Source organism: Lissotriton vulgaris, chromosome 12 (genome assembly GCF_964263255.1).
Source record: "Lissotriton vulgaris chromosome 12, aLisVul1.2, whole genome shotgun sequence".
Classification (NCBI taxonomy): Eukaryota; Metazoa; Chordata; class Amphibia; order Caudata; family Salamandridae; genus Lissotriton; species Lissotriton vulgaris.
Genome location: NC_141700.1, coordinates 736957152 through 737101330, shown reverse-complemented (window position 1 = coordinate 737101330; position 144179 = coordinate 736957152). Strand labels below are relative to the sequence as shown.

The 144179-nt window shown below is 44.4% G+C and overlaps 1 protein-coding gene across 1 annotated transcript; it reads right to left on the bottom strand.

The window, feature by feature from the left end:
• Window positions 1-23560: 23560 nt before the first annotated feature.
• LOC147678454 (extracellular calcium-sensing receptor-like) lies at window positions 23561-133871 on the bottom strand. Its single transcript, XM_086945637.1, has 6 exons — window positions 133711-133871; window positions 130380-130671; window positions 113611-114450; window positions 112279-112497; window positions 49642-49765; window positions 23561-24492 (listed from the first exon to the last, which is right to left on the bottom strand). Exons 1-6 carry the CDS (start codon window positions 133869-133871, stop codon window positions 23561-23563), a joined length of 2568 nt encoding a protein of 855 aa, XP_086801763.1.
• Window positions 133872-144179: the final 10308 nt, after the last annotated feature.

The window sequence follows — 144179 nt, the reverse complement described above, 5'->3', positions numbered from 1 at the left end:
CTACACTCCAAGAAATCCTCACAATCTGTGAGCCTGGTGCCCAGAAATCTCAGAACTTGACACCTAGATGAGGCTGTACATCAAAGCCAATGGCTCCACCCTGCCTCAAGTCACCCTGATCCCACAAACTAGTCCTGTTGGCCCCGGAATCCAATGTGCAAACTGTTAGAAATTAAGTTACTGGTTGACTGAGAGGTCAAGCAGCATCCGCAATAAAATTCATGCTAAAATCATGGTAAAGCGCAAGCAAACCAAATTAACCTGTGCTCATTCCCCTAGTAGCTTGGCATAGAGCAGTCAGGCTTAATTTAGAGGAAATGTGTTAATTATTTGTGCAACACTCCAAACAGTAAAGCAGTGAAAACACCACAGAAAAAGATCCCACACCAGGTTAGAAATATAGAGTTGAATTTAATAAATACAATAAGTCCAAAAAGACAATAATCCAATCAGTAGTACTGGAGTTATGCATTTCTAAAGAAGGTGTAAAATAGCATACAGCACCAACTGCGTCTATCTGGTCACAAATGAACTGTGGGAAAGTCAAAGTTCAGGCCTATAGCGATGGAGCACAGGTTGGATACAGTATCAGATTAGTCCCACTGAAGATGTAACTTCTCAAATTTTGTGCCCAGAGTCCCATTTGCATTGGAAAGGTTTGTGGGGAGCAAAGAAAGGGTCGCGGACAGTTGTTGGCGTGGCATGAATAGCAGGCCGTGCATTGCGGATGTGCGGGCTGGTGATTTGCCCTGTTTGTCCCCCATGAGCAGCTGATGCTGCAGTGAAAAGAAACTGAATACCGGCTGCTTGTGCTGATTTCCGGTGTGAGCAGAGCAGTCTCAGTGCAAACAGGCTTGTTCGTGGTTTCAAAGAGCTAAAAAGCTTGATTTGAGCGTGCTGTCACACTAAGGGTCCAGGACCTGAGTGGGACCACTTGGGGGTCAGGAACTCAATGCAGCTCCGTCTAAGAGATGGCTGGGGAGCCTTATAGGTCCCTGAGGCTCAGATCAGAAAGTTAGCTGACTAGCCCCTGGAGTCACTCTGGGGCTCAAGATGAAGTTGCAGGTCCAGTTTTTTTTCCCCAGACAAGAGGACAGTATGTAGCAGGTCAGCACAGCAGGGCCACAGTTTATTTAGAGAAGCATTCCAGCAGAGTGGCAGTCCTTGTGGGAGCATAGCAGCCCCTCTTCCTGGCAGAGTATCCACAGGTCCACACATGTACTAAAATGGTGTTATCCGAGGTCCCTATTTACACAGTTGTGGCTTTGAAGTTGGAGGTATCTTCTAGACGTAGGCCTATGAAGTGCACAGTTGCTCTGCATTCCGGGCCACGGCTCTAGACTGACTACAGGGAGTATGCAGCTCTTTGCTAGGATGCAGGATACATTCCATTCAAGTGTAAGCAGAGCTGTGCCCAGTTCCTCCCGCCCATCCTGCCAGTGATGGCCCATCTAATAAAATCTAAGCTACCTATTATGTGTGGCTGTCTAAGAGGATACACAAAGCCCAACTGTCAGCTACATCCAGTCTTGTGACCCAGAGCCAGGCTGCAGGCACCAAATGGCTAAGGCAAGACAATGACAACTTAGCATAAGTGACATTTTATAATTACAATTTAAATTCGGACGTCACTGAATGTTAGGATTTTAAATTGTGATGCCAATTACACCAAACATGAAGGGGTTATCTGTTCTTATTTGGAAATTACACTGTTAAAATATATTTTAAGTAATTCAAATGATATCTGATGAGAGAGGTAGGCATTGTAGTAGTGAAAAATACATGTAAGACTTTTTCACTATCATGACATGAAAAACGTAAAAGTACATGTCCAAATTTTTATATACGCTGCACCGAGCCCTTATTGCTGTACAAGGCCTACCTGAGTGTGTGACATATGTGTATTAAAAAGGGAGGGTTGAGCCTGGCAAAAGGTTTCCTTTCTCAGGTTGAAATGGCAGTTTAAAACTGCACGGACAAAAGCTGCAATAGCAGGCCTGAGACATGTTTAAAGTAGAGGGTGGCACAACAAGTGCTGCAAGCTCACTGGTAGCCTTTCATTTACAGGCTCTGGGAACATGTAGTGTCACTTTAGTACGGTCTTTTAAGTAAAATCAATATGCCAGTTGGGTATCAACCAATCTAACACAGTTTAAGGAGAGAGCACAGTCACTTTAGCACTGGTTAGCTGTGGTAACATGCCCGAGTCCTAAAGCCAACAAAAACAAATTTAGCAAAATGTGGAGGGCAAAGGCAAAACCTTTCCAGACAACCCTTCAGAAAAGACCAAGTCCGACACACACACCTAGCTTTGTGTAACAAATATTGGGTGTTGCCAAAGTTAATAATTACCATCCAGTCCAGGTTACTTCAGAATCACCTAGGGCCAGATGTAGGTCGCCAAATACCGGTCGGTAACTGCCGATTTCGGCCGTTACCGACCGGTATTTGGTGATTGAGATGTAGGGGGCCTAATATTTACTGATTTGGTAAATTTACCGATTCGGTAAAATACCAAATGGTTAATTACCGAATCATACCGATCCAGTAAAAATTACAGAATTTTTACCTACATCTCATTTACCGAATCTAGAATACCGAATCGGTAAAATTCGGTATTCTAGAGTCGGTAAATGAGATTTACCTACATCGGGTCCTAAGTTTTTTCCCTGTGACTTCAGAAATAGATGTGGACTTTGGCTGGGTGCTTAAGGTTCCAAAGGTTGGAAGTGGAGGTGGAATTAAAAGCCCAGGTTAATGGTAGCTTTTCGTTATAGCTCTGCTGAACCCTGCACTCCTGGGGCTGGTGTGGTAACGCAAGGAGGGGACAGAACCTCTGAAAACTTAAGACTGCATGACAAGGAATGTTTTAAGCATGATAAAACTGTAGGAAGGGCTGTGTGGCTATTGTGCTATAAGAGAAAAATACTGTCCATTTGTTTTTATTTTAAGAGACTACAAAGTCCAAATTTGATACTAAATATGACTTTAAACAAAATTGTATGCATTTGTTTCTAACATCACATCTGCCTGTATTTGCTGCAATTATTAGTCAAGACTGTTAACTCAGATCTAGAACACATTTAAAAGTGCTTTCTGTTATGTTTGCCGTTTGAAGTTTGTATAGATAAGGGCAGAAAATACCAGATTTAGGTGATTTTGCTTGTTTTTGCACTGGACATTCAAATTCCGATGGTGCTGGTAGAAAACTGACCAGGTGGCAACCCTGGATAAAAGTCTTGCACTTTTAAGTGAAATAAAGGCCACAGATGCCGTCTGCCACATGGATGCCACAAAGCACTGCTACCAACAAAGTAGACTGGCGGGTCACCTGCACTTACCAAAATATGTGGGGCCTCATTTATGAAAAGTGACGCATCGCTGCGTGAAAACAGCGATGCGTCACTTTTCACTGCGCCCTCCTTACGACACCAATGATGCGTCATATTTACAGTATGACGCATCATGGCGCAAGGATTACAGATACGTCAGTATTTCTGACGTATCTGTATGGTGCAAAAGTGACGCATTCCTGGAGTGTGTCACAAAAGTGATGCAACTCCAGCAATGTGTCCTTTCACATGGGGCAAGCCCCATGTGAAAGGGCCTGCATCAGTCTTACGCCTGCTGTGAGGCACCACCACCACCACCACCAAAAGGACCACCTCCAACACTGGACTTTGGTGGAGAGGAAGATAATGTTTGTGTCCTAGAAGTGGCGCAGTGAAATGTTATAGATTTCACTGTGACACTTCTATGACCCTTTCTTGCGTCAGAATGCCCCCCCTGCATACATTATGCCTGGCGTAGGTATAATGTAGCGCAGGGGTTTAGAAAGTGACGCATCTACCTAGATGCGTCACTTTGTAAATATGGTGCAACAAGGCACATTCTTTACACTGCTGGTGCGTCACAAAAAGTGACGCACCGGCGGCGTAAAAGTGACGCACGGCCTCATAAATGAGGCCAGTGGTGTCCTATCAGCAGCTGACCTCCAGACCCAGTGGGGTAAGCACTGGGACATTGCAAGCCAGCTCATAGCAGGGAGCGCTAGAGGACAGCTTTGGAGTTGGAAAGTAGCAGACCCCGTGTTTTGCCTTCCTTCCTTGTTGCCCGCCGCCCTCCGCCCTCCCTTCCCGCCAAACGCCGCTTTTCCCCGCCCTTTTTTGTATTCTGTACCCTCCCCGCTCCCGCCTCCCAGCTGCTCCGCCCACCCGCGCACTTGGCCTTAAAAGGCGACCGTGCGACGCAGGTGAGTGTGACCCACTTGTGGGACACCCCCGCGCCGCACGGCCACCTGCTGCTGCGTGTGCCCCTTGCATCCCTGTGCCTCGCTGCTGCCTCGTTCCTGATTGCCGCCGCTGCGGTTGTTTTGCCCTTTGTTTTCACGTGAATTTGTGCCTGCTTGTCATAAACCCGATTTTTCCCTTGTTTTGACGAATCTTTGTGCCTGTTTTGTCTGAATTTCGTTTTCCCCGTGTTTTGCCTTCCTTCCTTGTTGCCCGCCGCCCTCCGCCCTCCCTTCCCGCCAAACGCCGCTTTTCCCCGCCCTTTTTTGTATTCTGTACCCTCCCCGCTCCCGCCTCCCAGCTGCTCCGCCCACCCGCGCACTTGGCCTTAAAAGGCGACCGTGCGACGCAGGTGAGTGTGACCCACTTGTGGGACACCCCCGCGCCGCACGGCCACCTGCTGCTGCGTGTGCCCCTTGCATCCCTGTGCCTCGCTGCTGCCTCGTTCCTGATTGCCGCCGCTGCGGTTGTTTTGCCCTTTGTTTTCACGTGAATTTGTGCCTGCTTGTCATAAACCCGATTTTTCCCTTGTTTTGACGAATCTTTGTGCCTGTTTTGTCTGAATTTCGTTTTCCCCGTGTTTTGCCTTCCTTCCTTGTTGCCCGCCGCCCTCCGCCCTCCCTTCCCGCCAAACGCCGCTTTTCCCCGCCCTTTTTTGTATTCTGTACCCTCCCCGCTCCCGCCTCCCAGCTGCTCCGCCCACCCGCGCACTTCGCCTTAAATGGCGACCGTGCGAACGCGCAGCGTTGACGCGCCGAATGTGCGCCGAAGGCGCGCAAAAGGTAAGCCCGTCTGCGCCCGTCCGCGCCTGGACCGCGCCCAGTGCCAGGTACCCTGGACCTCGACGATCCCGACCGACCCGCCGGACGTACGCCGCCGCCACCCTCACCGCTCTCAACACCGGCCGACTTCCTGATTGCCACCAAGCCACTCCACGACGTACCCACGGACCTTTCAGCTGCCACGCCTGCAAGTTCACCTGCACCCGGACCTGCCTCGCACCAGCACCCACCAAGTCGAACGCCAGCAGCACCCACCTCAAGTGCATCCTGATCAACACCCGCTCCGTCCACAGACACGCCATCGAACTCTGGAACCTCCTAGACGCCACAGCCCCTGACGTTGCCTTCCTCACGGAGACCTGGATGAACGCATCCTCAGCTCCCGACATCGCCATCGCCATCCCAGAGGGCTACAAGATCGTCCGGAGGGATCGCAACGCCAACCAGATGGGAGGAGGCATCGCCATCATCCACAGGAACACCATCCGTCTCACGACCAGCACCGACGACACCCTGACAACCGCCGAACACCTGCATTTCCAGATCCACACCAACCCGAACACCACCCTCAGAGGCACCCTGATCTACCGACCCCCGGGACCACGCACACAATTCAGCGAGGACATCGCCGACTTCGTCAGCCCGCATGCCCTCCCCTCCGCTGACTACATCCTCCTGGGAGACCTCAACTTCCATCTGGAAAACAACAACGACCGCAACACCACCACCCTGCTCGACAACCTCGCCAACCTTGGACTCAAGCAACTGGTGTCCACCCCCACCCACCTCGCCGGACACACACTCGACGCAGTGTTCTCTTCCAGCACAGACATCGAGTTCAGCCACGCCACAGAGCTTCAATGGACGGACCACAGCTGCGTCCACTTCACTTTCAAGAGAACGACGACCCACCACCACCAGCAACAGGCCGCCCGCAGAAGCTGGAACAAGATCACAGCAGACCAGCTCGCCACCTCCCTGAGTCAGCATCCCCCTGCCAGCTCAGCGAACCCCAGCCAGGCCGCCGACAACCTCACGAAGTGGATCAGCAACTGCGCGGACGAACTCGCCCCTCTGAGGACCCCGCCTAGCAGACCCGGCAGCAAGAAGGCCCCATGGTTCACCGACGAACTCAAGAGCTCCAAGAAGAACTTCCGAGCCCTCGAGAAAGTCTGGAGAAGGGAACCGACACCGGACAACAGGACCTCCTACAAACTGGCCACCCGGAAACACCACCAGCTGATCCGCGCCGCCAAGAAAACAGCATTTAAGGACCGGTTGGACAACAACGCACACAACTGCAAGGAACTCTTTAACATCGTGAAAGAACTTTCCAACCCCAGCGCAGGAAACAACGACGTCACCCCATCGCAAGACCTCTGCAACTCCCTCGCTTCATACTTCCACAACAAGATCACGGACATACACAGCAGCTTCAACAACCAACCAACACACACCGTGACCGAACAACCACCCCCCACCACCATCCTTCACGCCTGGACCCCGATCAGCACCGAAGACACCATCCGCACAATGAACTCCATCCACTCCGGATCACCGACCGACCCTTGCCCTCACCACGTCTTCAACAAGGCCGACGCTGTCATCGCACCCCACCTGCGAGACATCATCAACACATCCTTCGACACCACCATCTTCCCGGAGAGCTGGAAGCACGCCGAACTCAGCGCTCTACTCAAGAAACCAACAGCGGACCCCACCGACCTCAAGAATTACCGCCCCATCTCGCTTCTCCCGTTTCCAGCCAAAGTCATCGAGAAGACAGTCAACAAGCAGATGGCCGCCTTCCTCGAGACGAACGGATCCCTCGACCCCTCACAGTCCGGCTTCCGAGCCAACCACAGCACCGAGACCGCCCTCATCGCTGCCACCGATGACATCCGAGCCCTGATGGACAATGGAGAAACAGCGGCCCTCATCCTCCTGGACCTCTCCGCGGCATTCGACACTGTCTGCCACCGCACCCTAGTACAGCGCCTCAGCAACGTCGGAATCCAGGACAAGGCGCTGGAATGGATCATCTCCTTCCTCGACGGAAGAACACAGAGAGTCCGCCTACCACCGTACAAGTCAGAGGCCTCCGAAGTCATCTGCGGCGTCCCCCAAGGATCATCTCTGAGTCCCACCCTCTTCAACGTCTACATGAGCCCCCTCGCGGCCATCGTACGCAAACACAACCTCAGCATAATCTCCTACGCCGACGACACCCAGCTGATCCTCTCCCTGACCAACAACCCCGCCGCCGCCAGAGCCAACCTGCACGACGGGATGAAAGAGGTAGCCGAGTGGATGACGATCAGCCGCCTGAAACTGAACTCGGACAAGACGGAGATCCTCATCCTGGGCTCCTCACCCTCCGCCTGGGACGACTCCTGGTGGCCTCCCGCCCTGGGCACCGCACCCAAACCGACAGACCACGCACGCAACCTGGGCTTCATCCTGGACTCCTCCCTCTCCATGACCAGGCAAGTTAACAAAGTCTCCTCGACGTGCTTCAACATCCTACGCATGCTACGGAAGATCTTCTGGTGGATCCCCACCGAGACCAGGAAGACCGTCACCCAGGCCCTCGTCACCAGCCGTCTGGACTACGGCAACGCCCTCTACGCCGGTACCACCGCCAAGCTCCAGAAGAGACTCCAGCGGATCCAGAACGCCTCTGCCAGACTCATCCTCGACATCCCACGAACCAGCCACATCTCCGGACCTCTGAGAGACCTTCACTGGCTCCCCGTCAACAAAAGAATCACCTTCCGCCTCCTCACCCACGCACACAAAGCTCTACACGACCGAGGCCCGAGTTACCTCAACAGCCGAGTCAACTTCTACGCTCCCAAACGCCACCTCCGCTCAGCCAACCACGCCCTCGCCGCCGTCCCCCGCATCCGAAGAGCGACTACAGGAGGAAGGTCCTTCTCCTACCTGGCCGCCAAGACCTGGAACTCCCTCCCCCCCGACCTGCGCCTGACCCAAGACCACCTCTCCTTCAGGAAGAAGCTGAAGACCTGGCTGTTCGAGCAGTAGCGGCACCCCCCCCCCCCCCCCCCAGCGCCTTGAGACCCTACGGGTATGTAGTGCGCTCTACAAGTGTCATTGATTGATTGACTATAGAAATAGAAAGAGGACTATCAGGCAGGTGCCTCCTTCTCCACAAAACCCAGCTTGAAGTACAAAGAAAAGGAATATGGCTGTAAGAAAAACATGAAGCATGGAACAACATGATGTCTATTTCTTTCACAAACTCGTAGCCAATATATTGTACATACAAGCAAAATCTGTACCTCTTCAGTGTTAATCTCCAAGCAGTAAAGAGCGCATGAACAGAACTTCAGCTGCAGGGGAGCACATCACTTTGCATCAGTTGTAGGCCCCATGAAGATTTAAGGCTTGGACCTGGACACTGAGGAGTCATCAGCCCTTTTAGCGACCTCCCCACCCCCGGTTTTTATCTCACTTAAAGTCCTGCTGGGAACTTCCAATGTTAAAGTGGAAGATGTAAAAACAGAATTACCTCCCTGCTATATGTGAAAAGGCAGCATAAGGGACATGTTTGGAGGAGCTCTGCATACATGACTGAGCACAGACATGACCTTCTGGACTAATCAGTATTCCTCCTACTAAGGGGCCATCCTCAGATCTAGATCGATCCCCATTACCCCAAGACCACAATGAAATTCACCTAACCCTGGTACGTGACATCCTGGAAAACAAGCAGAACCCCGTAATGGGCACTAAGAGACATGACAAGATCAGTGAAGAAGCTGTGACCTAAAGGGATAGAACGTCCCTCCTCAATTTTAACACTACTACCAAAAAATCACACAAATTGGCACAGACTATACAACAAGACCTTTTGAAGAAGTTAGTCACCATGTCTAAGCTTGTGCAACAACTGTTATTGACTGAAGCAGTGTTGGGAACATCCTCTAAGTTAAAAGCAGAGCTATTCACACTATCAGACTCCACACTTGACATCATCTTGAGCCAATTAACCATCTTAAGCTCATGTTATGCAGAATTGTGGAGCACACAATCACCCAGGTGGGTATCCTAGTGCTGAACAGGTGTGAGTCTAGCCGAGCCTAGGGTCTAGTGGGAATGCTTGAATAGCCAGGTCTTCAGTTTCCTGCGAAATTTAAGAGGTGGGGAGTAGGCTTTCATATGTAGCAGCAGGTCATTCCACACTTTATGACCAATATAAGAGAATCCTCAACTGCTGGATCTGGTTTTCTGTATGCGTTTGACGTTTGCAAGTAGGAATCTGAAAGAGTAGAGGTGTCTGGAAGGTTTGTGAAAGTAAATGTGATTGTTGAGACATGCTGGGGCATTGGTATGTAGTGGCTTCAAAGGGTGGGTGAAGAGTATGAATTGTGCTTGTCTGTGTGGGAGAGCCAGAGGACCTCCTTTAGCAGTGGTGTGATGTGAGTGCGGGATAGGAGGTTATATGTGATTCTGGCCACTAAATTCTGAATGGTCTGCAGCCTCATGGTAAGCGATGTGTTGATCCTGGCAAAGTGGATGCTCCCTTAGTCAGCTTGCTGGTGAAGAGGGCGTGCATAACAATTTTCTGGGTGCTGATTGGAAGCCACTCAACAATCCTCCTCATCATCAAGGTATGGAAGTATGAGACAGTGACGGTGTTGACTTGGGTGGTCATGTTGAATTTGCTATTGATAACGATCCTGAGTTTCTTGGCGTGGGTGGTTAGGGTTGGTCGTGGTCTTAGCTCTGTTAGCCAGCAGGTGGAGTCTTGAGGTGAAATGCTCTTCCTGAAGAACACAATTTTGTTGACATAGGAGAGGATGTTGATGTAGTAAAAGAAGATGCTGCTGGCTAGAGGCGTCATGTATGTATTGAAGAGGGTAGGGCTCAGGGAGGATCCTTGTGGAACTCTGCAGATGAGGTCACAGGCATCCGCGCTTTACTGTGCCAGACTGGCTGCCTGAGTCCTTCCCATCAGGAAGGAGTAGGTCAATCTAAATACGTGTCCTTGGATTCCAATGTGGCATAACTGTTGAATGAGGATGGGATGGGAGACAGTGTCTAATGCTAGGGAAAATATCTTGTTGGGTGTTATTCTATTGGCTAGAACCTTTGCAGAGATGTTAACATGAGTTCAATAGGCCTACTGGCCTATAAGATATGCACATGGCTGTAGGATTTCTAGTTTTATGTATCAGAGTTATAATGTCTATCGAAAGTGTATTTATTTTAGATACTACAACTATTCTAGGTGTTATTTAAGCTTACAATTGGTTATAAAAGATTTTCGTGTGACCATCTCGACCTGGAGTTTAATAGTTATCCAGGTTTATCAATTGCATCTATTAAAGCTTAGAAAGAGATCAGAGATTCCATGGCCTCTCTATTGGCTCCTGAAAGTTTGGGCAGGTTAGGCAGGGTCAAAAATGGCACTAAATTTTGTTAGGTTCATTGAGTCATTAAAGACTCGAGAAGAATGATGGGTTGGAATGCTACTCCGAAACAAGGTCAGTTGTAAGAAAACTGTGAGCATTTCTTCCATCACCTTTTGTGTGTTTGATGTACCACCCTAAGTGGCAAGGGCATGCCCAGACATGGGTCTTGTGCGCACTGCCACTGGTGCCAAGCTCCAACCACCTGTTGAGCCTTAAATACAGCAAAACTGTTCTTGGGTTGCTTATGTTCTGGTTCAGGGAGGACCTGGTGTCAGGATCTCATTGATGTACACTAAAGGTTCACTAGAAGCCTCACACACGTATCTGGTTCTCAGCCGGTGTGGAGGACTTTGTGGCATTATGCCTTGTCGAAGAGTACAAATTCAAAGGAGAAATAAATGATGGAGGTTACAGTGTCAAAATGTATAATCAAGAAGTCTGTATTTAAGACTCTGTTGTAACAAAAGAGATGTGCTGAATTGTTAAACTGTGTTATAACCTCTTATCTTGAATTCCAAGGGGTGCCCCTTGTCACGGACGAATTCTACTCTACCTGAGGTACTTTACTGGCGCTACCCCTTCGTTGGTGCTCCCGTGGTTGCTACCGGGCAGTGGGGGGCACGAGCATACACAGACCAGTCTCCTGCCAGTCTCCCCCGCCACTGCTGCACTCTGCCATCGGTGCGCGGCCGCCGAGGGGGGAGACCACAACCCCCAGCGCTCCCTGCGGCTGACGCCACCCACGAAAAGAATTGCGCGCCAGGCGGCGCTTGAAAAGGAGTTCAGAGCTGCAGTAGAGCGGGTGACCCTTGTCACGGATGAATTCTACTCTACCTGGAGTCCTTTACTGGCACTACCCCTTCGTTGGTGCTCCCGTGGTTGCTACCGGGCTGTGGGGGGCACGAGCATACACACACCAGTCTCCTGCCAGTCTCCCCCGCTGCTGCTGCACTCTGCCATCGGTGCGCGGCCGCCGAGGGGGGAGACCACAACCCCCAGCGCTCCCTGCGGCTGACGCCGCCCACGAAAAGGATTGCGCGCCAGGCGGCACTTGAAAAGAAGGTCAGAGTTCCCGCATCGCGGGACGCGCGCGGGTACAGCCGGGCTAAGCCCGGGCAAAGGGCGGGCCGTCTGAGGCCGTTCGGGGCCGGTAGAGGCCGGGCTGGGCCACTCCCCTAATGTCCAACTAAGCGGATATAACACTGAGAAATTACTGTCTAGAATAATCTGCAAACTTAATAGAACATTCGCTGTATTTAATTTTTTAGTTTTTTGTATTATTTGATTATTGATTTTAACTGACATTAACGTCATTATCGGAAATGGCAAGAAAACGGGGAAATAAGAACCCGGTAGAAAATGTATGCAACACCCTGGACACATATTTAGTTAAAGTAGTTAGTGATTTGACAAAGGAAATCGACCGTACAGAGAGACGACTATCTTTAACCTCCAATTTAGCGCTTGGAGATAAAACCAGGGAAGAGTATAATTCGGCAAACACAGAAGATGCATTGAATATTGGGTCACCGATTATATTGGGAGATGTAATAATTCATGCTAACGATGTAGTTGATACTAGTCAAGAACTTTCACGTATCTCGAAGACACCCTCATTGTCCATACTGGATACGCCACCCATCACTTCCCCTTCACTGCCCCCAAAGGATATAGTTACTAAGAGGAAAACTGGCAACCAAGGAGTTACCAAAGTAAAGAGAGTTAAAAAACACTTCACCCGTGGGAGTGTATCAACAGCAAACAAAGAAATAGAGCCTAATGATGTTGTAAGAAGTCTGGATATAGATGCTATTTTTGATAAGTTATTTGTATTGTTGAGGCCATTGCATGACAGAATAGACAATATAGCCAAAGAGGTACACAAACTTAGCGGCTGCATAGAGAAAATTCATACTAAAATGGAAAAAGGCAATGAGGCTGTATGTAAAAAAGGTGGGGTGAAACTAAATTGCTCCCTGCTAAAAACGCTAATATCACCATAATTAATAAGAATAAGGAATGCAACGGGGAACAAACTTGCATGGCAGAAAATGCAGAACATACTAAAAAGCCATTAATAGAACATGCGGCTATAACCGATTGTGGAAATGGAAAAAGGGATGTAATAGTGTTGGAAAGTAACAACCCCTCAGTCCAAGTTAGAGAGGAGTCAGATGGTAAAAATACCGACTCCACACCACTCCCTTTTATTAACCTACCGCCTGAGTGTGGGCCATATGTAGCGGTTTTGGTAAATGTGCCTAAGCTGAAAAAAGATCAATGGGAGAACCAAGCAGCTCTAAGAAATAAAACGACTTACTGGTTGTCTGAGAAATGTGGCTTGCCACCCACAGGTGTAAACCAAATATTACTAACACAGCGTGTGGGTTGGATTGGGCCTTTGAAGAAAAAGTTCGAGGGAGACTACATTATAATTAATTTTAAATCTCCCGCTTGGGCAAGAGACGTATTGGCAAATGCTCCCCCCCATCACAATGGGAATATAATATGACCCTTCTGCCACTGGGTTACTTTTATAGACACTTAATGGGAAACCATCTTCAATGTGATACCCTTTGTAACCCCAAACCCAAGCACCCATCTTTTTTACCACCATCATCATTACTCTTATACCCAAGTATCCCCACATTTAACAGGTATCAGATATTGGGCTCAATGGAGGATAACGATTGACTTAGGAAACATGAGAGGACTTCATTAACACCAGTTTTAGATCCCATTGGGAATAATCAGGAAATAAGTAACATCAAAGAAATAGCTATGGATAATTTGAAACATACTGAAACAAATGCTAATATACTTTTTGTGGTAACTCCCGCAAATACTCTGTTAACATCTAAAATAGCGGAGGAAATAACAAACCAGTCCCTGCTTAGTAAGGTTATGGTAGACCCTATATTCAATATGGACACACGGTCTGAGTATCCATCTGCAATACTAAATGTAGCCAACCAACAAGAGGGGGGTAAAATAAACAATCAAATAGGTTGCACCTTCATGAGCTGGAATATAGCAGGTCTGAACAGTAAGTTAAATACACTACACTGGAGAGAACTTTTTACGTCAAAGTATGACGTAATCCGTTTACAGGAGACCTGGCATAAAGACCCAGTTTACGTAGAAGGTTATACTGCTAATTGGGTTAAAGCGATCGACTCTACCTCTGGCAGGGCAAAGGGAGGTTTGCTGACACTTATCTCTAACAAACTAATAGAGTGCAAAATTATTTCTTGTATAATCACAGGTCCCAATTGCCAGCTAATTAGATTAAGATTTAATAAGGGCAAAGATTTGCTGTTAATTAATTTCTACAATAACAACTTTAGTAGGAATAGAGGTGGGATTATCCACGACATTGAAAAAGCAATAGACAGTGCATTAGCAGTGCCAAATAGGCAAGTAATCCTCTTATGGATGGGTGACTTTAATGTCCAAATGTGCCCACTTGCCCATACCAAAACGTGTGGTTTTACAAAAGGCAATACCCCAAATGAAAGCATAGATTTGTTGCACTTTCCCCATGGAGAGTATGGAACAGCACTAAATGCCTTGTTATCCATATATGATCTTGATCTTTTAAGTTGTACAAGGGATAAGAATAATAGCTTATGCCCAACCTTCACTGGCAGAGGCGCATCAACTAATATAGATCATATTCTATTATCATATAATAGTGATTATAAAGATCTATGGATTACGGAACAGGTGGTGAGCGACCACAACAGTGTTTTGATAGCCCTGTTAAGCTGGGGAAATAAACAAGTAAATGTATCTAATTGCGTTACTGATATTATACCCGAAAGACCAAACAGTATGAGACTAAAGTGGGCAGCTGTTGATCCAAATAAAATACAAAAGGAGGGTATTATGAACTGTAAATAAGAAAAAGATTATTGCTTAGGTGAGGAGGTGGACCCTTGCTCACTGACCCTTAATTTTCAAAAGATTAATGGATTTATAGAAGGACTTCTAATAAGGAAGCATAAAGCTACAAAACAGCAACACATAGGATGGTTTAATAAAAGCTGTACTAATGCTTTACATAATTTAAAGCAAGCATTGGGTACAAAACCTCGAAATAAAGAGAGTATTAGAGTATCACGCCTCGAGTATAAACATACTATTATGGCCCGGAAAAAAGAACTGCAAAATGAGGCTTGGGACAACTTTAGCCTGGCGGCAATAACTAAGAATAGTAAACTCTTTTGGGAAACAGTAAATTGTCCCTTTTTAAAAGATGATAGCCGCCCAGAACTTATTTCACATGTAAATAGCGATAACTGGATTGAACATTATACATCTATTTTTAACCCAGATAGGATTGACACAAACCAGGTATTTAGCTCATCCTGGCCCATATTACCTCTAATGATACAATTAGATGAAGTCCAAGAGGGGTATCTGATAGTAAAGGAGGGAAGGCCCCGGGGCCCGATGGGGTACCTGTTGACCTATATAAAACCAGGAGGACCTCTGGGCACCAATTTTAACTAAGATTTTTAATGCAGCTGTTTATGGCCAAATTCCTCCAACATGGGGTCAATCATTAATTATTCCTCTTTTTAAAAAAGGTTGCAAATCCGAGGCCAGCAACTATCGTCCTATATCGTTGCTGGACTCCTCCCTCAAAGTAATGAGCAGGGTCATGCTGAAATGACTCGAAATATGGGCTGAGGATAATAAAATACTTTCTCAAGCCCAATATGGGTTTAGAAGAGGCATGGGTACCCTGGAACAGTGCGTGAATTTGGACCTTCTTATAAATAAGTACACTGTGGCAAAGAGGGGTAAATTATTTTTATGTTTTGCGGACCTAAGTAGCGCCTTCGATCTGGTAGATCACTCAATACTGTGGCAGATACTTCTGGACACCGGTGCACCAAAGGAAATTGTTTATTTTTTGGCTAGGGTGTACGAGAAGCTGTCCAGTAAAGTGCGTTATGGTCCCGCAGGCGAGTGCACTCCTTTGTTTAAGGTAAAAAGGGGCATCCGTCAGGGATGTGTACTTGCGCCATTTTTATTTTCATTATTAATTAACCAGGTAGATAGTACTCTAAAACAGATCCCTGCTGATGCACCCTCTATTTAGGGCATGGTTGTCCCTATTTTATTATACGCAGATGATGCGGTTTTAATTTCACGTACCCCTGTTGGCCTTCAACGTCTTATAGATAATTTTACTAAATTCATTAATGACAGGAAACTTCGAATTAATAAAACAAAGACATTTGTAATGTTGTGTGGAAAATTAACAACTAATCCAGGGAAGGCCTTTTACTTAGAAGGATCAAAAATGCAAACAGTCAAATCATTTTGTTACCTGGGGGTAACTTTTGCAGGAAATGGGAAATGGTCACAGGAATATGAAAACATTCGACATAAAATGAGTAGGAATGTAAATGGCATTTTCCGTTTTGCTGCAAAAGTTGGTGCACGTTGAATTAGTGATATGATAACTATATATAACGCTAAATGCGTATCTTCCGCACTTTATGGTGCGGGAGTATGGGGTCACCATCTAGAACAATCATTACAGCGCGACGAAAATTCTTTCATTAAACGTCTGCTATGTGTACCACCGTCAGCTTCGACTGAAATAACACACCAAGAAGTGGGATTAAAATACATTTCAGATTTGGCAGGGCTGCGCCCCCTTTTATTGTGGCGATCTATTTGGGCAAAGCCAGAAACTGCATTTACGCAAAGTATAATAAGAGACTGTATTAAGCTCGACCGCAGTTCCTGTATCCCGTGGCTGAGCTATATACGACACTGGTACAGCCTTTTATTTAATTGTGATATTTTTAGCGAACCCGAGTATGCAGTTGCAATTACCAAAAAGGATATTAAAGAAGCTTTCTTGGCCCATAAGAGCGAGACAAGAGGAAAACTATTTAAGTCACAGCCAACTGTTGTATTTTATAACGAGCTAAATTTTATAACAGGCATCCAGTCATATTTGGATGCTGTCACCATACCTTCTCACCGTTTTGTTTTAACACGCTTAAGGTTGGGGATTGTACACCATTTAGTGGCCTTTCCTGTTTTGAAAAGAAGTACGAGTGTAGTATGTCCTTGCGACAACATGTCCATGCAAAGTTCCTGCCATTTTTTACTGTTCTGTAAATTTTATCACTTTTTAAGGAAATTCTATCTAAAGCCACTGTTTTTAAAATATAATGTTCGATTGACTAAAAATGCATTGACGTTGCTATTTTCATTGGAAAGTCATGATATCTGTTTCTTTACGGCATCATATATTTTAAAAAGTATTGCCGCCAGGAAATCAATTATATTATAAAGTTGTACCTATGGAGTTCAAATTTTGTATTTATTTTTTTAATAACTGTAATAAAATAGAGAATTATATGCACTTTATATTTGCCATGTTTGCACACTTTGCACGCGCTAGATAACTAACTAATCATCTTTTGTAAATTTGCTTGTATAATATTATAAGCTATTATTGCGTTTTCTTGCACATTTCTAGATCTGTATTTTTGCAAATTTGTTTTAAACTTTTATGAACAGCAATTGTATATAATATTAGAAGCTGTATTTTTTTGATCATGTATGCTTTTATGGATGTTACAAAACACAGAATAAAACTTTTTGAAATTGAAATTGAAAAATTGAATTCCATATCTAATATGGGTATTTGCATTGTGATGAGGAATCACAATCCATAGGTTTCCCGGTGCTCCCCCAACTGCTGACTCATTTGATGGGGCACTCGTCTCAGGTTCCCTGGTGCTTCCTACAGACCGGGGCACACTTCCTAGATTCCCTGGTGCTCTCTCCAGTGTACTGAGATATCGGATAGGGCTCAAGAATAAAAGCTGGTTCCCCCACCACATCTGCTCACTATTCTGGAAGCTTGGAGCACAGAATGTCTTCTAATCTTGTGGCCATCCGTCTCTTGGTTCTGGAGCGCTTCCAAGGCACAGCCACCTCAGGATTACTTTGCTGTTGGACTTTTTTGTCGAACCTTCAGTAGCATCCATCTGGATTCTGCAGAGCAGATTGCAGGCAGTGAGTCTAGGAGACCAGTCTGGTCTCAAGCAGTAAGGCCCTAATTGGGCATTTGAATATTTTGGAAAGACCAATTTAAATGTAAACAATTCTCCAAAATCTTGATGAAACTTATAAAGCAAGGGGCATATTTACAAGCCCCTTGCGCCGGCCATGCATCACTTTTTCCCATGTTAAAAGTGACACACTGATGGTGCAAGGGGCTTGAAAATAAACCTCCAAGTTTTAAAGGGATTTAAGGACTAAACAAGCGGTGAACTCAAAGTTAAAAGCTGAAAACAAAGGTAAAGATGAAAGGTATGATTCCTTTGGTGAAATAGTAGCCCCCCATGTTGTCTCTCTGTCTCTCTAGAACCAGAGAGAAGGAACCCTGTCCAGTTGCCTATTCTATGGAGAGAGACAGGAAGACTCAAAGTCCCACAACTTGGTATGTTCCTGTTTTAAAAGACTTAGGGACAGATGTAGGTGTCCAAATACCGGTTGGAAACGGCCAAAAATACCGATTTTCGTCTGTTTCCGACCGGTATTTGGACATTGGTATGTAGAGGTTTGAAAAACCTACAGATTCGGTAATTTTACCGAATCGGTGAAATTACAGAATCTGTAAATTTACTGATTATGTAAATTTTACCGATTCGGTAAAAATACCGAATCTGTAATTTGCAATGTAGGTATCACTGTTAACTGTGCTACAGGCCATTCAGGATTCGGTATTTACCATGTAATACTATTACATGGTAAATAACGAATTCCTGTGTACATGCACATCTGTGCATGTACACCTGTGCCATGTGGCACACAGACATGCCCTAAGGGCATGTATGTGTGTCACATGGCACACAAGCCTGAAACAGGGGTGCAACAGGGTGTCAAAGTGACACCCTGTCCCCCTTGTAAAATCGGTAAATTTACCGATTCGGTAATTACCGATTCTGTATTTGCTATGGAATCCTATGGGCTTCAAGGCCCATAGGATTCCAAAGCAAATACCGGTAATTACAGAATCTTACCGATTCTGTATTTTTACCGAAATTTTCACCTACATAGCAATTACCGAATAGTAAATACCAAATCTGTAAAATTCGGTATTTACCATTCGGTAATTTGCTATTACCTACATCTGGGCCTTAAAGACATAGATTACTTGGTGAAAAAAGAGTGTTTTGATGATAAGTAAGACCTCATAAGATTTGTTTTGCTACCACAGCAGCTACTCAGGGGACAATGAATTCTCCTCACTTCATATTAACCCTCCAAACTCCCCAAGGGAACAGGTTAATATTTATTATATTCAACTCAATTAGTAATAGAGAAAGGGAATTTAAGCGCAAAGATTTTAAGCATTCCATTCTTTGCTTTTGGATCTCTGTCCCAATTGTTGTTTCCTCCAACACCCTTTCCCTTACCTTGCTACTCCAATCACATGTAGACTGACTAAACCCAACTGATCCCTATAATAAATGGCCCTGTGATAAATACGAGGCTAGATTGGGATACATGCATCAGGATGGCCTCTCACACAAGGATGAACACGGGAAGAAAAAAAACTTTTTGGATCAGATCAGTGAGGGTAGCGTCTTAGATCATACTCCCACCCCACTTAGTAACTCAAACCGGGCTAATGAATGTAGTTTAGGGGAGGGGTAGGGCCCAAAGTAACACACCAAGCTCCGCTAGAGGAAAGCCTTACCCCCCAGGCCACTTCAGCTAACTCAGTAGAACCACCAAGCACTCGGATCTTATCCTGGAACATAGCAGGTCTCAACTCAAAACTGGATTGCCAAGGTTTGGGGTATTCATAGACCAACATGAGTTATGCCTGTTCCAGGAAACTTGGTCGAGGACAGACACATTTAGAGTGGGCTAAGCGTCGTACTGTACTCCAGCAGTTCAGGGGGCTAAGGGGAGACCCTCAGGGGGTCTGTGCACATAGGTAGGAGTGCACTTGGGATGTAATGCTAAACAGTTAGAGACCCCGCCCCCTGACATTCTGTGCGTCCTTCTCTCCTTTCCTAGTTCTATGAGGATTGCAATAATGAATGCCTAGTCACGGCCAGTAAGTTATGGGCAATCCTCTCACATGTTCGATTACCTAACCTCATTTCTCCCCGCTATACGGGAAAATTGCTGGGTCATCATAGAAGGGGATTTCAATTTTCAATTTGAGCCCCTGAATGGCCTATCTACTAGTATTACAAGTGAGGAGGACTCGGGATGGTCAATTCCAGAACCTAATATTCAACCAATACGGGCATGGACTCCTCTAGTCCAACAAACTAATGCAGTTACATTTAGCCATTCACTAAAGGCCTGTAATGGTCGATTCCCATCTGATAGTCCCGGGAATTTCACTTTTAATAGACCCGGGCAGGCATCAATATTAGATTACACATTGGTAGACGTCAGCCTTGGGCATAGGGTTATCAATTTTGAGGTCGTTCCCCGACACGAGAGTGATCATAATCCTTTGGTCTTATAAATATCTCTTCTGTTTGCTGTCAACATCCCAAGCACATAAATGGGAAACAATAAAAACACACTGGATAACCACAACGTGAGAGCATTCTGGAATTTATTTAAGACAGGGAAATCCAAAGGGCAATTGGCTATAGGACCAAACCTAGGGGAAGAAGTTTGGAGAACTAATTTTAAATCTTTATATTAAAGGTCCGCAGAGGAAGAGGGTAGGGTAGAATCAGTCACCTTAGATGTGAACCTCCCAAGTTTAGATGATTCTCTTTGAACAATAAAGGAGATCACAGTGACATTGGGCAATCTACTCCTAGCTAAAGCACCCGGGCTGGATAAGATACCTGGTGACCTATTTGGCTCTGAACCGACAGTTTGGGCACCCTACCTATGGTCACTATTTAATGCCGTTCTACAAGGCATGGCGTTGCCCCTTACCTGGGCTGGAGCAGAAATTATCCCCATCTATGAAAAGGGCTCACCACTTAATCCAGCAAACTATCGCCCCATAAGCTTCCTGGACGTCACTCAAAACATTTTTGCTCGCGTACTTCTGGGGAGCTTGCAATCCTGGATAGAAGAGAACAATGTACCAACACCTTTACAAGCAAGATTTAGGGTCAAGATCTCCACCATTGACCTGATCTTCAGATTACAATTCATGCACTGGAAAACTGTGATCCTAGAGGGGGCAGCCTCTATCTCACATTTGTGGATCTTAAATCCGTTTTTGACTTGGTCCTGCGAGATCAGCTGTTGGGCATACTTCTCGATTTGGGGGAACTAGAATATCTTTACCACCAGCTGAAACGCCTACACCTTGACAACTACGTGAGAATTAGATATGGTAAAAATTGTGAACTTTCTGCCACTTTCCCTGTAGAGAACGGGGTGCGACAGGGATGTGTCCTGGCCCCGAACACTCTTCTTTCTTTTTTTTAAACAGTTTAATTGAAACTCTGTTAAATGGGAAAGACATTGATGCACCAAGGCTGGCGAACAGAAAAACTCCAGCTCTTATGTTTGAGGACGACACGCTGCTACTCTCCAAATCGCCCATGGGTATGCAGAGAGTCCTCGAGGCATTCAGCTCTTTTTGCACAAAGAGGGGACTGGAGATCAACCTCCAAAAAACCAAGTACATGGTTTTTTACACTAACACCACAAATTGCCCACATCCCCAACTGGATGGAAGGACCCTAGAGAGGGTGTCCATTTTTGATTATCTAGCGATCACACTTACTGAAAAAATGGACTAGGGGACACAAATAAAGAAAGCCAGTCTAATATTGACTCAGTCCACGGGGGGGCATCTTAAAAGTTTATAAAAGTTGCATGCACGAAGTGATAGGTCCTGTAGCAGAAATCTACAAAACACAGGCCAGGGGAGCTTCACTGTACGGGGCAGAATTATGGGGCCATTGCCCATCAACTTCCATATCTATGCCAGAGAACCTTTTCCTCAGGCAATTGCTGGGCCTCCCTATGAGCACCCGATTAACTCTGCTCAGGATGGACTTAGGGATTGGCCCTATAGCAGATGTAGTCTCCTCTAGACCCCTCCTATACTGGTGCTGCCTGTGGAGTACACCGGAACTAGCTGATTATGAAGAGGAGCTGAAGGATGTCATGATCCTTCTAGGTGCAGGGAATCTTCCTTGACTAGCTCACATCAGGAATTCTTGCACGGCATTAGGGAGGGCAAATATGTGGACAACACCAGAATAGACCTGTTCCAGAGATGCACTACTGGACTCCCATAGAGAACACAACTGTCTTTAATATGGCAAGGGACTAAACCGAGCTGCTTGACCTCCAGGTTTCTGGATATCAAGCAGCAATTAAGGTTAGAATCGGCACTTGATCACATCAAACCCCTTATGGCAAAGAAACTTTTTCTTCAATTCAGACATGGGGTGCTCCGGCTTCGAGCTTTTACTAACAAATGGCAAGGAGCCCATAAACTTGATTGTCCAGGGTGCAATCGAATTGAGGAAACTGAATTGCATGTCCTTTTTTTTGCCCGGCCTATGGAAAGCCAAGGTCCCGGTGGCTGTTACAATTGTGCAGAAACATGGGGATCAGACACTACATAGGCTTTTTAAGCATGAAACCGATACACTTATTGTGTTCACCATTTCTCGGTTCCTACACTTGATGTGGTGCATTCGTAGAGCTATTTTAAAGAAAACCCTTCTAGGAAACTCCTAGCTCCTAGCAATCTTTACATATGCTATGCCATGTTTGCAAATATTCATTGTATGGTTACTTCCACTGTAATTACCCACCCTCTAGGTTTTATAATTGTATAATACTACTTGTTTTAATGTGGATTTTTTAACACTGCTACATATATCTATCAGATAAAGTCAAACACTTTTTAACAACCTCCAGGTGTTTTATTTACCAATGAATTGATTATTTGTTTAAGTATGTGGTACTCTATCCCCTCCTGCACTCAAGGTGGTATCTACAAACTCTGTTGTACATTGCACCATACCCAATCATAGTACTGTGAGTTGCCATGAGGGAACGTACTCAAAAATGTACTATAAAACTTTGCACAACTTAGAAATGTACTATATTTTAATAAAGAACTAATGTACATCGTTTTTATGATGATATATTTTAATGTTTTCTCTTTTTATTCAAATTGTATTGTCTTTTTTATATGCTGTTTTGGCCTTTACGGTCAAAATAAAGCTTCTTTGACTGACCAATCACAAATGCCAAAAAGGCAATCAGAGTTGATGGTGCCTGTAGGTGGACCCCAAAGATCTTGGTGTAAGCTCTGAGAAATGGACATTGGTGTCACCTTGCCTGGCAGTTCATCTATACTGTTTCTGTTGGAGCAAGGTGAAGAACAATGAGCTGAAATACTACCCGAGAGATTGCCAGTGGTAAGCACTCTTCCCATCATCTTTAGTGTCTTTGATGTATGGCCCTAAATGGCAAGGGCATGCTCCTATGTGGGTCTCTTGCTCACTGTGCCACTGGAACCAAGCTACACCTGCTATGCTTAGGGTGATTCTGATCGTTAGTTGCTTGTGTTCTTGTTCAGGGAGTACATGGACGGGCAGTTCATGCTGGACTGTTCATATCAGGGTAGGATCAAGAATGATTTGCATAAGGCTGGGTTCAAACTGAGGTGGCACTATGGACAAAAGTATGATGGGTTGGATTAGCGATTGCCAGTGATTAGACAAATTCCAAGCATTCCTCCCATTACCTTTTGTGTGTTTGATATTTGAAATTTCGCCAAGGCCTAAGAACTACTTTTCCCAGGCATTTTATGTTTTTTGTGAACATTAGAGATGTGTGCATATCATAAAAAATAAGTTATTTTCTTCGCAATAATGACTCTTTCGCCAAAATGATGTTCATGATGGTAACATAGTGTATGATTGTCTCATTATCTCAGTCGGAATAACATTTGGTGAATGTCTGGTTATGACTTTGCTGGTAATGATGGTAAACATGGCAAAGTGTTACTGAAGTAGGTGACCCATTGACAAACAAACACTTATATTCAGTTCTTGAGGGTGATTAGTCGGTTCCTCAATGTTTCTTTTCTCATTAGCAGTTGCCTTGTGTTCAGTTCGGGTTTTGTCAATATGATGTAACATTTTGGGATGAATATACAAACAAGTATACCAGCACTAGAGGTGATGATCCCAAAAACCTCCACAGCATCCACATACTTGCCCTCGGTGCTCAGATAACTTGGCACAAAGGTCAACCACACACTGAGGAAGACAAGCATGCTGAATGTGATCCACTTGGCCTCATTAAAGCTGTCAGGCAAAGTACGGACCAGGAAAGCTACAAGAAAACTGGCAGCAGCCAACAGCACCATGTATCCCAGCAGGCCCCAGAGGGCAATCTCAGAGCATTCATTGCAATGTAAAACAATAGTTCCAATTCTTATTGACATGTTCTTTTCTGGAAATGGTGGACAGAGCACTAACCAGGTGGCTGAGATGAGGACTTGAAGAAATGTGCAACCAGAAACTATAACCACAGGAACACACGGGTTCAGCCACCTCCTCATGTTACTGCCTGGCTTTGTGGCATTGAAGGCAATGACCACCAGGATGGTTTTGGCCAATAAGCATGATAAACAGAGGACAAATATGATGCCAAAGGAAGTTTGGCGGAGAAGGCAGGTTATTTTCTGAGGTTCTCCTAAGAAGAGTAAAGAGCAGAGGAAGCTCATCATAAGTGCTCCCAGGAGAAGGTAACTGAGCCCCCGGTTGTTGGCTTTTACTATCGGAGTGCGATGGTGTTTGAAAAAGATGCACAAAACACAAGCTGTGAAGGTGAAGGAGATCATTGCAACCCCCGCCAGTGTGGTCCCCAGGGGTTTCTGAAAAGAAAGGAATTCAATTGATTTCGGGATACATGCTGTTCTCTGGTAATTGGGCCATTCGTCACTGGAACACTGCAAGCAAGTACTTGAATCTGAAACACAAATAAGGCATTTTTGGTTTCATTGCATTTAAGAAATTAAATGTATTCTGAACATATACATCAAGTGACTTTTTAATTTTTGTGGTAGCTTCCTTAGATTTTATACACCTGCTTTCACTTTTAATGGCTATAAAATCAGGGACCAGAAGGTCCACCTAAAAGGTAATGTAGTTGTGAGATTCAAAGCCGACCATTAAAATAAACATACAATAGGTGGGTCAGGTGATAATATTGGGCAACATTTAATGGGAAGGCATTAGACTCCAGACTCCCATTTACTAGATAGGAAAATATGAAAGTGCAGGGTCACCACAGACCACAGCCTGAGGGCTCATGTTCAATCATGAGGAAAACATGAGACCGAAAGGTCCCTTCGAGGAGTAAGAAAGACTTCTGAGAGAAAGCTCACTATTAGAGTTCAGAAACACACACGATTATGGGCTTAGCTTTAATAGTTTGAAAGACATGTGGGTGGGCATTTAATTGTCGTAGCCAGAAAGGCAAGACATCAGACACTTGTTTTTTGGGTTTGTGGAGATGCTTGGCTGGGGTGTCACATTTAATGGGTATAAAGTCAAAAAACAATAGGTTCAACCTTCATAGAAAAAAAAATGTAAGACTGGGTGGTCACCTCTCATTGCAACATGAGAGTGGGGGGTCCCTCTTATTAAGACTACATGAAAGGTGAGGCTCCCATTCTACAGTAAGCTATTATGCAACAGTTTCACAGTTAATAGTGAAGACAGTGAGCCACTAGAGGGTGACCTTTACTAGGTAAGAAGACCATAGACTTACCTCTGAAGTTCAGAAAGACATGAGACTGGCGGTCATATGCAATTATTAGGAAGACATGAGACTGAACTCTGACCTCCAGGGGTCAGAAACAGATGAGACTGGGGTCTGCAATCTTGTCTACAGGGGTGTGAAAAATGTCTTAGCAAAGTTTTAGAGGTTAGGTTCAGAAAGGCACACAGCTAGAGAGACTCCTGAAGACTCTGACATCTAAAGGGAATGAAATTTAAATTGCACTCCGAATTGTTTTATTCTACTTCTCCATTTCCTTTTAGTTGTTGTATGCTGGAGCCATAAATGAATCCGATTATTTAAAAGACATTTTATTGATGTTTACTTGGCAGCTTGGCAGATCCGCAATAGCCACTTATTGGATTGTTTTTGTATTCAAAGGGACACCTTCCTGCATAAAAACAACCCTGAAAGGTATTTTTTTTTCTTTGTATGATAGAAAAACCATTGGCAAAGCAAATGGATCTGGTGTAACTGTTTGGAATTCTTGTTTTGTTTTGTCGTAGTTATTTTCAAAACTGAATTGTTCAGGAAGCTTCTGGGACCTCATTGATTCGAGAAAAAAAATGGCTACAAGCAAAAGTGTTTTCTGGTCTTTAAAGAGCATACTTTGCCATGGTACACCTGGTGCTGAAGGGAACTACCGACGGTGTGGGTGTGCTACTAGTGAAAAGGAGTACAAAAGGGTGTGATGATGGACGGAGCATCTGAACAAATCAAACACTCACACCCAGTCAACAGATCTGGGTTTAATCCATCACCGTTCTTTAGCCCACTCTGCCACCTCAGTTCAGACATGGCCATATGCAAATCAGTCTGACCCTGTGCCTCAAGGGAACAGTCCAGCCCGAACTGCCAAGCCACGCCTTCCCTGGACCGGAAACAAGCTTCCTAGGACCGGTTTCTGGCATTACAGCTGTCTTCAGCCAGGCTTGCTTGAATCCAGTAGCAAAGTGAGCAAGGGACTCACGTCTGAGCATACCCTGCCAACTTATGGCGAACAAAGCGGTACAAAAGGGGGTGATGATGGACGGAGCATCTGAACAAATCAAACACTCACACCCAGTCAACAGATCTGGGTTTAATCCATCACCGTTCTTTAGCCCACTCTGCCTCCTCAGTTCAGACATGGCCATATGCAAATCAGTCTGACCCTATGCCTCAAGGGAACAGTCCAGCCCGAACTGCCAAGCCAAGCCTTCCCTGGACCGGAAACAAGCTTCCTAGGACCGGTTTCTGGCATTACAGCCTTCTTCAGGCAGGCTTGCTTGAATCCAGTGGCAAAGTGAGCAAGGGACTCATGTCTGAGCATACCCTGCTAACTTATTACGAACAAAGCGGTACAAAAGGGGGTGATGATGGATGGAGCATCTGAACAAATCAAACACTCACACCCAGTCAACAGATCTGGGTTTAATCCATCACCGTTCTTTAGCCCACTCTGCCACCCCAGTTCAGACATGGCCATATGCAAATAAGTCTGACCCTGTGCCTCAAGGGAACAGTCCAGCCCGAACTGCCAAGCCATGCCTTCCCTGGACCGTAAACAAGCTTCCTAGGACCGGTTTCTGGCTTTACAGCCGTCTTCAGCCAGGCTTGCTTGAATCCAGTGGCAAAGTGAGCAAGGGACTCACGTCTGAGCATACCCTGCCAACTTATGGCGAACAAAGCGGTACAAAAGGGGGTGATGATGGACGGAGCATCTGAACAAATCAAACACTCACACCCAGTCAACAGATCTGGGTTTAATCCATCACCGTTCTTTAGCCTACTCTGCCACCCCAGTTCAGACATAGCCATATGCAAATTAGTCTGACCCTGTGCCTCAAGGGAACAGTCCAGCCCGAACTGCCAAGCCATGCCTTCCCTGGACCGGAAACAAGCTTCCTAGGACCGGTTTCTGGCATTACAGCTGTCTTCAGCAAGGCTTGCTTGAATCCAGTGGCAAAGTGAGCAAGGGACTCACGTTTGAGCATACCCTGCCAACTTATGGCGAACAAAGCGGTACAAAAGGGGGTGATGATGGACGGAGCATCTGAACAAATCAAACACTCACACCCAGTCAACAGATCTGGGTTTAATCCATCACCGTTCTTTAGCCCACTCTGCCACTCCAGTTAAGACATGGCCATATGCAAATCAGTCTGACCCTGTGCCTCAAGGGAACAGTCCAGCCCGAACTGCCAAGCCATGCCTTCCCTGGACCGGAAACAAGCTTCCTAGGACCGGTTTCTGGCATTACAGCCGTCTTCAGGCAGGCTTGCTTGAATCCAGTGGCAAAGTCATCCCATTTTGTATCACTAGTGAAAAGGAAGCATGCCATTACTCTTAGTAAAGTCAGGCAATGACTGGTGTGGGCTAACAATGCCCCTTATGCATGCAGGAGTAGGTGGAAGAAAAATGAGAAAAATGTGAATGATACAATCACTAAATGATGGATAAAGTCTGAATGAAACCCCGATAAGTAACTATGTTATAGATACTTTCAATAAAATTGGAAGGTCTTGGCGAAGTCAGACCTAAAAAAAAGCAATTGGTCTGGCATTGGCTTCTTGCCTTGTCTTTGATAAGGAAGGCAAGAAATACGTGAATAAAGTATGGAGGAAAGGGTCAAAAAGTAAGAAAAATTAAGGAAGGCAGAAAAAAGGAAGGAAGGAAGGTAAAAAAGAAAGAAAGACGGAAGGGAAGGAGGGAGGGAGGAATAAAGGGAAACAAGGAAGGTAAAAAGAAAGAAAAGATGAAAGTAGAAAATAGAAAAAGAGCTGAAAGGACAAAAAAACAAGAATAGGATAGAAAAAATGAAAGAAAAAAGAAAAACTCAAAAGAAGAAAGGAAGTAGGAAAGAAGGTGGACAGGAAAAAGGAAAGAGGGTTCACTGTATAAAAAATTGGACACTAAACCCCAAATTTCACTCAACCCATGTTTTAAGTGTGCCGTATAATAAACACCATGAAGTTTGGGTTTCTTCTTGGGCAAGAGTTTATTGAAGAATCCCTAGTGAAACTGAGTCCTGGAACACATTATGGTATGTTGTGAAATAGAAGCAGTCCACTTTGAATGCAATTTATAACAGCATTGGAAAGAGACAGGAAATAATACAGAAACAATTTAAATGCACCCTCTGCTCACTTCATATGCATCATATTATCACATTAGGCAACACTTGCACTGAAGGGAACTCCATGTGTGTGGATGTGTATCTCATGAAAGAGCAAAATGCAGTCACTCAATGTGACGTTAACCAGAGGCTTAAGTATGCTGGCCCATTGGTCCATGCTGCACGCTGTAGTGGCTGGAAGCAAACTGGGAATGACATAAATGACTAATAGGTAAAGAGAGTTGACTGAAAACTCCTTTAGGTAAGTATATTATACATATTGTTGTGGTGAAATGCCAGACCTAAAAAGTAAGTAACGAGGAGAAATAAAGATATTTCTCCTCGTTATCTCTGGGAGGAGCACCTTTTGGCACACTCCCAGGTTTACAAGTGTTTATATATCACAAAATGCACCAAAATTAATTGTGGAAGTGCGCACTAGGTTGCTCAAATAACCCCATGAATGTCTTTGTAAATCCCACTAAAGGACATGCGTTGTCTTGTGAACATGTGTGCCGTGCAAGGAGAAGGCAAGTCTTTGTGTTCAGTACCACCACCAATCAAGATGGCCGCCGAGTAGGAACTTAGCCCAGGAGCTCCCGGGTCAGAGATCACCAAATCAGTGAAAATCCCCTTCTCTACTCAGCCATCCACATCCCATCTTCCCACTTCCAACTCCCTTTGACATCGGACTTGGTTCTACAGTGTGACCTACCTCCAGGGACGTTCCTTTCCCCTTGCCTGCCGTACCTCGCCAGGTTCGGGCCATCCGAGCCAGACGAGCGGCGACTCTGACTCCCACTGTCATTCCGATTCAGGTCTGTTCCTCTGTCGGACACGCAGTACCATCCAAGACAAAATTTCTACTCATCTGCGCTGACGCTAAGGATTGCCCAGATTGGTGCTCCTGCCTGAGTGCCACACCAATGGGACTGCTCCCTTGTTGCTGGGGAGCCTTTCGGTCCGAGCCGCTGCCTCCATCCCAGAGCGGTAGCATCCGACATCCTCCTGTGGTGTTTCTGAAGCACCAACCACAACCAATACATCGGCCCAATACGGAGCGCTCCCTGGTCCAAGAATCGAGTACCGGGGTGTAGTATAGCAGGCCCATGGAATACCAAAAGCTGTGCGCCCTTCCAACGGAGCCGCCATCTTGGGAGAGAGACGGAGGAACCGGCGGTGCTCCTCGGAGGCCGCGATTGCCTGTTTGCCTTGGTGGGGATCCTAACGTCTGGAGAGGAGTCATCACGCTTTTCACGCCAAAAAACATAAAAATGTACCTGGGAATCGGCGGCAATGGTGACGGATGGCACTGAGGCGAGGAACATCATCCAGAAGTAGCCAGACGGCAGACGATTAGCGGAGGATCAGGACGCAGCAGACTGGGCCGGTGACCCTTTCAAGCCTAAAAAGGACGAACCCAGGATCCGGAGACCTAGCAGCCAGGCACCCACCAAGAAAAGACCCACATTCGGAGCTGTCCTCTACCGGTGGAAGGTGAGCAGTAGGATTAGCTCCATGGTCCAGTGAGGGTGAGAAGCATGATACTAGATGAGCGGCAGACGCCATTGTTCCGCCGTGCGCCACACAACGGGGATAGATGAATAACTCCTGTGAATGCTGTGAAAGAGCTTCCCAGCGGCAGCAGTAAACTCCGTAATTCCCAGGGGGTCCTTTCCATATAAAAAAATCATACCCCAAATAGAGGTTGTGCCCCTGCATGCATTCAGCCAACATTCTACTGCCCTCCACCCTCCCGTGGTACTGTGGCTACATCCCCCCACGACCCTTCTCGACGGAACTCTACTCTATTGGTTCTTTTTGTGATCATGCCTTGTATGTACCCTTTCATTTTGAGATGGTTACCTTTGATACCATGACCCGGATCCGCCATCTTGTTGAACTTTGTCCTTTCCTTCGTTCCACTGGACTCTATTCTGTCGACCTTCAAACATTTCTCTTTTGTTGGACTGCCTTGACTCTAACTCTCCCTCAGGTCCCCCTCTCTCCTCTCACCTATCTCAGCTTCCGACTCTGCCCCCTAGCTCTCTCTACCCCTTTTGTTGTTTTATTTCTCCATTCATACCACCTACTAATAATGCAATCTCCTGTAATAATTAACCTTTCATCAGTTCCTTGTGTTCCTGTTCCATGGTTTCTCACCCCCCCACTCTACTCTGACACTCCCTGAGCACACCTGCTCACTATCTTGACAGCGGAGTCCGAGCATTATGTCCGACGCCCGGTGGAGCTGCTTGGTTCAGCTATTGAGATCGGCCCTGGTCCACCACCTACCCAGCCGGACATTGGGTGCAGTTTTTTCCCATCTCCCTGTTTCTCCCTTCCCTACCCCTCCCAAGACCAATTTTCTGTAACTCTGCCCTTTTTCTTTGGTTACTAAGTTTTAATTGCTTTTAGCAAATGAAACATGTTAGCCTGTAACTCCGATCCTCAATGTGTAACTTATTTAAAATGTGTAACTTGCAGCTCGCTGTTCCTTATGTAAAGCGTTCCTATACCTACGGGTTTAGCCAGCACTATATAAAACTCAAGATAAATAAATAAATACATTCCTTGACCAATTGATTAAAGGATATGTTTTGCCTGATTTCAAGGGTGATCTCACAATAATGCAACCCCACATAGCTCTAATCAGTCTGATTGGTAATTTTATAACTCTTCATACAATCTTAGCAAATTTTGCAGACATTAGAGCCAAATAACACATTTCCAGCAGGACATTAAGATACAACCTTTTAAAACAAAAAAAGATTTTTCCTTCCAAGTAGTTTCTGATATGACATTTGAATCTATTAAATGGATGAGATAGTTAACACTCCCCACCCCAGAGTTTGCTGCCATTGTATGCAGTGTGCAAATTTTCCAGCAAGCCAATTTAAAAGTCCTGCATAAGAAAAACAGTTGTTTTTTCAAACATGGCTAAAGCGAACAATTTTTACTAACAGGTAAATAATCTCTGTATCATGAACAAACTTGCAAAGGCAATATAATATAGGTTTTATGTGGTTGGAGTATGTATATATATATATATATATATATATATATATATATATATATATATATATATATATATATATATATATATATATATATATATATAAATATATATTCACTGAAAAAACCATAGGTTTCACACCAGTTATAGTTAGGAATTAGCATTTAAAAAACCAATTAAATTCACTGAAAAAACCATAGGTTTGACACCAGTTATAGTTAGCTGAACATTTTACTGACATAAAACCATTGAAATTCCCACGTTATAGTTAGTTGGACTCACTATAACTTGCGTGCATGCAATGCACTGCTGATGACGTCACATATTACATCACTCATGACATGGTCAGTGGCATCACTCATGACATCACTGATGACACCATCCAGTGAATGTGTGTCTTTCTGAAAAATAAATATACTTTATATATGTATATGTAAAGGTTGATGGAAGAATAAATGTTTAAAAAAGTGTCTAAATTGATGGGTTTTTTTTTTAAAAAGTGATTGGTTAACTGGCTTATTAAGTGTATCTTAGTGAATACATATATTAGCGAATAATGTTTAAATATTTAAATATATGTATCAGTGTTTCACTTTGTGTATAAGTGGCTGCATGGGTTGGTGAGTAGCTACATGTGTGTCTATATGGGCTATTAGATGTTTTTTTAGTATCAGTATGAGTGTCTGTATGGTTTGGTGGGGGTATTACTTAGCACATAGATGCATCAATGACTGACTCACTGTTTGTATGTGTTTTGAAGACAGCATATGTGCAGGACTGTATGGGTGGATGAGTGTGTATATGTGTGTGTTAGTGAGTGAATGACTGTCTCACTAGTGTCTTTATCAGTAACGACATATGTTTTAATCTAGTATATGTGAGTATTGATGTATATAAGTGAGTATATGTGAGAGAGAGAGATTGTAAAAGTTCCTGTTTAAATAAGTATGTGTTTCTATAAGTGATTGTTTAAGAGAGTAAGTATGTTTAAGTTTCCTTAGAAGTAAGGTGGTAGTGTGTGTATAGTTGTATATGCAAATAAATGGATGTTCAATAGTTTATTTGCATGTGTGAGTATGTGTGTGAGTAACTTTTGGATGACTGTCGGTGTGTAACAGGATGTATAGGTGTATCACTACATATGATGAGTGAGTATATGTATGAGTGACTATATAGAACTGTTGGTGAATGAGTGGATGTGTATATAGATGGTGGAATTACTGAATTGGTTGTTGTAACTGGTATGGGTATATCCATTTTTTTGAAAATATTAGTTTCTATTTTTGAATATGTGTTTCAAGGGTTACATTACACTGAAAGAAAGGTCTGTCACTCTGTCACAAGGATGGTGTCATCAGTGATGTCATGAGTGATGTCACTGACCATGTCATGAGTGATGTAATATGTGACGTCATCAGCAGTGCATTGCAGGCGCGCAAGTTATAGTGAGTCCAACTAACTATAACGTGGGAATTTCAATGGTTTTATGTCAGTAAAATTTCCAGCTAACTATAACTGGTGTCAAACCTATGGTTTTTTCAGTGAATTTAATAGGTTTTTTAAATGCTAATTCCTAACTATAACTGGTGTGAAACCTATGGTTTTTTCAGTGAATTTCAAAGGTTTTTTAAATGCTAATTCCTAACTATAACTGGTGTGAAACCTATGGTTTTTTCAGTGAATTTCATAGGTTTTTTAAATGCTAATTCCTAACCATATATAGGGCCTCCAACCTCTGAAATGTAATGTTTTTCATAATGAATCCTATATTATATCTTTATATATATATAAATATATTTTTTTGCCCTGGAGCGCTCCCGGTGCACGCCCCGGTGTGCGCACCTGAAAGCGTAGTTTTTCGTCGCGCCCCGGGGCGCGCACCGGTGAGCGTCCCGTTCGCGCTATTGCCGCGAACGAAAACATCATTGTGACGTATCGCGTAGCTGCGTCCGCGTGATACGCACGGCGTAAGCGCACCTGGAAGCACTCGAGCGAATACGATCGTGCCCGGGGGCGCGTCGCGTAAGCGGGTCGGGTCATGTGACCTGAAAATAACACTTTTTATTGGTTCAGGATAGTTTTGGTTTCCAAATGATGAAAGCCCTGGTCATGTGACCTGAAAATAACACTTTTCATTGGTTCAGGACAGTTTTTTTTCCAAATGATGAAAGACCCCACCTTTTTTCCTTATTCTGACTTTGTCCTTTGACTGAGGAAGACCTGTTTGAACAACTTCGAGAAATATTTTGTATTTTAAAATGGCTACAGTAGCAGCAGCAGCTGGAGCATCTGCACCACCACCACCACCACAACCACCAAGAGGACCACCACAACATTACATTGGTGGTCAAGAAGAGGAGTAGGAGGAGCAGGAGGAGGAGGAGGAGGGGGGGAGAAGGTGGCTGCCAGAAGACAATACCCCATACAAGCCAAGGCCACACATTGTATGGGAGTTTTTTTCTATCCCAGAGGGCAAGAAGAAAGTCAAAGCGGCCAAGGTGATTTGCCTAATCTGTGGCATGGAACTTTCAAGGGGGAACCCTAACAAAAAATATTCTTTTGGTAATAATACCATGATTAGACACATGCAGCGCAAGCATCCGATCAACTATTCTGCTGCAGAGATGAGGGAACTGGCCATTAACCCTCCCCAATCTTCAAGCACCACCTCCAAAAGAAAGCAACCCACTCCATCGGGACCAGAGAAAAGGGAGACGATCCCTTGCATTCAACCACGGTTTGGGGATTTCCGAATTACATGTATTTTTTGTGGTAAGACCATCTCCTATGGTGAACAGAGCATAAAGCTCATCGTCCTTGCTGGTGACAACCACAATTGCCCCAAAAAACCCTAATTTTTTCCTTTTTTTTTTTTGCTCCAGTTGAGCCATTTTCAATTCCCTGTTTTTTGTTTCTCCCCATAAAAATAACAAAAAAATATAAAATAGTTCATAAAAGCCAAAAAAGTACAAAATGCTCAAAAAACACTAAAAAAATATAAAACAACAAAAAGAAGAAAAAAAACAGTTCTTTTTAGAACTACCTCCAATTTATAAAAAAAGGCTAAATTTTTTTAAAACTCTGTCATTCTTTTTTCCCCTTGGTACGCTCCCCGGTCCGCTCCCCGGTGCGCGTACCGGGCGCTCCCCCTGCGCAAATCAAAAAAAAAATATTTTTTTTTTGCCCTGCGGGGCCCTTTTATAGCCCCCACATCAAACCTAGGGGGTCAGGGGGGGTCTACCCTGCCCCCTTTTGGTCATTTCCCCCTTTGTTTTTGCCACCTCTTGTGTCTCAATCCTACCGAGACACAAGATGGCGGCCGGTCCGGACTGTTTCGAATGTTTACAGACACCTGAGAGCCAATCAGCTTTCCGTGCGCAAGTCGCGTGGCGCGCCCGCTGCGCTCCCCGGTGCGCGTACCGGGGCGCGGCTATAGATATATATATATTTTTTTGATCCTAAATCACTCAAAATCCACTGGAGCACATATCTTGAGACATAGCAAAGGCACATCGGGCTACCAGTCCCTACAATTTTGCCAAGTTTGGTGTAAATCCATTCAGCCGTTCGGGCTAAAAGTGAAATCGACCGCCCTATGGAAATTAACATGGGGAAAATGCATTTTGGGACCCCCCTTTTATCTCGGCCCCCGCTTGACAAATCCCCCCCAAACTTTCAGGGAAGGACCGGGGCGCCGTGAGGCCATTTTCAGGAAATTTTCAGGCAGATTCGTCAACCGGTGCCAAAGTTATTCCAAATAGAATTTTGAGATTTAACATTGAAAAAAATCCTAACTAGAACTACCTACTGGCGACCGCCAGTAGGTAATATATATATATATATATATATATATATATATATATATATATATATATATATATATATATTCCAGCCAAACACTCTCCTTGTAAGAAAGATATCCGGGCCACTTCGAGTTTGCAAAGCGTGTTTATTTCAAAAACGGCTTTTCCTCGACGCGTTTCGCAGGTGAAACCTGCTTTATCACGAGAACGAGCAAACTGAACACCGTGCACTATATACAAGGTCACAGGGTATTAGCGCCATACCGAAGGCAATAAACAACAGACTTGGTGGTTTACACGCGGGCTGTGTTCAGACTTTGTCAAATAAAGACGAATTTCCCTTAAAGTTGATTTATGGTTTCTTCAACTAGTCATGTTCTAATATGTAAATACTTTATGTAAATACTTTATGCAACAAAATGTAATGTTTATTTAACAAAGTCTGAACACAGCCCGCGTGTAAACCATCAAGTCTGTTGTTTATTGCCTTCGGTATGACGCTAATACCATGTGACCTTGTATATAGTGCACGGTGTTCAGTTTGCTCGTTCTCGTGATAAAGCAGGTTTCACCTGCAAAACGCGTCGAGGAAAAGCCGTTTTTGAAATAAACACGCTTTGCAAACTCGAAGTGGCCCGGATAAATTTCTTACAAGGAGAGTGTTTGGCTGGAATAATTGGGATTTGCTACCCCGTCCTAGGCCCGCCACTGGAAGCGGCAGGGATCCGAAGCGATTTTGTTCTGGCTGGAATATATATATATATATATATATATTACCTACTGGTGGTCGCCAGTAGGTATATATAGTTAGGACCTAGTTACCATAGGAAATTCCGAACATTCTATTGGGAATAACTTTGGCGCCGATTGAGGGATCTGCCTGTAATTTTCCCTAAATTTGCCTCGCTGCGCTCCGCTCCTTCCCTGAAAGTTTCGGGGGGATTCGTCAAGCCGGGCCGAGAAAAAAGGGGGGTCCCAAAACATGTTTTCCCCATGTTAATTTCCATAGGGACATTCTGACAAGGCTACAGCTCGAACGGCTGAACGGAATTATACCAAATTTGGCAAAATGGTAGGGACTGGTATGCAGCAGTGCCTTTTGTATGTTTGGTGTAAATCCCTCCAGTAGTTGTTGAGAAAATTGAATTTGAAATTTTTCAAATGGCATTTTCTTTTTTTTAATTCAAATCATTTTTATTGAAAAAGTTTGGAAAAAATAAATAAAAGACAATACAATAAATCTTCCATTACATAGATTGATTCAACCATAGTAGTAAGTGACGCCTGCATGAAGCAAAGAAAAATAAGGACAAGAGAGTCGAATACATCAAATCCAAGCAATCAGCGGGCACATTGTTTACAGTGCATACAGAGGTAGAATATACAGTCAATGGAGCATATGGAGGTAGAATATACAGTCAGTGGAGCATTCATAGATAACAAACATTTGCAAGTCTACATCATGGGGGATCAAAGTGGGAGGACGACACATCTAGAGAGGACCATAACTTTTTGTTGGAAGGTTTCCATGTAGCCGATTGCAGCACTGGATTATCTGCCCCTCTCAAGAAAGAGAGCCACTCTAACCAGATTTTAAAATTGACCTCCGCAAAATTTTTCCACTTACAGAGGATGACCTTGCATGCCAGTGTTAACATTACATCTAAGAGTTGTCGGTCATGTATGACTGGCAATTGTGTATCTAGTGCGCCTAGTATGATATAGATAAATTCCTTTACAGGTTCAATTGCAAATATCTGGTGGATATAAGCAAAGATCTTCTCCCAAAATGTCTGTAATAAGGGGCAATCGAAAAGCATGTGTGCTAGATCCCCGGTTGGTGACTGGCAATTCCAGCAATTGGGCGTGTCCTTCAGATGGCATTTATACAGCTTCTGCGGAGTCCAAAATGCTCTGTTCAACAGCATGTATTTTGTCTGGCAAAGAATTGGGGAAACCTTATTGGACAATGCAGTTTTATATATTACATCCCAGTCTATCGCTATTCCTGTCGAGTTAGATTCCGATTCCCATTTACCTTCCACTAGCTTATGAGATTTCTTGGGCATGGGAAGGAGCAGCTTATAGACTCTAGACACGAAATGGCCAGCATGGGTCAGAATTGGTAGGCGCGTCATAAGCCAAGGTGATTCGGTAATAAGGGTACGTTTAGAGATGGTAGATTTCAGTTTCAGGAACTGGTAAAATTCTATGGGTGGCAAGTTATAAGTCGTCTGCAATTTCGAGTAAGGGATGGGTTGCGTGCCATCGTAGAGTTCCCTAACCATATTAATGCCTTTTTCAGCCCACAGATCCCAATAGTGGGTTTTGCCATCTATTTTAATCATAGGGTTCCTCCACAGCGACACCAAGGTAGATTTTTTGACTACGGAGGTAGTTTTATGGGATTGGTCAAGCCTTAGTAGGGCTCGTCTAGTATTTAACAGGATATATTTGGAGTGAGGTAAGTGTGTTAAATCCATGGTAAGGAGGGCTGGGAGGGGTGCATGTGCGATGATAGAATTTTCAATAGTTAGCCACACTGGAACATAGGAAGGGGAGTCTACCAGCCAAAGAGCACCCTGTTTGCAGAGGAAAGTCGTCTGGTAGTTCCTGAACGAGGGGAGGCCCAGGCCGCCTTTCTCTTTTGCTAGTTGCAACTTATTTAATGATATCCTGGCCCTTTTCCCTCGCCACAGAAACTCCCCAAACAGCTTATCCACTTTCTTGATAAAGTCATCCGTAAAAGTCATTGGGAGCATGTAGGCTTTCCTGTTTTCAGTTTCTATTTTTGGTAAATTCTAGTGGGGTTTTTTCAGTGTTTTCAATATCTTAAAAACCAGTTGTTATCAGTGGTTACACATTTTCGCGCCACTAAAAGCAACAGAAAAAGTGTTTTTCTGGTGTTTATGGAACGTTTTGCTTTTATTATTGCTTGCTTATTGCACTGAAAGAACATGGTATATAGACAGTGTACTTATAGTGTATATGAGTCTTTGGGTCATGTGCACTCGCCCTTTCCTTCCTATGTAAACTTCTGTGAAAAGGCCCTCTCAGCATTTTGTGGCGGGGTATCAGAAAGGGGCCGGAGACTAGTTCGGGGTAAGTACGGTTTTATTTTAGACAGTGTCTTTTTAGAACGCGTGGTAAGTCTCTCCCTCGAGAACACTGCGGGATCCGTGTTGGCGATGGCTACGGTTATGCCAGCTCAGGTCTTAAGGGCACGCTCTTCTTCCTCGTGGACCCTCTTGTTCCTGGTGCACTTCAAGTTCCTCCCTCGGGCAGTTCCTAATTCGTGCAGAGAAAGAGAGAGAACAGCTTGTCAGGAACCTCGTATACTGTCTGGTGCCCAAGGGAAACCGGGGTAGTGAGGGGAAACCTGTGACACGGTGCTGTACAAACGGGTCTCAGTGCCTGAATGGTGAGGTAGGAATAAGTGATGGAGGGGCTTTTACACTAGGAGGGAGGAAGGTATAATGGGGAGGAGTTTTTAGGTTTTAGAGAGGCAAGCACGAGTTATTAAGGGATGTATGACATTACAACGCATGCTTTTACCACGCATGCCTTTACAACACGGTTTTTACAACGAAAACCTTTACAACGCATAGCGCTTTGGGGTGCTGGATAGTGAAAAGTTTAATTTACTATTCCAACACCAGTCCCCGTGGACACTAGGGAAGGTGTTGGATAGTAAATTAAACTTATTCCCTATCCTAGAGCGCCCCCCAGCGCAATGCGTTGTAATGGTTTGCGTTGTAAATACCGCGTTGTAAAGGCACTGCGTGGTAAAAGTTGCGTTGCAAAGGTTGTTCACCGTTATTAAGGAGCCGAGGATCCCCGCCTCCCGACCCACCCCGCAAACCGCTGCCGTACCTGCTGCAGCCACACTCCTCCCTCGGGAGTGTGGCACGGCGATCCTTGAAACCGTCGGCCTCCTGGCTTTCTCTCTTCGTCCTCGCTTCTCGTCTCTGTAACTCAGTCCGTTTCTGCTCCGCTCCGCACGCCGCCTCAGAACTCCACCTTGGTGTTGTTACACGCCAAACTCTGGAGTTCCTGTCTTTTACCCAATCCAGGGTGTCTGTCGTCATCAGGGGGCGTGTCCTCGTCCTCCCGGAATCTCCCCTTAAGGGTGTTGTCCTCCTCGCGGTCCTCTGACTCTAGCCACGGGCTGCCTCCTTCGTTCTAAGTGCTCTGACAATGGTGCAAAGAGGGAGGGGAAGCAAAGTCAGCACTCCACCAGTCGTAAAAGGGAGGTCCCGCTTCTACCTGGCCGGGCGTCCCTTTACACATTCATAACCCCTTGGGCTGAGAACCATCAGCTAAGGGACACAGTTGGAATGACTCTTTCTTTGATGCCACATAAAGCACAAAATGATAAATATTTGCATTTCAGTTCCTGTGCATAAGAAAACAGTGCACCAGAATAGACTTGAAAGTCAATAGCATCCCTCATTAACTCTGAAGATTGTAAAGATCCTTTTAGCATACCATCTAACAAGTGGCAAGGATCTCCTACAGGGAATCACTTCAGCTTGGGTATCAATTTTGACAGGTCATCACACAACTTTTTTATATACGTAGCTGAATCACTGCAATACAAACAATATCACTCCAATCTTTGTTGAACTTGGAAGGAACCTTTTTTTGCAGAGCATTACAAGTGACAATGCGTTCCATGTTTTCCAAAGGTCTGGTGTCATGTTTTCACCACTATCCCAGATGCTTGGTGATATATATATACTTGTCACTATACCTTGCATTGAATGTTTAAAGCCTGAGGTGTTGGCAATTCACCTACTATCAATACTGACCAACTAGAAACTATTGTTTGATGTGTTCAGGGTTTTTACCCATTCTCTGTGGGTAAATGTGATGACATATATTAGGAAAGATTTTTATGAAACCAGCCATTTTACCTATCAGTGAAAGAATCAAATGCAGCCAAAATATCAAATATGAGTTTGATATTTCCTGATTCTCTATAGTTTATAAAATGATTAAACTAGACGTAAAACATGAAACTAAACTCGGCATCTTTAGACCAAAGGCCACAAAACCGAAAAAAGTAAAAGGAAGAAGAAACAATATTTTAGTGGCGTCCCTAAAGAACAACACTCAAGCAGAATAATGTTAGCCAGTCTTTCTTACTGCTAGCTTGTATAACAAAGTTACATTGCATTGACCCCTTCAGGAAGAAAAAAATTACACTTTCACTCTTTCCTTTCTTTGAATGGCAATTAGTTTGTGGTTGTCCAGGTGTTTTTTCAGTGTTTATATGTTTTCACCGGTAAGGGCTATTTATCTTTCAGTGGGGTTTTATCAGTTATTATAGGTTTAAACCTAAAACCCCACAGCCTAGGAGCATGCTAGCTAAGTAATTACCAGTGGTGTGCACATCATTTTAAGAGTTTCCGCCCTACCCCACCAGGAGAGAAACTTGGGTGACCAGCCGTCCAACAATGTGGAGATCTTTTTTAAGGTTAGCTCCTCATTCACTTTTAAGGTTGATATTAAGTCTTTCCCGAAGTCCAGACCCAAGTATTTAAAACATTGTGGTTGCCAGGTGAGGCCAGAGGCTCCGAGTATATCTTTATTTCCGACATTGTTCAGGAGTTTGACCTCCGTTTTGTCCTTATTCAGTTTATAGCCTGAAACCCTAGAGTATTCATCGATAGTATTCATCAGCGCAGGAATAGCTTCATCAGCTCTTTCCGACATAATGAGCACATCGTCCGCGTACGCAGTTAGTTTTACAGTATAGCCATTGAATGGCACGCCGGCAATGGCATCGTTATGCCTTATATGATATAGGAACGGTTCAATTGCTAGCAAAAACAAGGATGGGGAGAGAGGACATCCTTGTCTCGTTCCCTGCTTTAGACAGAAAGATGAGGAAAAGGAGCCACCTGCTCTAACCTTTGCAGTAGGGCAGGCGTACAAGGACATTACAAGTTTCGTGAATGTTGTGCCTAAGTTGAATTTGTGTAACACTGCTTCAAAAAAAGCCCAATCCACCTTGTCGAAGGCTTTTTCGGCATCCAACGTGATTGCCGCTGTGGGGGTATCAAGAAGTTTTGCTTTTTCCAACACATGTGCCAACACTCTGGTGTTATCGCTGGACAGTCTATGTTTTAAAAATCCAGCTTGAGATGGATGTATCAGGTTAGGGTGGACTCGCTGGAGTCGGGCTGAGAGAATCATAGCTAGGATCTTACAATCGAGATTAATCAATGAAATTGGTCTGTAATTCTTTGGCAGGGATGGGTCGTTGCCCTCCTTGGGGAGTACCGCTATGATTGCCTCCGCTAAGGTACCCTTCACCTCACCTGTGTCAGTAATTTCTTGGAACAGGTGAAGGAGAGGATCTATCAGTTCTGATGCAAAACTTTTGTAGAGTTTGGCCGTAAAGCCATCAGGGCCAGGTGCTTTTCCACACTTTAGGCCTTTGATCGCTTTCTCTACCTCAATCGCCGTGATCGGGTCATTTAGACTCCGCTGTTCCTCTGATGACAGTTTTGGTAATTCACATTCATTTAGGTAGTCCTGAATCTTACCCTCTTCCACAGCCGTATTCTTAGCATATAGGGTTTCATAGAAGTCTTTAAAGACTTCCGTTATTTCATGTGGATCTGAATGGCCTACCCCTGCAGAGTCCTTAATAACATTGATTGAGTTCTTCTGAATCTTGAATTTTAGGTAGGCGGCCAGGCTTTTGCCCGCCTTATTAGATTCGCAAAGTTTAAATCTTCGCCTTCTGTCCAGCCATACTCCTGCTCTCTCACTCACCAGTTTTTTGTATTCGTATTTCCTATTAGTCATTTTGTTAAGTGTCTCGCTGTCTCTATTTATCTGGTGTCTGTTTTCTAAATCCGATATCTCACGTTCTAGAGTTTCCAATTTAGTGTTGTGTTCTCTATTCATTGCAGAACGAATCTTGATACATATCCCCCTGAGCGTGCTTTTCAAGGCCTCCCAACGTACAAGATCTGAGGTGTCCCCTCTCTTATTCAACTCTAGATACGAACGGATGGCTGATTGGATAGCAATCCGATGTTGGTCTTTATTTAGGATCTCCTCCTTTAGTCTCCACGATGTTTGTCTTGGGGAGGGTTTAATGTTGCTGATGGAAAGGGAGATACATGAGTGGTCTGATAGAACCCTCGGTTCAATAGATGTATCCTCTATCATTGAGACCCCATTCTGCGTAATAAATATGTAATCAATACGTGAATATGAATCATGTGGGGAGGAGTAGAACGTGTAGTCCCTATCCGTGAGATTCTGTATTCTCCATGTGTCAACCAAGTGAAAACGACGGCACAAATTAAGAAATGCATTATGTGATTTGTTTGGCTTGAAAGTACACCGTGAATCTCTATCCAGGGCTGGGTCAAACGGGAGATTGAAATCTCCGGCCAATAAGTGTACAGCCGAGTCAGGGATAGTCTCGATCTGTTTCACTAGTCCCTCCCAAAAGTTTAGGTCACTAGTATTAGGGGCATAGACATTGGTGACGTAGAATTCTGTGTTGTCTCTGGCAAGTTTGGCCGTAACCCATCTACCTTTCTCATCAGCTGATGAAGACAATAATTCCACCTTGGATTTTTTCGCAATTAGTATCAACACTCCGTTCTTTTTACCCACCGCCTCTGAACCTACCACCTCAGAATAGAACTTATTCCGTAACGTGTAAAATTGTTTTGTGTGTAGTTTGGTTTCCTGTAATAGCACAATATCGCCTTTTTGTCTGCGTACATAGTCCAATATCTTCTGTCTCTTTATGGGTTGATTTAAACCTTTTACATTCAGGGATAAGATTTTTAATTTATCTACGGAATTCGCCCAAAGCGGCGTGTCAAGTGTAGGATGTACCATTTCAAGCTATTATGGACATTATAAGAGCATCATAAGCCTCAAAGAGATATGCTCCATGCAGCACAAAGTGGAGGGTGTCCCCCTTATTGTTGTGCGTGGCAATTGGCTGACTAGGACCTCGAGCAAACATGAAAGCATGGAAGGATGGCATACAAACAACACATCTTGTCAAAACAAAGAATAAGCAAGAAAACGAAAGTAAAAATAAGGACCAGAGCATACAACACATACCCCCCCCAATCCCCCCATTCCCCCCACCCCACCCACCCCTACCGCAAGTAGTAAGCATGGTGACTTGAGGAAAACCGCAGTATTCCCTCCCGTCAATGTTAAAATTGCGTAAACATTGGAACAACCTTCGGAAGCATTGAACTTTATGTTATGCCTGTTAGAACCATGAGCAGTGTAACTCAATTATGGAACCTCAGTTCCGGCTATTCTAACCAATTCTTACATATTGAACAGTGAACGAGACAATCTTGTGATTGAAAACCAAAAGGAAGCCATCGTGGATCAACTATGTTACCAGATTTGCTGGTCTGGGGTTTCCTAAAATCTAAAAGGTAAATATGTATAAGCAAGAGCGACTTACTATCAACAGTTGCGCCTTTCGCCAACAATTTTAACACTTGAGAAAAGGCGACAATGCCACACATTTTAGACAACCTAGTAACCGGTCATAGCAATAGAGCAGAACAGTAATCTAAAACAATGAAACAAGAGGCCAATTAGGCGCATACACAGGTGAGTATTACAAACAGAAGCGGCATCAAGGAGTCAAGAGCACAATGGTTTGCTGAAATTTTGACCCAGAGCAATGCGCTAGGGCAAAGCTCGCATTAGCAGGTGAGGCTCTCGAATATAGGACCCTGGCCGCGCAGTCACCAGAGCCACAGACCCATAGATATGATGAATCAGTGCGAACAATAGGGTCGAGTCATAGGTAACATATTCCAAAAATGCTCATTTGTATCCAGAGGCCGAGGCCGCCATATTGTCGGGATTATTGGTGTCCATGTCGCGCTCTTCCAAATCATCTAACATACGTTTAAGCTTCATGGGATCCGAAAAGATGTGAGGAGACCCACGAACCATCACTGTATACTTTGCCGGACCCACAAAGCCAAATTGATAACCCCTCGATTTTAGTTGTGGGCGCAGGGCCAGAAACGCTTTCCTCACTTCTACTGTGTCTTTGCTATAGTCCTGCGAGATGTAGATCTTGGCGTCCTTCCATAGAATATGGTTGTGTTTCCGGACAAAGGCGAGGATTTGTTCCACGTGTTGATATCGTAGTGGCTTACAAACGATGGGTCTGGGGCCTTTTTGCGTCTTAGTGATCCTTCCCGGTACTATGTGTGCTCTGTCAAACTCCAGGGGATTGACGAAGGTCAAATTTGTGGCCTGAGCAAACCACGATTCCAAAAATTGGACACAGGAGCCCTGCGAATCCTCGGATCCCTCCGGAACCCCGAAAATGCGCAGGTTCCCTCTTCTATTTCTGTCCTCCAATTCGGACAGCCTTCTTGTGGTTTGGTCTGAGGATGTTTAGGTGTTTCAGAGCCGCACATGTTTTGACTTCAATGTCCTCAAGTTGGCTAATCCTGGATTCTGTCTCTGCAAGACGCGCGTTAGTGTCCCTAATATCCTGCCGAATTGCCACTACTTCCTCCTTGGTTGCTTTGGCCAAGTCTTTCACCTCATCTAATCTGTTTAGGATCATGTCTATTGCTTTGGTGGTAATTTTCTTGGTTTTGACAGGTGATCCCGGGTTCGAGTGGTCGGATTTGACCCTTTTCAGGGAAGTTTGCTCTTTGGTGTCCATTATATCTACCCTGGATCCTGAACGGTGCCTCGTGAGAGTCGTCGCTACAAGCACGTAGATCAAACTCGATCGATGTCTGTGTTTGGCCCGTGCAGTCGTCACGCACAACTTCTTATTGTGATATCATCAAGAACTTGTAGAGTCTCTCACCTGCAGTTGGAAGCACCCTGCCATAGATCTTGAAATAAGTCCCACAGCATAGAAAAGCATAGAAAAGCGCCCCCCGTTGATGTATATTGTCAAAGAAAGTGTGAGCCGGTATATTGAAACGCTGTGTGGGACTTAGCATCTGACGATAATTGAAAAGACTTGTTCCCCAGGTTACATTCGCTTCGCTTCTGCGTCACACGTGGAGAGCAATTACACGTGAGGAGCTACATATAACCTCTGCGAACATAGTTGGCCAGGTCATAAGTTGCGAAGCCTCAAAGAAACACCCTCGGCGTTGATTTTGGGCGCGCCACGGGGTGCTGCAGGAGATCATTTATGGCCGTTAGGACATGTGGCGTCATGGGGGCAAGCACTGCATAGCAGAAGCTCATGTGCGTTACTCGTTCGCTGCTTGGTCGCCAGACCCTCGGTGCTGGTTCAAATCTGCCGTTGAGCAGAATCACAAGTGTCAGCTCATTATAAAGTGGTATCAATACTGCCCATTAACTGATTAGCCGGTGTTAGAGGCGTCAGAGGGTCGGGTTAGGCAGTTGTAGAGATGGCGGCCGCCATCTTGGTAAAGGTGCTGGGTGCCAGGAGCGCTAGCATGGCGGACTGGTCGGAATTTTCAAAGTACTCACTCGTCCGGAATCCGACAGCACTGTAGCCCCGGAGCAAGTAGGAGCCCTCAAACCTTCAGACCTTCATTGTGTCTCGGGCTTTCATTGTCTCTCTGGGCATTTGGTCCGCCTCGTCGTCCGCGCTGCACACCGCGCTCGCTTCCTCGCCGGCTTCATGGCTGGGGCGGTCCAGATCCTCGATCTAAGTTTTGCCGGTTCTCGAGCAGCCCCGTTCTTGAAAAACGGCTTACTGCATTCCGTTTGTTTTCTGATTTGCAAATCGTCTCTCAGATCTCGGGTTCAGCTGGGGTAAAGTGTTCCAAACTTTGTTGTGGGATCACTTCACAGGAGGAGAGACGCTCTACACCGCCATCTTCCTCGGCGTCCAAACCACGCCCCTCTCAAATGGCATTTTCTATGGGACCTTTACACACGGCTACAGCCCGAACGGCTGAACGGAATTACACCAAACTTAGCAAAATGGTAGGGACAGGTATGCAGTAGTGCCTTTTATATATTTGGTGAAAATCCCTCCAGTAGTTGTTGAGAAAATGAATTTGAGCAAATGATATATCTATATGGGCTCAACATTCTATTGGGAATAACTTTGGCGCCGATTGAGGAGTCTGTGTGTAATTTTCCAGAATTTTGGCCAGCTCCGCCGCTCCTTCCCTGAAAGTTTCAGGGGGATTCGTCAAGCGGGGGCCGAAAGGGGGGTCCCAAAACGTGTTTTCCCCATGTTAATTTCCAGAGGGACCTTTAGACACGGCTACAGCCCGAACGGCTGAATGGAATTACACCAAACTTGGCAAAATGGTAGGGCCTGGTATGCAGATGTGCCTTTGCTATGTTTGGTGAAAATCCCTCCAGTAGTTCTTGAGAAAATTGAATTTGAAAATTTTAAAATGGCATTTTCTATGGGACCTTTAGACACGGCTACAGCCCGAACGGCTGAACGGAATTACACCAAACTTGGCAAAATGGTAGGGACAGGTATGCAGTAGTGCCTTTTCTATATTTGGTGAAAATCCCTCCAGTAGTTGTTGAGAAAATTAAATTTGATCAAATTATATATCTATATGCGCTCACCGTACGCGCACCGTACGCGTACGGTACGCGTACCGCACGCGTACGTGCGCGTACCCTTACGTGCGCGATCGAGTTTCTGATTGGCTGGCAGTCGACTGTCAACATTCCAAACTGTCCAAACCAGGAAGTGTTGGCCACCATCTTGTTTTTCAGGAGAACTGAGGCACAAGAGAGCCCAAAACAAGAGTGGAAAACACGAAAAGGGGGCAGGGTAGAGACCCCCCAACCCTCTAGCCCTTCTCAGGGGGTCCCAAAAGGACCCCCAAGGGCAAAAAAAAAGAAATAATCGCGGGGTACGCGCACCGTATGCGTAGGGTACGCGTACCGTGCGCGTACCCCGCGATTTAAATTTTTTTTTTTTACAAATTTGCACTTGGTGGTCCTTCTGGGACCCCCTGAGAAGGGCTAGGGGCCAGGGGGTCTCAACCCTGCCCCCTTTTCGGGTTTTCCACTCTTGTTTTGAGCTCTCTTGTGCCTCACTTCTCCTGAGAAACAAGATGGCTGCTCAGGTGGTCCCAGAAGGATAATAACATATATAAAAGTTATCCGCTAATAGAATTAGCATTTACAAAACCTTTGAAATTTATTGAAAATAAATATAGGTTTCACGCCTGATATAGTTAGGAATTAGCATTTAAAAAACCTTGCAAATTCACTGAAAAAACCATAGGTTTCAAGCCTTATATAGTTAGGAATTAGCATTTAAAAAACCTTGCAAATTCACTTAAAAAACCATAGGTTTCAGGACTTATATAGTTAGGAATTAGCATTTAAAAAACCTTGCAAATTCACTTAAAATAACATAGGTTTCAGGCCTTATATAGTTAGGAATTAGCATTTTAAAAACCTTGCAAATTCACTTAAAAAACCATAGGTTTCAGGCCTTATATAGTTAGGAATTAGCATTTAAAAAACCATTGAAATTGCTCCTATATAGTTAGTTGTACTAACTATATTTCGCGCACCCGCAATCCACTGCTGATGATGTCACATATTACATCATTCATGACATGGTCAGTGACATCACTGATGACATCTCAAATGACATCACTGATGACATCACTAATGACATCTCATTTGACATCACTGATCACATCACTGATGATATCATTCATGTGATAATACGATGCACCTCCTCACACTCTAATATAACCTTTGATACACCCAGTGTTAAATACAGACTATCATTTTTGAAACCATTGACACACCAATACCAGTTACTACATACGCACTCACTGATTCCTAGGTCTACACACACATTCACTCATTCACCCATAGAATCACTCATACATACAGTCACTCATCAATACAACACTATCATATGCACTCATACACCTATACAGACACTCACACACTGCCACTCATCCATGAAGTTACTCACACACCTAGTCAGTCATGCAAAGAATCAATCACACTTCCATTTCCTCAACTATACAGTTATACACACAACATCTTACTTATTCAAACACATACTAACACATACTTTCTCTCCGAAACAATCACTGATACAAGTACACAATCATCCATATAGCCACTCGCACATTCACTGGCTCTCATGTATAGTCATTTACATATGCCAACTCTCACATGCACTGTGTTTTACATATGTACTTACTTGCACATGTAGCACTGAGATATCCATTCACTCACCAACACACCCATGCACACAGTCAACCGCCCATATAGCTGTTTCCACATGCACTCTTGAACTCATACACCTAGTGAATCAACTGCTCACACATCTATGCACAGAGTCACACACCTCCCAGCCACTCACACACACACTCAGTCTCCCATTCAAATACTTGGGCAACCAATCAATAACCCATATAGCCACTCATATAGCTACTGATCAACACATGCAGCAGCTTACACAACAACAGACATACTGATGCACACATTCAGACAGTTTAGTCACTAACCCATGCATTTAGTAAGACACATTTAATCACTCACTCATACAGTCAGTCTTGCACCTACTAATCCTTCATCCAGACACTTATACATCCACTCATTCTTCAATATGTAAAACATATTTAAACTTTACAGAAACACACAGTCACTGGATGATGTCATCAGTGATGTCATCAGTGATGTCAAATGAGATGTCATCAGTGATGTCATTTGAGATGTCATCAGTGATGTCATCAGTGATGTCACTGACCATGTCATGAATGATGTAATATGTGACATCATCAGCAGTGGATTGCGGGTGCGCGAAATATAGTTAGTACAACTAGCTATATAGGAGCAATTTCAATGGTTTTTTAAATGCTAATTCCTAACTATATAAGGCCTGAAACCTATAGTTTTTTAAGTGAATTTGCAAGGTTTTTAAAATGCTAATTCCTAACTATATAAGGCCTGAAACCTATGTTTTTTTAAGTGAATTTGCAAGGTTTTTTAAATGCTAATTCCTAACTATATAAGTCCTGAAACCTATGGTTTTTAAGTGAATATATATATATATATATATATATATATATATATATACATATATATATATATATATATATATATATATATATATATATATATATATATGATGAAGGCTAACGCCGAAACGTGTTTTATCCTTAAAGCTTAGTGCACAATAAATTATTGTGTTGTTTTCCTGGTGTGCCGCCTCTTAATTTCTCACCAGTTGGCTGTGAAGTAAGAAACTTATAGAATATCGAGTGGCTGCTGCTACCACGGGCTGGTATCAACGTCAATATGTGTGTATGTGTGTATATAGACAGAGAGAAAGAGAGAGACAGAGAGAGATAGAGAGAAAGAGTGGAGAGGGAGTGAGAAGTCAGATCAGTCCAGCCCAAATAGTATAATGACCTTCTTAGACAATCATCTCATTCTATCCTTACCTGTTTCATTAGAGATCTCTCCTTCTGAACATGGGACACAGTCAAAGCAGCAGCTGGGCCGACCTGGCTGCACTGCTTTCCAGTAACCAGGGGCACAGCTCTCACTGCACACAGATCTTGGTACCTAAACCACAAGGCACAAAAATAAACTTCACAATGCTGACCAGATACCACAAAATGAGACTGCCCATTGATCTACTATGTTTACACCTGAACAGTCTGTCTATTACAAGAAATATGGGAATTTTCTGTATAATTTGTAGATTGAGTGACATGGTTAGCTACAAGATATATTTCATGCCAATTTTATTGAGATTGTATCTCCCATATTGATAACATTTACCTAATTTTCTTTCAATATGTAGATGTAAATGTAGGTTCGCCATAAGTATGTTCTCAAGTTTGTGCTTCAGTCTCTCAAAAAACAGTGTTATTAGTGTTTCCCTGCAATATTATTAGACCAGAAAGGGAAAATAATTTGCAATGCACATTGAAAAGGGGACTTGTAAAGACCAGATGTGCACATCTGCTATTATTAAACAATATTCACCCCCAAAGACAGACATTGTGCAACTAGTAATGCCCCATTAGGTAAATGTTTTTCCAGGAATCATTCTCGCAGGAGATTATATTGGATGAATTTAATACCTTAGACTGTAATGATCATGCCAGATGCAGGTATTGTGATCAAAACAAGCCGGTATTTACAGTACAATCTCCCAGTGCTTAATTTGTAAAAGGATAAATGGCAGGGACTGTGGTTTAGCTCAGAATTCTCCAGCCAGCCTCAATGAATGTGGGTGTGCCAAATACAAAGGCTATGCAGTCTTGTGTCCACCTCATGACACTTAACCCACCACAAACGGACACCTCCTTCCACTTTATTTCACTCTAGCAGGTTCCTGTTTTCTCCTTTTGATATGGTGTTTATATCTTTCTCTTTCTGCTTCTTTCTCCCTTGTGTGTTTTTCTCTCTCTCGCACTGGGCCAAAGTCTGATGCAGAAAAAGTAAGTGTTCAATTACTGGCTCAAATTAGGCACTGTCCTACAGGTACAACCCTGTCTTAAAAAAAGAAGTAAATTAGATGAAGCCTTGAACAGGGATTGAGGGGTGCAAGACAGGTGTCATATGCCCTATGCTTATTTATTTATAAGCTCAATTAGGGAAGGGAAGAATATTGCATGCTACCCATGTGCTTGTAATGCATCCCAACTAGGTGTCTTGTTTGTTAATTAAGTACATAGCTGCAATCTTTAACAAAAAGTACATGGGCAGTCCTTGATGCCCATATCTCACTAAACGCTTGAATGCATTTGAATTCTGGTGCAAGTGGAAAATAGTAGCCACTACAATTGCACTCCTTATGTTTGTGCTGAGGCAGGCTACCACAGAATAACAAGGGATGAATCCTGAAAACAGGAGCCCTGTCCATAATTACCCATGTCCATTTCTGCCCTTCAATGTGGTGCAGGGACAGGAACTTCTGTATTATGACATGTGATTTCCAAACACTTATAATTCAGGCACTGTGCTAAGGATGCCCTTTGCCTTCCTCATTACAGTGTAATGTAGGGCCATATTTATGACCCCAGTCGCATTGCTCTTTCACCATTCCACATGGTACATGTAATCTCTAATACATTTATTGTATAGTTGATTCAACCCATAACATTAAAAAAGAAATCAGCATGATACTCTATATTTTCAAATACTTAATTAACAATAAAATCAGAGATATTCCATTATTCGGGCAATCTGCATAGTATACCTTATTTAAATTGCCAAGTGCATAGATCTAACCCAATCTAAAATGAACAATTTCCTTTATTAAATAAAACATAATCACATAACCACTAAGATTCATACTCAATATATAGTGTTCATAATATGAAGTTGGAAATATATACACTGAGCTGTTTTATAAATATGGTTAACCAAATTACAATAATGCCTAAAAACCTTTCCAAGGGCACCAATCCATCAGTACAATCTAGGAGGACAAAGTGAGTATTGCACTCCAGTCTTATCATACTTAAAGTCTCCAATATACCTGCTTGAGCTCAATGCCTATTGGACTTGTCCCTCCTGTTATCTCAGGCATACCCTCTTGATGCCTCCCTCTCCAAAGGGGAATGCCAAAATACAAGGGTACCCACATAAATGCCCATTCTAATCTTCTTTTGGGAGCAATTAAAATGCAAGGCATTCTTTCTCAGAAGGTTTAATCCCAACTATCGGGCTCCATTTATCTTAAGGGAGAACTTCTTCCAAATCCGATCTTATTTACACCCCAACTGTTGAGCAGGTAGCTCAGTACTTGATGTAAATGATGTAATTGTTAACTGACGTTCTTTCAATGGAAGGGCCATCACCCGGGCATTCAACAATACAACAACAATTGATTCAAAATACAGACAAATTAAGCACATCTCCCCAGCACCCCAGGGGATCTATAGCTGAAGCTAAAGTAAGATGCCTGTGCACAAGAACGAACTACCTCTGCCAAAAAAATAGGTTTTAACAATAGTCACCTTTGATGATCTAGGGCAGGGCAACAGCATAACAAATGAAACCACAATTCTCGATAATTGTAGCATAGCCTGCAATTGGTGTTGCCCCCTAAGCCAACTCAGCACGGGTAAATATCTCTTATTGGTAGCGCAAGCACTCTCATGAAGAGGATTTGATCCTGAGTATTTGCATTAATGAGATCAGAAAAGCATTTTTGTGAATCCCCAACATAATTGTAATCCTTTAGGGACTGTGCCACTCCTTGGCACTCAACGGTATGCAAGTCCTGTTCCCAGAAAGACGCTTTCATTTGCTTGTTCATAGCTGTCTTCCATGCCCGATATGGGTAATCACCTTCCCCCAAGGCAGACACCACAATGTTGAGTAACAAAATCGCCCCATTAAGTTGTCTTGACCATGGGTTACTAGGTTTTTTCAGAAATCGTTTTCAAAAGATATTTTACCGAATTCTTGGGGGTCGTCCTGCACTTGATGAACATTTTTAACATGGATGCCTTACACTCGATTGATTGAATTACTAACCCTAGCTCAAGTCTTAATCTGGAGCGTCGGACGTGTCGCAGTTGATGGAATATTTGTTGGTATGCTCTAATGTGACATGACTGCAACATATCGTCCAGTGCGCCAGGATAAGCAAAGTGACCATACTGCAGGGCTGGGGTTAAGGTTGGCTTTATTAATCTTAAAATAGGAGAAGCAGAAGCACTACTTAATAAGTGATTCAGTTGACCAATTCCATCAGTAATAGCTGCTGCTTTCTTGTTAAGGTCTTTAACTTTGCCAGCAGCAAAAGCAGTTTAACTAAACCACACACCCAGATATTTATAATGTAATGCTGTAGTAATGGTCTTACCTTCCAATTGCCAAGTTGCCAGCTTCTTCCTTCAGTAACTACCGAAAACCAGGACTTTAGTTTTGGACTGATTTACCAATAGATGGTTAGCCTTGTTAACCCCTTTGGTGCTCATGACGAGGTCAGCTCGTCATGAGCTACGGCACTCCGGTGCTCATGACGAGCTGAGCTCGTCATGACCACGCCCGTTCCATGGAACGCTCGCACGCTGGGCTGATTTTCCTGCTGTGCTGAACGTTCCATTGGAACGGGTGTGGCCATGACGAGCTCAGCTCGTCATGAGCACCGGAGCGCCGTAGCTCATGACTAGCTGACCTCGTCATGAGTGACCTATAAAGGTGACAGAATATGACTGATTATGATCTAGCATTGTTGCCCAACAAGACCCATACAGTATAGGAGGTCCTGCTAGGGTTTTTTTGGTGCTAGAAATTTAAGGCAATAATAAAGTAAAAAAATTATGGTTCATGTTTTTGTATACATTTTGTAGTATTGTGGTTTGTACAGTCCTAATCTGTCACCTTTATATGTAACTATTGTAAATAATCATGAGTGTTTGTTGTGTATGTTGAATATGTCAAAAATGATTCAACCTAATTTTATAACTTCTTCATTTGCAGTGCACTGGTATCTATATAGACCCCTCTTCTGATATTTAGCTATTCAGATAACTGTCAAAGCCCAGGTCACCTGAGTTTCTGTTCAGTTCTGATGGAGATTGAAGACAGTCCGACCCCACCCTGAAACTGCTTGTTCCAGCACACTAGTTTTAAACAGTGCACTAAGAACCAGAAGCTCAAGGGAAGGGGGGAAGTGGATAAAATAAAAAAGAGAGACAACACCGTTCTTGCGTTTCCACTGTAGAAGAGCTGCTAAAATCTGCGGCCCTCTCTGACTTCTGTAGAAACTGGTGCCTAATGAAACATAAACAAAGAACAGATAAGTGCAACCTATCCCTAAATGTGTTCCTGACTAAACCTTAATCTATTAGAAATTCTCTTCTAAAAGTACCTCTTGGATCCTGGTCTCAAGCTTCCAGGTTTAGAATGTGTTACTGTTCTGGGATGTGCTTTCTATTACTGTAAAACTTCTGTAAAATCAAACGAATATCATTATCAGAATTACCAACGTCTAAAATTCACATTATTATACCTAAAGCCTAAATTCTTAATAGCAAACTCACTTTTCAAACACTTCCAGACTTTTTATAAAACAAATACTGTACTTTTACATCAAAATACAGCAGGTAATTTGTGCAAGTCCTTGATTTACTGTTTGCCTTGCTGTCAATGGTTTCCTCTGTTCGATTCTTAAAAAGTTCCATGTAAAACAATGTTTATTTCACAAAGTTCCACAAAGTATTCTTGTAACAAAGGGTTTGAACCACAAAGTTCGTGGGAGATATCTTGTTCCAAATTGTCTTTACATGAATCCAGAAATCGCCGACAAAGTTCTTTCAGGTAATAAAAGGTTTTGCACTTACTTGTTGCTGAAAAGGGATACTGATCAGTCTAACCTTGTCCTCTTTCTCTTTTGCAGGTCGGTTGCAGTGGACAGAAGAGGGGCTGAGGCAAGAAGGAGCCGGAAACCGGAAGAAGGAAGAGCCAGCAGCCGCGCCCGTTGAAGCCAATGAAGGTCTGGAGAGAGCAGGAGTGCCAGCAGCGAAGGATCTGTTCTCAGGTAAGTGGGAGGTAGACGAGCACAAGCACTGGGTGAGGCTCAGGGGCTGCCTTTTATAGACAGGGCTGGGTGTGCTTCGAAGAGCTGGGTGTGGTTCGAATAACTGGGTGTGGTTCTCACAAGCAGGTGTGCAGAGCTTCAGTTATTATGCTAATGAGTTGATGTAACACATGGCCTAGGGAGGAGTGCACTAAATAAGCCTTGGTAAAAGCAAGGTCCAATGTGCAAACAAGACAGCAATGTCCAAACTTGTGAATACATTGAGCAACATACACAGAAGTCTTAGGGAGGGGCTGAGATAACAAGAAAGGCTTTCAACAGTATGTTTAAATAGAGCTAATACAGAGACCACTAGTGCAATGAGAGGGGACATGCTCTTTGCTGTGCACAAACCCTAACAATAACGAGCAATGCACAGTGCTGATTGGAAATGCTCAAAGTTCTATAGGAGCGTTTGATGCAGGTCATTCAGCTTTCATGATGCTTTCAGAATACTATCTAAAGTGTTATTTTAAATTCTGACCTACAGCACTGTTGGACTTGGCCCTCTCTGCAAGGTCACACCCAAACATTTTGCCTTTACTCCTCCTGCTTTGGAACCTGTTTTGTTGACTTCCAGGATTCTGTGCACTTCCCACGGCTAACCACTGCTAAAGTGTTTGTGCTCTCTCCCCTAAACACGGTTTGCAACCAATCGGCAGATTTAATTGCCTTATCAGTCCCTACTTTAGTGATACTCCATGTTCCCAGTGCCTGTAAATAAGTGGTGCTAGTCGACCTGCATCACGCATTGTGCCACCCACTTATGTAGGCTTTTAAAACATGTCTTAGGCCTGCGATTGCAACCTGTGTGCAGTTTTGAACTGTCAATTTGACTTTGCAAGATAGCCAGTTTACCAGGCCTAAGCCTTTCTTCTAATTCATACAGGTCACCCCTAAGGTATTCCCAAAACGGCCCTTAGGGCAGGGTGCAGTATATTTATAAAGTTGGACATGCAAGTTCAAGCTTTACATTACTGGTAGTGAAGAACTCTTAGCAGGAGGAGGCCTATGTCTCCCATAGGATAACTTTGGGTTACCTTATTTCATTCAATAAGTGATAACTTTTCTATGTTAATAGGAAAAAAAATCATGTTTGCTCTTGAAAAAGTTGTAGTTTAAAATCCTCTTTAACTGTAAAGTTAGATTTTCATTCCAATCCTGGAAATGCGACATTTAGAAAATATGCATTTTTTTGTCTTAAATATTTGTGCCTGCAGCCTGTGTCCTGGCTCACTTGACTAGGTGTAGTTAACAGTTGGGCTTTGAGTATTCCTCACAGACAATGTCACAAAGGGGTCACAAGATCCAAAGTTCCTCTGGAGCACTACTCTCCAGCTGCCCACCTTCCGGCTACACCGACTCTGACATTTTGTAGAACCAGAAGTTCGGAGTGGCCAGATGAGGGGAAGGAAGATATCCGCACCAACAATACTGTAGCTATGTTTTCACCAAATGTCCAAAAATGTGCTTGCCAATGTACTGTTCCTTTCAGGCAGGGCCGGACTGACTACCGGGCAATTTGGAATGCTGCCGAGCTGGGGGGGGGGGATTTCACTGCGGTGGGGGCTGATTTTGTTCATTGAGACCTGCGTGTGCTTCGAAATAATTAAAGCAAAACGAATTTCGTTTAGCACCCACAGTTCTCCATGAACAAAATCAGCCCCCAGCTCAGCAGCATTCCAAACTGCCCGGTAGCCAGTCCGGCCCTGCTTTCAGGAACCTCTCAACAGTAGGGTACCTCAAGGTATTATTCACAAGCTCAGCAAAATCCAGCACTGATTGGGATTACCCAATCATCTAGTTCACTGGAATCAGCCTTTGGAATAGGTCACACTCAATTTATAACTAGAAAGGTCTTACCATGAATCTGAGATGTACACAGTAATAACCAGCCTTACACACCTTGCAGACTAGAGATTCGTCACCTGAAGTCTGCTGAGTTGTCCTGCACCAACACACTCTCAGATTGTTGCATCCTTGGGAACGCCATATATCAGGAGCTGCTTCTCTCCAAACTGTGATGACAACAAGCATTGGAATGTGGAAGCGGCTGCGTTTTTATAGATGCAGAGTTCCTCCAAGATGGCAGCCGTGATTTAGAGCATCCTTGCGAGATCTCGCCACTACAGTGCTTCCCACAAGATCTCTTTTGTAAAATAGATGAAAGGTTAAAAAAGAATGCACAGAGTGCAAAACAAAATGAAAATTACATTAACGAACTGCTGCAATATAAGTAGCTTTAGCACTGTCACCTAAAACACATATAAGAACCTTTGAATATGAGGTGGACGTTTATTCTAATGTCTAGTGGTACAGAGTAAGTACTTATGACTAGGGATGGCTGAAATTGGTAGAGTTTAATTCTACTGACATGTGCAGAATGCCATTAAAATTCTAAGAATTTCTTCAGAATTCACTACTGAGCAAAGTGGGCTCAGCACAGAATGCACACTCATGTTCATAAGTGGATACAAGGGTGCAGTTTGTGCTATGCTATGAAAATAGTGCTGCCAAATACCACTCTGTGCCCTTACATACTCTGTAGTGATTAAATGTTTTAATCACTGCAGAGTATGTAAGGGATGTGATTGGCTAGCATGTAGTGTTTTCTAAAGTTTTGAAACCACTGCATATCAGTTGTAAGCACAGCACAGCATTCCTGGGGCACATTTGCGGCAAGCACAGAATCATCTGAAAGTATGGAATGAATCTCATATGTGTGTATAATTACTTGAGGGACCTAAGAAGGGTCATGATAACATGATAAGTCAACCAGAAACCCTTAGTCAGATTAGTAAACTCAGTCTTAAAGCTGCAAACTGGGGCATTGCTGACAATGATTTAATAATGAATTGTAAGAGATCACTTTTGGTTGCTTTTATTTATTTTAAACAAATATCGTCGTTTGAGGCCACGATAGATGGAAATTAACCCTGCTAGCAATGAAATTATACCTGCTGTTTAGGTATGGCAGCCTACCTGTTAATAATTTTAAAGGCAAATGGGGCAAAGCAGGAGACAGGGTTAAAGGAAATTGTCCATGTTGTCAAGGGGTACATTTTTAAAGTTTTTTTGTATATTTTATTGCGGTTTTTTGAATATCTTATGAGGAAGAACTTAGGTACAAATAATGATGTAATTTTCATTACTTCACCATACTACTATTGTAATGAATTTTCATGGTACAAATAATTATGCATTCCTATTACTCAATTGTGCTGCTACTGTAAATAGATAGCGAACGATTATTTATAATTGTATGTCTTATATGTATCTGTGTGTTGTAAGTGTCTTGTTTTATGGTGTACTTTTATGATCTACAATTATCAAAATGAAGTTCTTTGATTGATTGATTGATTGATTGATTGATTGATTGATTGATTGATAACATATCATTAGGAATAGATAATCCAGGCCATGGCACCAACTCACACTTCAAAGGAGCTGTCTCAGCATACACACAAAAGACTTCACAGTCTTTTTGTGACCCCAGACATCCTGGAACCAGGGCAAGGAGGCAGGAAATTCCAGAATCATCTGAGAGGGAAAACTTTTCCCAGTTAAAAGCTGGCACCAGGAACAAAAATACTGCCCTCAGACTCATTCTTCAGTTCACTCCCGGATCTGCAAACGACACCCAGAAGGCTTGTCCTGCATATCAGAGGACTGACCTGCTGCTTGAGGCCCTCTTTGGAGTTAAGAGGATTGCCTGCCTTGAACTCTCAGAGGACCGCCCTGCTGCTGGAGGACAACCTTGCTGCTGGAACCCAGGACCACCAGAGTGACATCACGGGTTACTTTGCTGGCCTCTTGTTCAGAGCCACTGGGACACAAAAATCTCAAAGAGCTTTTAAAGTGCACCTTGTCCCAGGCTGAAGCCAGTCCTGACCCTTCAAGTGGTAGCACACCTTATCCTCCAGTTCTGGACCCTTGGAAGTGGTGCTAAATGTGCCCAACCAGCCAAAATCCAAAATTTTGGATTTTGCCATAAAGTTTCATGAGAACCGAGGTGAACCTAGGACCTAACATCTCATCAATCTGCCAAAGGTGCATCAGCAGTGAGCTTGCTTTCCCAACAGCTCCGACTATGTTCGTCTCCACAGCAGATTATTCTGTTCAGGTGCGTCACTCTAGAAGTGTATCCTGACTCCAGGAGCTCACATCAGTTAAAGCATGTTGCTTTGTCCTACTGGATATTTTTAACTTCCCAAAAAGTTACAAAGTACCAACATAGAAATCTTCACTGCAACTTCACCCAGATGACGCCTCTTCTTTGGATCCTGCTGGCTCCCCATACCTACTAAACTTTACCTTATTTACCTTCTCAGACATCTTCCTCTAAAATTTCCTATGAGTCTGAAGGTAGGCCAATCCTCTTCTAGTATCTGACCATCACTCAATCATGATTAAACAACAGGGGGTGGTGATGGATAGAGTTTCTGAATTAAGCAGAATACTCTCACCCAGTCAAGAGATCAGGGCTTGATCCAACACCGTTTTTTAGCTCACTGCACCATCCCAGCTCAGAACTCGGCTATATGCAAATTAGTCTGTCCCTGGCCCAGTGCATCATGGGAACAGGGCAGACCAAACTACCAAGCCAATTCTTTCACTGGGAAGGAAACAAGCTTCCTGGGACCAGTACATCACTCAATCATGGTCAGCCATATCTTCCAACTTTGCCCCAGTCTCATGTGACTAGATTTTTGCGATTTTCAACTTGTTTTTTTTAGGCGCTGGAGTACACCAAAAACCTAAAAATTCATAACTACAGTTTTACTCATTGGAAACGTGTTATTTTGTTGTCAAATCATCTAAATTGGTTTGGGATTTTTCTTGAGTTGTGTTTTCATTTTATTCCTGTTGAAATGTTGAATACATTCTTAACAAATTACCTTTAACTCAATCCTGACTGCTTTTGGGCCAAGCCACCAGAGGGTTAAGCGTAGGTTCATTTAGTGACTTTTTCTGATACACCCTGACCATATTGTGACTTTTACTTGAGAAGGGTTCATACCCGCACTTAACCAAAAACCCAATTTCTACTGAAAAAACTATATAGAGCACTGGATCTCCCTCATTGGAGTTTAGGTACGTGTGTCTAAGAAAAAAAAGAATAGGAAACATTTAACTCAATTATGACATTTCATTATTTCACCTTTATTAATTTTTATACTTAGGCCCTCATGTATTAAGCTATTTTGTGGTCAGTAAGGCTCTGAGTTGTGAAATCAGAAACTTTCTGACCACTAAATAAAAATGTTTAATTCACAAAACGCAGTTGATGATTCAGTAAGATGTTACTGAATCCAACTGAATTGCAATTTGGTTCTGGAAATATATACTGAATCAGTATTTGGAAGGGGTGTGTTCAGTGCATCACTTCCAAATCCCTCGGGGATCTAGTAATATTTTGTGACTAAAATATGGTTGCAAATCATTAATATTTTACTACCTCCCAAAAGGAGATGGTGAGGCATTCACAATTGGAAATGGTCTCCATGGAATAACAATGTATGGGCTTCACGACAACAAACTGCCGAAGCACCGAGGACAAGGGTTATACTTACCAAGATTTTATGTGTGTTTTTGCTGCTAAAGTCTTACTTTAGTGATTTACTGATACTTAAGGGTTACAAAGCTCTTGTTCAGTAAATGCACACAAAGAAGTTGCCTTGTATCAGCACAGAATAATAGAAAGCAGGTGTCCTAAAAATGAGAAACGAATGACAGCCAAGAACAATCCTGAGCACAGCGTGAGATACTAGGGCTGCTAATTAGAGACTGCACTAGACTCTCTTTTAAAAAGTAAAATACAAGCATTGGTGTGCGGAAACATAGAATGATTATTTATCTATATTATAATTAGGATTGCTCAATCAAATGATAAATACAAAGGCAAAACCGAATATCAGCTATAAATAGTCTATAACTGATTGTAATCCAAAGTTGGCAATTGTCAGTCTCAGCCACTTTTTGGTTTATATTATTACTAGCAGCCCGCCCCGGCGTTGCCCGGGGGCAGAAGGGGGCTGGGGGCTGCATTTTGAGTATTAGTGTAGTCCCGGCCGGGCCCCCCGCCATCCCGCCCGCCCCGACATTGCTTGTACCGCTGCCCGCCCGCCTGCCTCCCGCCCGCCTCCAGCCCGCCCCGGCATTGCCCGGGGGCAGAAGGGGGCTGGGGGCTGTATTTTGAATATTTCTTTAGTCCCACCCTGGCCCCCCGCCCGCCCGCCTCCCGCCTCCCTCCCGCCTCACGCCTTACCTCAGCCGCGCTCGGACTTAGCCCCCACTCCCGGGCCCACGGCAGCCCCGACATTGCCCGGACCGCCTCCCGCCTCCCGCCTCGCCTTACCTGAGCCGCCTCGCCACTCTTCACTCCTCGCCGCACTTTGCCGCTCGTCACCGCTCCTCCCCGCGTGTCATCACGCAGGTGTAGGTCGTGGTCAGCGCTACGTCGCGGCCGGCGCTTGTTTTAGGGGACTACTTTTTTTTTAAACTTTATTTTTTTAATTTACGTTTATTTTTTATTTTATGCAGCCTATGTCCATCTACACACCCTGTGGTTTACAACAATGTATTGGGTGTGTGGATTGGCGCTGTGGTTCCCGAGTTTACCTTGCCCAAAGGTTTCTGTTCTCTCTTTATAATAGTAGTATAGATCATCAGCCAGTAACTAGTAATTTTAAACTGAATATCACTCGTGGCAACTTACATTTCCTAGTTTGTTGTAGTATATGGACAGCCGTTCCTCAAATAAAAATATATCAAGAACCTATTGTATCCAATTGTTAATGTGAGGACTTGCAATATCCTTTCAATGGCACAAAAAATGCCAGAGGGAAATCAGATTGCCAACAACAATAAAGCTTGATTGCTTATTTGCTTGTGTGTCATCCCCATCATGATACTCTCAGTATCTAAAGGGACTAAACAGAAATCCTGACCAAGACTGAGTCCTAATTTGATCTAATCACAGCAAACCTTGACAACAGCAAGTGTAGAAGGTCTGTGGCCAGTGTAGTGAGCCTCCCAGCTCCCCTGAGCTCGGCCCACATCAGCATGGCCAACAGCTATAAATAAATGGGCAGCTGACTGGTTGCGTAGTGTGTCCTTTAGTGCAGCACAGGGTATGGGACAGGAGCGGAATGCTACACTGGCAAAGATGGCATAGAGTAAGCAGCTTCACTCCGCAGACCGACTTTATACCGAGGAGCCAGCCATGCAGAGCAGTGGTTAATTTGTAAAAAACATAAGTGCCGGAGCTCTCCTCAGGTGGCAGATTGCACCAGCCGATTTCTCCTGTTAGTGCCATCTAAAACAGAACTAACTACTAGCCATGAAATTCGGTAGAGGATGTTGAGTCCATGGCCAGAGTTGCCGACTCCGGAGTTGGAGAACCAGGTTTGAATCTCGGCGTCGGCTCAACATCCTGAGATTCTGGGCAAATCACTAAGGGCCCGATGTAGGTAAAAGCGATTTTCCGATTTCAAAATACCGAGGCGGTCCGAATCGGTATTCTGAAATCGGAAAACGAGATGTAGGGAAAAAAAAGCGAATGAATACCGATTCGGTCGGCATCGGTAATGAGAATCGGTACGTTCCGAATCGGCACGGACCGAATCGGGAAGTACCGAATCGGCCAACAACGAATCGGAAATTACCGAATCGGCTAACACCGATTCGGATAGTCCTGATTCGGCTAACACCGAATCGGTAAAAGCCGATTCGGTAAAATCCGAATCGGCAATCATAGAATCGTAGCCATGAAAACACACCCATGGGGAAAAAGCCCATAGGAATGCATTGAAGAAACCGATTCGGTAAAATACGATTCGGATAATACCGAATCGGATTTTACCGATTCGGTAATTTCCGATTCGGTAAAAGCCGATTCGGCAAAAGCCGATTCAGCCAATGAGGTGGCTCCCCCTCCCCCACCCAAACAGGGAGTGGCAACCCTGGCAGGTGCAGCTAATAAAGAAGTTTCTGGAGAGCCAGCCTGAGCTCAACACTCACAGTTAGCAGCAGTGGGAGTAGGAGGTTGTCAACTGTAGTGAAGAACATGGCAGACCAGAGCGAGAGCCAGAAGTCCTCCCAGAAGAGGAAGCCGAAGTTCACCACCACCGAGCTTCAGGTGTTGGTCGAGGAGGTGGTGAGGGTGCACCGCCAGCTGTTTGGAAAGCTGTCCCTCAATGTGCCAGACAGCACCAAGAGGAGGATCTGGGCCGAAATCGCCCAAAAGGTGAATGCTGCGGGTGTCACCCCCAGGTCCGTGGAAGAACTCAAGAAGAGATTCTACGACATCCGCAGCCTCACAAAAAGGAAGATGGCTGAGATACAGAGGCAGGCTGGAGGCACTGGAGGAGGCAGGAACCCGGCGCCACCCCTCACCGAGCTGGAGGAACTGGTCTCCAGCACCATTGAGAGGGAGAGTGTCAGTGGAATTGGGACCCTGGACAGCTCTGCGAGAGCTACAGCTACAGGTAAGAAGCATGCGCATCATGACACACCCTACCAGACACCTCCCCATTAGACACAATGCATAGGCAAACCCCAGCACAGTACTGTCACCAACATACAAGAGACAAGCATCATGGTACATGTAGTCAGCAGAAGTTAGCAAAATATGGCAGTGCAGGATCACAAGACAGGAAACAGTGTGACACAGTGTAAGGAGATGCAAGGACATGTGGAATGCTTTAATTGAACTGACTGTAATACATCGGCACTCAGTTTACAAATGCTTCTTTGTACCTAGGGGCACCATCAGGCGGACCAACATTGTCATCAGAGGGAGCAGCACCGTCTGACACTGCACTCGCAGGGCCGAGCACCAGCCAGGCTGCCCAGGAGGAGGAGGAGGATGGAAACACCCTAGGGCTAGGTATGGAGGGAGACCTGGTGATAGACTTCGACGCACTGCACTCCCCACAAATGGCCAGCACACCCCCCTTACAGTTCTCCCCAGAGAACTCCCCTACAAGGGACACCATTCCACCTACACCAGCTCCTGCCACAACCATGGCTTTGCCACCTGTACAACCTGTCCTGGGAGCAGGGGCTCAGGGACCGGCCAGCACCACACCCCCACCAGTGGCACCCCAGCCCACTCAGCAGGCCGGCAGCAGCAGTGCCCGGCGCCGTGCCATCACCACCACTGCTGCACCAGCACGGGAGGGCAGTGTATTCCTGGGCCTCGAGGGAAAGATGGTGAAGATACAGAGGCAGCAGGCAAAATCCACGATGGCCTGCCAACGCCAGCTCCTGCAGCACAACCTGCAGATGGGAGAAATGGTAAAGGGATTTCAGGCCTTCGTGGAATCGAATAAGGAGGTGGCAGCAGGGTTAGGCAGGCTAACCACTGCCATAACCCAGTTGTGTAGCAGAATGGAGGAGCAGGAGCTGGTGCGCAGGCGGGATGCCCGTGTACAGAACCGCTGCATGAGCCGCCTTGCTGCGGCGACGGCACAACTGTGCCAGCGCAGCGCAAACATGGAATCTAGCCTGAGTCAGAATACGGCAGAGCTCACAAGGGGGATGGCCCGGATCACCACTGCTATGGAGGCCATGATTATTTTGAACACAGCCTCCAATCCTGCCCTGGACCTGGGTGATGCTGGGGACAGCAGCAGCCGCAGCAGCCCGGCCAGCGCTGCGTCTGAGCCACGTAGGAGCACCAGGCGCTCCGCAGATGCTGCTGGTCATTCAGAGGGGGCTGAGGGACACCCCAGTGGGTCTAGCAAGCGGGCAAAGAAATAGCCTTGCAAGGGCGGGTGAGGCAGCCTGAACCTTGGACTTTAGTTTTTTTTCCTATACACCATTTTTTGTTGCACATCAGTGCTGTAACTGTGTTGCAACAGTATTAAAATTTGTTTTTTCCCAACCACCATTTAGCTGTCTTTGCATCTGTACTCACTCAGAAATAGTTCTCAGTAATCTCCTCACGTCTGTATCTGCCATCACTTGGCGTACACACCCCAGCTGGCTGTGTCAGTGGCACAGCTTCGTCGTCGTCATGGTCCTCGTAGTCAGACAACTCCACCTCAGTGCCCTTCTTCACCGCAAGGTTGTGTAACATTGCACATACAGCTATGATCTTGCAGCAGGTGATGGGGGTATACTGCCTTGCACCTCCACTCTTGTGCAGGCATCTGAATCTACTTTTCCAGATGCCAAAGGTCCGTTCGACAACATTCCTTGTGCGTATGTGGGCCCGGTTATACCTCCTTTGGCTGGGTGTGGAGGGGTTGAGGTAGGGGGTGAGTATGAATGAGCGGAGGGCATATGCACTGTCGCCTGGAAGACAAAGGGGTTACATTACACACATGCATACATGTATTACACCTAGCTACTATGTGTTATGGGGGTCTGATGATGTGTCTCACCTAGGAGGTATCCTTCACCAAATTCGCCAGCCATCAGCCGTGCATAGATGCCGCTCTGTTGGAAAATATAGGAGTCATGGGTACTCCCTGGAAATTTTGCTACCAGGTCTGTGATGGTGCACTTTGCATTGCAGATCACCTGCACGTTGATGGTGTGTGTAGACTTCCGATTGCGGTATATGTATTCTGTGTCCGCTGGTGGGCAAATCGGAATGTGCGTGCCATCTATGCAACCAATGATTTGGGGAAATTGTGCCATCTGGTAGAAGTCAGCTTTAGTTTGTAGCAGTTCTGCGTGGGTTGCAGGGAAAGAGATGTATTGGTCCATCCTGTGTATCATGGCGTCAAGGAATGTGTGGAAGAACCTTGACAGGCTGCTCTGGCTCACCCCTCCTGCTGCTGCAACTCCACTTTGATAGCTGCCAGACGCTAGCAGGTGTAGGCTGCATAGCACCTGGATGTGCGCAGGGATGGCGTGTGCCCTTGGGGTGTGGTGGTCCAAGAATGGTTTGAGATCCCTGATGAGCTCAAGTATGGTGTCAGAGTCCAGCCTGTATCTCTGTAGTATCTCTGCCTCTGTGAGCATGAACAGGGTTATCCTCTGTCTGTAGACCTGTTCATTTCTTAGCCATTCCCTCTGTCCTTCCTGCTGTAGCCGTAGCCGCCTCGCAATGACATAAAAAGCTGCCATCCTGCAAGTTGCAATGCATTTTGGGTCTGTTTATATGGGTTGGAGTTGGTTACCACCTGATTGGAATCCATGGTAAATACCGAGTGGATTCTACCGATTTTGAGCCGATTTCGGTGTTTCTGTGCCTCCCTACATCTCCCCATCTGTCGGAATCGGGGAATTTCCCGATCGGCGATTCATACGAATCGGTATGTTTTCCGATTCGGCTCATGTCCGAATCGGTCTATCTACCGATTCGGTACATGGACCGAATCGGCCCATGTCCCGATTCGGTGTCACTACCGATTCGGTACATGGATCGAATCGGTAATTTTCAGATTCGGTGTCACTACCGATTCGGTACATGGACCGAATCGGTAATTTTCCGATTCGGTGTGACTACCGATTCGGTACATGGACCGATTCGGTAATTTTCCGATTCGGTGTCACTACCGATTCGGTACATGGACCTATTCGGTGTTTGCATCCGATTCGGTGTTTTACCGATTCGTTACATATCCGATTTTCGGTATGTACGTATCGGATTCTTTCCCATTCGGTACTCATTCCGATTCGGATATCACTCCGATTATGTATGTTTTTTGTTCCCTACATCTCGATGGCTGTTTACCGATCGGTAAGGGCCAAAAATCGGTATTTTCGGCAGTTACCGATCGGTAACGGCCTACCTACATCGGGCCCTTAATCTCCCCGTAAATGAATGTGTCCTTAACTGGTGCCCATGAAAAGCGCTGGTGCTGATGCTGAAGTGATGGTGCTGAGCACCAGGAACCACTGGCTCAAATTAAGCATTAATGCAGAGTGCTTACGCCATACAGAACCGGCCTCTGCAGTGAATAAGCTGGTAGAGTACCGCTGTCTTCCCCGCCTACCTCCCACCCCTGTTTGTAAAGTATCAACGCACCACCACAGCATCGCCTAGTGGCCAATTCAAGGCAACCCACCTTAAGTGGCATGCACAGCAGGGATTGAAGGCTGCTGCAGCACTCCTCTGCTTGGCTGCCCCCAAACAGTACCATTTGGTCGTAGGAATGTGCCACCACCCCCGAAGACCATGGGGAAAGGCAGCACAACCCTTCAGACCAACAGGCAGTACATCAGCCAGGCCTCAGTGATGGGTCTCCCTACTGCCCTGCACCCTGGATGGAAAGTCCTAACTACAAGCACAGTGACTTTGTGGCTACACTGTAGGTCTGTGAGGCAGCCATGCCTCAGTGCTAAGTGACCCTAATGTCCTGCATCCTGGACGTAGGGTTCTAACTACAAGCATAGTGACTTTGTGGACACACTGTAGGGCTGTGAGGGAGCAGCCCCCTGCCCTGCTCCAGCATGGCTGACAACTAGTGTTCCAAAGGATCTGACCCATGTCACCCGAAAAGGTAGCACCAAACAACCCCGGAACTACGTTGGACTACTCTTCTTCGGAGGGCGCCCTCGTGCCCTTTAGCGAGTTGGCTGACTCGTGCCTACTAAACTGGCATGGAAGGCCTGGCTCAACAGACTCAATAATTACTTCACAGCCATGAGGGAGACAGACCCACTGGTAAAGTGGGCACCCAGGCCGCACTTCGCTGGTGATTAAATTCATGAAAATTAGGAAACTTGCAAACAATGGAGATGATAAACACTGATTAATGCTGTTGGGAAATTAATGCACATTTTGGAGCTCAACTTGACCCAGACTATGAACGTTTCACGTTGCGCCAAGCCAATCAGAGATGGGTGAGACCATAGATCACTTCTATGCCTTCCTGCATAGGTTGGCGAGCATATACCTAGCTGCCAAGGTTTCAAATTGCTATGTGTGACCTTTTCATAATATCAGTGTAATTATCAGTGACATTTCAATGACTATGAGTGACACTTTCTTGCCAGCAAAATCAAGCAATGAAGACAAACAAAACGCATAAATATTAGAAATGACACCTATTTGAGCAACAAGAAACTCTAAGAAGATCTTACAACGGCTGAGAAGCACCAGAAATGGAATGGCACAACCAGGAGACAGACTACAAGAATGCAGGGCTGGCACATAGCTGCTAAGTTTTCAGATTTCTTATGTGTGACATGTGCATGGTACTAGTAGACTTATGAATGACATTTAACTGCCGAATGTGTGGCACTTAGAGTAACACTTTCTCATGAGTAAAACCACGTAATGAGGTGCATGGAAAGAGATAAGTATCAGAACTTACACACAATGAGATCTTGCAAATGGAGCAAAACGCATGGAATGAAAGGTTATAGTTACTTTATAATGAACTCTAAATGTCTGCACATTTTGTGGCAGCCTAGCTTATACTGTGTGTAATACAAGTTTAAAGCCATGTGCATATTCATGTGCTTACACTCGCATGCTGGGTCCTTGTAGCACTGTAATATGGAAGTAACTAGTCACCACTAGCCAAGGAGGACAAACGTCTGATCCTCTCTGGTTACACACAAAACATATGCAGTGATTGCATTAACCAATTGAGATCCCATAACATTAATGTTGCATTTCCAGCCATTTTTGTTTACCTTGCATGACTGCATTTATGCATATTTCATTTAAGGTGTATGATTATTTTGCATGTAGTTGCCTAAATACCAAACAATGTTTATGGGATACTATTTATTTCTGTTTTGTTGTGAGACTGCGGCTGCCTTGGATGCACTGAGCAGTTCAGACTAAAGGCATTGAGACCCTCACGGGTGAGTAGTGCGCTTCACAAATCCCTGATTGATTGATTGACGTAAGCCTTATGACCTGTGCAGTTTCAAATATGACCACCTATTCAAAGGGCCTTTACAGCAGGGCATCCAAGCAGCATGTGTGATGCTGACAGCTTGGCGTTTACAGCTGCATTGCCAAACATCATTCATCGTACTAAGAACATGAATACAATTCATCCTCTACATGAACCAAGTACATTCCCAGGCTCAGTCTTAAATACGAATTAAGTTAAACATTCTAATGCATGGTGCAAACTAACTGGCATTGAGTCCTAGTATTGCTAAGTAAATGCTGCTGAGATCAACTGAACTTGGCAGTACAGAGCCTGTGGACTGAGAATGCGTGAATGGCTTAGCTGACTGCTGGCGGTGAATAAGTGTGCACAAGTGTATAAACCAGGCTGAGCGTATCACTGCTTGGTTTCTCCTGAACTGCATCTTGTGGTTGATGCTCTTGGTTGGTTGCCCACAGTGGCTGAGGGGACATGGGTTGCAAGAGCATGCAGAAGTTAAAGGGTGTGCCTGAGCAGACGATGGACGGTTGGGGACTCACAAGCAGCATCTGCTTTTGCTGAGAAGTGTCTTATTTTGGCTGACTGGCAAGTAGCAGTAGCACTTTTATTATTGCTCGCTCTTCGCTCGGCTGTCACCCATGCCAGCCAGAGACCAGAGCACCCACACCCTAACCTAAGCAACTTACTGAAACTACATAAAAAGAGTCAATTGGCTGGTGAAATTCAGCTTCCGCTGGCCGGGAGAGACACAGCAGAGCAATAGGAGGGCTCTCTTTGGTGCATCCGGTGTCCTCTTCAGCAGTAATTACTCCAACTGTAATGAACTGGCGGTCTAACTCATTAGACCGGCACACCCACTCACGTCAGCGGGTCGAGTGCGAATAATAAACGGGGCGTGACTGCACAGGGTCAGTTGGCTCCCAACCTGCTAACTGTGTGGTGTCTATTCTTTTCCCTGCGCAATACGCCCTTTCGGCCCACGGCCCTTTCGCCTGTCACACCTGCAAGTTCACCTGCTTCAGGACCCTCACCAAATCCACTTCCTCCAAACACAGCTCCAACTCTAACCACCTGAAGTGCATCCTGCTGAACTCCCGCTCGGTCCACAGACACGCAACTGAACTCTGGGACCTACTCGACACTGCATCACCGGACATCGCCTTCCTTACAGAAACATGGATGAACACATCATCAGCACCCGACATCGCTATAGCCATACCGGACGCTTACAAGATCATCCGAAAAGACCGCACCAACCAAACAGGAGGAGGCATCATCCACAGGAGCACCATCAAAATCACGACCAGCATCGACGATAATCTTGCAACCGCCGAACATCTCCACTTCCAGATCCACACCGACCCTAGGACCACACTTAGAGGCACCCTCATCTACAGGCCTCCAGGAACCCGCACTCAATTCAGCGATGACATCACTGACTTCGTCAGCCCACATGCCCTCACCTCCGAGAACTACATTCTATTAGGAGACCTCAACTTCCACCTTGAAAACAAACACAACAGCAACACCAACTCCCTTCTGGACAACCTGGCCAATCTCGGACTCAAACAACTTGTGGACAACCCCACCCATGTAGCCGGACACATGCTCGACCCTATCTTCACCTCCAGCAAGCACATTTCCTTCGACCGCACCACAGCTCTCCATTGGACGGACCACAGCTGTGTTCACTTCAGCTACAAAACCACCTTGACCCACAACCGCCCACAACCTATTCCTCGGAGAAACTGGAACAAAATCACCTCCGACCAACTCCTCACATCACTCAACCAAAACCCTCCCACCCTCTCATTGGACCCAAACCAAGCGGCCACTAAACTCAAGCAATGGATCACCCACAGCGCTGACGAATTAGCACCCCTGAAAAAGCACCAGATCAATTCAGACAGCAAAAAGGCTCCCTGGTTCAATGATGACCTTAAAAAATCCAAGAAGCTATGCCGCACCCTAGAGAAAACATGGAGAAAAAACCCAACCACCGACAACATGGCCACCCTCAAGGCGGCCACCCGCAAACACCTCCAACTGATTCGATCCACCAAGAAATCAGCTTTCAAGGATCGTCTCGACAACAACGCCCACAACAGCAAGGAACTTTTCAACATCGTCAAAGAATTCACCAACCCCGCCGCAGCATCTAACGACGTCACTCCCTCCCAAGACCTCTGCGATGCGTTATCCTCCTTCTTCTACAACAAAATTGCCGACATTCACAACAGCTTCGAGAACTCTCCCTGCGAACAACCCTCCCCACCCTCCTCAGATCCCACACCGCCAACTAACAACCTCAGTGCCTGGAACCCAATCACCACCGAAGACACCATCCGCCTAATGAACTCAATCCACTCTGGCTCGCCAACCGACCCCTGCTCCCACCACATCTTCAACAAAGCTGACTCCATCATCGCACCCCATCTCCGTGATGTCATCAACTGCTCGTTCAACTCTGCCACCTTCCCAGAAAGCTGGAAACACGCCGAACTCAGCGCCCTCCTGAAGAAACCCACAGCAGACCCCTCTGAACTAAAAAACTACCGACCCATATCCCTCCTCCCCTTCCCCGCCAAAGTCATTGAGAAAGCCGTCAACAGCCAACTCGCCGCCTTCCTTGAATCCAACAACTCCCTCGATCCCTCTCAGTCCGGATTTCGAGCCAAACACAGCACCGAAACCGCCCTCATTGCAGCAACAGACGACATCAGAACACTATTGGATAACGGAGAAACAGCGTCCCTCATTCTACTCGACCTCTCGGCCGCTTTCAACACAGTCTGCCACAGCACCCTTATACAACGCCTCAGCAACATCGGCATACAAGGAAAAGCCTTGGACTGGATCATCTCATTCCTCAAAGAGTCCGACTTCCCCCATTCAACTCAGAGGCCACTGAAGTCATCTGTGGAGTACCACAAGGATCATCACTCAGCCCCACCCTCTTCAACGATTACATGAGTCCACTCGCCTCCATCGCACGTCAACACAACCTTAACATCATCTCTTATGCCGACGACACCCAGTTAATCCTTTCCCTCACCAAAGACCCTAACACCGCCAAAACCAATCTTCACGAAGGCATGAAAGAAGTAGCCGAATGGATGAAACATAGCCGCCTAAAACTCAACTCAGACAAAACGGAGGTGCTCATCCTTGGATCCTCCCCCTCTGCCTGGGACGACTCTTGGTGGCCTTCCGCTCTGGGCACAGCACCCACACCCACAGACCACGCACGCAACCTGGGTTTCATCCTAGACTCCTCTCTCTCGATGTCCAGACAAGTCAACGCAGTCTCATCCTCCTGCTTCAAAGTACTTCGTATTCTCAAAAAGATCTTCCGCTGGATCCCCCTCGAAACAAGAAAGACTGTCACCCACGCACTGGTCACGAGTCAACTGGATTATGGTAACACACTATACGCCGGAATCACAGCAAAACTACAGAAAAAACTCCAACGCATCCAAAACGCATCAGCGAGACTCATATTGGACATCCCTCGCCAAGATCACATCACCGGACACCTAAAAGACCTCCACTGGCTTCCCGTCAACAAGAGAATTACATTCCGTCTTCTCACCCACGCACACAAGGCCCTCTACAAACTAGGACCCGAATGCCTCAACACTCGACTGTCCTTCTACACACCCACCCGCCAACTTAGACCGTCCAATCAAGCCCTCGCCGCAGTCCCGCGCATCCGAAAATCCACTATTGGTGGCAGATCCTTCTCCTTCCTGGCGGCCAAGACCTGGAACTCACTCCCCACTCACCTCCGCCTTACTCAAGAACACATCTCCTTCAGAAAAGAACTTAAAACCTGGCTATTTGACAAAAATTGAACCCCCCTTCCCCAAGCGCCTTGAGACCCTCTGGGTGAGTAGTGCGCTATATAAATCCTTGAACTTGAACTAGGTGTAATCCAGGCAGATCTCCACATTAGCGAAGAGCCCGGAGCCAAACCTATGCTCCTGCGTGGGAAACAACCTTTACAACGCAGTCATTACATAGCACTACCTTTACATAGCAGTCATTACATCACAACATCCTTTACATTGCATATCATTACAACACAGCCATTATATTGCATGTCACTACAACGCATGTCATTACAATGCATGTCACTCCAACGCAGGCATTACATCGCAAGTCATTACAACGCATACCATTACAACGCATAGTACTCTTACACTATCCGACACTTACCCTACTGTTGCACTCACTGAAGTTAGAACAGTCATTTTTACCCCTACACTATCCAACACTTACCCTACTGTTGCACTCACTGCAGTTAGAATAGTAATTATTACCCCTATCCTATCCAACACTTACCTTACATGCAATGTAATGGTATGCGTTGTAAAGGTATAATGCAATGTAATGGAAGAATGCGTTGTAAAGGTAGTTTCTGAAAATGCGACGTAATGGCATGCTATGTAAAACAATGCATTGTAAAGGATGTTGCGATGTAAAAACTGTGTTGTAAACGCATGCATTGTAAATGTATGTGTTGTAACCTCATACATTCTCCTGCACCCGACATCGTGCATGGCCGCCCAACAGCTCAACACACGCCGAAGACGAGGGGCGGAGTGTTAGCCACGTTCCCTGAGCCCCGCGACTAGCAGTATCGGAAGCAAGCAACCACCGCAGCAACAGTGCATGTTCCAGAGCAGCCGGTAAAGGCGCAGCCCCAGCACAGGCACGCAGAGGCCCACAAAAAGTGCATCAAAGCGCTAGGCAGCCCACACAGCCACAAGGGACCATGCCCATGCGGACCAGGCCCTAGAGGAGAATAAAAAGGGCACCAGCAGAAAAAGGCCATAGGCACGAGGCAGGAAATAGCACTGCCAACAGGGAAAACCCCCAAGGCCCAGCAAGGAGGCGATGGCGCAAACCCACCACGTGCACACGCGAGGAGCAAAGAAAGAACACTCACCAAGGGGTGCGTCAAAGAACCGGCGCACATTACACCCTGCAACACCAGGACACAAACCTCAGGGCACAATGGGTGACAACCCTGATGAGAACCAGCCACCAGTCATTACGCAGTCATTACGCAACTTGCACCCAGAGGTGTGCTACCCCCTTCAGTGATGTGGTTGACCCCACTACTGCATCCCCGCAGAGGAAAACGTGGCTGGGGCAGTTGGAAAATTATTTTGTGGCAACAAGGGAGACTGACAGGGCAGTGAAGTGATCACTACTACTTCACTGTGTGGGGCAAGAAGTATACCTGCTATTCAAACACCTCCCGAACACAGGAGCCCCAAACGACTATGACGCGGCAGTGACGGTGCTCAAAGCACATTTTGACCCTCAATTAAATCCAGATTTTTTAATATTCTAGTTGCCACAAGACCAGGGAGGGGGAATCGATCAATGCGTTCCACGCGATGCTGAGAGAAGTAGCAAGTACCTACGTCACTGAAGACAGGGCTGCAGAGGAGATTCATGCTCAGCTCATCCAAGGGGTATGCAGAAAGATACTATGCGGACTGATACTGAGGCATCCGAACATACCCCTCAGCGACATATTGGTTATGGCCAGGGCACACAACGTATCAGCATCTAGAGCATACGAGATGGACTTAGCGCTAATGCGAACAACAGAAAAGAGCGCAATCATCAAGACAGAGCAGGCTGATGCTGTCAGAGCATGAGGCAGAGGGAGCAGGCAGTGAGACCATCCACCCAGAGCCCGAAAGGCCAGTGTGGATACTGTGGGTGTGAAGAGCACCCACCCCAGGCATGCCCCACCCAAGGGAGGATGTGCTCCAACTGCTCAAGGACAGCAGAGGAGCCAAACCAATGCAGAGACTAGTGCGCCAGCTATCGAGCACCTCCCTTGCACCCTAACAAGACTAGAAAAAGAACAAACAAGCCCCCTACCGAGTGGAAGACACATGCATGGAAGAGGAAGAAAGAGAGACGTACCTAGTTTCCTTCAGGCAGGGGCCCAATAAGCAACGGAGACCACAGCCCACGTGCACAGTAAAGATCACCAGATCGGAAGTAAAGGCAGTCATTGACACCGGCGCATCAGTTAACATCATGTGGATTCAGGAGTACAATCGACTGAGGCCCAAACCAGAACTAAAACCTTCCAAAACAAAGATCTTCGCATATGGAAGTGATTCACACCTGCCGCTACGTGGCAAAATGACCTTGCCAATACGGTCAGAACACAACAAGATCACCACTGACATTCACGTCATCAACCAAGAGGCCGACACACTACTTTGCAGCCACGCTGCGGAAGATCTAGGCCTGGTAATGTTCGCGAGTAGTGTACAGACGAACCAAACTAAAGAACTTCTAAATCAATTGGCAAACATGTTCAAAGGTCTACGACATATCAAGAAGGCCCCAATTAAACTCCATATCGACCTGTCTGTTGCCCCGACAGCGTTATGCCACAGGCGGATCCATTTCCACTTCAGACCACTAATGGCGCGGGAGCTGCAAAAGCTGGAAGATCAAGGGGTTATCGAGAAGGTCTCTGGACCCACACCTTGGGTGTCACCCATGGTGATAGCGGGAAAGCCACGACAGCCAGGAAAGATGAGGCTATGTATCGATATGCGCCTCCCCAACAAAGTCATCCGACGGGAAAGCCATATAATGCCAATGACGGACACCCATCGTGGCCGACGTCAGCAGGTCCATGTGGTTTTCCAAATTGGACCTGAACATGGGGTTTCACCAGTTGGTCCTATCCAAAGAAAGCCGCTACATCACCATGTTCAGTACCCACCTAGGGTTGAGGAGATACAAGCGCCACAATTTTGGAATATTGTCTGGAGCAGAGGTGTTCCAGGACGTGGTGCGAGAAATCCTAATAGGCCTGCCAGGGGTATTGAACGTGAGTGATGACATCCTCATCCACTCCAACACCACGTATGAGCACTATAAACACCTGCGAGCCACGCTGAAGGGACTCCAAGAACATGGCATCACCCTGCATAAGGAAAAGTGCTTATTCTTCCAGAAGCAGATAGAGTTGTTCGGTCTACATTTTCAACCAGGAGGGAATCCAAGTGGATCCGCGTAAGTCTCAAGCCATCAAAGACGTGCCAGCCCACTCAACTGTGTCTGAAGTGCAAAGCTTCCTCAGGATGGCTACATACTATGGCTGATCCATCCCCGACTTGGCCACCATCGCGGAGCCCCTCCGGTACCTTACTTGTGCAGACATCATGTGGAAGTGGGAACCCTGGGAGGAGACAGCATTCCAGAAGGTTAAAAGCACCCTCCTCCACCACACCACGCTGGTGTACTTCGACCCCGCTAAACACACTGAGATACTGGTGGGCTTCGGGTAGTGTTAACCCAGGAACAGGAGCCAGGTAAGTGGGCAGCCCTAGCGTATGCCAGCAAGGCACTCTCACCCATGGAGGGGTGTTATGCACAGATCGAGCAGGAGGCCCTGGCCATCCGGTGGTCATGCCCACATTTTAATTTTTACATCAGCGGCCAACCATTTAAGGTCATCACGAACCACCAACCGTTGGTGCCTTTGTTCAAGCGGTCAACACCGTACACACCTCCGACGATTGAACAATAGGCCATTGGGCTCCAGCAATATGAGATGGAAGTAGCATATTGACCAGGCATCAAGAACCCAGTCAATTTCCTATCGCAACACCCGGCCCGAAGGGACAGCAGGGAGAAGAGCCGGAAGTCGAAACACTTGAATCATCACATGCCCGAAAGCACTGACGCTATCAGACATCGCTGCTGCAACAGATGGATACCCAATGTTCGCCAAAGTGCACAATGCCATCCAAGGAGGCAACTGGCACTAGTTCTTACAATCAGCAAATGATTGGTCAGGATATGAGAGGGAGTGCCTCATGAAGATGTGGAGAGTCAGAAACGAGTTAAGTGCGACTCAAGGAGGAATTCTGTTGAGGGGATCCCGCATCTTCATCACTGCAGCCCTACAACACCATGTGATGCCATTGGCTCATGGAGGACATCAGGGGATTGAAAAAATAAAGGCCCAGATGCGAGAAAAGATCTGGTTCCCAGGCAATGAGACCCGAGTTGAGAAAGCCATAAAGAGATGACTGGCCTGCTAGCTTACGAGCGCCAAAGAATGACCGGTGGCCATCCAAACGGAAGAGCATAGGAAGACCCAGTGGGAGAATGTGAGCATCGAGTTTCCCAAATGGTCGAGTGACCATAGCTATGGTCGACAGCTAATCCAAATACCCTGTAGTAGAAGTTGTCATCCCCACCGCATTCTCTCAGGCTGCCCCGGTGCTCAAGAAGATATTTGCAATGTTCAGGTATCCAGAAGAGATCAAGAGTGACAACGGACCCCCATTCCAAATGGGTGAATTCAGTGACTTTATGCAGAATCATGGGATGAGACATTGCTGCATCAACCAGCAATGGCATCAGGCTAACGGAGAAATTGAGAGGTTCATGAGAACTCTCAACAAGGCTCTACGAATTGCTGTGGCAGAGAATGCAGATCCCGAACAACACCTGCAGCTGTTTCTCTAAGGGTATCAGAGCACCCCACACATCACCACCCGTCAAACCCAGTGGGCGATGATGTTCAACGGGCCGCACCGTGACGCCATCCCTGTTTGCCCAGGGTGGGCTCTGCTGCCTTACGATAAGGATGACGCCATTGGGTGAAGGGAGAGACAAAACTTCGCTGCCAGCTGGGCAAGAAGGGGGACGTCCCAGGACGTGCAATAAGAGGACACAATGATGAAAGATCAGAGACCGGGAGAAAAATTCTGAACCATGTCCGAATCATGTTACTGGACAGTAGTCGGTGTCAAAGGAACCATGATAACTGTGGAAAAGGAAGGGGAAGAAGTGACCAGAAATATCTCTTGGTTCAAAAAGGTGCCAGAGCCTCTTCCCACAGTGGAAGAAGACAATATCCCCTGAGCAGGCAAAAGCAGCGGAGGGGATCAGGAGGAACACCACCCTTGCACACCGCCGCAAGCACATTCCACAGCATCAAATGAAGCCCACCAAGGAACTGGGACGACCCGCAGGGCTCCTGGGAGCCAATTACAACATCCAGGGCACTGGAGCCACCCATCGCAAACCTGGGGTCGTCACTCCAGATAAGGAGAGAGAGAGAGAACCCGAGGCCGAACTCCCACCCAAAGGACGTTTTGTGCCAGGTAGTGATTCAGTAGGCAGCTCGCAAAGAAAAGGGGAAAAGAGACTGAGTTGGATGGGATTTAATGAGTTTGTGGTCCAGTTCATTAGCCTGGCACAGGATGTGCTGCACCCACATGCGGAGCACAAATAATAAATGGGGCATGACCACACGGGATCAGTCGGCACCCAACCTGCTAACTGTGTAGAGTCTATTCTTTTCCCTGTGCAATACATGCTTTAGGCCCACGAGGTCTGATCCAGGCAGATCTCCACAGCAACCATCTGCCATCACCAGTCAGCCTGGTGTGCATAACAGTTGCACAATCAGCATGGCGCCACTTTGAAAGGAGGGCACGGTGCACCCTCTCGCTTCCAGTGGTATCCTGTCTGTGTTACATGCAGGCTCTGTTTTGACATGTGTTTGTATTATGATACTTTACTCTATTTCTTGGGTTTTTGACATTTTCATGGCCAGTGGCAGTATGTAATGTTGAAGTACAGCAATTTGTCTAAGTATGGGCGGAAAATCCGTTACGCTTGCGGATTTTGCGGATTTTCGGTAAATTCGCAATCCGCGAACGCTCGCGAATTTACCGAAAATCCGCAAATTCGCACGCAGCGGATTTTTTTTTCTTGGTGATACAATTTTGCGGTGTAAGTTCGCAATTGCGAACATGTAGGTGCGGCGGGCAGCAACAATCTCGCACTTGCGAAATTACAAAAATTGCAATTCTGCACAAGAAATCTACTAGCAAGCAGCATAGATCTTCTGAAAATGATGATTTTTATCAGAATAACTCCTCAGGTTGACATTTGCCTGCACTTTTTTGGATTTGAGGCCTTTTGATTTTCTTTGGATAACTTTTGGATTAGAAATCAACTTTCTCATATAAGCTTGTTTGGGGCATTACAGTTGCTGTAATGCTGTTCTGCAGAAAAACGAGTTTTGCAAAAGAGAAAGCATTCAGCAGGTTCAAAAGTTCAAACTCCTCATTAGTAACCATTCCCTGTAGTGCTTCCTTATAAGGGCCCCTCCAGAGTTCAGTTGCTAGTTGCAACAATTGTATGACCCTGCTCTGACCCTCACAGCCATAGAATAGCTACAAGTAGGCCACAAAGGTCCTGGAAAAAAAAATTGCACTGCAACAGAAAGCAAATTACAGATAAGGAAGCAGGTGCCAGACTGGAATTTTAAAACAGTGACACATTAATAAATCAACCCCAAATTAATTCATGTCAGTTGAAGCAGGCAGGTGTGCTTGCTTTTCCCCCCCATAATCTACAGTGATGATGAACCAGAGGGTGGCATTGATGTACGAGAGGGTGGCATGGGTGAAACAGAGGGTGGCAGGGGTGAAACAGAGGGTGCTGGGAACCTGTGATGATGAACCAGACGTAGAAACAACATAATCATGACCGTTGCGAGCCGACATGTAAGTTCGCAATTGCGAACTGGTACAAAACCCTCGCGAACTGGCAGAAATCCTTGCGAACTGGCAGAAATCCTTGCGAACACAAAAAAAAAAAATCCGCAAATTCGCGAGAATTCGCGGATTTTGCGGATTGCGAGTTCGCAAATTCGCAAAATTCGCGAACGCCAGATTCGCAAAATTCGCCCATGATTAAATTTGTCTCATAAATTGAACATGCAATCTGTGTGCATCGCTGCCCTATGCACCACTGACTTGCAGAGCTGCGAGCTGGGCCCAGAAAAACAACAGAGGGTGCCAGATCCACGTGAGGTTGAACCCAGCATATTGTCTTTTGTTTAAACTGTGGGGATTACGTCGCCTGAGGATCAGCCATACCAAAGCATCTAGCAATAAATTGAAATGCACCCCAGCCCGAGCTCGCCGCCGGCAGTAAGAGGGACCTGACAGACACCTGCCTATTAAAGTGAGTCTGACAAACTAAACTCACAATGTGTCCATAGTCGCCAGTCATTGTACCCTGTCAAGGACGCCTCCTGATGTCACTATGCAGCATGATGTGTTGTGTGTTACATTGTAGCACACCAGTAGCCGCTAGCAAGCAGAAGAGCCTGCCTCTAGGGCTTTCAGTATTCGTAATATATAGCAGGCCTCGGCTTGAGTAGCAGAGAGGCGCTTTAACGCGTGATTTTGCATTTCATTGCGGTGATGTAGACCACCACGCTGATGAGTGGTACTTGGCAGGGCTGCGCATACACTGACAATGACACAGCAAAGGAAATGTGCACCCAAAGGGTGTAAGTCATCTATACTCAGACACCTAATTGTCAGAGAATCTGCCATGGAGCATGAAAACATGCTGACACTAGGGTGATCTCGCAAGCTGTCGGACAGCATTGTAGAGCACATAGAACTGGAGCTAGGGAAGGTCATGGTCAAGTCGGAAACTAAAATGTGGTCTCAGGGTAAAGCCAGAAAGCTGCAGATACTATTCTGATTAATAGAATGGCAAAAAAGGGCCATCACCAAAAGATGACCCTAAATCATGTGGGAACTGTTGCCTCGAATCTCACGGGGCGACTAAGTGTCTAGCACAATGAAGGACATGTCCAAGTTGTTGTTACCTGAACATTTTGTATGTGTATGCAGGGATGGGGACAAGGGATAATGGATGCTGCATAGCAGTGGACGCAGACCACTGATGCAGTGTATCATGACTCCACTTAAATGACTCGAACAATCAATGACTTTAGCTCCACTGGACGGAGATATGGATGAATAAGAAATATCTCTTATCTCATCTGCGAGAAATTGTTTGCAATCAATAAGACCACAACCAGTTTGTGAGGCAAGGATCGTAAACACTCCAGTGAAGGCCTTCAACTACACCACCACTTCAGGGAATATGCTGGACTATTTGCAATACAAAGCATTATCCCAATGCACAAAGTTAAGTTTTACTCACACCAGAATATTTTAAAAGGTAGAACACGACCCTCTATGCTAGCAGATGCATTCAAGGGCATCATGCACCATGGAGTGGCATCAGTCCAAAGAACACACTGTTAAGCTGCCATATGCAGGGAATCTCTGACTGGTGTTTTTTGCCCAATTCAGGAACAAGACATGGATAGCATTCTTACAAAATTCATTAACTTGTTCAAATGATTATGGTGCCTGAAGGGCAAACTCATCTTTTTGCACATGAACAAAACCCTCAAATTTAAAACACTGCAGAGTTTCTTTTCATCTATGCTAATAGGTGAAAAAAGAGATAGGACAACTAGAAGTGATGGGCTATTTAAGAAATAGGGGGGCAGACCTGTTGTGTTTCTCAGATTTTCATCACAACCAAATAAAATCAAACCTACCATGGTCTGTGTGCCTCTGCATTGACATGAGGCTTCTGAACCAGGCCTTAAAGAGAGAGGGGTACATAATGCCCTCCATGGATGACAATATCATCAAACTCAACTGGACCTAGTGGCTGTCAACCGGCCCTAGTGGCTCTCAACTCTAGTTAGCATCAGCTCATGTTAGACCCCAATAGCCACTGCATTACAACCTTGTCAACACACCTGTCACTAAGAAGATATACTTGGCTCAAATGTAGCATCAGTAGATGAGGTCTGTCAGGATGCAATAAGTAAGAATCCTTCCGGTCTAGATTGAGTGCTCAGCATTTATTGTGATATCCTGGTATGCTGGAAAACTGCTGAAATACATCAGCAGCAGCTAAGAGCAGTATCACAGAAACTGTCTGACCGTGGCTTCACTATGCACGAAGACAGATGCACATTCTTTGCCAATCACATGGAGTTTTGCGGCTACATATCCTCCAAGGACTGCGTTCAGGTAAACCCTAAAAAGTCTAGAGACTTGAAATTAGCCCACATCCCAAGAACAGCCATGGAGGCAAGAAAACGTCTTAGGGATGGCCAACTACTGTGACTGTGTATCCCTAAACTTTCCACCCTAAGAGAGCCCTGAGATCACTTACCAAGTGCAACTCCAAGTGGGAGTGGAACGAGAACAAGGATAGCAACTTGCATGACTCCAAAGACACTCTGCTGCACGACACCACCATGGTCTACTTTGATCCCCACTGTAAGACCAAATTAACAATAGACACCACTGTGGTAAAACTGGGTGCAGTGTTCAATCAATCAGGAATTTGTGAAGCGCATTACTCACCCATGAGGGTCTTAAAGCACTGGGTGGGGGGAAGGTGTGCAGCTCCGAATCAGCAAAAGAGCCAGGCCTTGAGACTTTTCCTGAAGATGTGCAGAGAGAGGGAAAGTCTGATGTTGAGTGGGAGATTGTTCTAGGTCTTTGCCGTGATGTAGGAGTAGGCTCTTCTGCCCACTCTGGCTCGGCAGATGTGTGAGGTTTTGACAAGGGCGAGGTCGGCAGAGCGGAGGTTTCTCTTGGGTATGTGGAAAGAGACTCTTTCGTTGAGATATTGTGGCCTTGTGTTGTGGAAGGATTTGCAGGCATGAGTGATCAGCTTGAAGGTTACTCTCTTCTTGACAGGGAGCCAGTGGAGGTCACGTAGGTGCAGGGTGATGTGTTCATGTTTTGGAATGCAGAGAACGAGTCTAGCAGCGGTGTTCTGGATGGGTTGGAGTTTGGTTTAGTTTTAGAATTAGTATTAGTACTACAGAATCACAAACACTTGGATTCCTTTTGCATTCATCTTTAGAACTTTCACTAAGGTGGAGTGGAGGTATGCCCAATTCGAATAACAGTCCCTGACTATCATATGGGAAAGCCAATACTTCCCCGTTTTTATTATGCGAACAGGCATTTACTATCGTCACTAACCACAAACTGCCAGTTGAACTACTTCAAGGTATCCCTCAACTAACCTCCACCACCACAAATAAAGAAGTTGGTAGTCCAGGCTAAGCAGTCCTGGTATGAGGTTGTACACTATCCAGGAGCAGAGAACCCCGCCAACAACTGGTACGTCATTCTGTATGTGATAAATGGAAACCACTGGGTCGCAAGAAGATGGAAGAGTGTATGGACATGATTGTCAGAAACTTATGCCCTGTGACCATGAAACTAGAGGACAATGTTACAGAGACAACATATAACAGCAATCTCCGAGTGACCGAGGACACACAGTGCACCACCTCATCCACAAGGCCCAAAAGGAACAGTCCAAGATCACCCACCCCAGCTCTGTAGAGTCTGAAGGGAACTATGGGTGACCCAGCACAGTCTTGTCCTTAGATGCCAATGCCAAGTGATACCCTGCTTACTGCATGCATCACACGACCACAGGAGAATCACAAAGAAAAAGGCTTGTTTGCACTCCAAAATCTGATTCCCAGGAATAGACCAATAGATGGAGGAGGTGTATGAGGTATGTGCCCCCTTTCGTGCTGAATGGTGAGTCTTAGGGGTCTGTCCACATTACTACTGATGACCTGTGCACTGCCCCTAGACACAACTTAGTATAGACTTCGGCAGATTCCTGGGTAGGAGTTGACAAAGTCTCCTATGATCAAATTGGTTACCACCATGGTGTATGATGAAGTGAGGCCAAATGTGGAGAAGATCTTCACCACCTTTGAGCTGCCAGAGGAGGTGCGGACAGACTAAGGGCTGCTGTTTCCAAGGCACGATTTTAAAGAGTACTTGAGCAACCTGGGGTTACAGCTCTATAAAATGACGCATAGTGGCTGCAGGCCAACAGGGGTGTCAAGCGTTTCATGCTCACTCTCAACAAAGTACTCTGCATTGGCCTTGACCAAAATGAAGACCTTGAATTGGCACTGCATAGTTTCCTTCAAATGTACTGGAACATGCTGCACTGTGTGATCCAATGCACACCATGGAATATCATATTTTGATGAGCAACCAGAGACACTCTGTCATCTGCCTGCAGTGGAGACCGGCCTCATTAGACCTGGGAGCCAGCCAAAGAAGACAATAAACCAAGAATGACTCATATTTAGTCTAGTTAGACTACTTAGATATTTAACTCAGTCTGTTATGCATGTGTTAACAACCGCCCCATCAAGTCCTGTTAAAGATGTCAAGGCACAGTTAGATTACAAACAATTTGTTCTGTAACTATTAATGCTATTATGGGTAATATTTCCACCAGATGGGAGGAAAGTGTGTTTTGGAATGCACAAAAAATAAACCAGCCTGAAGCAGTGTTTCCCCATATGGGACCCCATGATAAACATAGAACTCTCACAATGTACTTGACACTTATAATGGTTCCCCCGATTGACGACAGTGCCACTTGGGGTACAGTTTATTCTGCAATATATACCATAATCCATGGTACACCATCACTTGTGTTTTTGATGGAAGTACGAAAACAAATTCAAAATGAATACATGGCAGCTGCTGCCCTGGATTTGGGGTTGAAATTAATTTGCTGCAATATCCTCAATTATATTAAGCGCTATTAAAGGGGAAGCAGCATCACTGGTGATACGCCAACTCCTTGCGTAGATAGCATCAGTAGACGATGAGAACGAATTACCAAAGATTACTGCAGAAACCTTTACATTTATAGGTCGAGATACTTTGGGTGCCAGACCAAATAAACCACAGTTCAAATGTAGTACTGAGAAAGATAATACCAAACAAGCAGCAGAGCATCTATAAAATATTGGGACAAACAGAAAAATAAAGAAAAAACTAAATCATGGGGTGGATCTCTGCAACTGGAGTCTTCTGATGAACGTTGCAATTTATATTACTGAGATACAATTAAACAGCCTGATAGCTATCAGTATAGTGATTCCCTTCCTTCTAGTTCCTTTCAAGACTCATCAGGCAATCAAAGAGAGGGGGAGTGGTCAGAGAGCAAAAAAAAAGACTATGCGAAAGCGAAAAAGGACAATACTCGGCTGATGTCAGCATAAAAAAGGAAGAGAAATTTCCGCAACAGAAACCCAATGAAAAAAATAAGGATACAGGAATGTCGGCAAAATATGGCACACATATTGAGAACTCTCCTTCCGAACAAGACAGTGACTTTACTTGACAATAGTTCTCCGGAATCTTTAAGAGTTTCTGGATGCAAAAGCACCTGATGACTTTATAGAAATCAAAAACCCAGATCAACGCGTCAGCCCTCTACACAGAATTTACAAATTAAACATACAAATCAAGGGTGACATAAAGTGGAGGATTAAAGTAGCATTCTGGGAAAACTTAACACGTAGTTATGACATTCTCTTAGCAGAGGTCAATTGGCCACCAGACTTTGTAAAAATAGCCCCACAAGGAGAGGAAGTAATTTTACAATCTTTTTCAGTGCTTGTCCACGGAGAGGTTAAACAAGCATATGCTGCAGAATGGGCTCCTGCACAAGCCCCGGCATTACACCACAACCATGCTGTCTAGGATACAGATTCCCCTTATCACGTTATACCCCTAAGGTCCAGCCCACAAGTGCAGCCACAATACCCTATTAAACACGAAGCGAGTGTTCTAGTGAGAGAGATTCTCTCACAACTTGTGTACCTGGGAGTTGGTAAACCCTGCGTATTTCCTATGAATATTGGACGATGACTTGAACACAGATTTAGCCAGAGTAGATCGTGTTGTATTGGGGTTTGCTGAACATGGCTTCAATTTCAATTACAAGAAAAACTAAATTGCCTTCCTCAGTGTCCTATTCTTAGGATATGAGCTATCAAATGAGGGTAAGAGCCTGTTGCCACATTTCCTAGAAAAATTTGCTCTTTTACAACCACCAAACACACTTAAAAAATTGCAATCTTTACTAGTATTCTTCAACTGTAGCAGAACATTTATATCAGATTATGTGCAATGCATAAACACTTTATGCAATTTGATTCATCCTGCTTTTTCTAGTACACATTGGACATACACAAATACTCAGATCCCTACAGACTGATATGCTTGCATAATGACACCTACACGTGTCAACAAAACAGATTTGGTCATCCGTATCATTGCGGGTGCCAAAGGCTTTACATGGCACATTCAATGAGGGTGACACAGTGCCAATAGCATATACATCGCATCTATATTCAAATGCTAAGATGTGTTTTGCATCCACTGAAAAAATACTAACTGCTGTTCAGATAGCTGTCATGAAGGAAAGTCCACTGGCTCAAGGGAAACAAAAATAAGTGTTGTTACTTCGGTCCCAGCCTTAGAGGCTGTCACAAAGGCTAGTGTTCCTAACTTGAAAGCCTTACATCCTAGTTGGGTACAATGGGCCACTTCCCTGACTGCTACTGACATAAACTATTTTGACCCCACTTTACAAACTCAAGAATTTCTCCAATATGAACATGAATACCGCATGCCCAGTAACGTTTTGCCTCTTGATCAATACAAACATGTCATACACACTGATGGTTCAGCCCAATGCGTTATAGGTAATAAACAGCAATACTCAGCAGGTTGCGCTGCGGTACATGGTGTCATGGTGGAGGGAAAGTTTCATCCTCCAAAAACCTTTATGGAATCTTTAGGGATTGATTGTACTGCACAACTTATTAAACCAAAAGCATTTATACTGGCACTGGATAATACAGATTCTGAATTCCCAACACTCATAGTGTGTGATTCCTACTACTGTGTCCAGTCTTTCAATGAAAACTCACATAACTGGTGCCTGAATGCATTCAAAGACTCAAAGGGAAATGTTATCAAGCAAAAAACTGCTTTGGGGAAAGTGGCACAACTTAAAGACAGTTTGCCACAAGCTCATGGGATAAACACATTGAGCCATTAGCATGTTAGAATACACGTTCTAGGGAATTAATTGGCGGATAAAGCTTCCAAATCTGCAGTTTAGCCTGCAACTGTAACTGTGATGACTCATTCTCACACAAGGGTAGATTAAGATATCATGGCTGCCTCAATTATTTGTGTGATGGCACCAGTTTACATAACGAATATCCAGCAAAATATTCCTACCCCTGTGTGCCCAAAATACTCCTTTTATTACCATTCCTGGGGTGGGTGATCATGTGATTCCCAACCAAGACCGCAGGCTACAGTTAATCACAGCTGCTCATGAGAGTGTAACCACTGCCCATGTTGGTATGGTGGCCACAATTTCATTATTGCAAATATGGTATTGATGGCATGGTCTGAACAAGCAGAAAAAACAGTATGTCCTTAGTTGCGGCATCTGTTAACAAATTAAAAGCTCCACCAAAGCTCGCCCAACACTGACACCCCTCTTACTTTCCAGCAAACCTCTCCAATTATTGTACCTGGACCACTGCAGTTCTCTAAATTCGGATGGTGCATTTAAATTTATTTTACTTGTTGTTGATTCTTGCTCTAAGATTCCTATGGGTGTGGACACAACGATCAGCTGACGCATGCACTGTTATGAAAGGTCTGCAAGTCTTCATTGGGACATATGCAGTAGCTGCATTCCACTCAGACCAAGGCCCTGCTTTTGCCTCTAAGGCTTAAAGGGATACTATGGGAACCCTGGGTGTGCTTGTGTATTATTCCTCACCATATCACCCTGAGGGAAATTCTATAGTGGAGAGGAAAAACTGTGTTTAAAGCGATCCTTAACAGAAAGAGTTTTATGTTCAGGCCGTGGTTTGGTCCATCACTTGTATGGTGTCCAGAGGGCATTAACCCCTTGATGCCACACTTCCCACATGAAAATGTGTGAAAAAAATTGATTTTTTCAGCTAAATTTGAGGTTTGCAAGGGGTTCTGGGTAAGGAAACTTTGGGGGATCCACGCAACCCATACCTCCTTGGAAGCCCCTGGGTGCCTACTTTCCAGAAATGTGTCAGTTTGGTAGGTTTCCCTAGGTGCCGGCAGAGCTAGGGTTCACAAACTACAGCTAGGCACTTTGCCAGAAAAAGGGTCATTTTTCACTGTGAAATTGAGTTATGACCACGTTGCGTTTTGCACCGTTTCCTGTCACGGGCACTAGGCCGACCCACACAAGTGAGGTACCATTTTTCTCAGAAGACTTCCGGGAACGCGGGGTGGAAGGGCATTTGTGGATACACGCAGATTCCAGAACTTTCCACCACAGAAATGTGGAGAAAATGTGTTTTTTTACAATGTTTTAGGTTTGCAAGGGTTTCTGGGTAACAGAACCTGGTGGGAGGCAGTCAAGTCACCCCATCCCGGATTTCCCTGGGTGTCTGGTAAGTATGAGTGGAAAATTCGTTCCGCTCGCAGAATTTGCAGATTTTTCGCGTTTTCGCGAGCGGGACGAAATTTGCTCAGGAAGCACTTACAGGGTTACAGCAGGTGCCCAAGTTGAAGCTAATTTCTTTGTAACCATTTACAAAATGGTTACAAAGAAATTAACTTCAACTTGGGCACCTGCTGTAACCCTGTAAGTGCTTCCTGAGCGGCGCCTCGTTGCCTACTTGCAACTATTCTCTGACCCTGCTCTGACCCTCGAAAGTAGACAATGAGGCTCTGTGAACAGAAAGCACTTACAGATATAGATAAAGCAGGTGCCCAAGTTGAAGGTCAAATTCAGTAACTCCTAAACCCAGCCCCAAAATTGTGCGCTTTGTCGAGGCTGGGCAGGTGTGCTTTCTCCCCATATCTACAGTCGAAAATTAGCTATGATGCTTGATGGAGGCCTTTGCATCCTTGACTTTCACTAGTGCAATCCCCGTGCAGTTCCTGTAACCAGTAGCTTCTTTCTCCTCATCTGCTGCTCTGATCTATGCCTGACCTTTTATACACACAAGAGGCATGTGAACTCGCAAAGAAGCCCCCCGTTTGCCCCCCCACACACACTAGCGGTGTGCACCGTCTTCCCGCCCTTTACACACTATGATGGACAGCTCACTCGAGGGACCCCGGCGCCCTTTGGTGCGATGGCAAAGTTACACACTCATGGTCACTGGAGGCAACTCTTATGGCCCTACGCAGCTGTAGTGCAGTAAAAGCACTATACATTTACCCAACGAGGTAGCACTTACTGATTAGCCTGTAGAAAGTACTCCAGTTAAGTATGTTGCAAAATCGCGAAACAATCCGCGATTTCGCGGAGAAATTCATGAATTTGCATATTTTTTTTCAATTTCACGCGAATTCGCGAACCGCTGATTCGCAAAATTCGCCCATACTTAGTGTCTAGTTTTAAAAAATGTATAGGTTTGCTAGGTTTGCCTAGGTGCCGGCAGAGCTAGGGTTCAAAAACTGCAGCTAGGCACTTTGCAAAAAAGGGGGCATTTTTCAATGCGAAATATAGGTGTGACCACGTTGCGTTTTGCGCCGTTTCCTGTCACAGGCACTAGGCCGACCCACACAAGTAGGGTACCATTTTTCTGGGAAGACTTTGGGGAACGCGGGGTGGAAGGAAATTTGTGGATACACACAGATTCCAGAACTTTCCACCACAGAAATGTGGAGAAAATGGGTTTTTCTTTACAAGTTTTTAGGTTTGCAAGGGTTTCTGGGTAGCAGAACCTGGTGGGAGGCAGTCAAGTCACCCCATCCTGGATTTCCCTCAGCGTCTAGTTTTCAAAAATTATAGGTTTGCTAGGTTTCCCTAGTTGCCGGCAGAGCTAGGGTTAAAAAACTACAGCTAGGCACTTTGCAAAAAAAGGGTCATTTTTCACTGCGAAATTGAGGTGTGACCACGTTGTGATTTGCACCTTTCCCTGTCGCAGGCACTATGCCGACCCACACAAGTGAGGTACCATTTTTCTCGGAAGACTTTGGGGAACGCGGGGTGGAAGGAAATTTGTGGATACACGCAGATTCCAGTACTTTCCACCACAGAAAAGTAGGGAAAATGTGTTTTTTTGGACAATTTATTTAGGTTTGCAAGGGATTCTGGGTAACAGAACCTGGTGGGAGGCAGTCAAGTCACCCTATCCTGGATTCCCCTGGGTGTCTAGTTTTCAAAAATGCATAGGTTTCCTAGATTTCCCTAGGTGCCGCCAGGGCTAGGGTTCAAAAACTACAGCTAGGCACTTTGCCAAAAAAGGGTCATTTTTCACTTCAAAATTGAGGTGTGACCACTTTGTGTTTTGTGCCGTTTCCTGTCACGGGCACTAGGCCGACCCACACAAGTGAGGTACCATTTCTCTTGGAAGACTTTGGGAAACGCGGGGTGGAAGGGCTTTTGTGGATACACGCAGCTTCCAGTACTTTCCACCACAGAAATGTGGGGAAAATGTGTTTGTTTGTCAATTTTTTAGGTTTGCAAGGGATTCTGGGTAGCAGAACCTGGTGGGAGGCAGTCAAGTCACCCCATCCTGGATTTCCCTCAGCGTCTAGTTTTCAAAAATTATAGGTTTGCTAGGTTTCCCTAGTTGCCGGCAGAGCTAGGGTTAAAAAACTATAGCTAGGCACTTTGCAAAAAAAGGGTCATTTTTCACTGCGAAATTGAGGTGTGACCACGTTGTGATTTGCACCTTTCCCTGTCGCAGGCACTATGCCGACCCACACAAGTGAGGTACCATTTTTCTCGGAAGACTTTGGGGAACGCGGGGTGGAAGGAAATTTGTGGATACACGCAGATTCCAGTACTTTCCACCACAGAAAAGTAGGGAAAATGTGTTTTTTTGGACAATTTATTTAGGTTTGCAAGGGATTCTGGGTAACAGAACCTGGTGGGAGGCAGTCAAGTCACCCTATCCTGGATTCCCCTGGGTGTCTAGTTTTCAAAAATGCATAGGTTTCCTAGATTTCCCTAGGTGCCGCCAGGGCTAGGGTTCAAAAACTACAGCTAGGCACTTTGCCAAAAAAGGGTCATTTTTCACTTCAAAATTGAGGTGTGACCACTTTGTGTTTTGTGCCGTTTCCTGTCACGGGCACTAGGCCGACCCACACAAGTGAGGTACCATTTCTCTTGGAAGACTTTGGGAAACGCGGGGTGGAAGGGCTTTTGTGGATACACGCAGCTTCCAGTACTTTCCACCACAGAAATGTGGGGAAAATGTGTTTGTTTGTCAATTTTTTAGGTTTGCAAGGGATTCTGGGTAACAGAACCCGGTGGGAGGCAATCAAGTCACCCCATCCTGGATTTCCCCGGGTGTCTAGTTTTCAGAAATGTATGGGTTTGCTAGGTTTACCTAGGTGCCGGCAGAGCTAGGGTTCAAAAACAACAGCTACACACTTCGAAAAAAAAGGGTACATTTTCATTGTGAAAATGTGGTGTGTTCACATTGGGTTTTGAGCCCTTTCGGGTCGTGGACACTATCCCTACCCACACAAGTGAGGTTCAATTTTTATCGGGAGACTTAGGGTAATTTAGATTTGTAAAGCAACTGTTATTACCTATTGAGTTTTGATGCATTTCTGCCTTCCAAATTAAAGACATTGTGTAAAAAAGAAGCCATTTTTAAAAATGACCAATAATTCTCATGCTAGTATGAGTATTCCCAATTTTGAAAATATGCAAATATGTACTGTTTCTAAACTCTATAATTTGTACCCATTTCAGTAATACACAGGTGTCTTTCATACCGATTTTTCCATGTATACATTTTCACACAATAATTGCTATATACCCGGTACATAATAAAAAGCCATTGCAAATTGCTACTCAGTTTTTGACTCTGGGTTCGTGTGGTTCTCGGTGAACCTACAAGTCCTATATATCCCCACAACCAGGAAGGTCCAGCGGATGTAACGGTATATTGCTTTCAACGAGCTGTCATAATTACAAGAAGTTACAGGTGAAAATGTTGACACAAAAGGCCATTTTTTTCTACTAATTTTCAATTTTTCCAATATTTAACTGTTAGTTTCTATAAAGAAACCTTGAAGGATCTACACAAATTATCCCTTTATGAATTGAGAATTTTTTCTACTTTTTTAAAATGTATAGCTTTCCAGGATCCAATATTGCTTTCATACTCATTTTTACCATTAACTGGAAGGAGGTTGAAAGCACTAAAAATAGCAAAAATAGGCTATGTCCCAGAAAAATGCCAAAATTGTGTAAAAAATGTTGGTTTTCTGACAAAAGATTCTCATTCCCTAAAAGCTGGGAAAATGGTGATTTCAGCCCCACAAACCCTTTTTTGATAACATTTGCAGGGAAAAACCCAGGTGCTTTAATTTGTAGCCTGTTTTTCCCATTTTTCTGAGGAAAAAAAAACATTTGCTGTATTTTGGCTAATTTCTGGGACCCCTCCAAGGGAATCCACAAACCCTGGGTACCTTTAGAATCCCCATGATGTTGGAAGAAAAGGACATAAATTTGGCGTGGATACCTTATGTGGTCAAAAGGTTACAGGGACCTAAGCGCGCTACCCAAAATAGCCAAAAAAAGGCTTGGCACAGGAGGAGAAAAGGCCTAGCAGCAAAGGGGTTAAATAATCTACCTAGATGATCACTGGGTGGCCATACCCTGAACAAGGTCTTATTTGGCATTCAGATTTGCGTTCAAGATTTGACTGTCCTGGCACAGTGGGGGCAGATGCACCATTTGACATTAATGAACATTTCACTGTCTTACAAGAATTACAGACTTTTGGGGTGAGTGGTCTAATGACCTTTCTTAAAAGCTCTCCCTTGAAGGAGTGAAGGAGCAACCTGCACCTTCCAGTTGGATTCCAAAAGTTGGGGATCTAGTTTGACAGAAGATTGCAGTAAAGAAATAGTTTGGTCCATCATACTGTGCACTAGTGCAAGTCCCTGGCATTCAATGTAAAAGGAACTTGATTTAGCCATTACCTGATGGTTATAAAGACAAACAACTTGTCACCATTGATAAAATTAAGTTATATCATGTGGCCAGTACTACACAGTAGGCCACAAGGATTCCTGAGTAGTTCCCTGACCCCTCTTACTACGCTTCAGGAACTCCTGCTACAAGTCTTAGGCAACACCATTGTTGTTTATCCCCGGCTGGGGAGGGCGTAGAATAAACTATTGTTGATTCCAGTTACTACCGCAAATACAACGCATGCATCAGATGTGAGTATACAGCAGTGGCAGCTGCTGTGAAATGAAGGTGGGGGGCAGCGTGGGGAAGAATACCACAAAAATTAAAGAGGGTACTTACCCACTGGCCTCTGCCTAGACACTTTGCTTCTGTCCCGGCTGTCCATCGACTCATGCACTAGTTCCCAGACTCAAGTGAACTCCCCTACATCATTGCAGACCCTGCTCTCAACTCGGCAATACTATTACCCAGCATGAGAGAAGAGCCGGGATTGGTTGGAGTGGGCTGGTTTGGCACTAACTTAGGACCTGGGACCCTGTGCCTGTTCTCCAACATGCTGTGCAACACATCTCTGGTTGGAGAGATCTAAGTGTGCATGTCAAGCTAGCTTTTGAAAGACAGCCAACCAAACTGACATGCACACTTGTAGTGCCCGCCACACCTCTTCCCTGCTGCAGCTGCTGTCCAGGAAGCCCCTACCTGCCACAACTCAGCTCGGCTTTCAGCCTGCGGGATGAAATATAAAATGATCATGAAATTCTTTTATACTTTTTATTTTCATGATTGACTTTTCAGGGCTCACAGCAGGGGGGTGATGCTCCTCCACCCTAATGGGGGACCCGCCACTGCTCTACAGGGTGCTTTTGCTTCTTCTAACAACACAGTTGTTTATGATGAACCACCTTTGGAAGTGTCTACCAGTTCTCTCCTGCCTTCCTTCGCCCCTGCTTTTCAACAGACTGCTTCTGGTTATTTTGTCAATGTTGATGACTTCTCTTCTGACTCTTCTCACACTTCACTACATGATGTACATGACTTTCTTCTTTGGTCAACACCTATCTGATCCCTCCATGGTTTTATGTTTTTTTAACTCTATACAGGGTTTTAAAGCTAGCAGGCCTGACCCTTATTGCATCCTGTGGCAACACTCAGGGGTTGTTTATTTATTTATAGAGTTTAATACAGCGCACGTGTGACCGAAGGGGGTCTCCGAGTAATTTACAAAAAGTGAGGAGCCACCAGTCCATAAGAATATTGTACCAGGAATGGTTGCAACACTCCACTTTATCTGCAGTAAAAGTACATCTTTCTCTTCTTTCAGGGGACATGGATTTGCAGGCTTTCTTGTTAGGTCCGAAGTCCCCACATTCTAAAGATGTATTTATGCTACCTACAATTAAATATGATGTCACAACAAGAAGCTGCTGTGTGCTTAAGGCAAATTGGTCAAGACAAGTTAGAAAAAGCACTTGCTGTTGTTGTAATGGCATGAATACATTGTCAACTCGTATCTACAATTTGAATAACTTTGTATTGTCTGCAATTGGCATTATACAAAATGACAAGTCTTCTTCCTTCGATGGGCCGAGTGAGCTTAGGTCAATTATGCAGTTGAGCGGTACACTACAGGTTTCAGAATCTCGCCATGTGACCTGGGCGTACCTGAACTTAACAGGGCTATTTTTGCCTTTAATTTAACATATAAGCAACAATTATTGGTAAGCAAGATGCTACATACACAATGGTAAACATCTAAGAATTAGAACAATTGCCTTTCACAGCTGCTGAGACACGGTCAGCAGTATGGTTAATACATGGGGTGATCTTGTTACCAATATGTATGTTTCACTCCACATCATGCATGCAACATTTTCCAATAGGTAGATAGGAAGGAGTTTTATCCATGATTTGTGGTCTTTGCACTTTGATTACAGATGTGTTATTGGGGAACAAGAGATGTTTGTTTGCGGGAATGAATGTGAATCTTTGCTTTACCACTCACAAATTTGTAAACAGGTGACACTTTTTAGGGTGTGTAATGCTTTATTGGCCAATCTAGTGTGTGGAGAAGTGTGGCTCAATGGTTAAGTGGAGAAGTGTGGCTCAATGGTTAGAGCGGCAGACCCTGATGCAGAGGTCTGGCCCGGGACCAGGGTTCAATTCCCTGCCTCGGCGGGTCTTGGGCTCAAAATTCCATGGACCTGATAATTCTCGCCTCGGTGCCTATTCCAATCATGGAGTCCCACTCTGCAACTCTGGGCAATAGCTTGCTTAATCTCCACAACGGCCCCCACAACGCTAAGGATGCCTGGCCTCCACCTTGGGGGTGCCCAGGAGTGGACGCCTCACAGGGAAAGCCAGGATGGGTTCCACAGCGGTATTCGTACAAGCGCCTTGAGACCCTTGCGGGTGAGTAGTGCGCTATAAAAGTATCCATTTACATTTACTGCTAGTACCAGCTTCTTCGATTCACCCAGTCATTAGATTACATTTGAATGGAAGTTATTTGACGTTGCACAATCAAACTTGAGCAGGTGTCCTATATGTGATTTTTATATCTCAGATTGTCACAATTTGAAAATCTGTGCTTTTCATCCAACTCACATGGTTTTGAGAGTAAGCTTGTGGCTTTCCATTCCAATCTTGTGGCTCTAACATCTACCTGATAAAACTTTGACTTACAAGTATCTTCCTCTGAAATTCAGTCGCTAATGTGCACAACACTGCCTCGCCATTTTGGTGAACTTGGCTAAAGCATATGTAATGCTTCCAACATCGCTGGTGTGTTACATTTCTTTGAAGCAGTTGGATCTGGCTTTATCAGCATGTTTCAGACCATTATTGGAGTGAATCCTTTCTTCATTCATTAAAAATATTCTAGTATTGTTGGAGACATACCAGTTATGTTGTTCCTGAATTTTGGTATTTTGGTTATATTTTTGCTAGTCCTCAAACGATGTTCCACCTCGAGGCCATTTGGTGATGGATCTACCACACATTCGACTGTGTAGTGAATGCATGGTACAGTTTTTTAGAGTGTCCGAGCTTCAGGAAATGAACTGTGACTGGTTCTTAATGTTTTGAACCATGTTGTGTATCTGCATGCAACCTGTGGTCTACTGTCTGGGGTCCTCTTTCGAGTGTGCACTTGACATTTGTCTTGCTTTGCAATTGTTACATTCAATGGACATGGATCTGCTGATGTGTTCGATGAGTAGCCATTTTCTGAGTTGCCCTATGAACTTACCATTGCCTCAGAAAGCTTTCAATGAGCCATCGTCTTTCGATTTGGATCCCGGCTCCAATAATACAAATGCACTGCAGGATAATACGCCTTCAGTGGAGACTGGGTGCGCAGACCATGTGTGTTCTTTGGAAATAATTAACATGGCCATTGTGGAAATATCGCCTGTGGATGATGAATCTCTCTTGGATTCTCCTGAGACTGGAAGTATGGATGACATTATGGGAGCTTCCTGAGATATTTTAATTTGGCCATTGGCTTTATAAATTGATTTTAACATCTTTTTCCCTTCTCTTTGTATAACTTTTTAAATTGCCATATTTTTTTTGATATTTTAAGTTTGCTTGGGTTGTGAGAGTGTTTATCATTCATTATATGTTTTACTTTTGGACTAGTTTTATGTAGAAACTAACGGCCACATGCATCAACCTATTTAGGAAGTGCAAACGGTGCGAATCGGTAAATTCGGCCGTTTGCGATTCCTAAATAGGTTTTTGGGATGCATCAAGCATTTTTGGCAAAATCGCTATTTTTAGCGAATTCCAAAAATGCGATTGCTTTTAAGGAATCGCAAATTTGCGATTCCTTAAAAGCAATGCATGATTGTTTTTAAAATTGCGAATTCGCAATTATGGGGTGCAAATTACCACGAGGGTGAACCTTGTGGTAATTTGCGAAAAAGAATAAAAATGCTCAAATTAGCATTTTAAACACTGTCATGTTACAGACACACATGTCCTTAGGACATGTGTGTGTGAAACATCCACTTTCAAATACATTTCAGGGGTGCAGGGGGGGTTCTTTGGACCCCCCCCTGCACCCATGGAATGCATTAACATTTTGCGATTTCTAATTTGCGAATTCGCAATTCCCATTGATTCCTATGGGCCTTTTGGCCCATAGGAATCAATGGGAAATGCGAAATCCAAATTAGAATTCGCATAATATTTGCGATTCGGTAAAAATTGCGATTTTTACCGAATCGCAAATATTAAGCGAAAATATACATGCATCTCATTTTGCGAATTCCAAATTGCGATTCCCTATTTTTCGCAATTTGGAATTCGCAAACGGCCGGGATGATGCATGTGGCCGTGAGTCTTTTAGTGAAGTAGTGTGGCTCACTGGTTAGAGGCGGCAGACCCGAGAGCAGAGCACGGCCCGGGACCAGGGTTCGATTCCCGGCGCGGCAGGTTTCTGGACCAGGGTCAGCGGACTCGAGAATTCTCTCGCCTCGGTGCCCACTCTGATCAGCGATCACACTCGGCAACTCTGGGCATTAGCTTGCCTCATCTTCACTAACGGCCTCACCTGACCGCCGGGGATGCCTGGTCTCACCCTGGAGATACCCATTAAGGGACCATCTCTCAGGGAAGCCAGGAAGGGTTTCGCAGCGGTCGAAGCGCCTTGGGACCCTCTGGGTAAGTAGTGCGCTATATAAATGCCTATACATTTTAACGGCCAAGTTGAGAGTGTAGCGAGGCCCTCGTGGACCTACTTAGGATCTCTTTTTAGTTTGACATTTTACTCATTTTAGCTGACTTCGTTTTAGCCTGGTCACCTTTTACATATTTTATTTTCAGAATAAGATTCTAAGTAAAGCTGTACATGCTGATTGTTTATTAGGAAGCCTTTCCTGCTACATATTTAGTACTCTTCATTCAAGGTTAGGAACATAGGGCCACATGCATCAAGCATTTTACCGGTCGCAAACGGGCCGATTCGCAGAATTGGCCAGTTTGCGACCGGTAAAATGCTTTTTCCGATGCATGAAAGGGAATGCAGTCTCAAAATAGGTAATCGTAATTTATTGCGATTACCTAATTTGCGAATGCATTTAGGGAATCTCAAATTGCGATTCCTAATTTGAGAAGCATCCAGCCTTTCCTAAATACGACTTCGCATTTAGGAAACGCTAATTACCATCAACTTCAAGTTGATGGTAATTTGCAAAAACTGTGTAAAATGCACAAAAGTGCATTTATCAAATTGCAATGTGGTGCACACACATGCCCTTAGGGCATGTGTGTGCGCCACATGTGCACGCTTACCTGGTTTGGGGGGTGCATCAGGGGAGACTTAGGCACCCTTGAAATTAAATTCACAATTTGCGATTACCTATTTGATAATCGCAAATTGTGAATGCTTTCCTAGAGGCCCATAGGAATGCATTCCCTAATAGAAAATTGCAATTCGCTATTAGGGAATGTGTAGGAATCGCTATGTTTTTTGGTGATTCCTACATGCATAAGGAACTATGACTCCTAAATAGCGATTCCTTCAAAATCACTATTAAGGAATCGCAATTCCTTATCTTGATGCATGTACCCCATAGAACGAGATATCCTAATACGTTGCTTTGACCGCTCAGAGACAGTTTCTAACATCTAGACACATCATTGCTCAGAGCTGCATCTTTAACACAGTGATTTTATTATATAAACATAGGACCTTATCTAGCGTATAGAGTATAGTTTGGACTTTGTCATGGTGATGGAGTAAAATTCTCCTTTGCCTTAACAGAGTATCCTTCCTCCAAATTTAGAGATGCTGCTTGCCCTCATGAAACTTTTAAGATGTTTTTAGTTTTTCTAAAAACAACAAACAAGTTTGTTCGTGAAAAATAAAAAAATATAATTCCCCCATATCATAGAGATGTCTTCCATGGTGTCCAGGGTCTTAAAATATTTTTACTGTGCCTCACCACCTGGTAGCTCAGTCGTTGAAATATGGGAGGGCAATCCACCTATAAATAAGCTAGGCAGACCAGGATGTGGCAGAGACAGTACTTTTTACAGTGTTAAAGTTGCGATGGAGTACCCTCTGCACTAAATCAGGTCCATAGTTAGTGCAAGATTTTTAGATTTGCGTTTATAAAGAAAGAATGATTAGAAACCCTAAAGTCATATAATTTAGGAATTCTTAGGTGCCTCCATATATTTTGCAAGATAGTGACTGGTGTATGTATAATATTACATTTAACATGTTTACTTATTGTGTGGAATTAGAAAATCAAAGTGAGAAAAACTGGTATTTAAAAAAATACTTACACAAACATAAAAACAAAAATATTGTTGATACTTACAGTAATTGGGATAGTTCTTTGCTAAATTGTCACAAGAACAAAACATAAAATATGGGAGCACCAACCACCCTAGACTACTGTAAACTGTAACAACTGGATGGCACAACTTGGTGTTTTATGTTTCCATTTTAAAGTTCAAGTGGATGCATCAAGTTTTTAAACAAGATCATGGGGAGGGCATGAAATGTGTATAGTAATTTAGGCAACATGATCATTTTAATGAGCTAGTACATCCTAAAAGGGGAGAGGCAGTACCTCCCATTTATTAAGATGTCAGGTTGTTTATTTTCCTCTAGATTTACATTTATTGGGTCACAAATTGTCTGTTCTGTGGTTAGCTATATCCATAGAGAAATCATTTTTGAGCCGGAAATTCATCATACATCGGTAGTTGACTGATCAGGCTTTAGGATTCAGAAAGAACCACTGCACTAAAACAGCACTCATCCCGGCCACAGATGGCATTTAAAACATCCTGGACTGAGGAGAAACAGCAGCCCGCATCCTGCTCTACTTCTTCGCAGCCGTCAACATTGTCTCACACAACGGCCTCATCAGAAGACTACATGACATTGGCATACAAGTATACACTCTCAAATAGATGTGTTTCTTCCTCACAGGAAGAACCCAAAGGGTCAGACTACCACCTCAGAGATCAATAAACTGATATGCGGTGTTCCACAGGGATTGTCCCTCAGTCCCACTCTTTTCAACATATAAATGACGCCGCTCAACATCATCTGATCACAAGACATCACCGTCATCTCCTTAGCTGATGACACCCAACTCATCCTTTCTCCGATGGACAAGACAAACACAAGCAGAACCAACTTCACCAACTGCATGACCTTGGTAGCAGACTTGATGCCAATCATCTGCCTGAAGCTAAACTCCGGCAAGATGAACGTACTGGTCTTCGGCACTAAGACCTCCCCATGGAATTCCACCTGGTGGCCATTGGATCTAGGAACGACACCCACTCCCACAGACCACGCAAGAAATCTAGGGATGACAAGCTCTAAATGACGGCTCAAGTCAATGCAGTGTGTACCTCCTGCTTCTGCATTGTATGTATGCTGCAAAAGATCTTCAAATGGTTGCCTCAGATTGTTGTAAATTGGCAGCAATGGGTTAGCATTAGCAGAAGCCATCCTGTATTTAGAAGTTATCTTATCCGCTTTGTGAAAGCCATTTTGTATTTCTGGCAGCCATTTTGTTTGCCATGTGCTCGCCATGTGCTCTGTCCTACCTTTCTGTTAACTGCTCTTGAAATCTGCCTAGAGACAAACTATATTCAGCATCTTCCACCTTCGCACATACCCAGAAGGGCCTAGCTAGTAGAATGCACCTGCTTCTCAAGTATAACTGTCAGGCTATTTTTGCTGCTGTATGGAGAAGTAACTCTCCTCCCACTTTGTTGAGCAAGCAGATCTTGTTTACCCATATTAGCCATTTTGCATGCTTACATGAGCCAGGACTGCCCCTTGGTCTTATGCTGAGTATGTAACCCTAAGCATATATAAGGCCTCTGTTTTCTGTACTCCTCAGACTTCCTCATTCAGTTGCTAAGGCTTCTGTGTGACATAGTCTCATTCATTTGAGGTTAATAAAGATGTTCTTTTATATTTCAGCTTCTGTGCCAATTTCTTCTTAGTTGGTTTAAAAGGACAAAGTATCAGTGGGACCGGCGCTCCAACGTGGACCTCATCAGAGAAGTGGCTATCTGAGGGAGTGATCTTGCCCTCATGGGAGTAGAGGGTCGAGTGGGATCACTGGCGGGAGAGAGGGTGGGAGTCAGGGAGGGTGTCAGGGGGAGCACGGGTGGGGTTGCAGTGGGAGAATTTTTTTTAAAAAGTCCTTTTTTTCACAGTAGCTGTCAGTGGAAATATACGTTTAGCCTGTTTAAAGTTGAAGGGAAACCTGGTATGGAATGACATCGAATGAAATAAAGCTCCTGTCATGGAACGTTAATGGTCTCCGATGCCCCAGAAGACAGAGGATAATAATGAAATATTTGGAGCAATCCTCTGCACAGGCTATCCTCTTACAGGAAACACATTTGGCTATCTTGAAGCAAGAGCCATGTTTAGTAAATATAAATGAGTGGAGAGTTTTAGCTGTTCAGAGCACACTGTGCATAACAAAGGAGTAGCCATTTTATTTAGATCTAACTCAGATTGCTCCATTAAGGATACGTTAACTGATCAATCTGGGAGGTGGATTTTGGTGCAGGTGGTGATGGGGGGGTGGAACTGGCCATAGTGTCCTATTATGGCCCTAATGTTGACGATCCGGTCTGTCTCCTTAAAGTGCAGGCCATATTGGCAGAAGTTACCAAGAATTTTCTGTCTCCTGACAAGAGTGATCTTGTCAGGAGACAGAAATCCACTGAGGAGGACAGGACAGAATTCTACTAAGGAGGTACTCTGTGCACGGAGATTCTGGGGATTCTCTGTCTCTGCAGCCCAGTATATTTCTGATCCTCCTGATTTTGATCCTCCACATGATGTCACCCCTGACTGAGAACCTTTTTGCGTGAGTATTCTAAAAAAAAAAGACAGTTAGGTCATTCAGAACTTGGCAGTTAGAATTTGGACAACCATTTGTTTGGTAAGAGTCGTTCTGCGGCACTTGATGTTCGTTTAATGCCTTGGATTGGTAAGTAAGCATGGGCGAATTTTGCGAATCTCGCGTTCGCGAATTTTGCGGATTTGCGAACTCGCAATCCGCAAAATCCGCGAATTCTCGCGAATTTGCGGATTTTTTTTTTTTGTGTTCGCGCGGGTTTCTGCCAGTTCGCAATGGTTTTGTACAATTTCGCAAACGCGAACTTACCTGTCGGGTCGCAAGTTTTGCAAACTTGTTGTTTCTACGTGTCCAGCCTGTTTGGGACACTCTTCTTCATCACTGCCACTCTCTGTCACCACTGCCACTCTCTGACTACTCATGCCACCCTCTGGCCCACCCATGCCACCCTCTGTTTCATCACAGCACCCTCTGGTTGTCCAGTGTACATTATTGTGGCAAAGCAAAGCACACCTTCCCTGCCTCAAGTGACCTGAATTAATTTGGGGCTGATTAATGTGTCACAGAATATTTTTTTAGCTGGCACCTGCTTCCTTAGTGCTTCCTGAATAGTGATCTTTTGCACTTGCTAAGTGCTTTCATTGTTGCAAAATTAGTTACAACACCTGCCCTGCCCCAACTGACAATAATGAATTAGGGGCTGATTAATGGATTTGAACTTCCAGCCTGGCTCCTGCTTGTCTCCCTTAGCTGTAATTCAGGACCTTTGTGGCATATGTGTAACTATTCTGAGGTTCAGAGCAGGGTCACATAATAGTTGCAAGTAGGCAACTGAACTCTGGAGGGGCCCCTCAGGAAGCACTACAGGAAATGGCTACTAATGATGAGCCTGAACTTTTGAACCTGGTAAGTAGTTTCAGTTTTGCTAAGATCGTATTTCTGCAATTTAGCGCTTATTCGCGGGGCGCGAAGTTGTACTAAGAAGCCGCGAACTCACGCGAACAGTGCGAGCAAGCCATAAAATCCGCTGCTCGCGGATTTGCGGATTTTGCGGGAGATTCGCGAATCTCGCGGATTGCGAATTTACCGAAAATCCGCAAAATCCGCGAGCGAAACGGATTTTCCGCCCATACTTATTGGTAAGGTAGTTTAGTAATGCTTACTGTGGCTTTGGAATTTTGGAATTTGTGTTGGCCAACTTTGGATTTGTTTGGGGTAGATATACGAATTGCAATTTGTGTAGGCAGGTAATGAGAAGATTTTTCTCTGTTTGACTTTGTTTGAACGGCGCAACGTACGAAGAGTACCTTAAGCGCTATTTTGATTATATAATATTTGCATATTCTGCAATATTTTTGGCATGCCTGTTTCAAGCACACATCAAAGAATGTGTTGCTTTTTGGAGGTACCATAGTGAGAAGTGAATTAAATTAGCCGGCTCCCTTGAGGGAACAGCTAGATAGGTTTAGGTATAAAAACCTATTTCTTCCTTGGTGATTTTGTATCCCCATGGAATTTAAATATGATCAGAATATAAACCGGGATCCTTTTTCTGCGCACATTTATAAAAGGAGATATGCAGAGCGATTTTTTGGTGTTCTGCCAGCCAAAGCTAGTGAATTGAGTGTATTTTGGCTTCTTGGAAATAAAAGTTTGTTGGGCTGTTTTTTTTTGCTGTCTGTTGGAATACTATTGAGAAGCGCTTCTTCTAAATATGACTTACAACTAGTATTTACAAATGGTTTGGTTCAAGTACAGTCTGTGGGTTGTCCTTTGTTTCTGTCTTAAGTGTTGATCTGTGAGTTAAATGTGTGTTTAAATGTCTATGTTGTTTGTGGTTTCACATTAGTGATACTTCTGTAAGTAAATTGCGATTGCACTATTTATGAAATAATGGCTATTAAGTGCGCTGTATTATGTGTCCTGAGTGTTTGACCCCTTCTGTATGTCTAAAATTAGCTTAATGGGTGTGTTTGTGTTTTTTCTTGTTGTCATCAGTCTGTTATGCAAAATGTCATTTCATTAATTAAATGTCATTTAATTAATAAAAATTAAATAAAAATCCAGAAATGAACCATATGATATGCTAAATAATTATATGTTACTATTTAATTTATAGAGTAAGCAACAATGCACATGTACAAACTGCTAATGCTTAAAAGATAAAATTTGAATTCACATTCAATAGGAATAAAATAGGCCTCAAAAACGAAATTGTGTGTTTTGCAATAAATAAACACAGCATTTTTCTTAGATACATTGTATTAGATATTAACAGGCAAACACATCATCTGAATAAATTGGATTTTGCTGAACTAAAACACATATTATAGAGCATGTTTTGAAAGGCCTCAGTTTTAAATAGACAGTCACTGTGCTTATGTTTCAACACTGAAAAAAAAAGCTTTCATCAGCTGTGTTTTTACTGCCCCTTAGCAACAGCTGTTGTTTTGATTGTAGGCCACGGAGAAAAAGGAATGTTGGCTCAGCCAGGACTTTGTCAGTTAAACACGGGGTAAAATCCTGCATTTCAGACTGCTGTTTTAAAAAGTTACAAAAATTAGGTTCATTATTTTAGATACCAGGAAAACATTTCAATTAAGGATTTCCTTTCTTAAAGCTTTTTTTATAAGCATATTCGTGGTTCTGATGCTAAATAATGACTGTCCTTTTAAAAAAGTGGCGCAAAAATTTGTCATGTTTTAAGTTAGGCTTCTGTGCTTAGGCTTGTGAATGAATGCGTCTAAATATGATAGGCAAAGGATGCAGCTTGCTTTTCATGTGGAATTATCAAAATAATGGTTTTATTTAAAAAAATGTTTTATTAATTATGAAAAAATATTTAAAAAAAATAAGTGCTTTTAAATTCGTTTTTTTATATTTATAAAGCTTAATACTCATACTGTGACCTTCTAGCATTAAAATTAAATTTAAGTTGTGCTGTACTGCATAATGAGGACATTTGCATATGGAATTTCACTCTGCGCAGGCGTAAAAAACTCATTTTTATAAAGGCATATATAATTATTTTCAATTTCTAACTCCTGGGCTATGTAATGAACATTCTGTCACAACCCGGCTCACCTGAGTATCCTGACAGTTCTGGTGGAGTCTGAAGACAGTCCGTACCCACCCTGAAACTGCTTGCTCCAGCACACTAGTTGTACACAATGTGCAAAGAACCAGAAGCTCCAGGGAAGGGGGAAGTGGATAAAATAAGAAAAAGAGAGACAACACTGCTCTTGTATTCTCCACTGCAGCTGAATTGCTGTAAACTGTAGCTCAGTCGGACTACTCGTGAAACTCGTGCCTAATGAAAGATAAACAAAAAAAAGATAAGTACATCCTATCCCTAACCTTGTACCTAACTTTCCCTTGAGCCACTAGACTCTTACTCTACTAAATACCTCTCGATTCCTGGTCTCTGGCTTCCAGGCTGGGCTGTTTCTGTTTAATGTGATGTGCCACTCTACTAGCGTGAGGGTTTCTAAAGAGACAGAAAAGATACCGCTGTCAGGATTACAAGTGTCATGCTTAAACAATAAACTAACTGAATACTGGATGTTTGCATTCACCAACTCACTTTAACTTATGCCCAGAATCTTCATAAAACGTATACTGTACACTTAAGTCAAAATACAGTAATGTACGTAGTGCAAGTCTTTGTTTAACTGCATGCCTTGCAGTTACCAGTTCCACAGTTCGATGCACAATGTTCCTCAATGAACTGCGTGCAAATCAATGTTCGATTCACAAAGTTCCTTAAAGAAATACCTGAAAACTATGTCCGTACAAATCCTTGGGCCGCAGTCATGAATGGCCTTGAAGAGTATACATGATTACACACTTACTTGTTGAGCGGGGGGGTTCATGCTCAGTCTAACCTTTGTCCTTTTCCTATTTTGCAGATCGTTCCAGAAGGACAGGAGAGGGGCCGGGATCAAGATGCGCCGGAAACAGGAAGAAGGGAGCGCTACCGGCTGCGCTCCTGGTTCAGTCGTTCAGTTTTGTCCATCTGTTTCTGGATAAAACGTATACTGTACTCTTAAATCAAAATACAGTAATGTACTTAGTGCAAGTCTTTGTTTAACTGCATGCCTTGCAGTTACCAGTTCCACAGTTCGATGCACAATGTTCCTCAATGAACTGCTTGCAAAACAATGTTCGATTCACAAAGTTCCACAATGCACTGCGTGCAAATCAATGTTCGATTCACAAAGTTCCTTAAAGAAATACCTGAAAACTATGTCCGTGCAAATCCCTGGGCCGTAGTCAAGAATGGCCTTGAAGAGTATAAATGATTACACACTTACTTGTTGAGCGGGGGGTTCATGCTCAGTCTAACCTTTGTCCTTTTCCTATTTTGCAGATCGTTCCAGCAGGGCAGGAGAGGGGCCAGGATCAAGATGCGCCGGAAACAGGAAGAAGGGAGCGCTACCGGCTGTGCTCCTGAAGCCGATGCAGTTCCGGGGAAGAGTGAGGTCCGCAGAGGAGAGCCAGCGCCGAACACCAGGCGGGAAGCGGAGGATCGGATCTCAGGTAAGCGGGTGAAAAACGAGCACAAGCATCGGGTGGCACTCAGGGCTGCCTTTTATAGACAGTACTGGGTGTGTTTCCTATGTGCTGCACATTGTTCTTGGAAGACGTGCAGCGCTTCAGTTATTATGTAAATGAAGAGAAGAACACAGGAGGAAATAGCATGTGGCAAAGGAAAGATAGACAAGTAGGAAGCCTTGGTAAAAGCAAACTCCAGCATTCATGACAAAACAATACTAATGCCTAATAAAGCAAACTCCAGTATTCCTAACAGTATACAAAGAGTATCTAGGGGCTGAGACAGTGTACCCATAACACAGTGTAGTGCAAAGCAGAGCTATCAAGGAGGCTACTACTGTAATGAGAGGGGACAAGCTCTTTGCTGTGCACAAACCCTAACACATTCTGATAATGAATATTATGCAAAGAAATTATAGAATATTCATTTTTAAGTGCCCCAAATATCAAAGTCGAAATTAGGTAAATGTCACTATTTAAACAGCATTTTTTCCATTTAGAGTAGCTTTTAAAGTGCCTTAGGCTTCAGTAAATGCATACATTTAGGTATAATACAAATAGCTGACTGCAATATTATTAGACAAGTATATTGCACACTGCTTATAATTGAAAAAAATTTATAAAAAAACCAGCAGAAGTTATTCTTTTAACTACAAACAGGGGGATAAGTGCTTTCAAGCGTTCTGTCTCTAGGCGAATTGGGACAGCCGCATGGACACCCTTGAATACAGAATAGGACAGCTGGGAAGAGTTAAATGTCAGATATATATTTAGAAGCCTGGCCAGGCTCCCAGAGCAAGGTCTGCGTTGACATTTTGACCTCTGATATTTTTTGAAAGAGGACAGGAAAAAAAAGAGAAGTTTTACCTTTTTTTTGGGGCGGAAAAAGGCAAGTTTTATGCACTCATATGAATATACCACAATACAATTGTATATGTGAGCTTGGCCATATATACAGCACTAATGCTTTTAGTTTGGTGCTTACTAGGGCTGAGCTAATGGGATTTAGTTTGAATTCATTTTGCCCTTATGTTACATTTGTTAAAAGGATTGGGGTCTGGGTATTCATATTCTTTACATCCTCAAATGTGCTATGTACCTCTTATAACTTTGTTTATGCCCAATTGCTACAAATAGGGGTTGATAGTGTTGACAGAATTGAAACCTGTTTCAGGTTTCCTACTGTCAAAATGGGAGAAGGAGGCTAGCTCCTCTACAAATTAAGGCTAGGTAATATGTATGTTGCTCTCTCCTTTTCTCAATTTTTTTTAGCCTGTCTAAACTGTCTGTGAAATAGCAATGAGACATTTAATTGGCTATTCAGTAATACTGTTTTAAACATTGTTAGCATTAATAAATTGAATAAATATATGTTTTATTACTGCCCATCCTGTTTGATGAAATTATGACAGGATCAGTAGTCTAGATTGCTGGATTGATCTTTAAGGGGAATTAGATGTGGGTAGTTGTGTTCTACAAGTCTTAGGTGATAACACCATTATTGTATGTTATTCCATGCTACATAGTTTTGCAAGGGCATTGCTAGTTTTTTTATTAGCTAGTCTGTGTAAATAAACTGACAGTCCTTATTAGAGCTGATGTTGCATAGTTTGGATCATGAAAAGCAGAACGTAGGGAAGATGCCCATGTGATCCTTAGCCAAAAAAAAAAAATATTTTGAAGGAAATGTTGTTTTATAGATAAGAAAACCTGTTAAATTAGTAGTTTTAGATTTTCCTGCTGCTCCTATAACATGAGAGCATGGTCCTAAGCGTACAATGTAGGTATGTGGGTGCTTTTATTAAGAAGAATCTTTTTAGAAGTGTCTATAGTCCTGTACAAATAATGTAACGTTCATGAGCAAAGTGTAGAACATTTACTTTTATTTTTAGGGTTTTCAGATTAGCACACAGGAATACACCAATGTAAGGATTTAGAGTATGTCTGTGTTGTTTTTCTCTTTTCCTCTGAGTTTAGTAAATGAATACACACTTCCTTGACTGCTTGGGATTGGGTCATGTATTAATCTTGTTAGTTCCCCAAAGAGTTCCTTTTATACCTGCCAATAGGTCCAGGCTGTTTTTTTTTACTCTCTCATAGATAGATGAAAGTTGTTCTTAGGTGCCTTGCTAATATATGGGACGTCCCAAGACTAGGAATAATTCTGACTATATTCTCTGTTAATAGACTGTTTCTGTGCCTTGTCTAAAGACCTTTTGTTCTGTCCACCAATAGATATTTGCTGCTTTACAACCATTGCCAGAGGGGCCGGACATCAGATTCAGCCTGGGGAGTCAGCGTCAGCACCAGTCCAGCTTGAAGCCAAAGTGAAGGTAACCAGCACAAGCATTGCTGGCAACTAGGACCTCAGTGAAGGCGGAAGCCCTGTGATCTAATGTGTACCCCTGCCACTGTCTTGAGCGAAAGAAGGGGTCACAAATCAGAAAGGAGAAATCGTGGATCATGCCCAGCTGAGAGTCACAGACCGACCAGAATGGCGAGTAGGCTTTGCTTGAGGTGACCCCTTTTGAAACAAGGGTTGCTTCAGAGATCCTAGCATCAGGCCTCTGAATTCTGGTCCCAAAGTGAATGCAAGTTTGCTCCTTTGTTTGTTGGTCCAGAGATACCTGGGTACACTGGATGCAAATGTGTGGCCCCAACGAATGAGCAGTGTGCCAGCAGAGCAATACAGGAGTTAGGGAAGGACTTGAGATTAGGGTACAGGTGCTGTGTCTCTGATGCCTGTTAGATTGATGTGAAGAAAACTGGTGCACTGCCTGAGACACTGGACAGAATCGCTAAGAGCATTTGCCTGTTGGGTGACTGCCCTATCCTGAAAGAAGACACTTTTTCCTTGAAACTGGACTGTGATTTTTGAGTTGCGAGTTGTGCAGCTCCACCGTGGAAACAACAAGAGCCTGCCTGTGAGGCTTAAATGGACACAGGGAGAAGACTCCCCTCTGGTTGGTTGTACAGCAGTTTCAATTGCCCCAAGGACTTATTTTTCTTGTCAATAATGTAACCCTTTAGTCGTCCCATTTTTGAGGAGGAGCAGCCCTTTGCAGCTCTTCGTCCTAATCCCTATGGCTCTGTGTGGTCCTCCTGGTCCCTTGGAGCCAGGATTGTTTTTGTAATAGTCTGTTTAGTAGCTTTAATATTTGCATTAGTCATATTTATTATGCACGGAAAAAATTATTCTGAGCAATTGAAAAATGTAACTTTGCCCTTTCCTTGAATGTATTAAATTGATGTTCTAGCCCTCATAAAAATGTAACAGTCAATTGGAAATTGTTTTTATTAGAGATGTCCTGTTAGCTATTTTAAAATGAATAGTCACTGAAATGCATAGGAGCCCTGAAAATTTTTACTAGATGGTTTTAGGGTTTGCTTTTGCTTAGGACTAGAAAGATGATAATTCTGTTTGTAATAGTGGTCATTACTCTCTCCTGCAATCTGTATGTTAATTATGACCTGATGCTCCGTTCCCTTTGTATTCCTGCTTATAGCTCACATATATTCGTTTAATGAAATGTTTAGAATGGAAAATGCCCACCTAGCAATGAATTAACATATTGATAAATTTATGAAAAATTAATGTGCATATATTTTCTATGTTCCTACTGAATCATAGGAATGTCTTCAGTTAATGCTAAAACGGTCGTCTGTTGTAAATTGGCAGCAATGGGTTAGCATTAGCAGAAGCCATCCTGAATTTAGAAGTTATCTTATCCGCTTTGTGAAAGTCATTTTGTATTTCTGGCAGCCATTTTGTTTGCCATGTGCTCGCCATGTGCTCTGTCTTACCTTTCTGTTAACTGCTCTTGAAATCTGCCTAGAGACAAACTATATTCAGCATCTTTCACCTTCACACATGCCCAGAAAGGCCTAGCTAGTAGAATGCACCTACTTCTCTAGTATAACAGTCAGGCTATTTTTGCTACTGTATGGGGAAGTAACTCTCCTCCCACTTTGTTGGGCAAGCAGATCTTTTATACCCATATTAGTCATTTTGCATGCTTACATGAGCCAGGACTGCCCCTTGGTCTTATGCTGAGTATGTAACCCTAAGCATATATACGGCTACTGTTTTCTGTACTCCTCAGACTGCCTCATTCAGTTGCTAAGGCTCCTGTGTGACATAGTCTCACTCATTTGAGGTTAATAAAGATGTTCTTTTATATTTCAGCTTCTGTGCCAATTCCTTCTTTGTTGGTTTAAAAGGACCAAGTATCTGTGGGACCCCTAAGAAGGTTTTTTGATTTCTTCAAGAAGGCCAGATGAACCATCACACAAGCTCTCATCACCAGCAGGCTAGACTATGGCAACACTCTGTATGTTGAAATCTCCAAACAACTCCTACACAGATTCCAGGCCATCCAAAATGCAGCCTCAAGACTGATATTCAACTTCCCACGCTGCACCCAGATGATACCGCACAACAGTAAGCTTCAGTGGCTACCCACTCAAAAGTGCAGCCAATTCAAACTTCTCACGCACACATACAAAGCCCTACTCAACACAGGACCAGAATACCTGAACAGCCGCATACAGTTTCACTAACCTACTAAATACCTATGCTCTGCCTCACTCTCACATGCACACACACCCCTCATCCCAAAAAGCAAAACTGGAGGTTGCTTATTCTCCTACTTCGCACCCAAGGCATGGAGTGACCTCCCTCAGCACATGAGAGCCACCTCCTCAAGTATTTAGTTCTGCAAGAAGCTGAAGATCTGGTTCTTCATATAAGCACCTTGGGACCACACACCTACACACTTTGCCCAAAAACCTAGATACACTCTCGGGCGATTAGTGCACTATACAAATCAACATAACCTAACAATATGGTCCAAGTTTAACTTTTGCCTTTACTTAATTTACAACCAGAAACCTTAGTGAAAGAAGAATAAGAACCTTCAATTGATGGCATAGCTAGGGTTGTAATTACACATCACCAGCATGTGCCAGTATTTCAGTTTCACCTCCGGGAAAGGTCACTGAGGAATATCTGGTCTTTCAGACAAGAGGCGACTAAAAGGTTCAACTATAATGCATGAACTGCCAGACAGAGGACATCCTTGCCGAGTGCCATGGGTGATGTTAAATATGGGTAATGGGTGGTCATTGATGATTATTAATGCACTGGGGCCCCAAACCACTTCATGACACCCAGAGGAATGGCCACTCCATATGGTAGAATGTCTTCACAACATTGAGAGACAAGAAGGAAAATGAGTGTTGCCCTTCCTCTGTCCTATCCATCAGCAAGACATCTACGCTTGTATGTCTCATAATGTCCTGACCAGGAAGGATTCCATGTTCTGAAGGAGTTACTAGCTTCATAATTATTTTATTAATTCTTGATGATAAAAGACAAGCATATATTTTACAGTCTGAGCCTGGGAGAAAAATTGGAGGGTATGAGTTCAATTGTAGGAGTAGTTTGCCCCTTTTAAGAAAACACATGATTTGAGCAGAGTCCAAAAACGGAGATATTGTTGCACCCGACAAGATATCATCAATTAATTGCTGGAAAAGGGGAGCAACCTCATTGCTGATAGCTTTAAGATCTTGCTCAGAATTATGTTGGTGCCTGTAGCTTTGCCTAACTGGGCATTGCGGATGTCCCCTAGAAGTTTCTATGAAGTGACTGGAGCAGGAAGCATCTTTTGTTGAGCAGTGGCTGGGAGTGACTCTTGATCCAGGAAAGGGTCAAAAGCACACACTAGGTTAAGACTGTCAAACAAGCAAGATAGAGTTGTCTATTGAAATAAGTAACGGATGCAAGAGGAACTCAGGAGTTGAGGAATAGTAATTTCAACTTTTAATCATCAGTTTCTAGGATGGTGTTGTGGGAGATGCTGTTGTGGGTATAAGTCTAAAAAAGTAATCCATCTTTGGGACCTCTCTCAAATCCAACGTATCTGGATGATTGACGTTGTTGGGCTGTGGTTTCGCATGGAATGGTTTAAGCTGAGTTAGTCTATGAACCAGATACCCCCAGATTAGTTTGTGTTACAGAAAGATTATTTTGTTATGGATAAACTGAGAATTGATATGTTTACACTAAGTTAAGAGAGCAAATATATTATAGGTCTTACATGTCAATAAAATACAATGTCAAAGAACATGCATTCCTTGGTATGTTGGTCCAAATTTAGGATTTGATTGTTGCATGGGCCTATGAATTTAATACTGCTAAATAAGAATGGGGTGCTCATGAACAGGGACATAGATAACTCCTTGGTAAACAATATGCCCCTGAACAGATTTATAGGAAGAGTTGCATGCCATTGATTGCAATGAAGTCAAGATGATTGCTATTAATTTATCAGCAGATATATCACTGCCACATCACTGTTAACACATGTTAAGGTAGGATTCCCTGTCTCTTTATCAGTTCATAGCAGAACGTCTGCTGTCATCAATTTCCAGCACTGTAGAAGGTATGCAACCTGGATATGGTATGACCATCCCAGTTCATCAGCTCTAATCCAGGTCTCCTATTCAAGGGCATGCTGTTTAGCCAGCTAAAATAGAATAGATCCATTTAATATTGGAAATTTTACCCTATCTGGCTTTCCCCTTACTTCCTACCTCTGTTTTGAGCAGATTCCAGTATATGATGTTGTGATAAAAATTGAATTGCTCCCCTTGGGGTGCCTTTGGATCAAAGGTGCCAACGATCACTCTCTTAATAGTGATGTTTGGATGTTTCTGCAGGTTGATGATATTGTAAAAGTCACTGCTGCCGTCGAAGGCTATGTCATCTCCAATCTTGTTCCGGAAGCGTACCTTCTTCATGTAATAGTGGACCTGGCGAAAAGCAATAAAAAGGGATTGCAAGCATTAGAAGGAAAATAGCAAAAACGTTCTTTTTGAGTGCTACGTCTCTACAATCTCTAAATCAGTTTACATATATTCTTTGATATCTCACACCAATTCGACCTAAGGCCCTTTACAGGACTTAGAATGCCCTATACCTATCTCAAAGGATTTCTTCTGCTTAATCGCTAAATATTTCAGGGAGTGAGCTGCAATGTTTCTAAGCTTGTTGCATTGTTTGCTATTTATCTTCTTAAATAAAACCTAGGAAAAATGATTTTTTTTTTAAGAATGAGAAGTACTAATTGAGAACCCTTTGAAACTAGGCCTGGGTGTATGGATGGATGGATTTTTATATAGCGCAATATCACCGCCAGGTCTCAAAGCGCTTTGCATTGGGAACCCGTCCTGGTTTCTCCCTGTGAGATATCCCCTACTGGGTATCCACAAGGTGAAAGCCAGGCATCCCGCGGCGGGGGGCCATAGTGGAGATTAAGCAAGCTATTGCCCAGAGTTGCAGAGTGTGAACCTGTGATTCGAGTAGGCACCGAAGCGAGAATTACAGAGTCCGTGGACATTTTGGGCTCAAGACCCTGCCGCGTCGGGAATTGAACCCTGGTCCTGGGTCTGATCTCAGCGTCCGGGTCTGCCTCCTCTAACCAGTGAGCCACACTTCTCCACTGGGTGGAGTTCACGGTTCGTTCCCTGGTGCCGGCAGCAGGTTAGCCCTTCCCGATGGCCCCCAGCACGGGGACACCTCTTCAGATGTAGCTGTGCACTTTACAAATGCTGGTATTATTATTATTATTATTATTATTATTATTATTATTATTATTATTATTATTATTATTATTTCCTTCTCCCTCAGCTGAATTTCCCTCTACATATCTTCTATATCCCTCTGTCCCTTTTGGTGAAGGCTGGAACCTTCATATTTCCAGCAACATGAAGGTGTTATGGCTTTTATCTTAAAAAAATGTCTTCCACTAAGACACAAGGCTGTGGTCCACAGAATGTTATGTATTACACACAATTAAATGGGAAAAACAGTGCTCTGAGAGATTTGGCTGTTATAATGCTTTTCAACCTATCAGCACTTCTCACCTGCCATGGTGTCATGGTCCATAGGTCAGCACAGGAATTGTTGAAGAAAGGTCCTTGCCCTGGTTTACAAGACCTAATGTCTTCAAGTGCATTAGCCACCATGTAAACAGCATTATATACATTATAGTTGATTCTCGCAGTTGGGTTGTCAAATGAAGGGTTCTTGAATGTTCTCAGGTCCTCAGCACCCGAACAAAATGCTTTCATCTTTAGATTTCCATCTGACTGGTTCATGCTAGTGTCATGTCGTGGCCATTGGCACCCAAAAGCCTCTTGCCATAAATAATTAGCAAACATATTATTTAGCGGTGAGGAAGGGTGAACTTTAAGAAGAAACTCTTTCAAATCAGGAATCCACCTCTCCTGCATTTCAAACCCAAGGGCACCATTTAGCATGTCTTCTACCTCTTGTGTGTTATACTTGAGCAAGATGGACCCTATAGAAATGGGGATCCAAACCTTTCCAGTTAGATTCTCTCTTGAAAGTGCAGTTATTACTGGATTTCTATACGGTTCATTAGAGTAGACAATAATGACATTGGCTGAGGACCTCTTGACTGCTTCAACAATGGCATTGACTTTAAGAGCTGTTGTCACCAATGGGATGATCTCATGAAAGGCAACGCAGACTCCATGCTTCTGAAACTCTTCCTTCACAATAGATGATCCAATATCACCCAAGTCATTATCTGAAGAAAGCAGACCCACCCAGGTCCAGCCAAAGTGCACTACCAGCCTAGCAATCCCCATTGCTTGGACATCATCAGAAGGTACAGTGCGTAGGAATGATGGAAACTGCAACTTGTCCTTTAGCAGAGGACTGGATGAAAAGTAACATACCTAGAAAAAAGGAAGAGGTTCAATTATCTTCTGACTGACCATGAGTCTTGATGTAACATCGCATGTGCATAACTGAATGCACTATGAATTAATTACACATATCGTGTATTCCCTCATTGGGGTTCACAGATCAAAGATGGCCATTTTGGATTTATTTTCATTTGTTGACAATATGGAAAGACACAAAGCTGACATCCAAAATGCAGAGGTTTGTTGCAGGTCCTAATGTAGAATTGGATCTATTTACTTATTGAGTAAAATTATATATTGACTCAAAATGATTTATTGAGTAAATGCATTGTTATGAGATTGAAGTCAGAAAATGCACATGCTGCCATCACTGCTACTCGACACAGTGCTTTCTGAGGTAGCTGAATTCCAGTTTTTTTCAAATTCATGGAAAAGCTTATTTGGAGATTTTCTGCCATTGGTGGAAGCCCCTATACCAGTGACCCCTCTAAAGAGTATGAAGGACCTCTGAAAGAATTAACAGACATAGACCACCATTTAAAAAAAAATATATTTTTATTTAGACTTGTATCATACAGCATGGACAGATGTTTGGAGATGCAATCATCATACATCATACTAAACATGCAATTGTACATTTTACATTTGAACATTATGGGGGTCATTAGGATGACGGGCGGACTTTGTCCGCCCGCCATCCTGTCGGAAATCGGGACCGCCCGCCATAAGGGCGGGGGTCCCGTGGGGGGTATTAGGATGTGCCCGCCACAGTGGCAGGCACATCCTGCATTTTTAGCATTGTGATGGGTGGTGCTCTCTGCACCGCCCGCCACAATGCTAAAAATGCATTTCAGCATTTGCATTAAAGCGGCAGGCACCGCGCGGTGCCTGGCGCTTTGTCAATGCAAATGAAGAGGGGTGCCACAGGTACCCCCCGTGTGCACCCCCCACCTATACTTCACTCTGGGGGCCCGCAGGGGGCCCCCAGAGTGAAGACCGCATGTGCCGCAGAAAGGCACCTAACAACAACCATCATAATATGGCTGGCGGTGTCTGATATACCCCGCTACCATATTATTCCTTTTCCGCCCCGGCCACAAGGCGACCTGGGCGGAAAAGCGGCGGACGGTCTTTCCGTCCGCCAAGGTCCCCCCGCCATACTAATATGGCGGGGGGGAACTAGTGTGGATGTCGGGCGGATTGCCCCTTCAGGCTGGCTGTGGCTACCGCCAGCCTGGCGGGGGCAATCCGCCCGACATCATAATGGGCCTCCTACGGCAGGATCTGCAAAATTTGGCTGACCAAACCCTAGCATTGAAAGACATGTTTCTACGGTAAAGTAGGAAGTCATTACACTTCCATAAAAAAGTCAAGCAACTCCAAACCAAAATTAGCCTGCAACATAGAGCTGAGGATGAGGTGGGCCGCTCTAGCAGAATGTGCTTGTTCGGGGTCTTAAAGGTAGCAGACCTGAACTATTATTCAATACGTGGCTAAAATCCTGGATCCCCGTTAAAGAGCTACCTTCTTCTTTTGCGTTAGAGATGTAGTTTTTAATAACTACATAGAGTCAAGGTATGATGGGGTTTGAAGTTTGGCCAATATTAGGCAGAACTAGCCATCTGCCCAACTGCTGGTAATTAAAGAATGGCTGTTTATAAGCAGGGCAGGGTCCACAACATGGCTGGAGGTTGTGGTTGCGGGAGTTCCACTTCTCCTGTCAAGTCAATCAAGCTTTATTCGGTATATAATATACAACCATAAAAGCATTCTAAAATGTCTCCATTATTACCTGTCACAACTATATAGCTACAGAGTACCAGAGAGTTGTCCATGGTTACCAGAATTGCTCTTGAATTCTGGTACTGGGCGCTCCGCTCAGAGAGATGAATTGGCATTGGTGGAGCACTAAAGAAACCTCCCTTTGGCACAGGAAATGGCTGCAGAGGTTGCATGGATTTTCTGAGTGGAACACCATAGGGACAGCCAGGGTGGGGGAGGTTTAGAAGGCCTCAAGTGTCAAAACATTCAGCCAAACACAAACATAGTTTGTCAATTTTTCTGATATCTTCAGATCAGGCTTGCACTTGAAGCTTCAAATGAGCACCTACAGGACGTACCAGACTTCAACCCTTTGGAGTCTAAATTGATGCTAGAACAAAAAAGTTTGGGCGGAGGCAAAAATAGATGCCAGGAAATTGGTGATACTGACATATTCACTTCAAATATATAATGCACACAATAGGAAGAAGCCCTAACTCAACCTGCACACAATGTGGGGATGATTTGGGTTCCTTCATTTATATGGTATGGGAAAGCTGTGTCGTCCATGTATACTGGTCTCGAATTTGTCCAGCGTTGGCCTGAGTGATTAGGACAACCCTGACAGTTGTACCTAAAATGGCATTACTAAGAATAATGTTGGGATGGGATGGAAATTGGGAAGAGGGAGGCTAGCTGAGCTAGGCCTGATGCTTGATAAAGCGAAATAGGCAGATTGTGGAGAGCTCCGGCCACCCCAGATGTATTCGATTGGACTAGAACAATCAGGGCCCGATTCACAGAACTAATTTAAGACAAAATCCTAAACTTACTACTTTTGGTATTCACAGAAGTTAGGATTTTGTTTTAAGTTTGTCTTAAGACAGACTTAAGACAACATCCTAACTTAAGTCTGTCTTAAGTCTGTCTTAAGTCTGTCTTAAGACAAACTTAAGACAAAATCCTAATTTCTGTGAATACCAAAAGTAGTAAGTTTAGGATTTTGTCTTAAGTTAGTTCTGTGAATCGGGCCCTAGATATCTGGGCTGCTGTGGAAGAAAGGGTGTACTTGGGGAAGGGATGCCCACAAAAATATGGAACCTGTGGTGGACCATGTCTCAGTAAATATTATAAATAGCTGCCCACATAGGTGTAATATGACAACAGTAATATGACAACAGTGCACTTTACAGGACTTAGAACGCCCTATACCTATCTCAAAGGATTTCTTCTGCTTAATCGCTAAACATTTTTTTTTAAATGAGATCTACTATTTGAGAACCCTTTGAAACTATGCCTGGGTGGAATTTCGATTCTGCAGAAATAATCAGAGTAATTTTGGTAATTCTGTCTTACTCTCTGAAGTTGAATTACTGATACTTATTTCTTTACTCCTGCTCGCGTAATTTAGGGGAGATAAATCCTACTGCAAGAACACATGTAGCAAGCACCAGTGGCCACTCATGATTGCTATTCATGGTCTGCATCATTTAGCATTGTTTCTTAGCGCAAAATTGATCCTCTTGTCCATTTTATATGAGAGACTGAAATTCAAACTAAGAAAATAGTGCTCAATGCATGGAGTAAGCTGGGGAAATTCGATCCTCAATAGCACAATTAGCAAGCAGGAGCAGCTGCATGTGCTCGCTATTCATGTTATCTATCATTTAGCGCTAATTCTTTGTGCAAAATGCATCCATGTGTCAATTTTGGCACAATGGGGTATTTTTGCACGAAGAAATAATGCTGAACACAGAATCACTCTTCTGACAGTAATTATGTGTTATCTTCCAGAATACTTAAGTAATTCAACGTAATTACACTGTACTGTAATTCAATGAAATTATTGCCGCTTCTGCTGCCGTTTTCGGCCGCAAAGCAGCGATAATTTCATTGCCCTATTACCAAGCTGTCGCTAACATCAGTTAGCGACAGCTTTTAGGTGATAGCGAGCGGTTGGGGGCCCGCTGTGCTTGTCAGCAATATTTATCGCTAATGACATGCAAAGTGGATGTACCCAACCTGTTAGCGACTGAAAGCAGTCGCTAACATCGCTATCGCCTATTATCAACGCAGGCGTAGCGATTCAAAAATTCACGGTAAGCGCGAATATCGCTGAAAACTAATGCCTGCTCACACCACTTCTTAACCTGTATATCCAATGGGAGTTGGATATTCAGGTTAATCCCCTATTGGCGTTAATGCCTGAATATCGCTGGATTACCAGCGATACTCACACATTTTGCCATTATCCCCGGATATTTTATCGCATTGGAGATAATCGTTGCTAATAGCACATTATCGCTGCGATAAAATCTTGTGATGCGCGGCGATAAAAAAAATGTCGCTAAGCTTATTTAGCGATAAATATCGCTAGTAGTTGATAATATGCCCCTAAGTGAGTTACGCTCACCCCTACTTGAACCCCCTGCCAGTTTCCAAGATTGAAGGGAACCTCCAACTATCAATTCAATCAAAGTACTCTGAGTGGGCGAGAAGCATAAGGAGTCAAGTGTCATCTTTGTGCAATATAAAGAGAATGTATTAATGTATTTTTAAGGGTACGTTTCAGGGCTAGAGTCTGTTCAGGATTTGGACTGATAGGGAGTAAGGAATTTATTGTTTTCAATGAAGATGATTAGAAATGCATTTTTCATAACTGCGAGTCCAAAAGAAGTGAATGACAAAAAGGTAGTTGAAGAATTGTACAATCGACTAATGTATTTTTTCACCAGGGGGTCACTTGATTTAATTTGTACAGAAGCCCCCTCTCACTGGTTGTTAGCATCATTTTTTACATTGACATGTCTTTTTGATAACTGCGGTCAGAAAGGTATCGTGGAGGTCGAATATGGACTTCAAGTCTTTGATAAACTATGTTAGGAGTGCCATTGAAATGGGAAAGAACTTGTACCCACATTGATGAGAAATTAGGGCAGTTCCTTTTCGTTCAGCAGGCTATTTGTGAGAGCAGAATTGCTGAATAATGTAACATTTGAGATTTGGAATTTGTTAGAAATTGGGGGGCATATTATCAACAACTAGCGATATTTAAATAAGCTTAGCGACATTTTTTTTATCGCCGCGCATCGCCGGATTTTATCGCAGAGATAACGTGCTACGTTTATCTCCAATGCGATAAAATATCTGGGGATAGCGGCGAAATGTGTGAATATCGCTGTTAATCCAGCGATATTCAGGCATTAACACCAATAGGGTCTTAACCTGCATATCCAACTCCCATTGGATATACAGGTTAAGAAGTGATCTGAGCAGGCGTTAGTTTTCAGCGATATTCGCGCTTAGCGCAAATTTTTTAATCGCTACGCCTGCGTTGATAATAGGCGATAGCCATGTTAGCGACTGCTTTCATTCGCTAACAGGTTGGGTACGCCCACTTTGCATGTCATTAGCGATATCAATATCGCTGACATGCAAAGCGGGCCCCAAACCGCTCGCTATCACCTAAAAGCTGTCGCTAACTGATGTTAGCGACAGCTTGCTAATAGGGCGATTAAATTATCGCCGCTTTGCGGCCGAAAATGGCTGCAAAAGCGGCAAAAATTCATTTCGCCTGCCTTGGTAATATGCCCCTGGATTACTAGTTGACTGGGGTACGAGCCCTTGTCAAGCAGCAACCACAATCCTAATCAGGGTAAGGTACTGGCAAATCCAGAATTTACCTGTGCTCACCTTCTTGTAGCTTGGCACAAAGAACTCAGGCTGAACTTAGGGGCAATATGCAAAGTATTTGTACAACACGTCAAATAGCAATACAGTGAAAACACCACACAAACAGGAGCCCACACTAAGTTTGAAAAATAGAGCTCAACTTATTAAATAGAACAAGACTAAAGCGACAAAAATCCAATGAGTAGAACTGGAGTTATTGAATTTTAAAGTTTATATTGAGAAATAGCAGCACAGAGCGCTATGGGGAGATCTGGTCGCACTAGATCGGGACAAAGTCACAAGTTCAGGCCAACTGCGATGGAGCGCTTGTCACTACAGGTACCCAGTTCGGCCCGCTTAACAGAGTACCTTAAACCATGGTTGCGGGAGGTTGTGTAGATCCTCGTCAAAAATGGGTCGCGCAGCCAAGGCGATGCGTCGGTTCCAAGTTATACAACGAGGCTGTTGTGCGAGGTCCTGTTTGTCGATGTCCTGTCGATGGAGCTTGTGATGCAAAGTCCGTTGCCGGGGATGCAATGCACATCCATGACAATGTGTCGATCCAGATGAGTGGAGAAGTTACAATGAGGAGTTTCAGTTACATCGATGCGAGGACCTGCGCTGGGGAAAACGTCACACAGTATCGGTCCCATAATCCGCGTTTTAGTGGTGATGCGAGTCTTTTGTGATTGGTCCAATCCACATAGCAGCATGCAGTGCTTTGGTTCTGTTCAGGGATGTGACGCTCAGCCAAGGAGAAGTGTCTGTTCTGCTCGGGATCCGATGCTCAGCAGAAAAGATGTGTTGGTTCCACTGGCAATCATCTTACCCCCACTTCCAAGAGTCCAAGACTGGGGTGGCACCACTCAACAGGGTAGACTCACAAACTGCAGAGTCCAGTTGCAGGGGTTGGAACCCTGTTATGTCCCTGAGACTTCAGATCATGAGGCCAGCTAACTAGCCATTGGAGTCACTTTGGGTTCTGGGTTTAAGAGATGCAGGTCCAGTCCTTCCCAAGCAGGCAAGTGGGCAGCATGCAGCAATCAGCATGGCGAAGCATGAGTCCAGCAGAGTGAAGCCAACAAAAATGCAGTCCTTCAGCAGCACAGCAGTCCTTTTTCATGGCAGAGTATCCACATGTCCAAAGGTGTACTAGAGTGGTGGTGTCTGAAGTCCAGTCTTTATACCCACTGGTGACTTTGAAGTGTAGGAGACTTCAATAGACATCCCTTTGAAGTGCATAGATACCATGTCTCCCGTGCCCTGGCTCCAGACTAACTACAGGGGTATGCAGCCCTCTGTCTGGGGACAATACCCAGCCTATTAAGATGTAAGTGATGCCGTGCCCAGCCCCTCCACTCCTATCCAGCCAGAGATGGCCCATTGAGACAGACCTATGATCAGATTGAACGTGGTTGTCTAGGAGGAATGCAAAAAGCCCAACTTCCAAGTACAGTCAGTCAGGTGCCAAATGGCTGAGGCAAGAAAATGACAACTTTATAAAAGTTAAATTTTCAGAGTTTAATTTAAAATCTGACCTCGCCATAAATTAGGATTTGAGATTAGGATTCCATAGACACCAAACTTGATGCAGTATATCTTCCCATTTGGAAATCACTCTTATAAAATGTAAGACGTAATCCCAATGTTATCCTAGGGGAGACATAGGCCTTGCAGAAGTGAAAAAGGGATTTAGGAGTTTTTCATCATCAGGACATGTCAAACTTAAAGGTACGTCTTGTGCTTTGAATACATTGCACCCTGCCATCTAGGCTGTCAAAAGCCTACCCTAGAGGGGACTTTTATGCATTAAAAAGGAGGGTTTGGGCCTGGAAAAAGGTTTATCTTGCCAGGTCAAAATGATAGTTTAAAACTGTACATGCAATGGTAGGCCTCAGCCATGTTTAAAAGGCCACTTGTGTGGGTGGCACAACCAGTGCTACAGGCCCTCTGTTAGCATTTAATTTACAGGCCTTGGATACATGTAGTGCAGTTTACTAGGGATGTAAAGGCCAATTAAATATGCCTATCGGGTATGAGCCAATATTATCATGTTTAGGGTTTAGAGTAAAGAGCACATGCACTTTAGCACTGGTTGGCAGTTGTAAAGTGCTCAGAGTCCTATAGCCAACAAAAATGAAGTAAAAAAAAATAGAGGAGGATGGCAACACGTAGGTGGAGAAGACCAAACTAAGACTCACAGGTCTAACATATGTCCCACCCAGCTAAAAGTAGGGAGAATTAACCAACCCCTTGTGTGTTCTCTTCAATAAGGTGGTAGAACCTGGATAGACTAACAGCATTGATGTAATCTGACCCAGGATGGTGTCCCACCATAAAATCTATTCCTTGTAGGGAGATGGACCAGCTCAACAATTTTGGATTTTCATCCCTCATTTGCATGAGCCATCTGAGGGGTATGTGGTCTGTCTGAACCCAGAAGGGAGTGCCAAACAGTAGGGTCTTATCTTCTTAGGTGCCCAGACCATAGCAAAGACCTCTCTTTCAATCACACTCGACCTCTGCCCCATGAAAGTAGCCTCCCGATAATGGAGGCTAGCTCTTGGGCTAGGCCCTCCCCAGTCAATTGTGCTAAGACCGGCCTATACCATGCTTTGAAGAATCTGTCTCCACTATGAACACCTTGGAAAGTGAGGAGTCTGGAGTATCGGTGCTGTACAAATGGCATCCTTGAGGGTATCAAACACGTTCTGGCAGGCCTCTGTCCAGATCACCTGTTTGGGCTGCTTCTTAGAGGTCAGCTCTGTTAAGGGGGCCAAAATGGTGCCATATCCCTTTACAAATCTCCTATAGTATCCTGTGAGGCCCAGAAAGAACCTTACTTCTGTCTGTGTTTTAGGGGGTTGCCAGGCCATGAAAGTCTCAATCTTAGCCTGAAGGGGCCACATATTACCCCCGCCCACCATGTGGCCCAGGTAAACAACAGAGCCCTACCCTATCTGGCACTTACTGGCCTTGATAGTCAGGCCCATCTGCTGCAGGTCCTGAAGCCCCTCATGGAGGTAGTACAGGTGTTCCTCCCAGCTGGAGCAGTAGACAGCGATGTTGTACAGGTTGGCAGCATAGAATGCCTCCTTCCCAGCTACAACCCAGTTGACCAACCTCTGAAAAGTGACATGGGCATTCTTCAAACCAAAGGACATCACCTGAAACTGTAAGCAGCCTTCTGCAGCGAGAATGCAGACGTCTCTCTTGCCACCTTAGTTAGAGCGATCTTCCAATATCTTGATGTCAAATCAAAAGTACAGAAGAACTTGACAGTGCCCAGCCTGTTGATAAGCTCATCATCTTGGGGGATGGGCTGTGTGTCAGCATTTGCAACAGAGTTGAGACTCTAGTAGTCCACACATAATATAAGTTCTGAAGTGGTTCCCGGTGGGGTAGCCTTGCCTACCAGCACCACAGGGCTGAACCAGGTACTGCTGGAGCCTCAATCACCCCCTAACACCAGCATCTTTGAGACTTCCTCCTTATTTGACAACCTGCAAATTTTGCTCTCAACAAGTAGACTGTCTCAAGTATCAATATCATTGACGGTCAGGTGTGTGAGCCCAGAGGTCTGGTGACAGTCACTCTGCTGTTCCGGGCTTAGTATCAGGGAGAGCTTGACACCTTCCACTGAGCAATCATGTTCAATGGTAAACAGAAGGAAAGGGAGAGGCTCACTCTCCTCCTCCACTTCCTCACCCATAACCAGGGGCATGCTCATTTTGGACCTCTTGAAGTGTGGTTTGAGGTGGTTCATGTGGACCACCCTTAAGGAGTTCCTAGGGGTCTTGATGTCTTCAGGTAGATTGACTCCCTCTTATGCTCCTTCACCTCATATGGGCCTGTCCAGTGATCTCTGAGCACTCTGGCTCCACGACCCCCACTTTCTTGCCAGGTTAAAACTCCACCAGAGTGTCCTTCTGGTCATACCAGAGCTTCATATCCTCTTGACCAGCCTCAAGGCTACTTTTTGCCTTTTTCTAGGCGTGATGCATCTGGTTGTAGAGGGCCAGCATGAAGCTGACCACATCCTGAAAAGGTGTCCTAGGTGTTTGCTCCCACCCCTCTCTCACAAGTTAAAAAGGTCCCCTGACTGGGTGGCCATGGTGGAGTTCAAAGGGGCTAAATCCCACTCCATTTTGTGATGCCTCTTTGTAGGCAAAGAGAAGGCATGATAGAGAGCGTCCCTCTTACACCTCATGAGTTCAGGTACGCCCATTATCATGCCTTTCAAGGTCTTGTTGAATCTCTTCACAAGACCATTGGTTTGGGGGTTACAGGGTACAGAGAACTTGTAAGTTTCCCCAAACTTATCCCACATGGATTTCATGTACTCAGACATGAGGTTAGGACCTTTGTCAGATACTACTTCTTTGAGGAACCCTATATGGGTAAAAATCCCGATCAGGGCACCTGGCCACCGCGGGTACAGTCACCAGCCTCAGAGGGATTGCTTCTGGGTAGTGAGTGGGATGGTCCACCAAGACCAGGACAAACTTGTTGTCTAATAAGTGCTTGGAGTCCAAGGGTCCAACAATGTCAATACGTAACCTCTCAAAGGGAGAGCCAACAACAGTTAATGGGGTTAGAGGAGCCTTGAGCTTTCTCCCTGACATCCCACTGGCCAGGCAGGTGGGACAGCACCTAAAGAATTCATCTGAGACAGTTGTCATCTGGGGCCAAAAGAAGTGGGCAACAAGCCTTGCAAATGTTTTGTCTTGTCCCAGATGTCCTGCCAGGGGTATGTAATGAGCCAAAGCCAATAGTAAGGTCCTGTAACACTGGGAGACCACAATCACATGGGCTGTCCCAGATCCAGGAGCCTTAGGCTTACTATATAGGAGGTTGTTTCCCCAATCGATCAGGTGATCTTCCGAGGTGTCACTTGCTGCCTGTGCCTCAGCTTCTCGCCTCTAGCCCTCCAGAGTGGGGAACTCTTTCTGCACTCCTCAGAATTACTCCCTGGGGGGCCAAACATTCAACTTGCTAACCAGCAAACTCAGGCAAGTACCACAGGGAGGCAATGTCTTCCCCGATTGGCTTGGGGGCCTTCTCCTCAGGTGCTCAGTCAACCTCGACAGCGGGAACTCCAGGGGCTGGTTTCTGACACACCTTGCCCCTCTCCTTCTTGGGAGCTGCCTTGCCATTATCCCAGGCTCCAGATGCCCTTTGACTCCCTTCCTGAGTAGCCATGGAGCCTGTGGTCATATAGACACATTCAGGCAATTCCAACATCTTGAAGTGTGACACGAGCTCTACCTCCCTCCAGGTAGTGTGCTCCATTCCATTGCCCAACAGGCAATCTACAGACATGGCAGGGCTCACAGCGACTTTTCGAGAACCTGACGGCCGCCCCCACTCAAAGAGAACCAGAGCCATTGGTATAGGGCTCTCAGGATTGTCGGTGACTATGACTTGGTGGAATGTGTTTGGGAGGACCTGCTATGGGGACATCAGCTTACACTAGAAGGTGGTCCCGATGTCTCCTGTATCTCTCAGAGTGTCCACCCATTGCCCATTCAGGGCAAACAACTGCCTGTACTTAGAAGTATTGGCAGGCTTTTGGTCTTTGGGCACCATCTCCTTACCCCTAGGGTAACCTTAATCTGCTCCCTAAAGCTAACTGGGACTACCTCCTCCCGAGTGGTACACTGGCTAATTCAGTAGTCTGCCCACTAGTGGGGGGCTGTGACCTCTTGAAACATCCGGAATTGCCCTCAGGGTGCTATACTTGTAGCACTCTGTACACTGAACACAAACCTCCCTGTCCGCTTATCAAAGAACCCTTTCTTCTTAAGCTCAGACTGGAAATGGTTACCACTACTCCCTTGAAAACTATTTTGGGGGACATTAAAGAACTTCTTACTTTTTAAGTCCCCCCCCCCCTCTTCTGGTGGGACCCCTGACAACCCTTATGGGAGTCCCCCCCCCAGGTACCTTATTGGACACTCTGGTGCTAGCCTAGAGGTCCAACTCCTCAGCAAGCCTCCTGGGGTCAGTCAGCTTGCTCTCAATTAGGTGCTGGCACATCTCTGAAAAACAAATACTGAGCATGTGCTCTCTCATAATCAGACTGTACAGCCTATTAGATTGTAATCTTTCACTTTACTGTAATGCACTCAAACATTCAGTGCCTTGCTGGAGTAATTCCTAAAATCTACCCAGGAGTGGTTAGGAGCTTCTGTCTGTCCCTGAACCTTTGGCTGTACTTTTCAGGGGCAGCCCAAACTTTCCAATTAAAATGGCTTTCATTGGAGTGTACCTGGTTCGGTCCCCAACCTCTAGAGTGTGAAGTGTGTCCCACCCCATGGTGGGCATATGTTTCTACAAACAGACTCCCCATTGCTCTTCTGGGATCTTGTGTACCCTCTGGGCTACCTCATAGGCAGAAAACCATTTAGCAATGTCTTCCCCTATCACATAACTGGACACCAGATCCTTGAGAATGCAAACTCTTTTGTCTCCATCATACATTGTGGGTAAGGTGCCACCATCACTTTTGGACTCTTCCTGTCTTGCTTTGATGACCAGTTCCTTTAGGCTTGACTCATGAGCCAGCAAGGTTTTATTTTCCTCTATGGCTATCTCTGCCTCAACCATCTTTGCCTCCAAGGCTAATTTCTTCTTCTCTGTCTCCATTTTTAACTTGGCCCTTTGCAGCTTGAATTCCCTCTCCTATATCCTCTCAGCCAGTTCCTCTGGGGACAGGTTGCAGGAAAAGACACTGCTCCCTGCCTTGACAAGGTATCTTTTCATTGGTCAAATCATCCCCTTTCACTGGACGTGGTTCCTCAGAATGGTCCTCTTCTTGCCCCTCCTTCTCATTATCCTCTTCTGTGGCTTCAACTAGTGTCAGGTGTGCTTCAGTTTAGGCCCTCAGTGTCTTTTGAAATTCAACCTTTATGCTGGTATTCTTGGCAGGAAGCCCCCTCTCCTTGCAGAACTCCTTGAGCTTGACTACTGTGCAGACATACATGTTGGCCAGCTCAAACTCCATGCATGCAGGTGTATCTTCAGACATCACAATCAGAGACTAAATTTAGAAAACCAAAAAAGCCAATCAGGGAGAATTTAAATTCAAATTGGTCTTAGGCATGGGATGGTAGTGTACACCAAATCACTGTATGCCATTGCAGAAACACAAGCCCCTATCCTCATCGCTGATCACCAATGTTATAAATTGGGTTCCTGGTAGACTGGGGTGCAAGCTCAGGTCAAGCAGCAACCATGTGGCACATTCATAAACAGGGTAAGGTGCAGGCAAACCCTTAATTAATCTGTACTCTCCCTCTGGTAGCAGGGCACAGAGCAGTCAGGCTGAGCTGAGAGGTAAAGTGTAAAATATTTGTGCAGTATTTCAAACAGTAACACAGTGAAAACACCACACAAAAAGGATCCCACACCCAAGTAGACAAATTCAGGTTAATGTATTCAATGAGTCGAACTGAAGTTATTGAATTTTAAAGTTTATAGTGAGAAATAGCACCAAGATCACAAAGCTCTATTGAAGACATATGGTCGTACCGAACTGGGACAAAGTCACAAGTTCAGGCCGAAAGCAATGGAATGCAGGACATCTACCAGTTAGGCCCGCTGAACAGAGTACCCTCAATCCTGGTTGTGGATGTTTGTGTGGATCTGTGCCGAAGATGTTGCAGGGCGAGGTCCTGTTGCATTGATGTCGAGGTTCCCGTTGACCGGACTTGCGATGTGAAGTCAGGTGTTGAGGATGCAATGTGCAGCTGGGGCGATGTAATTATTCCAAAGAATGGTGAAGCTGTAATGCAGACTTTCATTGTCTAGGCTGCCGTCAACGAGAGATGAAAGGAACTATTGTAGGGAAAGCGTTGCACAGTGGCGGACCCAAAGTTGATGCATCTATCCCAAGATGCGAGTTGTGGCAGCGATGCAGGTCTTTTACGATGGGTCCGATCCACACAGCAGCAGCAATGGAGCAGTTCTGATTGGGGATTCGTCACTCAGCCAAGGAGCTGCGTCTGTTCTGCTCAGGGAGCAGTAAATGTCCTGTTTTTTAAATATAGTGCACCCTGCCCTCGGGGCTGTCCAGGGCTAACCCTTGACATATGTATTAAAAAAGAAGGTTTGGGCATGTCAAAATGTGTATTTTTTAACAAAAAGAGGGGGGTGCGAGCCAATAGAGGTCCAGTACCCAGGCTCCAAAATTGCTAATACAGCAAATTGTGGAGGTCCTGTTCCTATCGGAGAGCAAAGTAATGTAATGTAATGTAGTCTTGTAAAGCGCATGTATCACCCCGCCATGGGGTATCTCAGCGCTGTAGACCGCTGGGGAACCCGTCCTGGCTTTCCCTGTACGATGGTCCCTGCTGGGTATCTCCAAGGTGAAACCAGGCATCACCGGCGTATGCAGGGGGCCGTTGTGGAGATAAGGCAAGCTAATGCCCAGAGTTGCCAAGTGTGATCCCTGGTTAGAGTAGGCACCGAGGCGAGAATTATCGAGTCCACTGACCCTGGTCCACAACCTTGCCGCGTCAGGAATTGAACCCTGGTCCCAGGCCGTCCAATGCTTCCGGGTCTGCCGCCTCTAACCAGTGAGCCACACCACTCCAAGTAGAGAAACAAGGGTAGGGAAAGGGGGTGTAGAGAAATGAGATTCCTAAGGATTACTTCCTGGTGTCCTCACACATCCCTGCGGATTTTATGCTTCAGCATCAGGGATGTGCTCCTCGTAGAGCCGGCGCTGCAATACCCTACGGGCCCCGCAAAGGATCGCCTTAACAGAGGTCTTTTTATTTGTTTGCTGCATGATGAAAGATATGTATGTAAGGGCATCAAGAATATGTGGGGTGGAGTGAGTGTGTCTAATCAAGTGAAGGAAGTTAAAGCTGTCTAAGAGATCACAAACTAGAATTTAATAGGGAGGTTTTCTTGGCACAGTTAAAAAACCATGATATGTTTAGGGCTACTGTAGATGGATGATGTCGCCATGTAACCTGAAAGAGTGAGTGTGGTCAGGTCCACATGTTTTGTGTCTGAAGGCCCAAAAAGTATCTGCGGCGCTTCTTTGGGACCTAAAATAAAGGGTGTATGCAAGCCTATCCCACACCTAACACGTGATGTATAATGTGGGTATTCCCCTAAAAGAAGATACCTGGCTCAATGAGAGTTAAAAACTGACCATCCAACCCTATGAATCAGTCAGAATTGACCCATAGGTCAAAAAGCAGAGGTTAGTGCATAGCGCTGCACCACTTAGGCGTTGGTGCAGAGAGTGCAACAGACCTACCAGGCGAGCAGAGAAGGGTAGGTCTATTGTGCTCTCTGTGTCAACGCCACTTATATACACATGTGGATGACCCATAAGATGGATCCAATGTAACAAAACAAGATGTGGGCTGTCTATTGGTTGGGAAAAGAAAAAAATATATGAGAAAAGAGTGTAGAATATATTTTTTTACATTTGTATAAAAGTGGCAATGATTGATGATCCGTTGTATTTTGATAATAATAGACATGATTTTGTAATACAAGGAAATATAATATGAACAAAGTGGAGTTGCCACTGTCGGAGGCAGTATTTTGAGAGTAATGTACATAAAGCAAATGCGATAATCCAACAATAAATAACATTATATTGTTGATGGAATAATATATATAATTTATCCTTCACAGGTCATTCTTTTTATGATTGCTTTCAGTAAGTAGCCAAGGCCTAAGAGGCTGATTTGGCTACCCCCCCCCCTCTCCACCAGATATATACTGATGGATTGGAGGGTGGGTTGCAACAAGCTAGTCCTCCATGGTGACAGGGACATATTTTGTCTCATGAAAGGCCTCCTTTGATTCCAGAGAGAACTCCATGATGCCATCAGAGTCTTGTTGCCAAATTTACACAAGCTCCTAATAACTTGTCACCAAAGTGTTGAAGTCCTAGAGTAGGGTTTTCATACAGGAGTCTGAAGCCACTCTGATGGAGTTCTTTATTCCATGTTCGGCCCTTAGATTTCAGGTAGGTCCTGTCAGGGCTCAATTCTTCACCCACCTGCCCACTCTCCTAGATTCCACTGAACTCCACACATCAGCATTCTATTACATCATTTACACCATTCGTTTTCAGCATTCCAGACATCAGCTTACACATACAGGGAATAGGGACACACAGGATAGCAGGCTTATATTTCTTCCTTTGTCGAATAAAAGAGCTTAGGTTTTATAGATGATACACATTGGTTGCTCTTATAACTTGCTTATTTTGTGACCTGATGTGCCAGGACCTAGATTGACCAGGTTGCCTGCATACTTTTGTGGACACGTCTGAACTTTATAATCGTGGTCTTAGCCATGAAGCTCCACTGTGGCTTTTTCAATATAACCTTTTCACTCAGATGTGTAATTCATGAATCTGGCATTAGATAACTGAACTGCAGAATTCTGTGCTAAGTTTCACCTTTAATGTGCCATCAGCAATCAGGCCCCCCTTCCCACAATCTTATGGAGATTTACTCAATATATGACTCAGCCAAGAAATTGTGCCTTACCTGTGGGTATCTGAAGAGCCCTAGGATACGTGCAACTGATATTGACCGAGCTGAGGATGAGTCAGCAACAATGGCAGCCAATGGCTCTTTGTGCTGGCATCGATAGTTCACAATCGGTACGTCATTTCCTGTCAATATCATCAAAGTGCCTAGAATAGCCCGCCTCATTGACAGGCATGTGTCAGAGACTTGGAAGCCCAGTGTGACGTTCGGGAGGAAGGTCTGATCTCGATTGATTTCATTGATGGCGAAGACCATAGTTTGAAGCCAAATGTAGTTAGGGATGGAAAAGCTGGAATAGTCAAAATATGGGTAAATTAACTTATTGGGACACGTGTTTAGTGCTAGTAGAATATATTATGTTCTTCAAGTGTTTACTTATGTACAGCAGTTTCAAAATAAATGATAAAAGAGGCTTATTTTTGCCCATTTGGAGTTCAAAACCTTTACCTCATCTGCATTGTGATCTTTAACATAAAATCTCCCAAGACAAACTCAACAATCTTTCAGAAGCAAGGCATCAAGCAAGGCCCACAAATAGGTTCCTAAAACAGTGAAGCATTACTTATGGTGGATTGTGTGTCACTTCCTCACAATATACCCCCCATCCCACTCCATGATTAGTGAGCACCTGCCATTATTTTCCCTTTTAATGTCTGCCAACAACAACCCTAGTGCTCATGTAAAGCGCTCTGATATCTGACGATTTCTCGGGTCTAGTTTGCGCTATATAAAACAAAAACAAAAAACATTTGGTGTAAGGATAATTACAATCTTACCTCTGACAGCCTGGCCTTATTGGTCGTTCTGTGAATGTGAACATCAGATTGGTATTGTCTTGGGTGATAGGAAAAGTCCCCCCAATCAAAATGTCTCCATCCATAGAGTAGAAAGCTTCAGGCTGACTTGTCAAGGCACAGCTTTGGGTACTGGCTGAGCAGAGACGGGCGGGCATGGACAACATCACCAGAAAGGCAGAGAGCTTCATATTCAGCTGTCTTGGATAATGTACCTTCAAGGGCAGTCTCTCTTGGAATCACTAAATAAAAAGGTGACACAGAAACTCTGCAAAGAAAGAACAGAAATAATGCTAAGGAGGCCGGGAAAATATCTTCTACCTGTTTCTTTCCTTCCCATGTTCCTTCTGTTCTCTGCCTTCTCTTTGTTTCACTCTGTCATGCAACCTCTTAAAATAGGAACAATCCCTGAATCCAAAGAGTCATCGGTCAGGACCATTTATGGTACAGCAGGACCAGTCATGTAACAATACTGCAAGAAAAGATTGTGGCATGTTCTTAAGAGTATATATTATGCTCAAAGAGGTCGAGCAGTGAAAAGGGTGCAATGGCACAGGTTAGTGCTTGAAAGGTGGGTGAGTACAGAGGTGGGAGCATGGAATTTAAAACTTGGGGACCTTGGCTTAGCTTCCTTTTGGTGTAGTCTCTGAGTAGAGAGAGACACAGCCAGGGTGGTGATGGAGAAGTGCTAGCAAATTTGTCTACTGTCCCTATTTTCTAGATCTCTTTCATTTTTACAGCACCCACCTCAGCCTACCCACAATTGCAGTGCTGTATACGTCACTGCACTGGTTAAGAAAATGTGTGGATCCAAAAAGCAACAACTGGTCTCAGTTATTCAGACAGTGAGTTAATTCTTGCATTCCAGTCTCAACCCATCTCTATAACATTCATTGTTTTGAAGTTGATAAAAGAGTCATGTTTAAATCTTTATGCCTAATGAACCATGCACGCTATTCATTTACATATGCCCTATCTGTCTGTGATACAGGGTAATGTCTAATGCCTGACTTGCTCTCTCAGATCTGCCCCCATGGCTCTCCTGACCATCCTGTTTTGGGCCAGCATTGCCTGTGTAAATGCTCTTTTTCAGTCAATGCTCCACCCTCTGCAATGTTCTGCCCCTCACTCTTTGTTTTACCGCAGAGCAATTCCAATTGTCACCTCTACTTTTTTCTTTGAAATACCGTTTCCTTACTTTCCATCATATGCATACCTCCTACATTGACTACACCCTACTTTACGTCATGTTTGTCTTGATCTTTATTATTGTATTACTGCAAATTTCCCACACCTCCTCTTAAAGTTCAAAAACTGTCCTTCTTTGAAAGTCATACCCTGCACCCTACCAATACCTAATCTCCTCCACCTCCTCTACTATTCCCATGATCCAGCCTACCCTCAAACATCAGCAGAAACCATTGACAGCCATCAAAACACTCACCATGAAAGAAACAGCCAATATCATGAGAATCATCCACTCCGACTCACCTATAGACCCATTCACCTCCACTTCTACAACATGGGAGCTGCCATACCAGCTAAGTCCTCACCTGCATCATGAACACCTCTATCACTTCCAAGATGTTCCTGAATCCCTGCAAAAACAGGGTTAGAGCACTGCTAAAGGCACCACCAGCAGACCCCAAGCAACTAACAAACTCCTGTCTAATTTCCTTCTGTCCTATCTGGCCAAAGTGATGGAAAAAGCCATAAGAAACAACTCTCTCAACACCTCAATTCACATTAGCTTCTAGACAGCATGCAATAAGGTTTGTGCCAGAACCACAACCTTCAACATAGTCTCTCAGTCCACCCTTATTAAAAGACTACAGCAGGCAGGCATACAAGGACCCTCCTTCAATTGGGTTTGTTTCTTTCTCACAGGACGAACACAAAGAGTCAACCTGTCACCATACACATTGAAGGCCAAGAGTCTCTTATGTGGAGTCACCCAAGGATCATCCCTTCTCCCAGTGTTATTCAACATTTACATTGCTACACTAGCTGACCTCATGAGATCATGCAACATCAACATACTCACCTATGCAGACAATACCCAACTGAAACTCACCCTATCGAACAAGCACCTCACCACATAAAATAACTTCTCCAATTGCATGACCACGGTAACCACATAGATGAAAATCAACCGCCTCAAACTGACATTAACAAAAACTGAAGTAATGATCTTCAGAAGGAAAGCCTCCACCTAGGACTCCACCTAGGGCTCCGCCTAGTGGCCAAATAATCCACTCCCACCACCACAGCAAGAAACCTTGGAATCATTCTGGACGACAAGCTCGACATGACAGCCCAAGTAAACGCAGTGACCTCCACCTGCTTCAGCGTTCTTAAAATGCTATAAAAGATCTCCAAAAAGCTACCTGAGAACACCAAGGAAATGGTTACAGAGGCCTTGATCACCAGAGGACGCAATTACCGCAACACACTCTCTGCAGAAATCACTAAGAAGCTCCAACTCTGACTCCAAACCATTCAAAACACTGCAGCAAGACTCATCCCCAGCCTACCTTGTTGCATCTACCTCACCACACACCTCAGAGAACGGCACTGGCATCCAATCCACAAACGCACCCAATTCAGACTGCTCGGACACACATAGAAAGCACGAGGCAACACCAGCCATGCAGACCTTAACAGCCACATACACTTCTACATACTTGCCAGGCATCTCCGATAAGATGAACCCTCACTGGCACGCTTACCCTGCATCCACAAAGCCACAGCCAGAGGTTGCACCTTCTCATATCTTTCCCCCGGAGCATAGAAGGACTTCCCCCACCACATCAGAGCCCCCTTGTCGCTTCTCGAATTTGGGAAGAAGCTGACGGGCTGGCTCTTTGATTCACCTCACCAGAGGACAGCTGCCTGCTCATCTTTAGAGCGCTTGGATACCCTCACTGGTGATTAGAACGCTATAGAAATGCACATAACATCTGCATTAATTTGTGACAGCCCCACTAATGATGTCACATAACTCCCACTAATGTAATCCAAAGCAAAACACTGGAGTCAATTCATGGAATGGTCTCTTTGACAGCACAAGTCTAATTTCAGTGACCAGCAATAACCAGTAATCACTGGACTAACAACTAACCATGGGATCCGGAGCAGTGTACTGCCCAGCAGAAAGAGCTTCAATGTCTCACCAGGGCTAGTAAGCACTATACAAATGCAATTACAATACAATAAAATTAGCTCATCTGTTCTCCATTTTGACGTCTCTTTTCACATCAATTGATTCTAGTATCAGGACACCCTCCTAGGAACAGTGCACTTGATAAATTCATCAATCAATAGATCAATCCATTGTGAGAGCGCCCTAAGTGGCAGTTATAGGGTGCAGACATGGACGTCAATTCACCAATATGCCTGGGGTAACGGAAGTGACATAACACACCTTTTGACCTTCACTTTCACTTAGTCACACATGTTTACACATATACACACATTCACACACCCTATTGCATGTACACACACTTTTACTCTCAAGCATGCACAAACCATACATTTAAAAGCATTTTTACTCACAACTGCTGCCAGAGAACGTCATATTTCAGCTAACTGTACTCTATTTTTAGTCTATCAATAGCGAAAAATGTAATATGATTCACTATTAGTCTATTTTAAAAAAAATTACAGAAAACTAAAGGGCAGATTCACAGGCCCCTTGCGCTGCCAGTACGCCACTTTTTGTGACGCACTGGCAGCGCATTTCTCTGCCCCGTATTTACAAGTACGGAAAAGCCACCCTGCGTGGCTTTTTCTGTCCTTGTAAATACGGCCCCTTTACATGCAGCACCTTGCGTGAAAAGCGGCGTTCCATGGGTTTCGCTGTGGGTGTTCCCACGCAACACCCATGGAACCAGACACATTTCTAGATTTAAGAAGATTCATAAACCTGGAAATGCGTCAGTATGTGGCGAAGTGAGGCAAAATTAGGAAAAAAAATCATTTCTCCTCGTTTTTTTCTCTTGCAATGCGTGCTGTATTCTACAGCACGCATTGAAAGAGGAAAATGCCTGTAGTGATTGTTTTTGTGCAGGAAGGGGCACCTTCCTGCACAAAAACAATCTCCCCATGACTCAGGAATTTTGCAAAGGTGTTTGCGCTGGCGCATGGCAGCTGTTTGTGCGCCAGCACAGGGAGAGCACAGGAATGCGGCATATTATTGTAAATGTGTTGCATCCCTGTGCTTTGAAAGTGCCGCAGCGTGGCGCAGCCAAAGGGTTTGTGGTGGCGCGTAGTGGCACTTACTTGTAGATCTGCCCCTGTGAGTTTAAGGTCCCGTAGGCTCGACAAAGTCTGGAAAGCTCCTGTCAGGTGTCATTGTCTTACTTCTGTCCTGTTCATACTCAAAGACCATGAGGCCTAATTGTAACTTTAATTCAAGTGATTATCAAACAGGACGCACACTCTCTCTTTTGAGGGGAAGAGTGATCCACCAGTGCGCATGGTATCTTTCAATATATCAATCAATACAGAGTCAACAGTATCAATCTACCTAATCAATACCGATGTGAGAAATTCAGGATTACACAGTGGCTAAAATGGGACAACAAGTTAACCAGCACTGGCATTATTGGCCAATGGTACTTTGGACACAGAGTCCCATGGGAGCCAACCAGAATGTTTGCACTAGACACCTGGCCCTTTGACGCCCAGTGCCATACTAAGCGTGTTGGTTGGCTGATGCGTTTCTGAACAGCCGCGTCGCAGTGCACCAGGTAGCGTGGCTGGCTGGCAGTCAGGTGGCCATATTGGGTTAGGACCGGTGGACAAATATCTTTCTCGATCGTCACCTGAACCCTGGATCCTGCAGCCACTGCCCGCCATCTTTTTATATTATTGGTTATTGCAAAAAGTTGCCAATAAATGAATGATCAAGTGTCAGATTTCAAAACAGTGGAAGTCTCCAAAAGAGTGTCATGGACCAGTAGGGTAGTGACTGGAGCAAACAGACAGAGAGTAAAGCTTCAAGTACGGAGCGAGCATTGACTTCCCTGGACTCCACGATCGTGCATTCACTGTGGCACGTTCTTTTCACATAAGTATGACAAAAAAATGCAATTAAAGGCCGCGCAAGGGAGCAGGCGTGAGCTCCATTTCCAACAAATTAAAACGCTTTTTTTTCTGTCTAGGAATGGCGCACCCCACATAACAGGACTTCCTCGGATTGTTACTGCACACTGACACTGTCACAGCATTGCAGGGCGGTGGCATTACCTTTCACTCCTTTTTAGCCAGTCACTTACGTCATTTACAATAGGTGACCCACCTTCTGCTTCTCACCTCTGCTGACCAGCCCACCCAACCCAGGGGCACGGGTTACACCATAGTTACACACTATGAGGGGTGTCCACTCTGCCAGGACTCCTCTGACACCCACCTTTAGACAGAGCGCAGTAGTGTCTCTTTGCCCTCCACCCCCAAGTGACTTATTGTTCTATGCATCATTGTGCATCAAAATGTGATAACATAGCAAGTAGACCGGTACATGGCGCGCAAACCATCCTGGCGACCCTCTGGCTTTGGGGGAGAGGGCTGGCCCAAGACCGAACACATCATTTTGGTCAAACCTATGCCACACTGCAGCCTTAAGCAAGTCTCTTCCAGCCACATTGTCTATTTTTAGCCTACAATGCCATTTCTGACTACAGTGGGGTGTGCAGGTCGGCTTGCTGGGAATTCTAGTAGGGCGGAAGGATTCCACCTCATATGCACTAGAACCAGCGTGGGTCTCTGGGTGTGTGAATGGGTGAGGACACAATGGCTAGACAAGGCGGCTCATTGGTTCTTTTGCTGTCAAGGCATCCGTCAAGGCAGCACCCACCAAGGGTCGCGCCTCCCACCTTTGCATGTGTAGGGGCGCTCTCTGGCCAGAGCCTAATCCGTGACCCGCCCAGGGCTTGTTCGAAGTGGTGGAGCGAGCCCTGGGCGGGTCATGGATTGGGGCCTGGCCGAAGACTACCAGGGGAGGACCAGCAGTGGGCTGGTCCTCCCCTGGGAGTCTTCGGGGGCATGAGTGCAGTCGGTGTGAACTCTGGCTTCTTCAGTCCAGCGACGACCTCCTGGCGTTTGTTCTTCAATCATGGCTCAGGTTCCTAGCCTTAATGGCTCTTCCATTGTCCCCTTTTGCCATAATTCTCCTCCATCGACAGCATCTCTGCCTTACACGTGTTGACATGGATTGCAGGCAGGGTTGGATTGGGATTAAAAATCGTCCAGGTCAAGATAAAAAAAATAGGCCCACATTTGCACACTGCCTTTTTGCAAAACACTGCTTCGGCGAAATTGTATTAAAAAAAAGGTGTGTGGGGGGGGGGGGGGGGTTGTTTAAAAAAAATGCACGGGTTAGTTTACACTAGTGAAACACACCAGGAGAACACTTTTGCTCAGGCCCCCTGCCCCCGCTCAATATGCATCCATTAATAGGCCGGCCCAGTGAGAGAAAGGGAGTGACGCCTCTGCTCAGTGATAAAAGGGAGGTAATGGACGCCCATGTGTCTTCAGAAAGGGCACTCAGGCACCTACTGGGCCACTGACGGCATCGAACAAGGCAGAAACCGGCCAAATCGGCCCCCAGGCCAGGCAGCTAAAAAAAAACAGCCCACAGCTGGAATTCGGATACCGGCCCCTCGGGTATTGCCCGAGTGCCTGCGTTACCAATTCCACGCTGACAGAGCATCCTTGGATTGCCCTCGTTTTCTGGGCACACACACACATCATCCACAGACCTGCTGCCCACTGGTGCGGGGTAGTGGCCTCCATGTTTCATCCCACCTTCCCTCTCCTTGTCCAGCTCCACCACAGCCATCCCGGTGGACCCCTGCCTGTTTCTTGTGCGTCTAGCCTTACAGAGCCCATGATGCAGCCGACATTATACCTGCAAGCTAGCTGCGATTAAACTTTGCTCGCCTAAAGCGCCCACCACCTTCTCCATCCCTGTTAGGCACTGCGCCCCAAGAGGAGAGGAGAGGACCTCTGGTCACTCAAGCATGACGCGCACATGCTTCCCATATAGGATCACAGCAAGTACAACACTGCCAACCAACCACTCTGCCACTGTGCTGTGTTAATCACCAGAAAATGTGCTTCGGTGCAACACAATGGGGTATGAAGCGCTATATACAGTCTACAATACAATCCGTACAATACAATCATAATACTGCTAACTTAAATTGAATCATTTCGCACCACCTAGACTGAGATAGTTTAGGCAACAACTGAAAAGCGCTGCCTGCGTGTTAACATATGCAAGGAGCGACCTTTCACAAACAAGGTCACCGTTCCACCGACCACAAACAACCTGGCACTTCAAGCCGCATAGGAGTTCGGCGGCCTTTGAGAGACAGAAAACTAAAGTTCCACAGACTGTTTACAACGTCATAAAAGTAACGTCGTGAAACTCGGCCAGGATAGCTCGGTGGGTGGAGCACGTGGTCACAGAAAGCTGAATCGCACACAGATCACAGGCTCGTGTGCTTGCAAGCATGTCTCAGCCTTTCATCATTGGCAGTTCGATGTAAAGCACACTAAGAAGGTGAATTACAGTAGCCATATTATTAAACCTACCTCCTACCTCCAAGAGACGATTCCCTTTCTGATGTGCGCTGAACAATGTTCACTATTTTCCTATTTACTCTCGACTTGACTTTCTCCTTCTTTTATTCTCTTTTTATAACTAATGCATTTCACCCCTATTTGTTGCATTCCTATGGTTCAGACCACCTTCTCCTAGCACCGTGTTCCTTTTTTCTGTTTGCTCCTTCCATATATTTCTTTCTTCTGCATATTTTCGTCTCTCTTCCCTGTTGAATCTCCTCTTTTTTATTAGAAAGACAATGATTAGATAATTATAGCATAAATAACAGAACAAGAGAATTTCAGAAGGTAGTAGAAAATACAAAAAACAAGAAAGGAAAAGAAAGCATAAATGTTAGAAAAGAAGAAATAAAGTAATAGAAGCTAATAAAGAAAAAAAACAGGGGAGGTAAAGAACATCTAGATAATGAAACACACTCAACTGTTTATGGCATCATTTCAACTCACAATGAAGAATTACGGTAAATAATGAGACAACAGTGAGTTTGGGGTACAAAAAAGGAAATGTAGAAGGGTGGTATATGGGTGGGAAGCCTGAGAAGCGCATTTGTCTCACTTTTTCTTTTTCTGTGTCCGTCTTTTTTTCGTTTTTTTCTTCTTCTTATTTATATTTCTTGTTTTATTTTCACATTTTTTAATTTTTTTCTAGCCTCCTATTCCTTCACTCCTTCCTCCGCACTGTCCCACTCTTCAACACACCATTATTAAATGCATGTGATAGGGGCTGCTGCAGCGTTACCTGTCACACTCAAGATGCTGACTCCTATGGAGATGCCTTCACAGTGCAGACCTCACACGTCCCTGTGACAGCCCGGGATGAGAGATAGTGCCACAGCGCTACTCAGCCCCTGGTACAGGCAGCATTTGTACTACCCAGGCTGGATCCACAGCCCCCCAGAGACAATTATACAACAATTAGAAGAATAGGATGTCAGTGCTCGAGGGAAGTTTGTGCTATGACTGAGATTACTGCACAGAGACTCAACAGATGCCCCACACACAAAAGGATACAATTGTATCACATTACCCCAAAATGGCTGTACAGATCGTGGGGTCAGATTTCTCAAGACAAGGGGGCATATTACCAAGCAATAGCGATAATTATCGCTATTGCTTGGTTAGAGACAAAAATTTACCGCAGCGCTGCGGCGATTTGTACCGCAAATAAACCTTGGTATTACCAAGGTTTAACGCAAATGCGGTAAAAATCGCCGCAAAGCATGAATATCGCTGAAAAGTCAGCGATATTCATGCATTAGCGAGCTAATGCTCTTAGCCATGTTATCCACCTCCCATTGGATAACATGGCTAAGAACTGCTCAGGGCAGGTGTTAGCTTTTGGAAATATTCCTGCTTAGCGCGAATATCTCCAAAAGCTGGTAATAGGAGATAGCGATGTTAGCGACTGTTTTCAGTCGCTAACATCTTGGCACGCCCACTTTGCATCTCATTAGTGATAAATATCACTGACATGCAAAGTGGGGCCCAAGATGGTCGCTATCTCCTACTAGCTGTCGCTAACTGGTGTTAGCGGCAGCTAGGTAATAGGGAGATAATTTTATCTCCGCTTTCTTGGCTTTTAAAGCCAAAAAAGCGGAGATAAACCCCCTTGATAATATGCCCCACTGTTCGCAAAAAGGGATCAGAATTTTTGACCAGTGTTTTTGCGACCTATACATTATTTTGAGAACTGACCTCTACTAAAAGGTCAGTTTGTAAAGTTCAGTTTTGGAGTGGGTGCAACCCGACCGAATATTCATCAGGCAAGCTACAAATTGCGAATCATTGTGATTGGCCACAATCATAGTGAAGGCGGCCTGGGAGGATCAAAAGACCACTATCCCTGTGATTCGTTTTGAAAAATGAAAAGTATTTGTTCTTTAATGCAGCCTGGGTCACTTATAAGCGACGGTTTCCATAAAAAAAAGTTTCAGTGAGAGGTGCCAGTGGTCCACTGGTCAACTGCCTACTCCCTCGGAAACTTGCACCACAACTCTCAAAGGGGAAGGGGTCCAAAGAGGACACCTTCCCTTGAGTGGGTCCAAGATGACCCCTTTTGCAAAAGTAAGTTACCACCCCAAATTGGGAGGCAGTAATCTTTCAATGGCTTGTGCCCAGAATTCAGTTGGAAAACATTGATACATCTGGTACTAAATCATCATTTGAAAAAGACATCCACAACACAATCCTTCCAAATTTTGATTGGCTATCCAGAGGGAATTCCCTTGTAAAAGTCTGTAAAACTCTTTTTTGTGGTTGCATACTTTAAATTAGAATGTTTGTGACTCTGAGTTGCGAAACCAATGCTACAAACTAACCAACTTCTATTTCTTAATATGCAGAATAATAATAGGAAGTCAGAGGACAAAATGGACTCCTTGTCAATAAAATTCAAGTGAAAGGTTTAAACTTTAATAAATCATGTAATTGGGTCCTGTTGTCTTCACTGTGTTGGAAATCCCTCCCCATACCTCGGGTGGATGTTAAAAGAAACACACCCTTCTGAAGTCCAAGGGGCAAGCACCACAGTGTAGTTAATAGTCAGTGTGCATCACCACCCACCTCTAATGTGTTACCACAATTTTGATGACTGTATTGAATGTTTCATGCGCTCCTTGGCTTTTCTGGTTGCCTAAAACTTACCATGATTACATTATCCAAACTGTCTCAATCCTGTTGTTCTGTCGCACATACTAAGCTCCTTCCTGGTATGAAGGACAGCCTGCAAAATTAGTGAATGGTGCTTAGCTGGCGTATTTACTATCACTCACGCACACGCAAACACACACACACACACACATATATATATATATATATATATATATATATATATATATATATATATATATATATTCACTAAAAAAAACATAGGTTTTACACACGTTATAGTTAGGAAGTAGCATTTACAAAACCTATGAAATTCACTGAAAAAACCATAGGTTTGACACCAGTTATAGTTAGCTTGAAATTTTACTGATATAAAACCAATGAAATTCCACGTTATAGTTAGTTGGACTCACTATAACTTGCGCGTGTAATGCACTGCTGATGACATCACATATTACATCACTCATGACATGGTCAGTGACATCACTCATGACATCACTGATGACACTATCCAGTGAATGTATGTCTTTCTGAAAAATAATTATTAGTGAGTAATGTTTAAATTTTTAAATATATGTATTAGTGTTTCACTTTGTGTATAAGTAGCTGCATGGGTTGATGAGTAGATACATGTGTATGTACATGGGTTATTAGATATTTTATTAGTATCAGTATGAGTGTTTGTATTGTTTACTGTGGGAATTACTTACATTTAATTAGTTTCTTTTTTCTTTTTTTGAATGTTTTTCAAAGGCTACATTACACTGAAAGGAGATCTGTTACTCTGTCACAAGGATGGTGTCATCAGTGATGTCATGAGTGATGTCACTGACCATGTCATGAGTGATGTAATATGTGATGTCATCAGCAGTGCATTACACGCGCAAGTTATAGTGAGTCCAACTAACTATAATGTGGAATTTCATTGGTTTTATATCAGTAAAATTTCCAGCTAACTATAACTGGTGTCAAACCTATGGTTTTTTCAGTGAATTTCATAGGTTTTGTAAATGCTACTTCCTAACTATAACGTGTGTAAAACCTATGTTTTTTTTAGTGAATTTCATAAGTTTTGTAAATGCTACTTCCTAACTATAACGTGTGTAAAACCTATGTTTTTTTCTGTGAATTTCATTGGTTTTTAAAATGCTAATTCAGAAATATCTCGTGTATGCAACCTATACTTTTGTCAATAAAGTTCTGACAATATTTTTTTCGGAAACAAGCCGTTTTCTTCACTGTTCAAGTTGCATAGAGACTCCTTGTAAAGCGATACAGAATTAGAAAGTCTGTACCTTGCCTTTTTTTGAACGCATTAAAATTTGTCTGTAAATAAAAATAGCCTTTCTAAACTTTCGTGCGCGACCCGGTGTGCGCACTCTCGGCAACAGTTGTCAATAAAATGGATATCGCATTTCCAGGCTTTCGTGCGCGACCGAGTGCGCGCACCTGCCTATATATTTCGTGAAACTTTGCAATTTGAACTTATTGAATTTCTTCATACACCCCTCAAAGAACTTATAGTACGTCAAAGAGACTGTACCTAGACTTCTTTTTTATTCTTATGAAACTTTTCAGTAAATGCAGCCGAATGTCTTTTTAAACTTTCGTACGTTACCGGATGTACACACCTTGGTATTTTTTTTAGAAATATAAAACGTTTCATACTTTAACAATTGTGTGCTTAAATCCAGCTCAGAAGATATACAAAATAAGGATGTGTTTGGATTTACTTCTTTTCACGTTTTGAAACTTCGCTCAATAAGTCCGCTACTTCCAAATAACGTACATAACTAGATACTGTCACCGCGTACACGTCCTGAGACGTGCACGTGAAGTCATGTGACTTGAAAACAACACTTCCAATTGGTTCTTAGTAGTTTCTATTCTGGAATTTAAACACAGCACTCCACCCACTTCCCTCAGTATCTTTTCTACTCTCAAGAGAGAACAACGTCCTACATCTTTCGGAAGACTTTGGTGAAATGGCTACCGTATCTCATTCATCTTCCGAATCTGAACAAAATGATCGACTACCTTTAAGAAGAAAAAATGAATCTTTCATCTGGTAATTTTTCACTTATCCTGAAGATCAAAAGAAAGTGAATGCACCAAAAGTAACCTGCACGATATCTGACTTGGTTCTCTGAAGAGGAAATCCAACAAAAAAATATTCCTTTTCCATACATACCATGGTGCGGCATGTCAAACAAGTGCACCCTGTGCAATTTGCAGAGGCATCGACAAGAGCCCTTGCCACGCTATTACCATTAGAGGTGGCCAGCACATCTTCTGATCGACGACCTGTATCTCCATTGAGTGCAGAGATGGACTTGAGATATTTAACTATATATGGTCTATAACCTATGGTTTTTTTAGTGAATTTTCAAGGTTTTGTAAATGCTAATTCCTAACTATATATGGTCTATAACCTATGGTTTTTTCAGTGAATTTCAATGGTTTTTTAATAGCAAATATCAAAAGCTTTTTTGTGGAAAATGACTAAAATTAGGTATACATAGGCGGCGTTCATTTATGTTCACCACAGCCACTGTTAAAAGTAAAGTGAAAGTCGCGAAACAGTGGCCACGCCATCTAGTCCCTTTTAGGCCCCATTATGCACGTAAGTAACAGCCATTTTGTGTGTCATGGCCTCTCTGCCCACTGCCAATAGCCTATGATTGTTCGAAATTGGTTCTCTTTGGGTCATTCTCTATTCACAAATAAGCACAGAGTCGCAATACTCTGTTTAGTTTTTGCAGATAGT

Excerpts from the sequence above, each read along its gene's own strand:
- LOC147678454 (XM_086945637.1), bottom strand. The coding sequence starts at position 133,871 with ATGCCTGGCAAGTATGTAGAAGTGTATGTGGCTGTTAAGGTCTGCATG. Across the intron at positions 49,766-112,278 it reads GGAATCTGCTCAAAACAGAG|GTACCAAGATCTGTGTGCAG; the intron begins GTAGGAAGTAAG and ends CTTGTGGTTTAG. Across the intron at positions 24,493-49,641 it reads AGAGATCTCTAATGAAACAG|ATTCAAGTACTTGCTTGCAG; the intron begins GTAAGGATAGAA and ends TTTGTGTTTCAG.